Below are 144,179 nucleotides of genomic sequence, written 5' to 3'. Positions count from 1 at the left end.
ACATGACTACCAGTTGTGTTCTCTTTATCTCCATCCGGGCAGATAGAATCTTACGCTTGCGGCGCGTATCAGGTGATCAATTCCCCGACCTATTTATCGGCGTAATCAGGAGGAGAGGGGTGGACCAGTAATGGATTGCGGTGTCCGCTGACTTTCATAATCCCTTTTGACACCCGATGGGCCGTTATATCGGATATCGAAAGCGACGGAAGCTCTTTGCCATTATCATTGTTGATGGAATTACGATCTTCTTTCTCCCTCCACGAAAAAGCAATATTAACAGATTCAAAGATTCTGTTTTTTGTTTCGTTTATTTACGCTCCAAGAAAAACCGTGTATGATACCATTCCCACGACCTACTTATTTACAAACTATGTGGGTCCTTGTGGAAACACTTATCTGATACACGTGCTCCACAATATGAATAAAATGTCATACGCTCAGGAATTCATTCACAGTATGTCAACGTTACTAGCCATCAGCGCACCTCCTGATGCACGCACACACACACACACACACACACACACACCATACGTGACAGTAGCCCTCAAACCCTGATGCTTAAGTTTTGACAGTTGTCTGAAGGAAGAAATATTCGAGATTGACATCTCGTTCATATCGAGTGGACAGACGCGTCACTACATCGCAAAGGACAAGGACGGGGTAACACTCAGCTTTGGCCTCAGTTATGGGAACTTTCTAGACACTCGAACCATGTGATACAGGGAAACCAAGGTTACGAAAATCGTGATAATGAAATGGTAAGAGTCCAATACCGACAACTTCGCTTGCTATTCCCTATTTGAAAATGATAATACTTGCTTTTCAGGCCTTAACAGCAATTAAGTCTTACTTTCAGTGCTAACTTTCAACACTAAACGGTTTATACAAGGAGAACGCAAATGAAAACGAGACAGGCAAAAAAAAGTAAGTAAACTGTTTATTGTTTCAAACGTAATAGCCGTAATTGTTAATGGGCTCCGGAAAGGCTCAAAATCATGAAAAGTTCAATTTTTACTTTTTTGCGTTTTCTGAATCTACAGACTATTACCTTTTAATAGATATATAATTTATTCAATTCCGAAGACTACAACTATTTTTAAAATTTTTTTGAAATGTGTTCTACATGGGCGTGACCCACTGTGGCGCTGTTAAACTGCTGTCAAATGGTGTTATTATTAACGTCCGTGTTCATCAGGTACATTTTAGTGATGTGAGATAAAGTATGTGTTGTGGCTAACCTGTGATGGTTCAATATATATCGCTGGTGTGATTGTCGATTGTTTCATGTTTATTTACTCTGTCGTTATCTCGAAAATATTCGTCATTAATTCTGTTTCTTGAGTCTCTGTTTTGTTGAAGTATAATAATGAGTAAAAGTAAAGTTATTAGAAATCCTCTGAAGGCTTTTAAGAAAAGGAGAAATGTTGGAAAGCCAAAGGTATGTGTTATTATTGTAAACAATAAAGGCGATGAAAATCCCCAACATAGCTTGTGTCCCAAAGAAGAAGACAGTTGGTGTAAATATAACAAAGGATTGCTAACTGGGGAAGTGTACACTCATAAGCATAGTCTGCCTCATGCAATAATGGAGGTGATAAAACCTATTTTCAGAGACTTAGCAGCACCTGAACTGTTGAAAAAGTGTATTCACGGAAAAACTCAAAACCCCAATGAAAGTGTAAATAGAGTTATATGGTCTAGAATCCCCAAGACTGTATTTGTTGGAATAGAAACACTTCACTTTGGTGTGTATGATGCTGTTGCGACTTTCAATGATGGCAACATTGTAAGGTGCAAGGTATTTAGAAATATGGGAATGAAGATAGGTTCTAACATGGTACGAGCGATGCTTGCTTTAGACAAGGAACGCCTTCGGGCTGCAGACAGGGCTGTAAAGAGTCTAGAAATACAAGCAAGAGTAAACAGGAGGAGGAACAAGAGGAAGCTGGAGGAGGAGTTTGCAGAGGATGAAGATAATCCATCCTATGGACCTGGAATGCACTAAAAAGTTAATCCAATCTTTGTCGCTCGATTCCCAAAACTTTTATTTTCTCATACTAATTACATGTTTTCTAAGGATCTTTCAAACATATTTGTTTCAAATTTTCAGTAAATGTTACACAGTACGTTCTGCATAATTTAACACAGCCTTTTTCCAAAAAACTGTATATTTTTGAATATATAAATAAAAAATTGCAAAAAAATGTTGTGAATTTTCATTACAATTGAAAAAAAATCATCTTTAATAACTGAACTAAAATTTTGTAAAATCCCTGTGCTAAGTTGTAGCCCATATTCCAATAAATAATCTGTAAAAAGTTCAACTTTCTACCTCAAATACTTTGTGAGGAAAGATGTAATTTATAAGCGTTATTTTAACATTGCAAGTATAGGGCGTTCCGGAGCCCCTTAATACGTACATTCATCACACTGTGAGACTAGACAGCCAGTGCCTTCTTGGAAAAATGTCTGCAGTTGCCACAGAACTATGATTTACCGAGACGTCCACCTATTCGTCCGTAGCAAACGGACGACCACTAATGTCTTTCTTCAGGGCCCCAAAACTACGTGAATCGCATGGGAAGAGGTCGGAACCGTATAGAGGATGTGTAAGGCCTTCCAAGCGAAACTTCTGCATCGTAATCGAAACAGACGGCCAACAAAATGCACGCCCACGTGTAGCCAACGTTGTTTCAACTACGCTGCAAAATTTTCACTGGGAACCGCCTACACAGCCTCCATGCAATTCCGATCCCTCCCCATACAATTTTCATATTTTTGGAACCCTGAAGAAAGACATTTATGGCCGTCAATTTGCTCGGGACGAAGAGGTACACGCCTAGGCATAATCATGGTTCCGTAGGCAGCCGCAAACATTTTTCCATGATGGCATTGATCATAGTGAGAAAAATGTATTAACAGTTACGGCGATTACTTCTGAAATAATAAAGTTTTTTTTTCCATCTGTTTCGATTTCAGTTTACTGTTCCTTATGCACACATCAAAAAACCTTTGCGTCATCCGTGTTCCCCCAACTCCGAAGACAGACGTTGACTGTGAATATTGTACCACAGACACAGTCCCTTTGACTGTTCAGAGATGTTACTAAACCCGCCCAACGACGTAAACAACCATGCATGACCAGGATGGAGGAGTTCCAGTCATTCCACGAGGAAGGAGCTACGCGGCTCCTGTTGTCTGTAGTTCAACCATACCTAGACGACCAATACCGCGGTTCGATCGCGTCCGCATTGTTACCTTGTGCCAGGAAGGGCTCTCAAGGAGGAATACGTCCAGGCGCTTTGTAGTGAACCAAAGCGATGTTTTTCGGACATGGAGGAGATACAGAGAGACAGGAACTGTCGATGACATGCCTCGCTCAGGCCGCCCAAGGGCTACTACTGCAGTGGATAACTACTACCTACTGATTATGGCTCGCAGGTATCCTAACAGCAACGCCACCATGTTGAATAATGCTTTTCGTGCAGCCACAGGACGTCGTGTTATGACTGAAACTGTACGCAATAGGCTGCATGACGCGCAACTTCACCCCCATCGCGCACATCTTGTGAAAGACTTCCTTCAGGATAACGACATCGCTCGACCAGAATGGCCAGCATGTTCTCCAGACATGAACCCTATCGAAGATGCCTGGAATAGATTGAAAACGACTGTTTATGGACGATGTAACCCACCAACCACTCTGAGGGGTCTAAGCCTAATCGCCGTTGAGGAGTGGGACAATCTGGACCAACAGTGCCTTGATGAACTTGTGGATAATATGCCACGATGAATACAGGCATGCATCAATTCAAGACGTGCTACTGGTACACGTGTGTACAGCAGTCTGGACCACCACTTCTCAGGGTCCCGCTGTGTGGTTGTACAATATGCAATGTATGGTTTTCATGAGCAATAAAAAGGGCGGAAATGATGTTTATGTTGATCTCTGTTCCAATTTTCTGTACAGGTTCCGGGAGATTAAAATTTCTTGTTGTTGTTAGAATAATGTGCCATTCCATATAATAAAACAACCCCTCATCTGATATGGCAGGTAACAATGTCGAATGAAATGAAATATACGCGTTAAGGGCAAAAAAATGATTTGTTCGCCGGGCACCAGTTTCTACTTCATACGATCAAGGAAGATTTTAATAATCACAGGATGCGACAGCCATCCGTATGAGGTTATCTACACATATTCTCAACATAAAATTGTACAGAGTGTGGTGTCACCGCCAGATACCACACTTGCTAGGTGGTAGCTTTAAATCGGCCGCGGTCCATTAGTACATGTCGGACCCTCGTGTCGCCACTGACAGTGATCGCAGACCGAGCGCCACCACACGGCAGGTCTCGAGAGACTTACTAGCACTCGCCCCAGTTGTACGGACGACGTAGCTAGCGATGCACACTGACGAAGCCTCGCTCATTTGCAGAGCCGATAGTTAGAATAGCCTTCAGCTAAGTCAATGGCTACGACCTAGCAAGGCGCCATTAGCATTACATAGCTTGTATCTAAAGAGTCTCACTTGTATCGTCAAGAGCGATGTACCACAAGGATGGATTAAAGTTAAGTATTCCAGGAGCTACGTACTTTTCTTTATAGCATTCATTACGTATCCTGTTTCAGACCTATCTACTAGCCCGCGTGAGTTAACGCGTGCCTTTCGGCTACTTTCGAGTGGCGTGGCTGTCTTGTTACGCCACAACACAGAGTATGATGAACATTTCTTCGTACCAGCACTAACCACTTTTTGCCCAGTTGCTTTCGTATGTGGAGCAAGAGATTTATTACTGTCTGTAAGTGTCTGGACGTTCGATAATAAATAGAGGCAGCAGTACTGTGGCACAGCCGACCAGGAAAACCATTTCTCTAAATTTTCCCGACATGGTCTCGTGAGAAGAACGTCACCTTCCTTCCAAAGATTATCACCGAATTTTCCACAGAATCTCTGTTACCCTATCGTATCAGCTGCATCGACCCATAACAGTTATAGCAGTGTGTGTCTGAATTCTTTCGATGCCTACTGTTAGACTTTCTTGAAAGAACTCCAAACGCTACGACAGCACTCCATAACAGGTCGCGCTGGTATCTCGTATACAGTTTCGTTTACTGATGCAGGCGCACAGGGCAAGGAGACGGTTGCAGTCTCCTTCAGGATAGTAGTCTGTGGTACCTTCCGTTCGTTTTGTGTCAAGTACCTTTCTTAGAATTGTGTGTTCTTCTTTTAGGATATCTTACAGAACACCTTGTCTGTGGAGTGTAAGCGTTTTGCCACCACAAAAGACTTCAGCCTTGATAACTATGATACAGTACCAGGCCTTTGTGTGTATGAACATAAGTTTTTGTTGTAGATGATGTAGATTTTACTGCTTCAACAGTGAAATAAGTTTACCAGTCTGATGACATTACAGCTGTCACAATTGTAAAACTACACTACGCCACCGTAGACTATCGTAAGTAAGCGTAAACTACGTAGTTTTCCTAGTAGCATTGGTCAGTTAAGATCGTAACCGCGTTACCTGTATGTTAAGTGTGTTGCACACCTATCGTGCATTACCTCACTTCGATCTCTTTGTGTATGAGATCAGTGTCTCACCAGATTTCCCTAGAAACTGAAGCGATGAAGCGTTTGGAAACTGAGTGAGGGTGTATAAGGTGTCGCGTAACTTACGGAACATTTCTGTTCTACGTAGTTATACTCCAGTCTGTTACTTAAAAATAAAAATATTTATAGCAAAATTGAAATTATCAATGTTTAATTCAGCTGTTATTTAGAAACTTGTAACGTGAAACACAGGGATGCTGAAGTGAAAATAAAAAAAAAAAAATACAAATATATCATATTGCGCTAGAAAACGCAATTTCTGGAAAAAAAGATAAAGTTAGAAAATAGCTAGACAAGAGCGTGACAAACATTGCTTCACTACTTCGTAGAGCTTATATAAGATATGTTGGTGTTATTTGTAAACAATTTTCACACTTATCAATAATAACAGGAAGCTCTTGGCATTGATAATGTTGAAGAACTTTCTATTGAGTACAAAATAACAACAATAATTATATATTTTTATGATATTTGAGAACGCAAATTGTGCTTGCAACAAAAGTAATTGCATTGGTTACATAAAAGCACTTAAGTTACCCGATCAACGAATTCTTATTACATATTGTGGTATCACCGCCAGACACCACACTTGCTAGGTGGTAGCTTAAATCGCCGGCCGAAGTGGCCGTGCGGTTAACGGCGCTGCAGTCTGGAACCGCAAGACCGCTACGGTCGCAGGTTCGAATCCTGCCTCGGGCATGGATGTTTGTGATGTCCTTAGGTTAGTTAGGTTTAACTAGTTCTAAGTTCTAGGGGACTAATTACCTCAGCAGTTGAGTCCCATAGTGCTCAGAGCCATTTGGTAGCTTAAATCGGCCGCGGTCCATTAGTACATGTCGGACCCGCGTGTCGCCACTGTCAGGATCGCAGACCGAGCGCCACCACAAGGCAGGTCTCGAGAGACTTACTAGCACTCGCCCCAGTTGTACGGACGACATTGCTAGCGACTACACGTACGAAGCCTTTCTCTCATTTGTCGAGAGACAGTTAGAATAGCCTTCAGCTAAGTTAATGGCTACGACCTAGCAAGGCGCCATTTGTACCATTGCATGTATCTCAAGATAGTCTCACTTGTATCATCAAGAATGCTGTATACCAAAGGACGATATAAAAGTGTTCTAGTAGCTACGTTCTTTTCTTTATCACATTCATCACGTATCCTGTTCCAGACTTCGCGCCAGTCGGCGTGTGTGTACGTGTGCCCTTTCGGCTACCCGTCTCTGTGGACTGGCTGCCTTGTCAGTCCACTACACATATTAAGCGTAATTCATATTTTGTAAGGACATAAAATAAGCAATGGACAAACAAGCAAACAAAGAAATAAAAACCAACGAGAAGGTGTCGGCTTCCAGTCTCTCACTCAAACATTCAATTATGTTTCTTTCCCTACCAATGCTACTAATAGTACCTGTAATCGTACCATTTACTTCGTCATTTATGTAGTGTACCAAAACTACCGAACCATAGTTTTGGTAGAGCCCAACTCTAGCTGCTATAGCCTGGAGCCACGTGGTAGCCATAAAATGTCGTCAATCATCGAGGTGAACATCAAAATTAATATTTAATACGCACATAGTTCATAATAACCGAAATTATAAATAGTGGTTCAAATTGTTTTGAGCACTATGGGACTTAACATCTGTGGTCATCAGTCCCCTACAACCTAGAACTACTTAAACCTAACTAACCTAAGGACATCACACACATCCATGCCCAAGGCAGGATTCGAACCTGCGACCGTAGCGGTCACGCGGTTCCAGACTGAAGCGCCTAGAACCGCACGGCCACACGGGCCGGTTTATAAATAGTGAGCCGTATTGAATTTGAAAGTTGTTTGTATTCACCATCTTATAATTTCACAGTAGAGTGACACGTCTTCGATAGATGCTTTATCTATTGTCTTTGAAGTGCTTTGTTGAGGCGTAATGTTAAATGGAATTCGCGAGCTGGCAGTGTGAAAAAACTGCGTAATTTCAGTGATGTTTTTTTTCTTACTGGCCAATTTACAGAGGAAAACGAAAATATCAACTGAGTCTGCAACACGTCAGCATTACCCAGCGATCGTTGCAAAGAGCAATACTGCACTATCGAAGTAATGGAAGCATCTGAGTCATTAGTAAGAGATCAGCTCTAAATATGCGATGATTTTTTTTCCTCCCTCTTTTTCTGCAGAAAAATAAGTCCTGTTTATTACCGCAGAGAACCCGTTTTATCCGAAACAGCTTTGTAACGAGATCAGTTCATCTCAAATTACTCCGCAAGCGAAATTGCTCGCGAATCAGAAGATTTAATTTGGCGGCATCGATTTGAGAAGCCGCTGGAGGCGGTAGTTAATTTACACAAGCCGTTGCCCTCAAAAGCCGAAGGCGTCTCGCAACATATTGACGCGTCCGTCGCCATGGTAACTGGCGCTCCTCGGAGGAGCCGGGAGAATCTGCTCGTGACGTGAACGAAATCGCTGGCGAAGAGCCGCCACCCGCCACCGTCTAATTTATTATCGTCATGCGCAGGAGCGGCGAAAAATTGTTGACCTCTTTTGCTTCCACCCTCTGCCTACGTTCGCTGCCCCGAATTTTTTGAAGCTTAAATAATGCAGTCCCTCAAAGCGACGAATTTATTCGCCGTCTTCTGGCGTCGGTAAATTCGCCTAGCGTAGGTGCTAGCTTTTCACGTCATCCGTTCAGCAGCTTTAAACTAAAACCTTAAGAAGTGCCTACAGCTTTCCGTTCTATACACCGCAAAAACTGCTCGGTAATATTACGAAGCGTTTGGCAGATTCTGAGCAGAATTTTAGTTACGTACCATTCCAGACGAAAAAATAATCATTTATAGCAATCGAAGGAAAAGGAAATGTAATTCTTGTAAACATTGTTTGCTAGAAAGTAACTGGAACAATAAACCCTACTGCTTGTCAAAGTGTAGTTACTATTGCGTTTTACAGGCCGCTTATGTTTCCTTATTAACTTTAGTCTTAATTCTATTTGAATTTCATACAGTCTCAACAATAATTTACGCGTATGTTGCTGTACATCGTCTCTCGTAAAGTTGGAATTATAACACAGAGTACCTGAAAAAGAACTTCCTAATTTTAAGTATAAATTTGATTGGGAAATTAATGGTTCAAATGTCTCTGAGCACTATGGGACTTAACTTCTGAGGTCATCAGCCCCTAGAACTTAGAACTACTTAAACCTAACTAACCTAAGGACATCACACACATCCATGCCCGTTGCAGGATTCGAACCTGCGACCGTAGCGGTCGTGCGGTTCCAGACTGTGGCGCCTAGAACCGATCGGCCACTCCGGCCGTCGGGGAAATTAATGATAAATTACATCAATGAGTACATGTCATGAAAGAGAATTCCTTCAAGTTTTGTTTAGTGTTAATACACTTCAGCTTCGATACTCGCGAGCAGCAATAGCGCTGTTGCTGTTGTTTTGATAAAGTATCTTTACTTTTAAGCCCTGCGCTTCTTGTCCGGACCTTGTCTGCGTGCAAAGGTAATGCACAGTGATGCTTGTGTTTCAAACTTACGTCGCCGAACCAGTAACGGCGCCTAACGCAAGCCGTGACATTACCACTGGTAAGAACGCAATTCCTGCAGCGCACAGTCTATCATTCACCCGCAAGGATAGCCGAGAGCGCTAACGCGCCGCTTCCTGGACTTGGGTGGGCGCGCCGGCCCCGTATCGAATCCACCCGGCGGATTAACGACGACGGCCGATGTTCCGGCAAGCCTGGATGTGGTTTTTAGGCGGTTTTCCACATCCTGCTAGGTGAATAACGGGCTGATCCCCACGTCCGAAGTGGCCGTGCGGTTCTAGGCGCTGCAGTCTGGAACCGCGAGACCGCTACGGTCGTAGGTTCGAATCCTGCCTCGGGCATGGATGTGTGTGAAGTCCTTAGGTTAGTTAGGTTTAATTAGTTCTAAGTTCTAGGGGGCTAATGACCTCAGAAGTTGAGTCCCATAGTGCTCAGAGCCATTTGAACCAAAATCCGTACTTAACCCTGCCGACCCTGCGCCCAATGTGGGATAAAGGCAGTAGCAAACGAAAGAAAGAAAGACTGTCTGCATAATATCCCTACAAAGTTGGGTACCCATGCGCTAAATAGTTTTCTGTCTACACTGTCTCAAGGTTATACGGTTCAATTATAAGCACCCTTTATCACAAACTATGCAATTTATATGGGTCATCTAGACCTCATCCTATTTTAAATATTTTTATTACATGGACACTCGAGTTTCAGAACATTTTATTCTGAGGTACAGCATCTAGGTCATTTCTCGGCTGAGACCAATAGGTTTTCAAAATTCATGTAGCATACGGTGGCAACATGAAATAGAAAAGGAAATTTCTGTAATACAGAAAGCCACTGAGCAGAAATGAGTGTTGCATAGACATGCGAAGGACATTAAAACACACAACATTGTGACTTTCAAACCGGCACGTGCGACGTAACAGCATGCACTTTGTGTTCCTGATAGAAATGTCCAACCTTTTTGAGGAGGTTTTCTTGTTTACTTTTTTGAATACAAATAGGAACAGTTACCTCTGAACACGATGCAGCTGAATGCCTAATTCCTTTCTTTTTTTAAATTCTGCTGTATTAATATCCTCGGTTTATCTATAGAGTCACAACTCACTAAGATATTCTTAATTAGTGAGGATTCGAATACCAATACTGAGTTAGTTTAACATTTATACTCGTAATTTCCATAACGGTAGATTCCTGCCATTTGCCATTAGAAACCACATATACTGCAGTAACATACTTGCATTGCTGACATCGCTTGTGGCAGTGCAGCTAAATTGTCGCCTGACGCTTGAGAAAAAAGTAATACCACTTCCCCCTTCTCATTCGCGTATCTGCTGAAGTGGTTGTTATTCTTTTATACATTCAGCGAATTTAATTGGTATTGCTGAGGCAAGCAATCCAAAGAAAATTTGGTTCCGTTTTGGTTCCTCCGCCTCAATTAAATGTACTACAGCGCGCGCGCGCGCACACACACACACACACACACACACACACACACACACACACACACACACACACACACACACACACACTGCGGCTCATGGACATTATGTAATAGCCTACCTAAACGAGAATCACGACTAAAAAGAAATGAATCCCATGTTGACACGGGGAAATAGAATCAAAAGATTTTAATGATCACTCAGTTATTACCCTTATTGATCGTTTGCTGAAGAAAATTGGAACGGTTTATTCATGGTATCTCGACATTTGTCATTTGTGTACGATCTTTCGAGAAGTAAACTTAGGGACAGAAACGCGCACATTTAGTTAGAGCTTGTTGACACCGGCAGAATCCATACTAATTTGGTACATGATTTAATGGAACGGTGTGTAATGTGTATTGAACCTGCACATTTGGTTAGAGCTTGTTGACACCGGCGGAATCCACACTAATTTGGTACATGATTCAACGGTGTGTAATGTGCATTGAACCGGCACATTTGGTTAGAGCTTGTTGACACCGGGAGAATCCATATTAATTTGGAACATGATTGTGTATTGATCCGGGGTCCTAGAAACTATTGCGAGGCTTCGTCCCACCGTAGCCCCATAACAAGCCCTCAGTGGACTCCCCTCCAACCCCCCCCCCCTCGCTCCGGGAACGTCACCCCAATGTTTGCGTGTTAGTGTAATTATGGTGTACGCGTACATGGACACTGTTTACGCAGCAAACACCGACATAGTATAACTGAGGCGGAATAAGGGGAACCAGCCCGCATTCGCCGAAGCAGATGGAAAACAGCCTTAAAAACCATCCACAGGCTGGCCGGCACAACGGACCTCGACACTAATCCGCCAGGCGAATGTGTGCTGGGGACCGGCATGCCTACCGCTCGGGAAGCAGCGCGTTAGACCGGGCGGTTAGCCGGCGGGTTAATGGGGCGATGGTTTGTCATCTTTCAGTCCAAAAACAACCTTACTGCGTTCGTCTTGGTGGTGTGGATTGACCTGGACGCTTCTGAAAAACTCGTTCCGTACTATCTGCCCTTCTGGGAGATAGCACAGAAGATATGTATGAAACCACTGCTGCCCTTATTGGGAACAGGTTCCTAACATCATCGCAGTCTCTCGTATTCAAGTAATTGGAGTACGTGATGGTTAACCAACTGCTGTAGAAACCTGTGAGTAACGTAAAAGAGGGATAGCTTTGATTGTAGTGGAGTAGTGCGAGGGTAATCACAAAAGTAAGGTCTCCTATTTTTTTATAAGTACATGGACCTGTTTATTTCTATAATGGTTTACATCAGCTTACAGCTTGAACATTTAGCTATTTTTCGACATAATCACCATTTCTGTCGATGCATTTTTGTAGATGCTGTGGCAGTTTTTGTAAGCCCATGTCATACCAGCTCGCCGCCATGCTGTTCAGAAAGTTATGAACCTCCTCTTTAACCTCGTCATCGGAGCTGAATCGCTGGGACCACAATTAACGCTGACAGGTACTGTGAGACTCTGAAAAAACTCAAACGGGCAATTCAGAACTGGAGGAGAGGAATGTTGAGCAATTCTCCATGACAATGCTCGCCCACATATCGCTCGGCAAACCGATGCTCTCCTGCAACAGTTTCAGTGAAACATAGTCCTGACTTGGCGCCCACTGACTTCCCTAGGTTAAAAGAACATTTGGCCGGAAAGCAAATCAGCTCCGACGACGAGGTGAAAGAAGAGGTTCATAACTTTCTGAACAGCATGGCGGCGAGCTGGTATGACATGGGCATACAAAAACAGCCACAGCGTCTACAAAAATTCATCGACAGAAATGGTGATTATGTCGAGAAATAGCTAAATGTTCAAGCTGTAAACTGATGTAAACCATTGTAGAAATAAACAGGTCTATGTACTTATAAAAATAGGAGACCTTACTTTTGGGATTACCCTCGTATAACTATAAATCTCTTATTGGGGAAACCTGTGTGAAATATGGAATTCAGGTTAGGGAGTCACGCATTTTTTCCAAACCGCTTTATACCGAAGCTAGAAGAAGTTCTTCTGTCTCCGTGAAAGTCGAGCTACGGATTAGTCTCAAACTAGGAAAAAGGAGGAGGAGAAGTAAGTCTCGGAAGTCAACATTAGCTAGGCGTCAGTTGATTTCTGATCATCAAAATCCTGATACCAGCCGAATTAATGTGTGTATGAGAGGGAAAGGGCTGGGGATACGGGCAGTGTAGAGTAGTATGGTCTGTGTTTATGTGTAGTGTGACAGTGACCAGTGATATGACATAAATTAACAGTGTAAAAATATTTTTATATTAATTGTAAATTTGTATCGAAATATGTACAAGAAAACTATATGCAATACATATCAAAATTTTACAACACAACATAATAACATAGTCCTACAAGAGAGGATATGAATGTGCGCACTAAACAGTTGTACTTTCAAAAATATTTCCTTTTCTAATTAAGATGACATGTCTGATATAATTTTGTAACTGATCTATGGATTAATAAACAACTACCCAACTATGAAACTACATAACTAATATTAAGGTACAGATTTGAAATTCATTGAAGAACGTTCGCTTACATCCCCCAACCGATTGGTAATTGTGAGATGTAGAAACGCCTGCAGGATACACATTTCTTACCTAACTGGTAAGGATCTGCATATCACTCTGTACAATACCCGGCCTATCTTGATCTCTCGTGTCTAACAGCTCTTAACTAGATTCCGCGGAACAAACTGCAGTTTCAAACTGAGTCGATTATTAGTTGGTGTACATTTACTGAGAAGCTCTGTTTCAGATTCAGTGCCTGAAATTACAAAAATCTAAAGATGTAAAAGCACGATTGTACCACGTAAGAGATATGATGATCAAAAATCAGTTTTTTCTCAGGAGTAGCGAACGTTCAAGAGGACAGAGTGACGAAAGTATCTTACTTCCACATCGCAGATGACAGCTGAGTACACTAAAATCCGACCGCGGCTTCAATGACTGAGGTAATTGTTTCTATATCAGGGTCCGCTATAAATGAAAGCAAAGCTCCACGGAAAGAAAACTGACAACTGTAGCATGAATCTTGAAACGTGGGCAGCTGTTTAGAAGAAATCATGAGACATGATAATCTGCCTTCCATTTGTTTCCAATAACATGATAGGTTTACTGCAAAAAGTGTGCATCGTAGCATACCACACTGCTTGTTTTCCATTTTAAAGTTTACTTTCACGCGACCGTATTGTGGTAAAATGCGGACATAACTAGTGTTCTTTCAGGACGGAATTACCGCTAAGGAAGAAAGAAAGACTAATGTTTAACGTCCTGTTGTAGCGACGTCATTGCAGACGGTGCACATACTAAGATTAGAGAAGGATACGGAGAGAAATCGCCCACATTTTTTTCAAAGCAATCATCCTCGTATTGTCCCTAAGTGATTTAAGAAACGATGGAAATCCTATATCGGGGTGGCTGGAAGAGAATTTGGACTGCCAATCTCTCAAATGGGAGTGCACTTCTCCGCCTCGTGCGTTACTACATATGTTACTGCCTAAACAGGAATCAGTGTTTAGGGATGGCAGAGGTCAATACTCAAAGCAGTTGCCGCTCTACAAATGTAGTCCATTTCGTGAATCTGGCTAAATAGTAGATCTCATTCTTCTTTTTCTCTGCAAAAGTATAATTCACCTTCATTTCGTCAATACTATCATTCCGTTTTTGTTTCCTACGTCCGTTTTCTGTACGAAAACTGAACTTACCTTCACTACAGGGCAGCTTACCTATGAGGTTGCAACATCGCCTGTGCATCGCAACATGTTTCTGTGTAGGTTGTTTCGTGTCAGCATCCAAGTTCATGTTCAATTGACATCTGACGGAAAGAATAATATTTCTGCGACAGGCACTGAAAGGCTGGGTGCTTTAGCTCAAAAACACATTTACTTTCCGTATAGTCTCCTTTAAGTCCAATTTATTTTGTGCAATGAATTTCCAGCGAGAGCTTTAAATTACGGAAGCGCGATTCTGGATTGTTTGAAAAATACCTATATATGGCTGTCATAAACAGTTCATTAGGCTCGCAACGTATTCCAGTTACTAATTTCCTTACATGTGGAGGGTGATGGAGGTCAGAGGATGCTATGTGTGGTGCATAGAGGACATCAGTTAATTACGTGAGCTGAAACTGTGGGGGAAGGGTCCACCAAAATCTCACAAAATCTCATTTAAGGGGTGGGAGTGGCAATGAAAATCTTTATAATTTAGAGAATATACGTTATTATAACGGACAATATTAAATTGCCCACCAGTCTTTATCGTCTCTCTGAACTGAACGCTCTACACGTGTGCATGCTCAGGACTGCCCAATGTAAAACAAGTGACGCATAGTTGTCAGACTTCATTCAGGGAGTTCTCTACCGCGTCGGCCGAAATCACTGCATATCAATCAGCAGTGGCGAAGCGTGGCATTTTGTGTAGGGTAGGCTGAGAATTACAAATTTCGAAAAAGAAAAGAAATCTTAAACCGAAAAACTTGTAAAACAGAAACACTGCAAAAGTAACTTAGTTACATATTTCAACTAAGATTGAAACTACTACAGAAATTGTTATAAATAAATGCGTAAAAATATTAAACAGCCACGCATTGATAGAAATGCAACACACAGTAGCTAACCGTTATATCTTTTATAAATTAGCCGGCCGAAGTGGCCGTGCGGTTAAAGGCGCTGCAGTCTGGAACCGCAAGACCGCTACGGTCGCAGGTTCGAATCCTGCCTCGGGCATGGATGTTTGTGATGTCCTTAGGTTAGTTAGGTTTAACTAGTTCTAAGTTCTAGGGGACTAATGACCTCAGCAGTTGAGTCCCATAGTGCTCAGAGCCATTTGAACCATTTTTTATAAATTAGTTCCATCCTCCTGTCCTTTTCCTGGGCTTAAACATCGATAACACGAGATATGAACTCCCGTCGTTTGATTAAAGATTTCACAGTTCCCTACTCTATAGCCAAAATCGACAAGTTTGACAGTCTGTCATCTGCCATTGCGTTTCGAAGCTAGATTTTAGCGTGTTTTAATGTACTCCTGATTCTTTCGCAAGACGCGGTGGTTGCTGAAATTGCAATAACCAACGAAAGTAATTTCACAGATTCAGTAAAAACGTTTTTTAAACCATTGTTTATAACGGATTTAAGGAGGCTCTGAGGCTGTGGACGTTTATCCCCACTACTGCACGTATAGGGAAATTGTTTGGCCTACAATAACCGGAGAATGTTTTCTCGTTTACAAGTTCTGTAACAATCGTTTCATGAAAATCCTGGAAACTAGGTTCCATGTTTGCTTCTACTGTGCCAGTTATTTAGAATGCTAGTCTTCTCAATTCCTGAATACTTGCTAGTGTTTCGTTAACATTAATTTCAGATACACCTGCTAAATTTATAAGGCTCTTAGCTTCCAGTATGCATTTCAGAATAATTTCCTCATACCTTAGTCTTTCTACACCCTTAACGCAGTTTTCAATTTCGAGCTTGCAGCTGCTTATATCTACAGTTTTACTTCGCAAGTTGTCATGCAAGATACTTTTATGCTGTAAAGTCGAACTATGGAGCTGAAATACAAAAAGAAAAGTTTGATCATCCAGTATATTATTTAGCCCAGTTGCTTGATGTAAAAATTATCATCCCGCCATTCATTGTTTATCACGTCGTTAAACGCTGCTCTCGGGCCTGTATAATGAAGAATAATGGTTTGTACAGCGCTTGAATGAAAATTCCAGCTTGTTTCACAAGACTTGGTAGCTTAAATTCCTTTTCCCCCAGAAGTTCACTTCTTTTACTAGAACGGCTAACAAATGCGCGAAATCCTGATAGATTTGCCACAAAAATTTTTACTTGCGTAAATTGTTTTACAAGCCTAGGTTCAACTGAGGTGCGTACTAGTGCATAAAGAGAGCATGAGGATTTCCTTGATTCGCAACAGAATGGGCACCATAGTTTTTCCCTGACTTTGCGCTTCAGCCGTCGTATGTTTGCGATACTAATTTGTTTTCGTTTTTTTTTCACTATTCCAACTGCTTATAACTTGCAACAAAACAGTGGCTATGCCTTGTGCACTCTGGCCTTTGGATACATCATAAGACGTTACGAATCTGTCTCGTATTTTTCCTGATTCGTTATTTGAAATAACGAAAAATTACACTCATTTGACTACTAATTGAACATCCGTTGTTTCGTCGGCTTGTACCGATATAAAAGGATTATTTTTAACTTCACTTGAAATTTGTTTTTAACAACGTCCTTAAAACAAGCTGTTAATTTATTCTGTATGTCAGAGAAAGTTCTTTTAAATGCTGCTCCAGATGCTAAATGATCTATAGGATACGTTTTACCTTGAGGTCAAATATCATTTTGTGGTGCAACAGTAATTACTAATTTATTATCAGCAATTCCATACTTAGGAACAGATTTAGTTCAATGAGTATGGGGAGGATTTGCTGTTGATAACGCAACATTAAATCGATTCTTTACATTTCATTTTGTATTACCATTTATTATTGCAGCTATGGCATCAATTCACTTATTCTTTCTTCATCTGCCAAGAAATACGGAAGTTCTAAATAATTTCCTTTATTTACTGATACCTCAGATTCGTCATGACCTCGAAGCGCAAATTCTTGCCGTGCTAAAAAGCATATAGTCGAAATAAGTCTCCTCATTATACCTCTGTTTCGAGCAACCTGCTCGTTGTATTACAAAGATTCCAAGCGTGTTGCTTCTGAAAGAGTATGGTCAATTCTTACTGTATCTTGGTTGGTTGATTTGGGGGATTGGACCAAACAGCGACGTCATCGGTCCCATCGGATTGGGGAAGGAATTCAGCCGTGTCCTTCCAAAGGAACCATCCCGGCATTTGCATGAAACTATTTAGGGAAATCACGGAAAATCTATATTAAGACGGCCGAACGCGGGTTTGAACCGTCGTCATCCCGAATGCGAGTCCAGTGTGCTAAAAACTGTGCCATCTTGCTTGGTATTGTACCGTGCTGATTCTGTTTAACAGCCGTTGTGATATGTGAAATAAACATTCCTGCTTCTTAGCTTTCGTAAGGAAATTTTGAAGTCTCTCTTCGTCTATTCCCCACTTATGCCATTCAAAACTGTCATTAACCATTCCAAGCAGTAAACAGAAAAAACAAAAAAGTTTATTCCTTACAACGCTGCTACTTGAAGACGACTTTGAATTGTACCATTGTGTTTGGAAACTTCTTACAAATTTTCCTTAAGATTTTTAATAGACAGGCTTGGCGTCGGCTTTTATTCTTTCACCAGGAGTTTATCATCCAAAGAAAGATGAGAGAAGAATAGTTGGTTTACAAATAAAAATTTCAGTGGATCCCGTGATGAAACAAGCGCGTCCGGGGCAGTTTGAGGTAGTCAGCAATACCATAGGTTACAAGATAGTGATTTAAATGCTAGACAACTTACAGTTTTCCTTTCGACAACACAATGACGAGACAAACTGTTGATGAAACCTCGCACGTGACAGGGCAAAGCGAAATATAGTTAAGTAATCAGTTAATCACTACCACTAATTACTACGTTTTAACGACGGAATTCATGGTCCAGGTTTCGATATAAGCACTTCTAGTACTATTATGAAAACCTACAGACACGCTAGAGAACTATCAACGTTTGAAATGAGAAAGGATACTAAATTTTAATCTGATGAACAACGAAAATACACTCCTGGAAATGGAAAAAAGAACACATTGACACCGGTGTGTCAGACCCACCATACTTGCTCCGGACACTGCGAGAGGGCTGTACAAGCAATGATCACACGCACGGCACAGCGGACACACCAGGAACCGCGGTGTTGGCCGTCGAATGGCGCTAGCTGCGCAGCATTTGTGCACCGCCGCCGTCAGTGTCAGCCAGTTTGCCGTGGCATACGGAGCTCCATCGCAGTCTTTAACACTGGTAGCATGCCGCGACAGCGTGGACGTGAACTGTATGTGCAGTTGACGGACTTTGAGCGAGGGCGTATAGTGGGCATGCGGGAGGCCGGGTGGACGTACCGCCGAATTGCTCAACACGTGGGGCGTGAGGTCTCCACAGTACATCGATGTTGTCGCCAGTGGTCGGCGTAAGGTGCACGTGCCCGTCGACCTGGGACCGGACCGCAGCGACGCACGGATGCACGCCAAGACCGTAGGATCCTACGCAGTGCCGTAGGGGACCGCACCGCCACTTCCCAGCAAATTAGTGACACTGTTGCTCCTGGGGTATCGGCGAGGACCATTCGCAACCGTCTCCATGAAGCTGGGCTACGGTCCCGCACACCGTTAGGCCGTCTTCCGCTCACGCCCCAACATCGTGGAGCCCGCCTCCAGTGGTGTCGCGACAGGCGTGAATGGAGGGACGAATGGAGACGTGTCGTCTTCAGCGATGAGAGTCGCTTCTGCCTTGGTGCCAATGATGGTCGTATGCGTGTTTGGCGCCGTGCAGGTGAGCGCCACAATCAGGTCTGCATACGACCGAGGCACACAGGGCCAACACCCGGCATCATGGTGTGGGGAGCGATCTCCTACACTGGCCGTACACCACTGGTGATCGTCGAGGGGACACTGAATAGTGCACGGTACATCCAAACCGTCATCGAACCCATCGTTTTACCATTCCTAGACCGGCAAGGGAACTTGCTGTTCCAACAGGACAATGCACGTCCGCATGTATCCCGTGCCACCCAACGTGCTCTAGAAGGTGTAAGTCAACTACCCTGGCCAGCAAGATCTCCGGATCTGTCCCCCATTGAGCATGTTTGGGACTGGATGAAGCGTCGTCTCACGCGGTCTGCACGTCCAGCACGAACGCTGGTCCAACTGAGGCGCCAGGTGGAAATGGCATGGCAAGCCGTTCCACAGGACTACATCCAGCATCTCTACGATCGTCTCCATGGGAGAATAGCAGCCTGCATTGCTGCGAAAGGTGGATATACACTGTACTAGTGCCGACATTGTGCATGCTCTGTTGCCTGTGTCTATGTGCCTGTGGTTCTGTCAGTGTGATCATGTGATGTATCTGACCCCAGGAATGTGTCAATAAAGTTTCCCCTTCCTGGGACAATGAATTCACGGTGTTCTTATTTCAATTTCCAGGAGTGTACATAAGCTATTTCTTGTTACTTTCGAACAACAGCCAATGATGCATTCACGTTTATTTTCTATGGATTATGAATGTCTTCTTATTATTTGTGTTTTAAATAACCCCTCAAATTAAGAATTAATAGTTTCCCATTCTGCCCGACTTGCTGCTAGCATGCTAAACGATGCGAAGCAGCGCTGTCTGTCGGGGAACTACTGAATGACTTGCCATTCCACTTCGGCGCGTATCCAGTTGCCGGCGAGAAGTACAAACAAATCAAACGCGCCAGCTTTTAAAAACCGTATCCATGGTGTAGAAATCCAGTCCGCCACGTGAAAGAAAAGGGCTTACTGCACATTCTTGTAACAAGCACGGAATTCCGAGCTGCTGCTGCCCGCAAAGCCAGAGGAGTGATGCATTATACTGGCGAATGCGTATACGAAGTTCAAACGTAAAATATTTGAAAACATTTTCGAGAGTGCGTGATCAAATTGGATTAAGTTCAGTTTGGACGAATTATTTTGGAATTTTTTCGGTAGGCTCAGCCTTAATGGACGCTTCGCCACTATCGGTCAATGAGTCAGTCGCGATATTTTGCAACGCATATAAAGCCGGTGTTATTGTGTTCAGCATGAATTTGTATCAAAACTTTTCCAATATGTATGTTACGTGTCGTGCATATGGGAGCACGATTTAATCGTTTGTGGAAGGAAGTTAAGTTGGAGTGCACCGACAAGTATTCTCTTAGTGATCATATAAATCAAGAGATTGATAAGCTACAGTACTGATCTCGAGAAATTATTTTGTGACATGAGAAACGTGAAAATCGCTCCACACTGGGAGCCAATAATTAAGTGACGTCAATTAGTACTTGAAATCACACACAAAAGGGTGTGACATTTGGGGTTGGTATAGGAACGGAACATGCTTGCTAATTAAAGGGGTAGGACGTCAAACTGGCCGACTTGGAGCAGGAGAGTCACCACAGGACATTATAATTTCTACTATCTATACTTTTACAAATAAATTCATAAAGCTTTCTCACCATGACCAGGAAGGATTGAGGACTCACTCTCATCGCGGTGGAAGTTCAAAAACGTAGCAAAATACCTTTTTTACATGTAAAAATTTCATCATTTTTTCACTTATTACTGGCTGCATTTGTTGCTATAGGTACACTTTTCTTCCTAAGTAAGAGAGATTCTTCGATGAATTTTTCATAGCATACAAACAGTAGTTACAGGTGTATGAACCTCTAGAACTTTCCAAATCTATTAAAAGACTGTGGAAAAAATTGAGATAATTAACTATAAAACTCGATTTTTTTCCAAACATGAAGTTTAAAATGTAACAGCTCATTCATTTTTCATAAATTAAATAACTTCTAGAGTTTCATACACCTGTAACTATGGTTTGTATGCTGTGCAAAACTCATCGAAGAATCTCTCTTACTTAAGAAGGAAAGTGTACCTATAGCAACAAATGCAGCCAGTAGTAAGTGAAAAAAATCATGAAATTTCACATGTAAAAAAATGTGTTTTGTTACGTTTTTGAGATGCCACTGCTTTGAGTATAAATCCTGAATCCTTCTTGGTCATGCTGTTAAAATTTTATGAATTTATTAGTAAAAGTATAGACAGTGGAAATTAAAATGTCCTGTGGTGCCTCTCCTGCTCCAAGTCGGCCCGTTTGACGTCCTACCCCCCTTAAAACATGAATGGAATGTTTCAGTATCGTTTACACAAAACAAAACAAAATTCATAAAACTTTGTCACAATGACCAGGAAGGATTGAGGATTCGCACTCATCGCAGTGGAAGTTCAAAAACGTAGCAAAATACCTTTTTTACATGTGAAATTTCATCATTTTTTCACTTATTACTGACTGCATTTATTGCTATAGGTACACTTTTCTTCCTAAGTAAGAGAGATTCTTCGATGAATTTTTCATAGCATACAAACAGTAGTCAGAGCTAATTTGACTGGGCAGGGACACGACTCAGTTATTGAAGGGAGTGGGGAGATGAATCGTCTCACCATTACTCGTCATCATTCGTCGTGTAGTTCTGTCGGCGGCAGGCGCTATGTCGGTACGGCGCGTCACCTCAGAGCTATGGGGCGCGATTCGGCTGCACTCAGCAGAAATTGCGGCGAGCCCCAGATACGATCTCCGCGTTGTCTGTCCGTTGTCGGTTGCGTGGCCAAAGCTGTGATATAATGGTGTCGGAAGGCGGATGTTGGCAATGGGTGGAAGTGCGCCCATGTCATCTCACTTCTGCGCTGAAACGCAGACTGGCCTCACCACTGCTCGCCCGCCTCTCAGTACGACGATTCCTCGAAATTTTTCTGCTCTCGACGTTGTCAGTGGCGGACCAAATTTTCAGTGCCGCCCAATGATCACCGTTTCATGACCACGCCTCCCAGTGCAGGGTGGGAAGTCCTTATACTGCATGAGCTGGTGCGTGACTCGGGAATTCGCATCTTTCTCGCGACTTCACATTCTTACGGGCATTTTTCTGCATTCCGAAGTTGTTGTGATAGCTGCCACACTTCTTTGTAAAAGCTCTCTCTGTGAGAGGCATGGGAACTCATGTTTGGGCTTCGTCTCAGATTCAAAATGGTTCAAATGGCTCTGAGCACTATGGGACTCAACATCTTAGGTCATAAGTCCCCTAGAACTTACAACTACTTAAACCTAACTAACCTAAGGACATCACACACACCCATGCCCGAGGCAGGATTCGAACCTGCGACCGTAGCAGTCCCGCGGTTCCGGACTGCAGCGCCAGAACCGCTAGACCACCGCGGCCGGCCGTCCCAGATTCTGCGGGCGACCGTAATTTACACTGTAGAGGCAAAGAAACTGGTACACCTGCCTAATATCGTGTAGGGCCACCGCGAGCACGCAAAAGTGCCGCAACACGACGTGGCATGGACCCGATCAATGTCTGAAGTGCCGGCCGGGGTGCCCGTGCGGTTCTAGGTGCTACAGTCTGGAACCGCGTGACCGCTACGGTCGCAGGTTCGAATCCTTTCTCGGGCATGGATGTGTGTGATGTCCTTAGGTTAGTTAGGTTTAAGTAGTTCTAAGTTCAAGGGGACTGATGAGCTTAGAAGTTAAGTCCCATAGTGCTCAGAGCCATTTGAACCAATGTCTGAAGTAGTGCTGGAGGGAACTGACACCACGAACCCTGCTGGGCTGTCCTTAAATCCGTAAGGGTACAAGGGGGTAGAGATATCTTCTGGACAATACGTTGCAAATCATCCCAGATATGCTCAATAATTTTCATGCGTGAAGAGTTGGGTGGCCACCGGAAGTGTTTAAACTCAGATGATTTCCTGGAGCCACTCTGTAGCAATTCTGAAAGTGTTCGGTGTCACATTGTCCTGCTGGAACAGCACAAGTCCGTCGGACATGAATGGGTGCAGGTGATCAGACAGGATGCTTACGTAAGTGTCACCTGTCACATTCTATCTAGACGTATCAGGGGTCCCACATTACTCCAACTTCACACGACCCATACCATTACAGAGCAGTCCCCTGTTGACATGCAGGGTCCATGGATTCATGAGGTTGTCTCCATATCCGTACACGTCCATACACTCAATACAATTTGAAACAAGAATCATCTGACCAGGCAACATATTTCCAGTCAACAGTCCAATGTCGGTGTTGACGGGCCCGGGCGAGGCATAAAGCTTTGTTTTGTGCAGTCATCAAGGGTACACGAGTTGGCCTTCGGCTCCGAAAGCCCATATCGATGATGTTTCGTTGAATGGTTTGCACGCTGACACATGTTGGTGACCCAGCATTGGGATCTGTAGCAGCTTGCGGAAGGGTTGCACTTCTGTCACGTTGAACGATTGTTTTCAGTCGTCGTTTGTCCCTTTCTTGCAGGATATTTTTCTGGCCGCAGCGATGTCGAAGATTTGATGTTTCACCGGATACCTAATATTCCCCGTACACTCGTGAAGTGGTCGTACGGGAAATTTCCCACTTCATCGCTACCTCGGAGATGCTGTGTCCTATCGTTCGTGTGCCGACTATAGCACCACGTTCAAATCAGGTACGAACATAACTGGAGATAACTGGTATTCTAGTATTCCTCTCGTCCAAAGGTTTTTGGAGGAAAACCCGATGTATGTCGGCAGCTGAAGAAGAACAAGTGACAGATTTCTCCCCAATTTGTGGCTAAGAAGAAAGATGTGAAAACCACAATATTTGGCTTTCAAAATGACTTCACTTTATTCTCAAATGCTCCAAAGAAAAATACAAATGTACTGATAATTTCTTCTATGCACCTTGAAGATACGTCAGTACTCTGCCTCCAGTGAAAACAAGAAACAAAATATAATCACATTTTACAACGACACAAAGGGGTTGTTGATGTAGTGGACAAGTTGTGTGCCACATACTCAACTGTAAGGAAGTGTAATAGATGGCCTCTGATGATATTCTTTCGCATAATTGATCTAGCTCGAATCAACAGATGGTTCAGATGGCTCTGAACACTATGGGACTTAACATCTGAGATCATCAGTCCCCTAGAACTTAGAACTACTTGAACCTAACTAACCTAAGGACATCACACACATCCATGCCCGAGGCATGATTCAAACCTGCTACCGTAGCGGTCGCGTGGTTCCAGACTGAAGCGCCTAGAACCGCTTACCCACACCGGCCGGCTGGAATCAACAGCTTTGCAACTTTTAGAAGCAATAAATCTGAAAAAAAATGGCAAGGAAGGATTTTTTTGGGAAATTGGCGCTACAGTCTGGAACCGCGCGCCGCTACGGTCGCAGGTTCGAATCCTGCCTCGGGCATGGATGTGTGTGATGTTCTTAGGTTAGTTAGGTTTAATTAGTTCTAAGTTCTAGGCGACTCATGACCGCAGAAGTTAAGTCGCATAGTGCTCAGAGCCATTTGAACCATTTTGGGAAATTCAATTCTGCTTGGTGCACGACCGGCTAAAGAAGAGCGTAATAATGAGTCGCTTACGCAGAGAAATCCGCCAAAAGGCAGCAAAAAACAAAAATGAGTGGGTCAACATCTGCTGTCAATGACAAACCAGCAAAAAAAGAAGCGCCAGCTGCGAGGACGACGTGCATCAAATGGCTCTGAGCACTATGGGACTCAACTGCTGAGGTTATTAGTCCCCTAGAACTTAGAACTAGTTAAACCTAACTAACCTAAGGACATCACAAACATCCATGCCCGAGGCAGGATTCGAACCTGCGACCGTAGCGGTCTTGCGGTTCCAGACTGCAGCGCCTGTAACCGCACGGCCACTTCGGCCGGCCTGACCTCAGCAGTTGAGTCCCATAGTGCTCAGAGCCATTTGAACCATTTTTTTTCATGATGTACTTAAACGAAAATTCGAGATATCTTGACAAGTTTAAGATGACGGGTTTTAACCAATTCCGTATTGCCCTGATGTGGCTCCCAGGTATTAATGCCTCTCTTCAAATTTCATCAAATGAGCGACTCTTCCGAAAACGAGAAGTAAGTATTGACAGTGCAGGATCCGTGACACTTGGTTCCCTGAGTCGAAGCCGTCAGGTGCGCATGGGGGAGAGAATGGGGCGCCTGCCAGCTGACACACTCGCCTCATTAGTCATTCCAGGAGGGCCCGACAAGCGGTTAGCTCTGTTCTCTGCTGTTTACGGAATGGCCCCTCTCGCCAGTTAGCTTCATTGTACACACGCACTCGCAGTAACCGACCACCTATAGCAGTTGCGTCGAGTGAGCATTTCTGTTCCACCGCGCGGTGATTCGCTATTTGCATTCTACCGATCAATATCAAATTTAAAGAGATTGTTTTAACAACTGCTTTTGAATGAAGATTGATCAGATTTTACACTACCATCGAAAGCGATTACCATACTGACCGGAGCGAGCACTAGTGCCACCACGGGAACTCGCTTACTTCGCATACTTTTATTCTTTGATACCATACTGGAAAATATTTTGGGGCAACTCGGTTCAACCGGTAAGTATGTTTTTAGCCTAAAGGCGGGTCTTCCATATATGGTATTAATTCATAAAGTTTAGACCTCCAAGTAACAGACTTGGGAGTCTTACACTGACATAGCAATAGATCTATCTACTTATGAGATATGTGGCCAACAACATAAATGTTTGAACAGAAATGATATCACCCATCAGCATACAAAAGACAAGTGAGCTGTGTTGCTATTGTTCACAAGGTGTGTTGCACTCGGCATCATACTTTTTCAATAGCAATCCACACGGATTGAAAGCTGTTATAAGAGAAATGTTAATGCCTATTTTAGGATCTAGGTAATGAGATTATAGTACATAAGTAAGTAAGTAGATCTCCGCGTTTTGACCGTGATGGGCCAAACAACGGACCGACAGCCGTGTAATCATGCGCCAGTGGCGTCATTGGATGCGTTTTGGAGGAGCATGGGGTCAGCAGACGTCTCTCCTGGCCGTCGTCGGCTTCCTTGACTTTGGATCCGCTACTTATCATCCAAGTGGCTCCTCAGTTGGCATCACGAAGCGGAGTGCAACCAGTTCCAAACTTTTGGCAATACCGATAATCAAGCCGGGCGTTTCGCATAGCACGGTAAGAACTGAGCCACGGAGGCAGACTGTGGCACAAAATAAACTTCTGGATAAGATTCCTCTGAACCACTGAGTAGTGTTTTGAAAGTAACAGCTATGTCACTGAGCACTTCTTATTTCATATAATGTGATTGGAACAGGAAAGGGAGATAATGACAGTGGCACGTAAAATGTCCTCCGCCACACACCGTTGGGTGCCTTGCGGTGTATAAATGTAGATGTAGATGTAGAATGCATGGAGTCGTCTGTTTAGGGTTCTTGCGCCGACGGCCATTTGAGTGACAATCTGGCGTTTCGCCCAGCAAGGACAGCTGGCGTCATAAGAGAGTTGTACGCCAGTGTTTATGATGGTCTGAAAAAGGCAGGATAATTCTTTGAGCTTGCCAGTCATTCGTGCTGGTGAAACGTCAAATTAACAATCAAATAGCCGTCCACTGAAGGACCAGTAACAGAGGGCTCCTTGGAATATGACAAGAAGTGTCCGTGAAAGTAGTTTTATGCTTACAATGCGTTATTTGTTTTGTAGAAATTATCCTTCATTAAAAGGTTTTCAGAGTGGAAGCCGCTTCGAACTGACAAAAAAATTTTGCATCTAACAACAAAAAACTACATTTGAGGGGGTGGTGGGGGAGGGGGGCGCAGTGATTAGCACACTGGACTTGCATTCGGGAGGACGGCGGTTCAAATCCACGTCCGGCCATCCAGATTTAGGTTTTCCATGATTTCCCTAAATCGCTTTAGACAAATGCGAAGATGGTTCCTTTGAAAGGGCACGGCCGATTTCCTTTCCCATCCCTCCCTAATCCGAGCTTGTGCTCCGTCACTAATCACCTCGTTGTCGACGGGACGTTACACACTAATCTACTCCTCATAACTGCTGCGCCAGTCGAGTACACGCTTTACAAGTACATCTGGATGACACAGAGATAGCAGGTCGAGAGACTGCTAAGGCTGGGAAGATAGGACAAAGCAATTTTTTCACAATAGGTCTGTCGAAGGAAATCCGAGAGCCTTGGCCTCTTCAAAAAGCTAATGTTTATTTCAGATGAGTATTAGCGTGAGCGGAGTCAACAGCAATGTAAAAAAGCCTCTAGAGCAGGATTTCCTCCAGCGGAACTGTTGATCTTCAGGGATCCGTGCTTCTAAAGCATACCAGCAGAACACATTTTCACTCAAAAATGCAACTTTCCACGGGTTTCAGTTGATATATTTTGCTTCTCAATTCTAATGTTGTGCATGAACGTGTTAACATGTGCTTATATTACAAAAAAGAGATTTTCTTAGAGCGTAAGCTTTGTATATTATTACATCTCTCATCCTGATGTCAATGTTTTCTAAGTATCTCACTGCAGTACGAACAGTTCTTTTCGTCCTTGTGTTTCGCCTGTTACTTCAGCTTTCTCATGCCCACTGCTGACATAGTCTACAGTCCAAGTCTGAGTAGAATTCTAAATCACATGGAACATGAATATTCTTGAGCACTATCCGGAAGCTACGACTGAGTACAATAATCTATATCTATGACCAAAGACCAGAAGAGACAGCTAGAGCAAAATACAGAAATATTATCTAGAAAAATAGACATCTGTGAAGGGAAATTTGATCTCATGTTAACACCATCTTAACACTCTATAGCTAGTTCATTTCCTCATAAGTAGTTGACACCCTGTCTCGGAATATCTCCCTCTTCAAGGAGCCATTAAAATTGCTACACCAAGAAGAAATGCAGATGATAAACGGGTATTCATTGGACAAATACAGGGTGTTTCAAAAATGACCGGTATATTTGAAACGGCAATAAAAACTAAAGGAGCAGCGATAGAAATACACCGTTTGTTGCAATGTGCTTGGGACAACAGTACATTTTCAGGCAGACAAACTTTCGAAATTACAGTAGTTACAATTTTCAACAACAGATGGCGCTGCGGTCTGGGAAACTCTATAGTACGATATTTTCCACATATCCACCATGCGTAGCAATAATATGGCGTAGTCTCTGAATGAAATTACCCGAAACCTTTGACAACGTGTCTGGCGGAATGGCTTCACATGCAGATGAGATGTACTGCTTCAGCTGTTCAATTGTTTCTGGATTCTGGCGGTACACCTGGTCTTTCAAGTGTCCCCACAGAAAGAAGTCACAGGGGTGCATGTCTGGCGAATAGGGAGGCCAATCCATGCCGCCTCCTGTATGTTTCGGATAGCCCAAAGCAATCACACGATCATCGAAATATTCATTCAGGAAATTAAAGACGTCGGCCGTGCGATGTGGCCGGGCACCATCTTGCATAAACCACGAGGTGTTCGCAGTGTCGTCTAAGGCAGTTTGTACCGCCACAAATTCACGAAGAATGTCCAGATAGCGTGTGCAGTAATCGTTTCGGATCTGAAAAATGGGCCAATGATTCCTTTGGAAGACATGGCGGCCCAGACCAGTACTTTTTGAGGATGCAGGGACGATGGGACTGCCAACATGGGGCTTTTCGGTTCCCCATATGCGCCAGTTCTGTTTATTGACGAAGCCGTCCAGGTAAAAATAAGCTTCGTCAGTAAACCAAATGCTGCCCACATGCATATCGCCGTCATCAATCCTGTGCACTATATCGTTAGCGAATGTCTCTCGTGCAGCAATGGTAGCGGCGCTGAGGGGTTGCCGCGTTTGAATTTTGTATGGATAGAGGTGTAAACTCTGGCGCATGAGACGATACGTGGACGTTGGCGTCATTTGGACCGCAGCTGCAACACGGCGAACGGAAACCCGAGGCCGCTGTTGGATCACCTGCTGCACTAGCTGCGCGTTGCCCTCTGTGGTTGCCGTACGCGGTCGCCCTACCTTTCCAGCACGTACATCCGTCACGTTCCCAGTCCGTTGAAATTTTTCAAACAGATCCTTTATTGTATCGCTTTTCGGTCCTTTGGTTGCATTAAACCTCCGTTGAAAACCTCGTCTTGTTGCAACAACACTGTGTTCTAGGCGGTGGAATTCCAACACCAGAAAAATCCTCTGTTCTAAGGAATAAACCATGTTGTCTACAGCACACGCTTACAGCAGAAAGACGACGTACAGAATGGCGCACCCACAGACTGCGTTGTCTTCTATATCTTTCACATCACTTGCAGCGCCATCTGTTGTTGAAAATTTTAACTACTGTAATTTCGAAAGTTTGTCCGCCTGAAAATGTACTGTTGTCCCAAGCATATTGCAACAAACGGTGTATTTCTATCGCTGCTCGTTTAGTTTTTATTGCCGTTTCAAATATACCGGTCATTTTTGAAACACCCTGTATATTGTACTAGAACTGACATGTGATTACATTTTCACTCAATTTGAGTGCATAGATCCTGAGAAATCAGTACCAGAACAACCACCTCTGGCCGTAATAACGGCCTTGATTCGCCTGGGCATTGAGTCAAACAGAGCTTGGATGGCGTATACAGGTACAGCTGCCCATGCAGCTTCAACACGATACCACACTTCGTCAAGAGTAGTGACTGGCGTATTGTGACGAGCCAGTTGCTCGGCCGCCATTGACCAGACGTTTTCAATTGGTGAGAGATCTGGAGAATGTGCTGGCCAGGGCAGCAGTCGAACATTTTCTGTATCCAGAAAGGCCCGTACAGGACCTGCAACATGCTGTCGTGCATTATCCTGCTGAAATGTAGGGTTTCGCAGAGATCGAATGAAGGTTAGATCCACGGGTCGTAACACATCTGAAATGTAACGTCCACTGTTCAAAGTGCCGTCAATGCGAACAAGAGGTGACCGAGACGTGTAACCAATGGCACCCATTACCATCACGCCGGGTGATACGCCAGTATGGCGATGACGATTACACGCTTCCAATGTGCCTTCACCGCGATGTCGTCAAACGCGGATGCAACCATCATGATGCTGTAAACAGAACCTGGATTATCCGAAAAAATTACGTTTTGTCATTCGTGCACCCAGGTTCGTCGTTGAGCACACCATCGCAGGCGCTCCTGTCTGTGATGCACCATCAAGGGTAACCGCAGACACGGTCTCCGAGCTGATAGTCCATGCTGCTGCAAACGTCGAACTGTTCGTGCAGATGGTTGTTGTTTTGCAAACGTCCCCATCTGTTGACTTAGGGATCGAGACGGGGCTCCACGATCCGTTACACCCATGCGGATAAGATGCCTGTCATCTCGACTAATAGTGATACGAGGCCGTTGGGATCCGTTCCGTATTACCCTCCTGAACGCACCGATTCCATATTCTGCTAACAGTCATTGGATCTCGACCAATGCGAGCAGCAATGTCGCGATACGATAAACCGCAATCGCGGATGGCTACAATCCGACCTTTATCAAAGTCGGAAACGTGACGATACGCACTAGGCATCACAACAACGTTTCACCAGGCAACGTCGGTCAACTGCTGTTTGTGTATGAGAAAGCGGTTGGAAACTTTCCTCATGTCAGCACGTTGTAGGTGTTGCCACCGGCGCTAATCTTGTGTGAATGCTCTGAAAAGCTAAGCATTTGCATATCACAGCATGTTATTCCTGGCGGTTAAGTTTCGCGTCTGTAGCACGTCATCTTCTTGGTGTAGAAATTTTAATGGGCAATAGTGTATTTGTTTATTATATTTATTTCGTCCATCTGTTCCTGCAGACAAGACTCTTCGTTTTAGATCCAAGCAAGTATACTTCACAAATCTGCTAGTATGCTTTGCAGGACGTCCCAAACCTTTAAGGTCAAAAATCACACAGACTGTAGAGCAGTGGTTCCCAACATTAAACCATAAACCAATGAATCCATGATGCAACTGATATTGCTTCCTTTTAACAACCTTTTCGGCAAAGAAACTGGTATAGACATGCTTATTCAAATACGTGACGAGGGTACTGGAAATTTTGATCAACGCCACGACAAATGTTTGAGTCGGAACGGCCACTATTTATAGAGGTAGCTGGAAGGTGTGGCTAACTGTTGTGAATAAAAAAATGTTTGCTTCTCACTGTGGTTTTCATTTCGCGACCGGTCGGACCTTACTTTCCGAACAGCCCTCGTAAGTTTCTACGAACCCTTCAGTGTGCGAGTCCTGTTCGTACCTAGCTAATTTTTCCAGTTAATGGGGATAAGTAACTTGCCACTTGTTCATGGTGACCGAATTGAAGGTAAACTTATTTAATACATATACGCCCTCCTAATAGAGGTTACTTTGTACAGCATTGTTTGGCACTCGTTGCGGAGGCAGTACAAACAGAGCTCCGTGGCGCGAGCAGCTGCCTGAAGGAGTCTGAAGAGATTAATGACGCGCGCTCGCTCCGTGGAGACTTCGCTGCCGGCCTCTATCAGCCAGACTACAGCCAAACAAGTTTTCCGCTCCTTTAAATGAAAGGAGTGACGCGTCGAGTTGGCAGTGCTTGTTCGGCAGTTGGGCGGCGGATTAACATCAGGCGAACGAGCACTTAGCAGGGCACAGCTGTCGGCGGCTTCGTTAGCCGCATCACAGGGAAGCTTCGCTTCGCCATCGGATTCCTCGCCGTTTTCCTTTGCCGATGCGTTTCGCCAGACCAGCGAATCTGGCGGCGAAGTCGGGAGAACGAAAGCAATTCTTCTTCTTCAAGTGTCACCTCTGACGTGATTCCAGAGGAACAAATGAACTCGCGTGGAAGAGGGTATGATTCGTAGCGAGATTTCAGCATCAGTAAAGGAGGTAACATTCTAACCTAGCGTTGTTCATCCTCAGCTGATGCTCCAAAACTTATTACTCATGGTATTAACACTATTGATGTTATAATTATTATTAAGGTTATTGTTATGATTCACACTTGAAGTAGTTAACCGATGATTATTATTATTAGTGTTTTAGGGCGCACAACAGCGAGGTTATCAGCGCCCGGTAGTTAACCGAATAAGCAACTGATGTTATATCTCAACCGCACATAACCATACGAACAAATTCTTCATAATTAATATTTCCTTGAGAATCTTCCTGACCAGCAAGTAGTTCCTCAACTTCATCTGTCAGTTTTTCACCTAAAGTTGACAATAAATGACGCAATTCAGCTGATGAAATATCCATTCCCATCTTTATCAAAATGCCTCAACCCTTCGATGAAATCATCTGCAGTGTCTGAAGTGCGGTTCTTTGAAATAGCTTGATAAATTGGCAGAAATACCTCAAAACTTATTCTTTCATCTGGCTTATGTTGCTGGGTGAATTTCTTGACGTCTGATTCTGTTGGATTCTGTCCCAAAGCACGCAGAACATCACCTATCTGACTCACGTGGATTTTGCCATCACCACGGGAGTCAAACAGCTGGAATGCCTCTTGAAATTCGGCCAGCTGGTCCTCTGTATAAGAAACCGTTCCGCCTATCTGCTATCACAGCTTCTTTCAAGAATGCTTCTTTCAAGAATGCTCACACAACGGAAATTGCTATTTGAAAAAAGCACAGTAACTTTAAGGTTTTCCCTGACTTGAATATGTTTTTTTCCTGTTTGTAACGTTCATAAATAAATACGACCAGAGGTATACGTGATATGTTACGCCTTTGTCACTGGCTGTAATGGCTCTCGCCCCATTAATTTATCCCCAAAACTGTTCCTTGTCTATCATGGCAGAAGGCAGCAGGATATTAGTCAGCAATTAAATCTACCCATTCTATTAATTTACCAGTATTAATGGTGGTTGTGATCCATGACTCGAAGAAATACGTTATCTGATGTGAAGCCATAGTACAATAAACTGTATCACGATATGATTACAGCGATTATGACGCCCCATTGTCGAGATGTGTGATTTATTTAATTTAAAAATACATCATTTTTCGGGTTTACGTGATCCGATCCTCAAGTTCATAAAAGTTTTAAGCTATTAGATACAGCTCAAAACATTCAAGCAGCAAAAATGCACTGTCAGACGTAAACACTACTCTGAAATTTTGAATTTCTCTAAGTGTGGTAAGAACCAACAGTATTTACTATCGTTATACCGTGACATGGATAGTTGAAAGTCTTATATGTTTGACAATGCTTTATTGCTGCTTGCATAGTTTTGGCTGTACCTAATGGCACAATACTTTTAAGAACTTGACAACGGGATAATGTCTTCCCGAAATATGTTGGTTTTCTTAAATTAAACAAATAACACATCTGGAGAACTGGGTCGTCATAATCTTTGCACTCATATTGAAGAACTACAACAACCAGCCACAGTTTTGTAAAAAACTATTTTGTGCTGCGCTGCGTCACTTAATGAGTGACCCTCAAAGTGTTTGTGCTATGCATGTAAATGCGGGAAAAGAAGCTGTATATTACAGAACAAAAGGCAAATACAGCGTTCAAAGTGCAGTCGATTAAATATTACGCTGACGCAGAAGTAAGTGTGCGACGCCAACTGAAGATGAAAGAATGCCCGAAACGTGTCTTGGGTGGATGCTGGCTTTCTTCAAGTGAGTGTTGCATGTTTCCTACTTCAATCACTTTTATTACCAGAAGTATTTTGTACTAGGAGTTTCAGAAGCATGCTGCTGTCGTCAGGTGCTCGCGTGTTATTAAAATTTTTTTGTGTAGTTTACACTTCTTTGCTCCCCGAGCAAAAGTATACTACTTGAAACAGGTGTATACATAGAAAGTAATCTACTAGAGAACAGGCATATGAAGATCTTAGCGCAGCTGAAACACATCATACCAAACTATTTATGGTAATAAAAGTGAATCAATTAGAAAAATTACGATGTTTTGCAAAGTTTTTATTGTATTAACAATTATGCGTTTATCAGTACATTATGACCCGTCTGATGTTACAGGCTCGAGAATTGTATTAACTGCAATACTTGGTTTTTTTCTGCATCTTCCTCTCTACCTGTAATTTGAGTGGCGTCTGTAGCGCAGACAGCAGCGAAGATGTAGTTTCAGGAAGTCTCTCAACTTTTTAGCTCTCAAACGTTGCATTTAGCACAGTTGCTCGCAGCTACGGTTTTCTCCCGCAACTGGTCTCTGGAAATTGTTCCAGTTTCACTCTGCTTACGTGAAATAACTTCTTTGTTCTTTCAAAAGCAGGAACGTGAGGGACAATAAGCCTCATATACAAAGGGACGAGCAGCCCAGAAACTGTTTAGTGCCGGCTCTCATACGCGCGTGCGCGCAGAGATAAAAGAGAACGCAGAGCCGCCCTAAAAAATAAAAAAAATGGGAGAGGGAAGAATTCCTCTATTCAGCAGGGCAAGTTAATTACTCAAAACCACTGCTCCCATTTTCACAGGTTTACAATTGCTCTTTAACATTCACTCTTTTGAGATTTCGGACACCAGTTACAAGCATTATTAGCAGCTATGATACTGTAAGAACTATAAACTCAGGCGACTGCAATAAACTGAGTCAAAACAGTACAAAGCATTATTAGGAGCTATGGTACTGCAAGAATGGTTAACACATGTGACAACAATGAACCAAATGAAAACAGTGCAAAGCTTAACACTACTGGGAAGTTGTTTTGTATGTAGTGTGTTTTAGATGTATCGCAAACCACGGCAGTGATATTTCAGATGCGAATAAAATCTTGGCTCGCGTGTCCCTCGAACTTTACGTCACTTTAGGCCACAAATTTCTTGAAAAGTACTTCATTTAATAAATTTACCTTTAATCTAGCTTCCTGTGTTATTTACATCATAATTCTGTGGTGTATGTAAACCGAACATCCCATACTGTCAAATACAAAACCTGCGCAATATATTTAATTTACTACTTTCCACGTCCTAGTCACACCATAAGGCATCAGCGTAACTGGAATTCTAAGCAGTGCCAGATACGTACTTTTAAGTAATAATTCAGAAGTACCCTTCAGATGGACTGCAGTCTTATAGCTACAGTAACGTCATTTGAAAGTAAACTTACTGAAAAAATCGCAGTATCAAAAAATAAGTAATGTAGAGTAATATAAAGTTGATCGTCGGTAAAGCAGATGCCAGACTGAGATTCATTGGAAGAATTCTAAGGAAATGCAGTCTGAACACAAAGGAAGTAGGATACAGTACACTTGCTCGACTCTGCTTGAATACTGCTCACCAGTGTGGGATCCGTACCAGATTGGGTTGATAGAAGAGATAAAGAAGATCCAGCGGAGAGCAGCGCCCTTCGTTACAGGATCATTTAGTAATCGCGAAAGCGTTACGGAGATGATAGATAAACTCCAGTGGAAGACTCTGCAGGAGAGACGCTCAGTAGCTCGGTACGGGCTTTAGTTGAAGTTTCGAGAACATACCTTCACCGAGGAGTCAAATGGCTCTGAGCACTATGGGACTTATCACCTGAGGTCATCAGTCCCCTAGAACTTAAAACTACTTAAACCTAACTAACCTAAGGACATCACACACATCCATGCCAGAGGCAGGATTCGAACCTGCGACCGTAGCGGTCGCCCGGTTCCAGACTGTAGCGACTAGAACCGCTCGGCCACCCCGGCCGGCTCACCGAGGAGTCAAACAGTATATTGTTCCCTCCTACGTATATCTCGTGAAGAGACCATGAGGATAAAGTCAGAGAGATTAGAGCCCACACAGAGGCATACCGACAATCCTTCCTTCCACGAACAATACGAGACTGGAATAGAAGGGAGAACCGATAGAGGTACTCAAGGTATCCTCCGCCACACACCGTCAGGTGGCTTGCGGAGTATGGATGCAGATGTAGATGAAAATTCGGCTAAATTTGTCTAGGTAACATATTTAAGTAGTTAACATTGCAAGATCACAGGTTCATGAAAGCGTGAGATAAGCCATTGCAAATGTGAAATGCTGGTACATTACTAACCGGTGTAAACGCTAGAATGTTGAATGCAAGGATGAAAACGTGGATGCATTGTGTTGTACAGCTCCCGGATGTCAGTTTGTGGGATGGAATTCCATGCCTGTTGCACTTGGTGCGTCAATACGGGTACGGTTAATGCTGTTTCTGGGTGACGCTGGAGTTGTCGCCCGATGATGTCTCATATGTGCTGGATTGGAGACAGATCTGGTGATCGCGCAGGCCTCGGCAACGTGTCAACATATGTAGAGTATTTTGGATACAACAGCGGTATGTGGGCGAGCGATATCCTGTTGGAAAACAGCCCCAGCAATGGCAACACAACACGTCAAATCACCAGATTCACGAACAAATTTTCAGTCAGGGTGTGTGGGATAACCACGAGAGCGCTCCTGCGGTCACACGAAATCGCACCCCAGGCCATAACTCCACGTGTAGATTCAGTGTGTCTACCACGCAGACAGTTCGGATGCACGCCTCATCTGGCCTCCTCTTAACCAACACACGGCCACGGTGGATCGGAGGCAGGATCAGCTTTCATCAGAAAATACGATACACCTCCATCCTGCCATCCAGTGAGCTCCCGCTTGACACAGCTGAAGTCGCAAATGGCGGTGGTTTGGAGTCTGTGGAATTCATGTTACAGGATGCCTGGTTCAGTGCTGTCCTTGAAGTAACCAATTTGTTCCATTTCGTTGTGTCACTGTGGTGCCAACTGCTGCTCAGATGCAATACCATGCGCCAGTGCCATACGCCGAACACGATGGTCTTCCATCTTGGTAGTGCCACGTGACCGCCCTGTCTTCTTGCGATCTTGCATTCTCGTGACCACCGCCGCCAACAATCATTCACAGTGGCTACATTCCTGCCATGTCTTTCTGCAGTATCACAGAAGGAACATCCAGTTTCTTCTAGCGTTATTGCACGACTTCGTTCAGACTCATTCAGCTGTTTATAATGGCGTCTTTGTCGCCTTAAAGGCGTTCTTGACTAACATCAGCTCACCACGTCCCATCTCAAAGGTAGCTAACGCTCACGACCGTTACAACATGTGTTTAAAGCAAACCTGACTTGCAACCTCATTTGCAACCTCATAGTCTGTTCAGTTGGCAGATGGTTGAAGCGATCGCTGTATCAAGCAGAAATCTTCAGATACCTCTATGAATACTGGCCCCTATTTTGACTGCAACCGAGGTTGGAATCTTGCTACCCGTCTGTCAGGGGGATGAAGATGGTGTAGTAGATTGCCAAAACTCGTAGCAAAATGAAATAACAGATTGGAAATTAGACGGCTGAAAGGTGTTTGATTTGAAATTCTGTTCTACCACTCGTTTATTCCTCAACGAAAGAAAACCGCTCCTCGGTCATGGAGCCACTCGAGAACCGTTCTGCGAACGTCCTCGTCGTTGGAAAATCTCTTTCCCTACCAGTTTGCCAAAAGGATGGAAATCACATGGTGCAAGATCTTTAGTGTAAGGCGCTTCAGCATCACTCGCGTCTTGGTCAAACAGTTGGCACCATTTCACTACGTCTGGAAGCGACATTGCGTCTGGTCCACATACCGCCAGAATTTCATGGTGAATCTGTGTGCATTTAGATGTTTTTTCTCCACAAGAATCGTAGTGCCCTGCGTATTTCGGATGCGTTTCCAGTTGCTGCGTCATTTCAGCCACACACTGTGACGCACCTGTCATACATACCGCAGCAGAACTGTATCTGCAGGAAACCAGGAACATACACTCTCTTCTGACAATGCGCCATTCCTTTAGTGCGATGGCTTTAGCGTTGGACGACATGTGTGACTTACTTTCTGGAGTCTCTATGTAAAAAAAAAAAAAAAAAAAAAAAAAAAAAAAAAAAGTATGACATCTGAAAATGTGGAATTCAGCTTCACACATGTTGGGTGTTCGTTTAAAATACATACATCAAAAAAAGTTTTGCATCACCTCAGTTCCGAGGGTTCCGGAACCTGTACAGAAAATTGGAACAGTGATCAACATAAACATCATTTCCGTCATTTATATTGCTGATGGAAACCACACATTGCATGTTGTACCACCATACAGCAAAACCTTTAGAGGTGGTGGACCAGACTGCTGTACTCACTGGTACATCTAATACCCATTTGAACGTCCTCATGCACTGATGCATGCCTGTATTCGTTGTGGCACACTATCCACAAGGTCATCAAGGCACTGTTGGTCCAGATTGTCCCACTCCTCAATGGTGAAACGGCGTAGATCCATCAGAGTGGCTGGTGGGTCACGTCGTCCATAAAGTGCCCTTTTCAAACTATGCCAGGCATGTTCGATAGGGTTCATGTCTGGAGAACATGCTGGCCACGCTAGTCGAGCGATGTCATTATCCTAAAGGAAGTCATTCACAAGATGTACTCGATGGGGGCACGAATTGTCATCCATGAAGAAGAATGCCTCACCAATATGCTGCCGATATAGTTGCACTATCGGTCGGAGGATGGCATTCACGTACCGTGCAGCCGTTACGGCGCCTTCCATGACCACCAGTAGCGTAAGTCGGCCCCACGTAATGCCACCCCAAAACATCAGGGAACCTTCACCTTGCTGCATTCGCTGGACATTGGGTTTAAGGCGTTCAGCCTGACCGGGTTGCCTCCAAACAGGTCTCCGACGATTGTCTGGGTCAAGGCATATGCGATACTCATCGGTGAAGAGAACGTGATGCCAATCCTGAGCGGTCCATTCTGCATGTTGGCCGGCCGGGGTGGCCGAGCGGTTCTAGGCGCTACAGTCTGGAACCGAGCGACCGCTACGGTCGTAGGTTCGAATTCTGCCTCGGGCATGGATGTGTGCGCTGTCCTTAGGTTAGTTAGGTTTAAGTAGTTCTAAGTTCTAGGGGACTGATGACCTCAGAAGTTAAGTCCCATAGTGCTCAGAGCCATTTGAACCATTTTTCTGTATGTTGTTGGGCCCGTCTGTGCCGCTCTGCATAGTGTCGTGGTTGTAGCGATGGACCTCGCCATGGACACTGGGAGTGAGGTTGCGCTCATGCAGCCTATTGCGCACAGTAACACGACGTCCTGTGGCTGCACGAAAAGCATTACTCAACGTGGTGGCGCTGCTGTCAGAGTTCCTCCGAGCCATAATCCGTAGTTAGCCGTCATCCGCTGCAGTGGTAGCCCTTGGGCGGCCTGAGCGAGGCATGTCATTTACAGTTCCTGTCTTTCTGTATCTTCTCCATGTCCGAACACCATCGCTTTGGTTCACTCCGAGACGCCTGGGCACTTCCTTTGTTGAGAGACCTTCCTGGCTCAAAGTAACAATGTGGCCGCGATCGAACCGCGGTATTGACCGTCTAGGCATGGTTGAACTACGGACAACATGAGCCGTGTACCTCCTTCCTTGTGGAATGACTGAAAATGATCAGCTGTCAGACCTCCTCCGTCTAATAGGTGCTGTTCATGCATGGTTGTTTACATCTTTGGGCTGGTGTAGTAACATCTCTGAACAGACAGAAGGACTGCGACTGTGATACAATATCCACAGTAAAGGTCTATCTTTAGGAGTTCTGGGAACCAGGGTGATACAAAACTTTTTTGAAGTATGTAGATTATGCAACACAGTGCCTTTAAAAATAAATTTACGACCTGACGATAAGAAGTTGTCTATATTTTCTTTCTTTATGCTACATTATATGTATAATCTGCTGTTCGAAGTAATATATCTAGTGGAACACACGGCGTATATGTGAATCACTCGGAAAATAATTTTTTCTTAAATACATGTTATCACACACACAGGTAAAACAGTACATGCTGCACAGCAAGACAAGAGCGTTTAAGTGCTGTATGAGTAAACTGACGCAGGCACTGTTGCCTCATTTAGTCAGATAGTCGTACATATGCGGTTTTGTTTGTCAGAAACTCGTGAAATTTTTATGTTTGTTCGCTTCGCCTGGAGGCTCAATGTAATTGTTAATCTGTTTTCTTCGCCTGTGTTTCAACTATGGCCGACAGAACGGTTTATTAGACTGACATAAAACTCAGGGAATAGACAACGAGGTGAAATACACAGAGGTGACAAAAGTCATGGGATACTTCCTAATATTTTTCCGGCGAAGTGCAACAAATCGACGTGGCACGGAAATCAACAAGTTGTTGGAAGTCCCCCGAAGAAATACTGAGCCATGCTGCCATTGTAGCCGTCCATAGTTCCGAGTGTTGCCGGTGCAGGATTTTGTGCAAGGACTGACTTCTCGATTATGTCCCATAAATGTACTATGGGATTCATGTCGGGCGATCTAAGTAGCCAAATCATTCTCTCGAACTGTCCAAGATATTCTTCTAACCAATCGCGAACAATTGTGGCCCAGTCATCCATGAAAATTACATCTTTGTTTGGGAACATGATGTCCATGAATGGCTGCAGATGGTCTCCGAGTAGCCGAACATAATCATTTCTTCTCAACGATCAATTCAGTTGGACCAGAGGACCCAGTCCATTCCATTTTAACACAGCCAACACCATTACGGAGCCAGCACCAGCTTGCACAGTGCCTTGTTGATAGCCGGCCGAAGTGGCCGTGCGGTTAAAGGCGCTGCAGTCTGGAACCGCAAGACCGCTACGGTCGCAGGTTCGAATCCTGCCTCGGGCATGGATGTTTGTGATGTCCTTAGGTTAGTTAGGTTTAACTAGTTCTAAGTTCTAGGGGACTAATGACCTCAGCAGTTGAGTCCCATAGTGCTCAGAGCCATTTTGAACCTTGTTGATAGCCTGGGTCCATTGTTTCCTGAGTTCTGTGCCACACTCGAACTACTACCAACTGAAATGAGGACTCATCTGACCAGACGACGGTTTTTCGGTCGTATAAGGTCCAACATCTATGGTCACGAGCCCAGGAGAGGCTCTTCAGGAGATGTCGTTCTGTCACTCGCGTCGGTTGTTTGCTGCCATTGCCCACTACGCCAAATTTCGCCATATTCGACGCACTGCCCTAACGGGTACGTTCGTCGTTAGTCCCACATTGATTTCTGCGGTTACTTGACGCAGTGTTGATTGCCTGTTAGCACTGACAACTCTACGCAAACGCCGCTGCGCTCGGTCGTTAAGTGAAGGCCGTCGGCCAATGCTTTGTCCGTGGTGATAAGTAATGCCTGGAATTTGGTATTCTCGACATACTCTTGACACTGTGGATCTTGAAATACTGAATTCCCTAGCGATTTCCGAAATGGAATATCCCATGCGTATAACTCCAGCTACCATTTCGCGTTCAGCGTCTGTCAGTACCCGTCGTGCGACCACAGTCTCGTTGGAAACCTCTTCATATGAATCACCTGGGTACAAATGACTCCTCCGCTAATGCACTGCCCTTTTATACCTTGTGAACGCGATACTACCGCCATCTGCATATGTGCATATCGCTATCCCGTGACTCTGGTCACCTCAGAGTGTTACAGAAGATGGAAACGAAGGTAAATGAAACTAGGATATAAGCTCTGAAAATGTACTGACCAGAGCCGGCCGATGTGGCCGAGCGGTTCTAGGCGCTTCAGTCTGGAACCGCGCTGCCGCTACGGTCGCAAGTTCGAATCCTGTGTGATGTCCTTAGGTTAGTTAGGTTTAAGTAGCTCTAAGTCTAGGGGACTGATGACCTCAGATGTTAAGTCCCATAGTGCTTAGAGCTTTTTTTTTTTTTTTACTGGCCAGACGTATCATAGCCGTACCTCCTATTTCACAAATTATCTGCACCCTGCAGTCATTTAGAAATTAGCAGCATCTACACTTTGACGTAAAACTGTGATGGCAGGAGGAAAAACAGCAAATTTGCTAGAGACTGAACGGTTTCAATTGACGGTAGGATTCCGGTATTGATATCTTACAATTGCTCTAACATTTTCTGAATTGGAGATGGATGCTAGAAACTGTTGCAAAATTTTAATTAAGAACCAGTTAGCTTTACCTACGTATATTACGACTAGGGTAGTTGAACCAGAAACAACTTAGAATCTGCGACATGGAGATGTGGGAAACGACATATGTGAAAGTATCTCTCTTTCTATGCTCGTAAAAAAAAAAAGTGTTTCAAATGGCTCTGAGCACTATGGGACTTAACATCTGTGCTCATCAGTTCCCTAGAACTACTTAAACCTAACTAACCTAAGGACATCACACACATCCATGCCCGAGGCAGGATTCGAACCTGCGACCGTAGCGGTCACGCGGTTCCAGACTGAAGCGCCTAGAACCGCACGGCCACACCGGCCGGCTACGCTCTTAAAGAAAATACTTTTAATAGTACAGCCCTGCAGACCTTTCCTTGTTACTTTGCATTCAACGATTCTTCTCGGCAGTCGCGATTATACTCGACGATGTATTTCATTTTCGGAGAACTAACCGCTGTGATCGATTTCCGTAGTAATACGAAGCAGCAGGGCTGCAGCGTTATCACAGATACAGCGTGCCCTTACCGCAACCGCCGTAATTGATCTGCGCAGAAGGTTTCATCAAAGGGAGGTGACAGCCCACGTGTATACAGCCCGCTGCCCATTAGACGGGCGAATGTTTGCAGAGTCCACGTGAACACGTACACAGCTCAGTGTGGAAGCCCGTTCCCAACACGATCGCTGTTTAACTTGCGAAGCGACAGCAAACGTGATTTGGCGAAACGTCGGCTCCTGATATCTCTCAGTAAACATCCGCGACAGGGTGTCCTTGGGATGAGGTAGGGAGAGACTGGATTGGTCTAACTTTCTTCGCGTTTAAAACAGTGAAAGCGCAGGTCAGGACAGGTATTTACGTCTGTCCTCAAGGCGGTGCAATACGTACTGATTTCCTGCTACATGAACGAAGGTTGGAAACAGCATCAGATTCAGGCCATGTTGTGGGAAGTTTGATCTCCCGACGGTTGTCTCGGAGAGTATCTTAGGAATATTCTTGAGAAGCGCAGCTTTCCAGACTCTTACTGCAATGAGAGCATATCTCCCAAAAAAGTCAAACTCGCTTCGTATGGGGCACATTTACGTAACCATCAACTACCGTACGCGCCATCTTCTTACTATTACTGTTCGAAGCACACTCACTTCGTATTGGCGTCACTCGTGAGAAACCAGACTAACATATCAGTTTTGTAGTTTTCAGACATGTTCTAATTTCCGAGAGAAATTTATTAGTTGACTATGTCATAAAGTTTCATTTTTGTATACTATACCTTTGCTAAGTTTCTTCATATTTGGCACAAAAGTATTAGAGTTATAACTTAAGCTATTTTTCTTGAGATCTGGAAACCAGAATATTGTGCAAAGGATCATTATGATTGTTACGCACGTAGGTTCGCGTTTGGAATGCAGTATTATGCAACAGTAAGTTTTTTAATAAATTGTTGTGGTCTTCATTATGAAGACTGGTTTGATGCAGATCTCTACGCTAGTCTATTCTGTGGAAACTTTTTCACCCCCAGAGAACTACTGCAACCCACATCAATTTGAATAAGCTTATTTTATTCATTCTTTGGTGTCCTTCTACAATTTTTGTCTCTCAAAATTTCCCTTCAATACCCGATTGACAATTCATTGACGCTTCATAATGTGTTCTATCAACTGATCTCTTTTTTTAGTCAGATTGTGTCATAAATTTCCTTTTCCCCCATTTCTGTTCAGTAATTCATCATTACTTACATGAGCTACCCATCTAATCTTCAGCCTTCTTCAATAGCACAATTTTTTTGAAAAAAATCAATTCTCGTCTTTTCGAACCTGCCTGTCGCCCACATTTTACTTCCCTACAGGCTGCACTCCAAACAGATTTCTTCAGGAAAGACATCCTAACACTTAAATTTATATTCGATGTTAAAAAATTACTCTTTTTCCAAAATTCTTTTCTTGCTATAGCCAGTCTGCATTTAATTTCTTAACACTTCGGACATCATCACTTATTTTGCAGCCGAAATAACAAATTTCACTTACTCCATTTAGTGTCTCATTTCCTAATCTAATTTCCTCAGCATCGCCTGATTTGCTCTAACTACATTCCATACCTCTGGTTTTACCGGTGCTTATATACATCTTATAACCAGTTTTCAAGGCGCTATACATTCTGCTCAGCTGCTCTTCCCCGGCCGTTGCTGTCTCTGACATAATTGCAAAGTCATCGTTAAACCTCAAAGTTTTATTTCTTCTCCCTGAGTTTTAACTCCGCCTCCAAATTTTCATTGGTTTCCGTTACTGCTTGCTCAGTGTACCGATGGAATAACGTCGAGAGTCGGTGGGACCACAAAGATCACACTGTTCGTGCCATGGATGCTCAACCGAGAAATTGCGAACAGCCACAACCATCAGCAGTATAGAGGAATGACAATGAAATTTTGTGGCGGACCAGTACTTGAACTCGGATTTCGCAGTGTTCCTTCCGACATGCATCTTTATCCGCCGTTATCAGGTAGCGGCTTTCAATTAAAAATGCCCTCCTCTGTATGAGAACTACATAATGTGTGTACGAGCACAGGTTGTGATGCAGGAACGACGACATATGGAAGTAAGGGTCTGGCCCTTAGTCATGCTCAGATAGCCAAAGCAGTTAAGGCGACCACTCGTGTAATCCGGCAAATCTGGGTTCGAGTCTCAGTCTGGCTCAAATTTTCATTGTCGTCATTCCCCTGTACAGCTGATGGCTGCCCGTATTCGTAACTGCGAATATATTTTACGTATTTCGTAACACCTGTAGTAACCGTAGTGCCCGTTCCTCCGGACAGGCATTGTTGTTCTTAACAACAGAGGCACTGCAGTATCGCGAACGTAGCACAGCTAGCGCCGGCGCCGGCGTTGGCGTAGCTCCACATACATGACGGTACCTTCGAGAACCTCAGTGACTTTCTTCCTGCGTGTCTCGTAGTGGTCATTGCTACAATAGCTGGATATTCAGGCTTTTGAGAGAAGGTCACGTTAATGTGACTGGACAGTAAAGGATGCCATCATTAGCTCAAACACATACCTATGCAGGGTGTTGCAGAGCTGTTGTAACAAACGTCTAAAAGTGACAGATTACATGGTGGGAAACAACTTTTGTTACAGTGAAAATATTCGTTGAGGCTTCCGTGTGATGCTAAACGTCCTTTAGTATTCGTCGACCGGGGTCGGCGAGATTTCACCGAAGCAGCAGGGCTTACTATCTAGTTATGCAGCATACTCCCTTCTTCCCCAGTAAACTGATAGTGTTTTTGAACAAGAAAACCATAAGAATCAGTCTCCATAAGCGGTAAAAGACATGTTTTAGATGTGAATGAGGAAATTAAATAGACCTACCGCCTCTCACGCAGAATAGATGACTGGATGACAGGCAACACATACTGCATATGAACGTCGCAGAATGCCTGCACCCTACAGACTCTCAGGGACATAACCAGTTTTAAACGATGCTTAGAGACTCCGGGAAGCATCGCCAAACTTTAACAAAAGTACTAGGGTTATTCAGAAAGTAAGGAACGATCGGTCGCGAAATGGAAAATTCAGGAAAAATCTGATGAAGCTTTGCACAAATGCGTTGGGCACTGTGTCTAGTACGCCCGTCGATCGCATCATGTCGCTCTTTTCAGTTCTGAGCTCTGAGAACGTAAAGATGGCTAGAAATTAGCGTCTCCCACCAAGTATGAGGGCCTGGCGAAAGATTTCGCCTGAAACTATGCAGTCCACATAACTGCCATGCGGTTCGTTCTACACTACATTTCTCGGCCGCACTCTGCAGGGGCAATGAAGATGCTCCTGCAGCGTTTTCGATGGGAAGTGTTTCATCACCCACTATACAGTCCATAACTGGCTACCCCTGGCTATGATGACAATATTTTGACACAGACAACGCGCTGCAGCCGAGAGTAGAAAATTGTCGAAAAGCACTGGCAGCTGTCTTCTATAAAGTGGGAATTAAAAAGTAAGTACAACGCTACGACAGATGTCTAAGTCTGAGCGGCGACTGTGTAGAGAAGCAGCTGGAAGGTGTAGCTAACCGTTGCAAATAAAACAGTTTTGATTTTCACTGTGGTTCCTTACTTTCCGAATAGCCCTCGTAATTCCCCATGACGTGATACCAAACATTTTGTCTTTAACAAAAGTAGTTCCCCATGACGTGATGTGACCCTTAGTAGTTGTTCGCAAAAATTAAAGTAATCTACTGATGACGATAACAGCATTGAATATGTTTTGTTGAAGAACACAGAAAAAGAGGTGTTTCTTTCAAAATGATGATATCAAATTAATTAACATTTACTTCTAGCAGCAAATATTCAAACGTGTGTTGAAGAAAGGAAGATCACAAAATGGAAGAGTCGCATTAAAAATATAAAACTTCTTTCAGAGTCAATCTAAGAACCAAGAAAAATTGAGTTTCATGTAAAACAAACAGCCTTTATGCTTCCACTAAATGACTGAGCTATTTAACGTTATTAGTCACATTCATATGACCACCAAGCTGCCAGCTCCTTAGAAATGAAAGGAAGTATGACTACGTTTTAATGTCCCACTAACGTTCTCGCTCTGTTAGACACGTAATAATGTATTTTATGAATACGTAAATTAGTTATTTTGTAACGTATTTGAATACTATCGGTGTTTGACAAGTTATTGCACGTATTATTAGGCGGGAGCGAGAAACGAGACCAATGTTTCATGCAAGTGCGTTGCAACACCGTCCGAACTCGATACGCGTTACAGACAATAGGGTTTACAATTTTTTTATTATAACTTAGTTTTTGCTGCTAGGGATAACACATCTTTAAACATGGTGGCGTAATGATAATGAGTAAAATCGATGAAATTCATCAATAGAAAGGAAACTACATGGTGTAAGTTGTTACGAAACTGCCCCTTCAATGTTAAGAATGGTATGAAACGTCGTAGATCGCGAACAAATAGTACATAGATGACGTCTCGCAAGTTTTCTATACCTATCATATATTGAACTCTTGTCAATAGAATCGTAGTCTTTGCACTTCAATGACAGTCCTCTGTCGCGAAAGGGATCTTTTAGGAAATTGGATGTCTAGGAACAAGGCAACAATGCACTGTTATCTATTTGGGAGAAGTAGGTCTATGTGTCAACAATAATTAGTAATATTTTTATTACCTGATGTTATATTAGATCGCTTAATCAGGTAGGGAAGTTGGAGAATTTAAAGATGATGGGTAGGTTGTAGTTGGATCAGTGGGTATCACTGAAATACGGTGGTCAGTAGAGAATTATAAATACAGAATCACATAGGGGTAATGCGGGAATAGGTCGAATAATGAATAAGAAAACAGAAATGCAGGTTAAATTACTATGGACAGCGTAGTGAACACATTTCCGTGGCCAAGACACCACGAAGCCAACACCCGCCACAGCAGTACAACTTTAGAGCCAAGCAATGATAAGGAATTTGAAAGAATGAATAATAAAAAAAAGTTATTCGTATTGTTAATGGAGAAGAACCTTTCATTGTGATGTGACTGGAATTCCGCAACAGGAAGAAGAAGAGAAGGAAAAATAGTAGGAATACATCGACTGAGGGAAAGAACGAAAGAGGAAGCCGCCTAGTAGAATTCTGCAAAGGAAATAATTTAATCAATGCTAACTCGTGGTTTAAAATCATGTAAGAAGGTTTATACGTGGACGAGACGTGGAGACACTTGTAGGTTTCAGACGGATTATATACTCGCAAAGCAGAAATTTCGAAACAAGATTTACACATAAGCCATTTCCACAGGCAGATATGGGCTATGACCTAATTTATTGGTTATAAACTGCAAGTTGAATCTTGCATTTACAAAACGGTATGAAATTAAGGAAATGGGACCAGGACAAATTCGAATAACAGGAGACTATTGAGAGTTTTAGAGAGAGACAACGTTGGACTTAAACAGGGAAAGGAATACAGTAGATGTCGAGTGGGTATCTTTGGGAGATGAATTAGTGAGACCAGGAAAGGATCAAATAGATGAAATACAAGACCTAGTAGAAATACTTGGATGACACAGGGAATATTGAATTTAGCTGAAAAAAGCGCAGCAAGTGAAAGGGAATACGAACGTATAAAAAATTAGATTGGCAGAAAGTTGCAAAATTACTGAGGGGAAATGACGAGAGAACAAATGCTAGGCTGTAGAAGCGTGTATAACTAGGGGAAAGATAGATACCGCTTATACAAAGATTAAAGAGAAGCAATTGTATGAATATCAAGAGCTCAGACGGCAACCGAGTCCTAAGCAAAGAAGGGAAACCTGAAAGGTAAAAGGAGTATAGACAGGGTGTCTACAAGGGAAATGAACTTGAAGACAATATTACAGAAAGGAAAGAGCACGTATATGAAGATGAGATGGGACATTTGATACTGCGAAAAGAATTTGACAGAGCATTGAGAAACCTTACTCGAAACAAGGCCCCTGGTGTAGACACATTAACTCAGAATTATTGAAATTCCAGTAGGGCGGGGCAACCATGGCAGAACTACGCACCATATATGGGACAGAGGATGCAACGAGGAATGTAATAATTCAAATTTAAAAGAAAGCAGTTGCAGACAGGTCTGAATATAGCCACACTATCAATTTAGTAAGTCTTGGCTGAAAAGTAATGATACGAATTATTTACAGAAGAATAGAGAAACTGGTAGATGCCTACCTCGGGGAAGATCAGTTTGGGTTCCGGAGAAACATAGGAACACATGAGACAATGCTGACCTTATGATTACCGTACAAGAAATGTTAAAAAAGGCAAACCTATGTTTACAGCATTCATAGACGTAGGGGAAGCTTCTGAGGACTGGAACAGACTCTTTGAAATTTTTAAGGTACCTGGGGCAACCTACTGCTTGTACAGAAACCAGACTGCAATTATAAGTGTCGAAGGTCATGAAAGGGATACAGTAGCTGCAAGCGAGTGAGACATGGCTGTTGCCTAGCCCCGACGTTATTCCATCGGTACACTGAGCAAGCAGTAACGGAAACCAATGAAAATTTGGAGGCCGAGTTAAAACTCAGGGAGAAGAAATAAAACTTTGAGGTTTAACGATGACTTTGAAATTATGTCAGAGACAGCAAAGGCCGGGGAAAAGCAGCTGAGCAGAATGTACAGCGCCTTGAAAACTGGTTATAAGATGTATATCAGCACCGGTAAAACCAGAGATATGGAATGTAGTTAGAGCAAATCAGGCGATGCTGAGGAAATTAGATTAGGAAATGAGACACTAAATGGAGTAATTGAAATTTGTTATTTGGGCTGCAAAATAAGTGATGATGTCCGAAGTATTAAGAATATTAAATGCAGACTGGCTATAGCAAGAAAAGAATTTTGGAAAAAGAGTAATTTTTTAACATCGAATATAAATTTAAGTGTTAGGATGACTTTCCTGAAGAAATCTGTTTGGAGTGCAGCCTGTAGGGAAGTAAAATGTGGGCGACAGGCAGGTTCGAAAAGACGAGAATTGATTTTTTTTTTTAATTGTGCTATTGAAGAAGGCTGAAGATTAGATGGGTAGCTCATGTAAGTAATGATGAATTAGTGAATCCGGGAATTCTGGTAGCCTGTGGAGTACGGTAAATACATCCTGGTGCTGTTTGCACCACGCACGTACACTGCGAGCTGTATGACTCGTTGAATTGTCATGCTGGTAGTTGCAACTGAACCGAGGATATCAAACTGCATGCAGTGGTGGACATGGTCCCTGTAGATAGATGCGTATGTGTGTTGATCCAGTTTACCTTCCAGAATGACCAGTCCACCCAGGGAATACCACGAAAACATCCCCCAGACCACACGCTCCTCTCTCCAGCCTGGACCCTTCCGATGATTGGTGCCGGGTGTCTGCTTTTAGACGTTTCACTTCGACAGAGCAGTAAAACATGGCCGGCTGGGGTGGCCGTGCGGTTCTAGGCGCTGCAGTCTGGAACCGAGCGACCGCTGCGGTCGCAGGTTCGAATCCTGCCTCGGGCATGGATGTGTGTCATGTCCTCAGGTTAGTTATGTTTAATTAGTTCTAAGTTCTAGGCGACTGATGACCTCAGAAGTTTAGTCGCATCTTGCTCAGAGCCATTTGAACCATTTTTGAGTAAAACATGATTTACGTGAAAAGGCCACACGTCGCCACTAAGTGGGTGTCCAGCTGTGGTGTTGGGGTGCAAATTTTAGCCAATGTCGCCTATGAACAGAATCAGCGTGGGTTCACGAAGCAGGTACCTGCTGTTAAGGCTCATACGAAGCAACGTTTATTGAGCAGACACTGTTAGTAGGCCCTTGGTTCATCTGGGAGGTCAATAACCCAACAGTTGCAGATGTATTCGCCCGTACAATCTCTGAAGCTGTTGTTCATCTGCAGCGCATGATGCACCACAGTTTCTTCGATGCCGGCCGTGGAGAGCGACATTTTCTCATGCACCGTATACTTTAACCACGGCGGCACACGAATAGTTTACAGACTCAGACGTTTCGGAAATGCTTCCACCCTTGGTTCGAAAGCTAGTGATTGTGCCATTTTGGACGTCAAACCGCTCGGTTTCCTCATTACAACAATGCCTGTACTGTTGTCCGCGTGCTCCGGACACGGTTTATATTCCCTGCATTGCTAGTGCTGCCGCCAGCTGTATGTGTGTGTGTGTGTAGTTGCACACCGACGTCGAACATAGGTAGTGGTCACATTAATGTGGGTTGTTTCGGGGAGAAGACCAGACGGCGAGGTCATCGGTCTCATCGGATGAGGGAAGGACAAGGAAGGAAGTCGGCCGTGCCCTTTCAACGGAACCATCCCAGAATTTGCCTAGAGCGATTTAGGGAAATCACGGAAAACCTAAATCAGGATGACTGGACGCGGGATTGAACCGTCGTCCTCCCGAATGCGAGTCCAGTGTACTAGCCACTGCACCACCTCGCTCGGCCACATTAATGTGATTGGACCGTGCATAACAGTTTGTACAATGATTCGCGATCACTGTTATCGAACAACAAACGAGAAAGAACGCCTGTAGCAGTCAATGGAGGCAGGCAAATTTGCACGTAACAAATGGTTCAAATGGCTCTGAGCACTATGGGACTCAACTGCTATGGTCATAAGTCCCCTAGAACTTAGAACTACTTAAACCTAACTAACCTAAGGACATCACACACACCCATGCCCGAGGCAGGATTCGAACCTGCGACCGTAGCAGTCGCACGGTTCCGGACTGCGCGCCTAGAACCGCGAGACCACCGCGGCCGGCTGCACGTAACAAGTAGGATCTAACTACATTTTATAATAGAAATGAGTTAATTAGTTAGTTAGTTTCCTGTTCCAGTTTCCATATTCGCGATATAATTTATGATGTTCAACATAAAACGTATATGTAAAAGAAGATGCAAAAAATAATATATGGCTACATGCTGGCCATCTACAGGATTTTTCTGTAAAAATATCTTTCTATTCTAGAATTCATCTCTGGTAGAAAAGGAATTTTTAAGGAGAAACATATTGAAGCAACATTTGAAAACACTTCTGCTATATATCACACATTTTATTCCTGCGAGTAGATTTTGAGACTTTTGTAGCTGCGTGTTTCACCCTTTTCTGTGCCAAAGTTAGATTCGTTATAGGGTTAAGGTGATCATTTTTCCTTCTAGTGTTGTATTTGTGAGTATCTCTTTTATTCTCAAACTCATATGTATTGTTGATGATAAATTTACTAAATGGATAAATATATTGTGAGTCTGCTTAGTTATCCCAGCTGCTTAAAGATGTAAATGTCTTAACCTAAGGCAAGATTCTAATTACTTTCTTTTATGCAATGATACTTTTTGCCTAAGCGAAGATTTATCCCATAGCATTATCCTATAAGACATCAGTGAATGAAAAAATGCAAACTTATAGACCTATATAACACCAAAGCTGGCAACTTTTCTTATGGCAAAAGTAGCTGAACCTAAACGTTTTAGCAAATGTACTACATGGTTTTTGTAGTTAGTTTATATCAATATTAACACACAAGAACTTAGAATTTTCTGCCCCATTTATTATTTCATGTTGGTGTACTAGGTTCATCGGAGGTGGGCCGGAAGCAGACCGACAAGGCGATTCCCGACATGTCACACACAGTGGTCAACCTCACTGAACGACAATTGACCGAAGAGGAAGTGTCAGTCCTTCAAAAAGGAGGGAATTTCGCTATCATCCCGAGAACTATACCTATGGAGAACATCATTGCCAACACCGAAGCAGCCATTCGGACCCTTCCTTGTGAAAGGGCAGAGGAAATACGCACTGAAACAGCCAGGATACTGCGCCGAGCAAAACCACCAGCTTGCAACCTGAAGAAAGAAGAGGTACAAGCCATTAAGAATCTCAACGCCGACAAGAGTATATTGGTACTGCCTGCCGATAAGGGGAATGCGACCGTCGTAATGAAGACCGAAGATTATGAGCAAAAGATCCGAGACCTATTAGATCCGACGACGTACCGAAAACTAAGCGCAGATCCGACGCAGCGTATCACTCGGAATACGAATCGATTAATCAAGGCGTCTTCTCTGCCGGCGGACATACAGAGAAACCTGCGCAACACAGAAGCCCTACCACCTCGGCTGTATGGATTACCCAAGATCCATAAGAACAACGTTCCACTGAGACCGATCGTTAGCGCTCCTGGCTCACCAACGTATAAACTGGCGAAACACTTGGCCTCTCTGCTCCAGCCACACGTGGAAAAGACCGACACATACATTAAGGACTCAGGACATTTCATTGAGAAGCTGAAGAAACTGAAACTTGCGCCAAACGACATCCTGGTCAGTTTTGATGTTGTTTCGTTATTTACGAAAGTGCCACTCAGCGACGCTCTGGAGCACATCGGTTCCATGTTCCCGCAAGACATCAAAAAGCTCTTCCATGCATGTCTCACCACGAGCTATTTCACGTGGAATGGCGATTTCTACGAACAGCTGGAAGGCGTCGCCATGGGTAGTCCTCTCAGTCCAGTGGTGGCCAACTTCTTCATGGAACAATTCGAAGCACAGGCACTGGACTCGGCGACTTGCAAACCTAAGGTGTGGTACAGGTACGTCGATGATACTTTCGTGGTGTGGAGCCATGGTGAAGAACAGCTCGGTGAATTCCTGAGACACTTGAACAGCCTCCATGCCAACATAACATTTACCATGGAGGTAGAAAAGGACAGGAAACTGCCATTTCTAGATGTGCTGGTCACAAGGGACGGCGAAAACCTGGGACACAGCGTGTATCGAAAACCGACACACACGGACCGATACCTGCACAAACTGTCAAACCACCACCCGAGCCAGAAAAGAGGCATGATTAGTACGCTCGTAACGAGAGCAGGACGAATATGTGAGCCTCAACACCTCAAACGAGAAATGCAACACCTGGAAACTGTTCTGAGGAGCAATGGGTACTCCACAAATTACATTAGAAGTGTAACAGAGCTAAACACTCGGCGAAGTAAGGAACCAGAAAAAGAAATGTCGGGTACGGCCTTTCTGCCATACATTCCCAGAGTGACGGACAGAATCGGCCGTATATTGCGCAAACACGGCGTAAAGACGATTTTCAAACCGACAAGGAAGGTCAAAGAGTGTCTTAGATCGGCGAAGGAGAAAAGAGACCCACTTGCAATGTCGGGAATATACCGTATACCTTGCACATGCGGAAAAGTTTATGTCGGAATGACTGGACGATCCATTAACACCAGGATCAAAGAGCATAAGCGACATTGCAGGTTGGGGCAGGTGGAGAAATCGGCCGTGGCAGAGCACGCACTGAATGAGACCGACCACGTAATAAAATTCGCCGACACGGAAGTTCTGGCTGTAGAGAAGCACTATCACACGCGCTTGTTCAGAGAAGCTGTAGAAATCCAAAAACACGCGAACAGTTTCAACAAGAAAGAGGAAAGCCTTAAGGTAAACGGATCCTGGCTTCCCGTACTACAGCGAACGACCGTCGCAGGTAGCAAGAGGAGAACCGCACCGGAAATGACCGCGGAGAAGCCCTCGGACGTTGGCGCGCCAGGTACATATAGTCTGCGGCCGCGAGCTCGCCTCCAGTTCACCACCGGCAATGGAGGGTGAAGCTTTGACAATGCCAGCCACTCGTGCTGGCGAAACGTCAGAAAAATCATTAGATGAACGTCGGCCGAAGAACCCGAGACAGAAGCCAATAGGCAGTTTGTCAACAAGTGGCCACGAAAGCCTTAACAATGTTGCATTACTCAGTAACTTCCATAAAAATAATTTACTCTGTTGTCTACTGTTGCTTCTTTGCTCGACTTTGCAATAATGCTTGTATTAGTTGCAAAAAGGGCTAATTATGCCTCCTGATTCAAGTAAAATGGCAGATCGTTAATATATAGCAAGGACAGTTCTAGTTGATCTTTACAGCGGTTGTATAGTATTCTTGACATGATCTTATACGTGCAGTCCAAAAGGGAAATTCCTCTATAGTTGTCTGGATTTGATTTTTCTCCTTTCTTATGTAATGGATGTATTATAGCAGTAGTCCAATTTTCTGGTAATTTCTCTTCATTCCAGATTTTTACTATGCATTTGTGTAATGCTATCTTTACTGGTTCTGCTGCATATTTCCAAAGTTCAGCAAACGTTTGATCTTCTCCACTTGCTTTGTAGTTTTTGAGTTCTTTCAAAGCTCTGTAGACCTCATTAATTGTAGGTGGATTTATATTTTCTGCTGGTGTTTTAATTGGGGTTTCTGTGTTTATCTGAAGAAGTTCTGGGGGATCTTCACAATTTAGTAACTTGTTAAATGTTTCTGCTAGAATTTCTGTATTTTTACTATTGCTATGGGCTAGGCTATTATCTTTATCTTTTAACATTAATGTTGGAGGATCATATCTTTGTAATTGTCTGCCAAATATTTTGTAATAGTCTCTTGAGTTTGTTTTTTCACTATTTGTTTCTATCATTAGAAGTATATATTTTTGGTACTGACGTTTAACTCTCCTTATTATTTTTTGTGTTGTCTTCCTTTGTTTTGTGAGTTCCAAATATGATTTTTCTGTTTTTTCATTTTGATGCCTTAACCAGGCTTGGTGTCGATCCAACACTGCTTCATCACATTCATCGTTCCACCACTGGTGTTTTTTCCTTGGATTTATAGGGGCAACTTGTTCAGCTATTTGTTTCAATTTGGGAATTATTTCTTCCAGATCATCTGTTATTTTTATATCCCTGGTTTGTGCTTCATAATCCTCATTTTGTATCAGTTTATGAGGGTCATAGGTTCTCTTCTTCTTCTGGTGGGATTTTTTCTTTGCTAATGGGGTTAATTTAATTTTAATTTTTATCATGTAATGATCTGATCCGGTATCTGTCCCTCTCAGTACTTTCACATTGTAAATTTCCTTGTGGTAATTCTTATCCATGCAGACATGGTCCAGTTGCCATTCTCCTTTTTTCCAGTCTGGATGTTTCCAAGTTTTAAGTTTACTTGGTCTTCTCTTAAAATACGTCGACTTTGAGATCATGTCATGGTTTCTGCAAAATTCCACTAGTCTTATGCCAGTTTTGTTTGTTCTTCTTTGTGCTGTCCATTTCCCTATTATGTCTCTATATCTCTTTTCCCTTCCTAACTGGGCATTGAAGTCTCCAATTAAAATTTTGATGTGATTTTTATTAATGGAGAATATCAAGGAGGATTTAGATCCTGGAGAAGCTGCCCAGAACAGATAATCAGCCTGAAGTTAGTTATGGATGTCTACAAAAGAAGGCAAAAACAACTAGTCACAACCTTTGTAGATTTCAAAAAGGCGTATGATTGCATCCATAGATCTTCAATGATGAAAATATTAAGGAATTTTGGACTTCATCCTAAATTAATAAAAATGATAGTTAACCTTAACAAACACCAAATCCAAAGTAAAATTTAGAGGAGAAATATCTGAACCATTTACGATTAAAACAGGGTTGAGACAGGGAGATTGTTTATCACCATTGCTATTCAATTGTGCTCTTGAATATGTAATGAGAGAATGGTACAAGGAAAATCCTATGAATATTAAAATTGGGACTAAGAAAGATAAAATAAACCTAAATTGCTTGGGATTTGCTGATGACCTAGCATTACTAGCTAATAATATTCAGGAAGCCACGAAACAAATAACAAGCTTACAAAATATAGCACAAAAATTAGGACTCCAAATATCATTTGAAAAGACTGAAATAATGGTAACGGATCCACTTGTAATAGATCACATCACAGTGAATAATAGGGAAATTAAAATAGTGAAACAATTTAAATACCTGGGTGAAATTATAACACATAAATTGGACGAGAAACCTGCATGGCGAGCAAGAACTAATAAAATGATAAAAGCTCAAAAACTAACGTGGTCTACGTACAATAAAAAATGTCTATCAATTAAAACAAAATTAAAACATTACAAGACGGTGGTTCAACCAGAGGTTACATACGGAAGTGAAACTCTTTTTAAAGTCACCCAGAAAAACAGAATTGACAAAATTTTAAAAGTAGAGAGAAGAATTGCTAGAACATGCATAAATAAGAAATATCAAAAAGCTGGGCAATGGCGGATAGTTCCAAATGAAGTGGTATACAGAGAACTGGAGCCCATCACTGATACTATACGAAAGAAAAGGATCTCTTTTTGTGGTCACATTCTGAGGACACCAGAAACCAGATTATCAAGGAAAATTATTGAGAAACTCTGGAAGTTGAAACAACAAGGAGGATGGCTTAAGGAAATAAGAGAGGATATGGAAGAACTGGAAATAACCCTGGATGATTTGCAGAACAAAACGCCAAATTTAAAGAAGTTGAGGGACACAGAAATAAGATTTAAACCAAAAATTGACAAACGACATACAATGAAAAGGGTATTTACAGATGAGGAACGACGAAAAGCATCGGAACGAATGAAGAGATACTGGGCCACTCGGAAGGGGAAAATACCAAAGAAGAGGACCAGAAATGATTGACTGAAGTGGTCCAATGAGGCCGTAAAAGCAGAAGAAGAAGAAGAATAGCAAGGACAAACAAAATGGCTCTGAGCACTATGGGACTCAACATCTTAGGTCATAAGTCCCCTAGAACTTAGAACTACTTAAACCTAACTAACCTAAGGACATCACACACACCCATGCCCGAGGCGGGATTCGAACCCGCGACCGTAGCAGTCCCGCGGCTCCGGACTGCAGCGCCAGAACCGCTAGACCACCGCGGCCGGCTAGCAAGGACAGTATTGGCCCAGTTGTCCAACCCTGTGGGACTCGCAATGTAATTTCTCCACATGCAATCAACTGGTGTCCCTCTTTGAACTACTTGAACGGTTTACGGAATAAAAAAAAGAGAAACTTTGGTTAGCTCAGTACGGAAACCTCGAATAAAATCATCACTCAGCAAAAACCAAAGTAAAGTAGTGAACTTTAAAACAAAATTGAAGACATGAAGTCTCAGTAAACTGGAATCACTTTTAACTATGGGAGAGAGAGACACCGTGTGGGTCACTTGATGTATTTTAAGTGGTCCAGACGATGCCCTTCTTCATTAACTTCAAAACACTGCAGAAAAATAAATATGTCAGTTTTGCCTGTCATGGTTATTTCTGTATAAGCCAATTAGGTTAAACTTATCCATTACGAATGTTTAAGAATCGGTGACTGTTTATGATGCACAGGAGCTTACATGACTATTTCAAAGGGTAATTCTCGATGATTGCTTTGTGATAAGAAGATAAAACATGCTTTAATGCATCGCTATGAGTATTGTTTATATGGCGATATGGATTCAAAAATGAATTCTGCACTTACTGCACCAGTATGGGCGACTTTGCAGTGCTCTACAAATACTTTAACTTTATGTTATTTTATTTCTGGGCACTCGTGTTAATGCGATTTTTTATTACTGTATTTGCCCATAAATTGACTGTATAACATGTCACTGCAAGAGTAGAAATAAGACACCAGATTAATTAAGTTTGTTCTTGTAGTAATTTATTTACTTATTTTATTTTTCGGCTTTTGTATTAACGCCGGTTTTGATGAAAGTATTTGCCGATACATCAACATTATTACATGCAGACATAAACTAATAATGGTTGTCAAATTAAACACCTTTCAGTCGTCAAGTCTCCAACCTTACTTTATTTGGCAACCAGTTTCAGCGTTTTACTACGCCGTCTGCAGGCCCCTGACCGACTCGGCAGGTGATGGTTGAAGTGATCACTCTAGCAAAATTCTACTAATACCAGAATTGCTGACCGAGCGAGGTGGCGCAGTGGTAGCACACTGGACTCGCATTCGGGAGGACGACGGTTCAATCCCGTCTCCAGCCATCCTGATTTAGGTTTTCCGTGATTTCCCTAAATCGTTTCAGGCAAATGCCGGGATGGTTCCTTTGAAAGGGCACGGCCGATTTCCTTCTCAATCCTTCCCTAACCCGAGCTTGCGCTCCGTCTCTAATGACCTCGTAGTCGACGGGACGTTAAACACTAACCACCACCACCAGAATTGCTGGCCACTGTTTTAATCACACCCGACAGAGATTCTTCCCACCCGTCGGTTGGGGCCTGAAGACGGTGTAGTAAAACGCTGAAATTGGTTGCCAAATAAAATAAGAATGGGAACTTGACGGCTGAAAGGTGTTTGAAATCCTGTACCGAACAGCCGAGTCCCGCAATCATCTCTAAAAAGATGGGCACACAAAGATAAACTAGCGAGGTCTCCAAGCAAAACAGGCCTATATTATATCTTCGTACGAAGATCTTTGTAAGAAGCAACAGTTGCCAGCATAGTTTCGTAACAAAGGTATGTATATATATACCGGGTGATCAAAAAGTCAGTATAAATTTGAAAACTAAATAAATCACAGAATAATGTAGATAGAGAGGTACAAATTGACACACATACTTGGAATGACATGGGGTTTTATTAGAACCAAAAAAATACAAACGTTCAAAAAATGTCCGACAGATGGCGCTTCATCTGATCAGAATAGCAATAATTAGCATAACAAAGTAAGACACAGCATAGATAATGTTCTTAACAGGAACTGCTCAATATGTTCACCATCATTCCTCAACAATAACTGTAGTGAAGGAATGTTGTGAACAGCACTGTAAAGCAAGTCCGGAGTTATGGTGAGGCATTGGCGTCGGACGTTGTCTTTCAGCATCCCTAGAGATGTCGGTCGATCACGATACACTTGCGACTTCAGGTAACCCCAAAGCCAATAATCGCACGGACTGAGGTCTGGAGACCTGGGAGACCAAGCATGACGAAAGCGGAGGCTGAGCACACGATCATCACCAAACGACGCGCGCAAGAGATCTTTCACGCGCTAGCAATACTTTTTTTTTTTTTTGGTTCTAATAAAACCCATGTCATTCCAAGCATGTGTGTCAATTTTTACCTCTCTATCTGAATTATTCCGTGGTTTATTAAGTTTTCAAGTTTATACTGATTTTTTGATCTCCCGGTATGTACATATCACGCAAAAAGTGAGTGATGGGTTACCAACCGTCCATTATAACTGAAGCTGATAGATATATATATTAACAACAAAGCCGCCCATACTGTTGCAGTAAGTTCAGAATTCGTTTTTGGATCCAAATCGCCATATAAACAATACTCATGGCGGTGCATTAAAGGAAGTTCCATCTTCGTGTCACAGAGCCACCACGCAGCATTATGCTTTGAAATAGTCACCTAACCTCTCGTACATCATCTGAAGATGAGCCTGGAAAGGTTCGAAAACCGGTTTATGGAATAAATAACTACTTCAAAAAAGTGACTGGTTGCAGTTTTCTGAATTTATATTGAATCCAATGTTCGATTTTTTAGCTATAGTAAACGTTCACTGATCTGATTAAAAGCGAGGTCTGATCCCGATAAGCAGCTCGGAGGGTGTGCCAGTCAATGTGGGGAGTGCTCCCGCTTCTCCCGGTCTCAGCACTTCTGAGTTAGCTAATGGTCGGTCCGTCTCTGAGGAAACAAGGCCCTTACCGTATGTGGCCCAAAGGGCGTCAACACATTCGCCGAGCTGCATAAACGTATGCGGCCGTCTCGAGAGGTAGGGGACTGCGGTACAGAGGCACAGCATCTGCTACGTACCGCTGCCGCCCACTCGACGCCGAGCTGAGGACGGGCCCAATTACCAAGGACAAAGCGCCTGCAGCTATAATGACTCTACAGCCACGGAAACAGCCTCTCTGGCTGTGCCCGCCGGCCCTGCCACGACGGCGTTCTGATCGCAATCGATAAATTCTTCTGGAGCCCGCGAGACCACAGCCAACTCCACCGCCGGGCACAAGCTGTCCCGGCGGCCTCTGCTTTTCTTCAGTATCTTTTATACCAGCGTTTGTCAGATTTGGAAGCGAGTCCCATTACATAAAGGGCATTCGCTCGGCGGAGTTTCGATTTGCATCAATGGCTAGAGTCCCTTCTTTTTGCTGCAACGCCTTATCGTTATCAACCAAATAAGGGAGTTTCGACTGCCGCCTAACTGCGAATCGTGTGAACTCTAGAATGAAATTTTGACTCTGCAGTAGGGGTGAGCTGATATGAAACTTCCTGGCAGATTAAAACTGTGTGCCGGACCAAGACTCGAACTCGGGACCTTTGCCTTTGGAAGAACTGTGTCCCGGACCGAGACTCGAACTCGGGACATTTGCCTTTGGAAGGTAGGAGACGAGGTACTGGTGGAATTGAAGCTGTGAGGACGGGTCGTGAGTCGTGCTTTGGTAGCTCAGATGGTAGAGCACTTGCCGCGAAAGGCAAAGGCCCCGAATTCGAGTCTCGGGCGAGCACACAGTTTTAATCTGCCAGGAAGTTTTGTGTGAACACTCTTTGTCATAGCCATATTCAAACCTATCGTGCGTTTTGTATGTGATGGGTAAACGATAACCAGCTTTGCATTCACCTGATCATATGCTTCCGAAAACAAGACTTGGGATTTTAGTGTGGAAAACGAATTTCGGTCGTACATCTAAGATTTGGCATATGACAGTGTCTGAAACAACCATCTCTGATATATCGTATGTCTTCCTCTTGCGTGCAAGTACGAGGGGCGCTGAATAAGTAGTGCGACACACATTTTTCTCGGCCAATTTCGGTTGAAAAAAATGCGGAATTTGTTGTGTGACACAAGAGAATATTCCTGCGTCAGACTCTGTAGTTTCATGAAGTTTCGATTGGTGGTGGCGATATACATAGCCTTCAAAAAGGCATTTGTAGCGGAGATGCGTTCCAAGCAGATATTTGTCACTGCATTTGTTTTGGCGGGATACGAGATCATCGCAGATATTAATAGGTGCTTGAACAATGACTATGGAGACCTGGCAGTGAACAAAAGCAAGGTGAGTCGTTATAACCCTGAGTTCGGTGTGGGGTGGTGGTGGGGAGGGTGGACTGCTGTGGCCTGTTGCGGGGCTGTGAACCACTGAGGGCTAAGGCGGGACGGAGTCTCTCCGTCGTTTCTAGGTCCCCGGTTTAATACATACATACATACACACATACACACACACACACACATACAAGGTGAGTCGTTGGGCAAGGCGTCTGTCACCATCGCAACAAGGTCGCGCAAACCTTTCCGATCTCCCGCGTTCTGGCTGTCCGCACTCAGCTGTGACGCCTCCAATGTTGAAACGTGCGGACACTCTCATTCGAGATGATCGACGGAACACAACCAAACACCTCGCTGCACAGCTGTACGTCTCTGTTGGTCGTGCTGACACATTCGTTTACCAGTTGGTGTACTGGCCGCCTAACAGAAAACTACAAAGAGAAAGGAAGGGCCGCCTGTGCGGAACTGCTTCCGCGTTACGAGGCTGATCGCGACAGTCTTTTGTCGAGCATCGTCACAGGCGATGAAACATGGGTACATCACTTCGAATCGGAAACAAAACGGCAACGCGTGGAGTGGCACTAAATCACCTCTCATCCGAAGAAAGAGTTCAAAGTCGCACACTTAGCCGATAGAGTCATGACGACGGTCCTCTGATACTCTGAAGGAGTTATTCGTTGAGTGTCCTCTCTCATGGTGCAACAATCAACTCTGATGTGTACTGTGCTATCCTCAGGAAACTGAAGAAATGACTTCAGCACGTTCAAAAATGCAAACTAACTTCTCCCTGACAACGCTCGGTCTCACAGAAGTTTGCGTACCCAAAAGGAGTTTCACTGGACTGTTCTTCCTCATCCATCCCACAGCCCAAATCTGGCACCTTTCGAGTTCCATATGTTTGGTCCAATGAGGGACGCATTCCATAGGAAGCAGTGAGTGGATGGTGGGGAGGTTATTTATGCAGCAAGACGTTGGCTCCCTCGTCGACCACGTTGACCAGGAGAGTGGTACCATGCGAGTATACAGGCCCTTCCTGTACTGGGGCGTAAGGCCGTCGCATTGAACACAGATTATGTTGAAAAATACGGATTTGTAGTCAAAAGAGTGGGGAATAATATTATGTATTGGAATCCTTGAATATAACCAACCTGCTTTCAGAAAAAATGAGTTGCATCACTTATTGAAGGCCCCCCGTATTTACGAATATTATACTCGGAAGTACAATTTGTTACTGTCAATATACTTCTTAGTTACGATTGCAATTTCGTTTGTAATAGTGTTGTCGTGTGTCATACTATTCGATATGTATGATTGTTAATACCATACCTGTGAAAACCACAATCGCAGACAATAAGTATTTTGACGCAGTATTTACCACAGTAAAAAATTTTATGGAGTCTGTGGAGCCTCGCTTTATTAAACCGTTTCAAATATTTCGATGTCATTCCACCTCTGAATCAAGTAGAAAATTTTCACCAGGAATAATATCACGTGGAAACTTAAAAACAACATATGGCGTCTAAAGCCCAAGGTCTTTCGAATATCTCATTTCCACAAGAAAAGCACGTCACAAAAGCCTGGACGATCTGCGTCCATACTCATCAGATTAATGTGTCACTCAGTAGGACAGAACTGATTGTGATACGTCGCTTAGCATTCGTAGATGTCAGAAGATCTGGAGATGTGGAAAGGCGAAATATGAGGCTGCACTACGGCATTCGGTATTTGGACGTGACTCTAATCATTCAAGGATGAGACAACAGAGGAGCATCGTGCACGTAATAGAAGCAATTCCACACCCGATTTCTCCAGAAATGGTTCAAAAGGCTCTGAGCACTATGGGACTTAACATCAGAGGTCATCAGTCCCTAGAACTTAGAACTACTTAAACCTAACTAACTTAAGGACATCACACACATCCATACCCGAGGCAGGATTCGAACCTGAGACCGTAGCCGTCGCGCGGTTCCAGACTGAAGCGCCTAGAACCGCTCGGCCACACCGGCCGGCATTTCACCAGAAATCAACCGTATCCTACTATTGCACAGCAGAATAGTAATTAAGTGTAGGAATAAAATTTTGTTAGAACCGACTGAGACGGCGGTAAGTGGAACACGTTCACCGAATACGCAGTCAACACTCGGAAGAAACGAAGGAGAAACGGACAGGCAGGTTTTTGTCTCTTAGTGTTCGAGTGAGGATGCGGGGAACCCCTGATTCAGCTCTTAGACAACAGTACAGAGCAGACACAGGGCTCTACTGTAGGTGGTGGTGGTGGTGGTGGTTAGTGTTTAACGTCCCGTCGACAACGAGGTCATTAGAGACGGAGCGCAAGCTCGGGTTAGGGAAGGATTGGGAAGGAAATCAGCCGTGCCCTTTCAAAGGAACCATCCCGGCATTTGCCTGAAACGATTTAGGGAAATCACGGAAAACCTAAATCAGGATGGTCGGAGACGGGATTGAACCGTCGTCCTCCCGAATGCGAGTCCAGTGTGCTAACCACTGCGCCACCTCGCTCGGTTTGGCTCTACTGTAACGAGGGGACATTTAGTAACTCCACCTGGGGATGACACAAGAACGCGTTTCAGGGTGCAAACTTTGCATAAAGGAACGCTCTGAAGCCCTGAAGTTACACATAAGGCAAGCCAAGAACGCTGACAGGCTCAGAAAACGGGAGCATTATCGGCCACCCGTGCGGGGGAATCACGTCGTTGACTGCTATTAAACCCTCGCCTTTCTTCCACTCTCAGTTAGGCCATTCCATCTGCGTCGCGGATACCGATCGAGGGTCAGCCCTATCAGCTGCAGAATGCCCTGGTGAATACAAAAAAGTGTCTACCGCCGCCGCCACCTCGGAGTCAGCTGCTACGAGTCCGCAGCTGTCTGGCTGTGGAGAGAACTTCAACTATGAAAGCTACACTCCTGTCGGTCACAACCGTGACTAAAGATGACGGCCTGGCCAATCTTCTGGGGATGAAGATCCGATCTGCATGTCTGCGAGCCGTTCAGCTTGGGAGCAGGGCGCGGTTGCCGCCAATCCCGGGCGCTACCAGTGCGCGGTGTTTGTCTTACCGGCTGTATGCTGGGGCTTCCTCTAGGGCTGACTTTCGTGTCGCTGTAGGGTCTTCCGCCTGCACGCCATCTCGACAACTGATAACAGGGAACGCGGATTTCTATGGCGGAGCCTTAGCGCAACTACATTCGACTGTAGCGCTGAGGCTCCGACAGATGCCCACAGACACGTCAGGCTGTAGCGACGCGCCGGCCCGTCAGACTGCGGAACCGCAGCACTTGCCCCTGGCAACGCCAAGGTCTTAAGCGTGCTAATTCCTCGCCGTGCGCTGACGTTCTAATCTGCGCCTTCGTGCTATGCGGGATCAGCATGATCGCTGCTACGTAGCGCGGGGAAGAAGATAGAGTCGAGGTAAACCTCTTGCTAGTAAATCATTATTAATAGAACGATGTCTCACTAGCGCCACAGCGCTGCACAGCATTCCCGCACCGCATTTTCGCACGGCTATCCTACACTCACGTGGAACGACGCATATGGCGGGCACCTGCTAGGACAGTTGATTTTTTTAAAAATATCGGGGCTAAGATGTTTCGATATATCGAAGAAAAGCAACGAATTCGACATAGAGCGGAAATTCAAATGGTTCAAATGGCTCTGAGCACTATGGGACTCAACTGCTGTGGTCATCAGTCCCCTAGAACTTAGAACTACTTAAACCTAACTAACCTAAGGACATCACACACATCCATTCCCGAGGCAGGATTCGAACCTGCGACCGTAGCAGCAGCGCGGCTCCGGACTGGAGCGCCTAGAACCGCACGACCACCGCGGCCGGCATAGAGCGGAAATAGTACCGACATTACTGCCTATAAAAATTTAGTCCGCAGCTCGTGGTCGTGCTGTAGCGTTCTCGCTTCCCGCGCCCGGGTTCCCGGGTTCGATTCCCGGTGGGGTCAGGGATTTTCTCTGCCTCGTGATGACTGGGTGTTGTGTGATGTCCTTAGGTTAGTTAGGTTTAAGTAGTTCTAAGTTCTAGGGGACTGATGACCATAGCCGTTAAGTCCCATAGTGCTCAGAGCCATTTGAACCATTTTTTAATAAAAAATATCAGCTGCACATTATAAATATACTACCGGGTTTGGAGCTGTATATTTAAGTACTGATATACACTATGCGATCAAAATTATCCGGGCACCCCTAAAAACATACGTTTTTCATATTAGGAGCATTGTGTTGCCACGCCGGCCGGTGTGGCCGAGCGGTTCTAGGCGCTTCAGTCTGGAACCGCGCGACCACAGGTTCGAATCCTACCTCGGGCATGGATGTATGTGATGTCCTTATTTAGGTTTAAGTAGTTCTAAGTTCTAGGGGACTGATGACCATAGCTGTTAAGTCCCATAGTGCTCAGAGCCATTTGAACCATTTCTGTTGCCACCTACTGTCAGGTACTCCATATCAGCGACCTCAGTAGTCATTAGACCTCGTGAGAGGGCAAATTGGGGCACTCCGCGGATCTAACGGACTTCGAATGTGGTCAGGTGATTGGGTGTCACTTGTGTCATACGTCTGTACGCGAAATTTCCACGCTCCTGAATATCCCTAGGTCCACTGTTTCCGATGTGATAGTGAAGTGGAAACGTGAAGGGACACGTACAGCATAAAAGCGTACAGGCCGACCACGTCTGTTGACTGACACAGGCCGCCGACAGTTGAAGAGGGTTGTAATGTGTAACAGGCAGACATCTATCCAGACCATCACACAGGAATTCCAATCTGCATCAGGATCCACTGCAAGTACTATAACAGGCGGGAGATGAGAAACCTTGGATTCCACGGTCGAGCGGCTGCTCATAAGCCACACACCACGCCGGTAAATGCCCAACGACGCCTCGCTTGGTGTAAGGAGCGTAAACATTGGACAATTGAACAGTGGGAAAACGTTGTGTGGAGTGACGAATCACGGTACTCAATGTGGCTATCCGATGGCAGGGTGTCGGTATGGCGAATGCCCGGTAGACGTTATCTGCGAGCGTGTGTAGTGCCAACAGTAAAATTCGGAGGCGGTTGTGTTGTGTTGTGGTCGTGTTTTTCATGGAGGGGGCTTGCACCCCTTGTTGTTTTGCGTAGCGCTATCACAGCACAGGCCTACATTGATGTTTTAAGCACCTGTTGAAGAGCAATTCGGGGATGACAACTGCATCTTTCAACACGATCGAGCAACAGTTCATAATGCACAGTCTTTGGCGGAGTGGTTACACGACAATACCATCCCTGTAATGGACTGGCCTGCACAGAGTCCTGACCTGAATCCTATAGAACACCTTTAGGATGTTTTGGAACGCCGACTTCGTGCGAGACCACACCGACTGACATCGACACCTCTCCTCAGTGCAGCACTCCGTGAAGAATGGGCTGCCATTCCCCAGCACCTGACTGAACGCATGCCTGCGATAGTGGAAGCTGTCATCAAGGCTAAGGGTGGGCCAACACCATATTGAATTCCAGCATTACCGATGGAGGACGCATCGAACTTGTAAGTCATTTTTAGCCAGGTGTCCGGATACTTTTGATCACATAGCGTATTATTAAATATTCTATAAATCAACAAGCAAGCAGCCTGCCTATCCGCCTTAGACCAAAAATTGAAAAGAAAACGATGCACGTTCACGCTTGGTGGTAACCATTTTGTTAACAGTGGTAACTACATGAAAGTGGCACAATAAAAGTTGTCTGATAGTTCCATAGTTCGGTTTCGTCACACATCGGATTTGTCTGGAACACTTCATGTCGATTTCCCTGTTTTTTTTTTTTTTCATTTCTGTAAATGCCAGCGACGTAGCAGTTGTAGTATCAAAACTGCATGGTGAAGCTAAACGTTGCAGTTTCATTTAATAGTGCCGAGCGCCGATTACGTCAGTATTTCCCCTCACACGTGTTCACCCACCGCAACGATCAATCTTGTCATTTAGAGTTTTGTTCATCATTTTCAGCAGTTGGTTTTAAAGAATGTCGGCGTGAAGAAATAGCACACTAGTTGCATTAAAAATTACCATATCGATGGTGGATATCAAATAATTGATAGAAATTGGTAGCTGTTGGGCATATTTCACTAAATGATTCAGCAGCTATTTTTGATGACAGTGGAGTCACCTCAAACACATGATTTAAACATATGTTTGAACACACTAACAACATACGACAAGGAAACGATTCGTGGTGATGTCATCCTTATTAATGATGTTATTTGTCTTCTGTTCCTTGAACTGAAGTAAACCGAAGTTTTTGTGGAATATCTTCCTTCACTTTTGCTTTGCGTCTTATAATTTTAGCTTGCTTTCACCTGCTTTCCCACTCTTTGAAGGCTCGTTTTTTTTAATGATAATGTTGATATCAGTTAGTAGCTATCTCGTATCACTTATTTGAGATATGTTCATTGCCTCTTTTGCTAGTCTGTCCACATGTTTATTGCATATTATTCTTGAGTACCACTTACTCCCATAAATTGCATTTGTTGGCCAACTGGGTCGTTCTTTGCACTTTTTGCTTAATACCCAGAGTACATTTATGATGTGTCTGCGTTTTACTGGACGACGACAGATAATGAGATACAATCTTGTTATCTGATTTGGTTACAACCTTCTAAAGTGTGACTGTTCTGCCATACATCACTGCTTCTTGTACAGCATATGCTTCCGTCGTTACTTTGAGTGGGGGAAATGTTTAGTGATACCCAGCTGTTTCTCTGCTGTGCTATAGCTCTGTCTGTTTAAATTTGGCAGAAGTCTGTATATTTTTTGTGACATTTCGGATTTATACTGCCATGTCAGTGTGACACGTAGACACACTCAAGTTATAGAAGAGCACTGTGAACAGTTATTGGTATATCGTATCTTCAGGTGCACATGTTTTAGTTATGTGTTCACCTGAAGCTGTGGCCTTTAGCACCACGAAACCGGTAGTAATCAAATAATAAAGGACTAAATACTGTTGAAGCGGATGTATTAATTCGCAAGATTACTCTATACAGTTTTTCCAATATACGTTTGTTGTCCCCTTCGTACTAGCCGCTTCGACATTTGTTTGTTAGTTGAAATGCGCTTAACAGCATAAAAGTCAGTAGGCTACCAAATCAATGTGACAGAGATTTTTAAATTACAATGCTCGTCTTCTTCATTAACTACGTTAACAACCACAGCAAAGAATAATAGCTCTCTTCCACGACATTTGGACATGTCTACCAGCAATTGTAAATTTTTCACATCAGTTTTGCTTTCACCAAAACCATAATGTTTTCTATAACATAGCGTCCAGTCAATGTAGGTTTTCTGTCCAGAAAAGCAGTGTTGCGTGTAAGAAAGAAAGTATCTTCTAATTCTGAGGCACATTAATTATGGTAAGTCTGATTTCATGGCGAGTACATCATTATCTACAAGCTTTAATCATCATTCACTAGTTCAATAAGGAAAGGTGAAAAAGCGGGATCTCCTATGTGTACTACGAGGGCAGTTCAATAAGTAATTCAACACATTTTTTTTCTCGGCCAATTTTGGTTGAAAAAACCGGAAATTTCTTGTGGAATATTTTCAAACATTCCCGCTTCGTCTCGTATAGTTTCATTGACTTCCGACAGGTGGCAGCCCTGTACGGAGCTGTTAAAATGGCGTCTGTAACAGATGTGCGTTGCAAACAACGGGCAGTGATCGAGTTTCTTTTGGCGGAAAACCAGGGCATCTCAGATATTCATAGGCGCTTGCGGAATGTCTACGGTGATCTGGCAGTGGACAAAAGCACAGTGAGTCGTTGGGCAAAGCGTGTGTCATCATCGCCGCAAGGTCAAGCAAGACTGTCTGATCTCCTGCGTGCGGGCCGGCCGTGCACAGCTGTGACTCCTGCAATGGCGGAGCGTGCGAACACACTCGTTCGAGATGATCGACGGATCACCATCAAACAACTCAGTGCTCAACTTGACATCTCTGTTGGTAGTGCTGCCACAATTGTTCACCAATTGGGATATTCAAAGGTTTGTTCCCGCTGGATCCCTCGTTGTCTAACCGAACACCATAAAGAGCAAAGGAGAACCATCTGTGCGGAATTGCTTGCTCGTCATGTGGCTGAGGGTGACAATTTCTTGTCAAAGATTGTTACAGGCGATGAAACATGGGTTCATCACTTCGAACCTGAAACAAAACGGCAATCAATGGAGTGGCGCCACACCCACTCCCCTACCAAGAAAGAGTTTAAAGCCATACCCTCAGCTGGTAAAGTCACGGTTACAGTCTTCTGGGACGCTGAAGGGGTTATTCTGTTCGATGTCCTTCCCCATGGTCAAACGATCAACTCTGAAGTGTATTGTGCTACTCTTCAGAAATTGAAGAAACGACTTCAGCGTGTTCGTAGGCACAAAAATCTGAACGAACTTCTCCTTCTTCATGACAACGCAAGACCTCACACAAGTCTTCACACCCGAGAGGAGCTCACAAAACTTCAGTGGACTGTTCTTCCTCATGCACCCTACAGCCCCGATCTCGCACCGTCGGATTTCCATATGTTTGGCCCAATGAAGGACGCAATCCGTGGGAGGCACTACGCGGATGATGAAGAAGTTATTGATGCAGTACGACGTTGGCTCCGACATCGACCAGTGGAATGGTACCGTGCAGGCATACAGGCCCTCATTTCAAGGTGGCGTAAGGCCGTAGCATTGAATGGAGATTACGTTGAAAAATAGTGTTGTGTAGCTAAAAGATTGGGGAATAACCTGGTGTATTTCAATGCTGAATAAAACAACCCCTGTTTCAGAAAAAAAATGTGTTGCATTACTTATTGAACTGCCCTCGTATATGTGTCAGCCTCCTCCATTCACGTAGAAAAGGGGAGCGTTTTCCTGAATTCTCATTAAGAAGAGCTCCGCGCTTTGTATCGAGCGTTTCTGCACCAGATAATGGCAGGCACTACACAGAATCTCACTTTAGAGAAACGCCTTTGTAATTTATACGGCACAGAGTCTATAAACATGAGCGAGCGCTTCATTTCCGACACAGTTAGGGAATTAGCAGCCACATACGGCGCAGCTGGCATCGACTGCGAGCTTTTCCGCGGAATGTCAATAAGTTGGTCTTGGCAGCAGTCCACCGAGGGTTGGCGACAGCCGGAGATAGATGCCGTAGCCGACAGTGACGACAACTCATTCGCAGCCCGCCACAGTCTGCCTCATTTGGCAAGAAGAGAGCTTAGCTCGTCCGAATTTCTCTCCAACTGAGAAAGGAATTAGCTAAGAAAGAAATGAGAGAGATTTGGAAGGCAGTAAAGCTATGACGTCCGCTATAAAAACCGCTCGAATCACTAAACGGGAACGTTATGCTCTGGCAATATGCACGCCGGGTAACGACATCATTGCCCTGCTGATACGTCAACCCGCAATAAGAATGTGCTGACAATGCTAGAAGAATTTTGTCAAAAGTCAGTGAAAACATTAACGGCCACTATAAGGCAACAACGACGTCGTTATACTGCGTACAAATTGTCGGGGCAGAGCATTTCAGTTCAGTGAAGTATACAGGAAAACTTCCATGCATTCCTGTGTTAGAGTGTTGTACTTTCCCATGTTTCACGACGACGCAGAGAAAAATAATGAAATGCTGCGACAGAATGTTTTCAGTCTTTGTAGTAATTATTTTCCTGTACTTAAGGCATTTTATTATTTACATGGTCTTTCAGTTATGAAAAACAATCTAAAGTACTGCTATGCTCTCATAAATAGGCAAAAGAAATATTTCCATATAATGTACAAGTTATCCTACGAAGATGTTACTGCTCGGTGAAGTCCCTCTTAAAGCAATCACTTTTTGTCTGAAACTGTTTAGACATTTATGTTACCAGGAGCCGGCCGCTGTGGTTGAGCGGTTCTAGTCGCTTCAGTCCGGAACCACACAGCTGCTACGGTCGCAGGTTCGAACCCTGCCTCGGGCATGGATGTGTGTGATGACCTTAGGTTAATTAGGTTTAAGTAGTTCTAAGTCTAGGGGAGTGATGACCTCAGATGTTAAGTCCCATAGTGCTTGGAGCCATTTGAATTTATTACCTGGTTATTTTAAGATTACGAGCTATACTTCAACATTTCGTCAAGCAATCTTCACAATCTGTGCTAAAATGAGAGACGACCTGAGTGATAAAATTTGCAACTAAACAGAATTACAGCGTATTAGTTCATACTTTCTGGAGTGATAAGAATAACTATCGCAAAAGGATGACAGCAATGTTTAGGCTATTGAAGAAGCAGATTTAGTTTGAATAATTATAATAACAATTATAACTAATTAGGATAGATCAGGTCTGTGGACGCAGCCGCAGTGAGCTTGAAGGGAAAGAACAGGAGCAGTCGAGACAAAAGTATACTAGAACACAAGTGATAACAGAGAAGAAGTGGGACTCATGATTTTAAAATGAAAGAGTGAAGAGAAGATGAAGGGAAAATGTGGAAGAGTAAAGGAAAAAAGATATAAATTTGCTTCGTTGTTAGATCAAAGAAAATTTCCTTCCTACGCCAACGGTAGCACAGATGGTAGCAAAAATGCTACAATCTGTACTTAACAGAATCATCGTGCTGTGTCATGGGTTAGTGGAAAGTGCACGTGGAGAATGCGTTCCAAAAAGGTTTTTGTTTGATGATTAAGTACAGCCTCAGCATCAGACAGACGAGGTACTGAATTTCAGTGATAATGAGATGACCGAGTTACGGGACGAGGCATTCACGTCAGCAGATTGCGAACTGATAATCTGATAAGATGTTGTCCGTGGCTTTTCTAATCCCATCTTACGTTATGGAGCATTTGCGGTAGTGACACTGGCAAACAGACGAATGTTACAGGAATATTGCACGTAAACAATCACAGTTAGCAGCTACAGAAGAAGTCTAGAATTTTGGCTACTCCTGCAGTATTAAAAATAAATTTATTAGCTAACACAAACAGAAATAAAACTTCACTAGTGGAAGAGACAGTGCCATTTACGGAAATTCCAGATGGGAATAACACTTGTGAACTTGTTTTTAATGTGATCGTTGCAGACGGCAGTCAACATACACTCCTGGAAATTGAAATAAGAACACCGTGAATTCATTGTCCCAGGAAGGGGAAACTTTGACACATTCCTGGGGTCAGATACATCACATGATCACACTGACAGAACCACAGGCACATAGACACAGGCAACAGAGCATGCACAATGTCGGCACTAGTACAGTGTATATCCACCTTTCGCAGCAATGCAGGCTGCTATTCTCCCATGGAGACGATCGTAGAGATGCTGGATGTAGTCCTGTGGAACGGCTTGCCATGCCATTTCCACCTGGCGCCTCAGTTGGACCAGCGTTCGTGCTGGACGTGCAGACCGCGTGAGACGACGCTTCATCCAGTCCCAAACATGCTCAATGGGGGACAGATCCGGAGATCTTGCTGGCCAGAGTAGTTGACTTACACCTTCTAGAGTACGTTGGGTGGCACGGGATACATGCGGACCTGCATTGTCCTGTTGGAACAGCAAGTTCCCTTGCCGGTCTAGGAATGGTAGAACGATGGGTTCGATGACGGTTTGGATGTACCGTGCACTATTCAGTGTCCCCTCGACGATCACCAGTGGTGTACGGCCAGTGTAGGAGATCGCTCCCCACACCATGATGCCGGGTGTTGGCCCTGTGTGCCTCGGTCGTATGCAGTCCTGATTGTGGCGCTCACCTGCACGGCGCCAAACACGCATACGACCATCATTGGCACCAAGGCAGAAGCGACTCTCATCACTGAAGACGACACGTCTCCATTCGTCCCTCCATTTACGCCTGTCGCGACACCACTGGAGGCGGGCTGCACGATGTTGGGGCGTGAGCGGAAGACGGCCTAACGGTGTGCGGGACCGTAGCCCAGCTTCATGGAGACGGTTGCGAATGGTCCTCGCCGATACCCCAGGAGCAACAGTGTCCCTAAATTGCTGGGAAGTGGCGGTGCGGTCCCCTACGGCACTGCGTAGGATCCTACGGTCTTGGCGTGCATCCGTGCGTCGCTGCGGTCCGGTCCCAGGTCGACGGGCACGTGCACCTTCCGCCGACCACTGGCGACAACATCGATGTACTGTGGAGACCTCACGCCCCACGTGTTGAGCAATTCGGCGGTACGTCCACCCGGCCTCCCGCATGCCCACTATACGCCCTCGCTCAAAGTCCGTCAACTGCGCATACGGTTCACGTCCACGCTGTCGCGGCATGCTACCAGTGTTAAAGACTGCGATGGAGCTCCGTATGCCACGGCAAACTGGCTGACACTGACGGCGGCGGTGCACAAATGCTGCGCAGCTAGCGCCATTCGACGGCCAACATCGCGGTTCCCGGTGTGTCCGCTGTGCCGTGCGTGTGATCATTGCTTGTACAGCCCTCTCGCAGTGTCCGGAGCAAGTATGGTGGGTCTGACACACCGGTGTCAATGTGTTCTTTTTTCCATTTCCAGGAGTGTATATCAGAATATTCCTAGTAGCTTCTTGAGGCTGCTTCATTTCTCACATCAGCTTCTTCAATGTAAGTCTTTTGCCTGCAGGTCGTTAACGGTCCAGATCACATACACAAAATATCTGAAATACATATTATCCACAGCAATTTCCTTGAAAGATACTTCGCCAGAAGATTATGAGACTGAAATTCATTTTGAAACTTGTAGGATTTCAACGCAGCCACTCGAATGGAAGTACGAGAGTATATCGTTGGGAGTATAGGGCGGGAAAGTGTACCTTCACAGCATGAGTTCTGTTTGCTTCAAAGTTGTCAGTCCAGTCGCATATCTGTTGAGATATTCCGCATACAGGTATTTTCTTTACTAGGAGACGGCGCCAGAAGTGTACCAGAATTCCTGATTTCTCAGCGTGAATGTGCGTATGCTTGCGTTTTCTTGCATTTTTAATTCTTCTTTTTCATTAGTTTCATTTTTATTTTGCAATTTCTATCCATTTCGTACTGTTGCCTGTGTTCAATCTCTCGTGTTCGCATATGGTTTAGAGAGCCTACAGCTCTGAATCAGTTTCATTTTCTGTTGACTTTGCGGTACTTTATTGATGTGGGTACATCGTTCTCCAGACTTTTCCAGGATTTTCATGTTTTCTCTTGGTCTTGCTTTGTGAAACTTGGCTCACATGTTAAACAAACGAAGGTGCCTTCAGATCTTCGATTTTCAGTTCCCTTCTTTATCGGTAGGCTTTAAATTAAATTCCATTCACACGTGTGTTATTTCTGATCTGTATTTCTTACCATTCGTAATTTTCACTGATTTCCTTCTCTATGTGTGTGCTTTGTGTGATTGTACCACCTGATGTGACTACTTTATGCTTCACGTTGTGATTATTTCAGCTTTGCAGTTTCTTTTACGTTTCAGGTATTTTGTTTTATTACTTCGAAATTGTGGAATTTACGCTGTTTATTCTGCATGTTAACTTTTTCGGCCACGTGGCTCTCCCGATCCGTTTGGATAAATTTGTACTTCTATTCCTTACAGAGTAAATATATCTCATCTCAACTGCGTTTCGTGCCGTGGTTTTTCTTTAAATTCCATCGTATGAATTTTCTGTGTTCATCATTGATGTGTTAGGCCGGTGGGATCACACCTTATTGCCGACCACACATTATGATGTGTTATGTTTTAAATCTTCTGGTTTCTTTTCTATGTGTGGTGCTAGCGTGGCTGTCAGTTGGCTGTGTGATACATAATCATTAAACTGTCCCAATTTTACAAATTATCAATGATTGATGAGCGAGTGAGGCAAGGTATTTTGTTAATTTTCCTGTAACTTGCTTATTAAATCAGGCGCCAGCAACCATTATCTTTCTATGTAAACGTGCAGTTTTTTTATCTAAATTTCTGGATACAATAAATGTTCAGTCAAATTTAGATTGAATTTCACCGTTACTGCAAGTGCTTTATCCCACAAATCCCAATCTCTGTTTCCTAAGTTACATCCTAGGGCATTTTGCCTTGCGTAAATGTATATAAGCCATATTATTATTGAATAGAGATTCGTTCTTTCAAATGCTGAACCTAGAGGCAGGTTGCATGTCCGATTAATGATAGTTCCAGCTGTCATTCGTCTACTTTCCGGCCTTCCATACGCCCAAAATAAACCGTATTTTGGATGTGCGCCAGCATTTGCTGATAGAAGCTTATCCTTTGCTCGTTGGTTTTTAATTATTTATTTGTTTCAGCCTTGAGATTTATTAAATAATTACACCACTAGCTCAGTTTCATCAAGTGACCAGTCAGTCATTACACAAACATTTATCTTTTTAATTCTGAACCAAAACTATATTTCTTATCTGAATAAATATATTTTATCAGACGAACAAGTAATCTATTAAGGTATCACACCGATTTTCGCTTTTAACTTGCGACTCAGTCGTTTCCGGTTCAGTGTCCCTTACCTCAAACTGATACATTTATCCTTCTCCGTCATCCCTGAAAATTTGTAACATCATCACGGAATCACCCCGTATACATATGATCTTGCGGATGTCTAAAACTTAAAGTTGTTCGCAGACAGCCAGAAGAGGGCATGAAGACCAGGGTGCCCATGGCAGAAGGATGTGAAGGTCCGTTGAGAGGGGGAACGGCAAGATATCAGAATAAGAATGGAAGGAAAAGGTTTCGAGGGTTAGTAGACTGTCAGCTTGTCTTCGTTTACAAAGCCGAATTCTCTTAGGATACGATCCTCGGTACCTCACCTATCACAGTATTGGTCAAATGGAAAATACTTTATTGCGTCGTCAACAAGGCTTCGGACCCACGAGACTATGAAATCTAGTACGGGAAGGAAACTGCACGTGGAGTGCCCAATCCCCTTAATTACTCCAAAAGCGATCTCGAATACTTATTGTAACAGTCTCAGTTACACATTTCGATCGTTTAACGATCATCAAATGATGTGATGAATTACGAGGTGTGAAAAGTCAAAAATTTAAAATATCTTTCTTTCCTTTTCATTTCCATATTTTCTGTTTCCTGGCTCTCGCCTTTTTATTATTATTATTAGTTCATTCTGCAAAACCAGATGGAGGGTAGTTTTAATGGATATTTCTAATTGATGAATTAGTAATAGTTAGCTTATAGAAGAAACAGATCCAGAGAAACCCACACTGCCGTAACGGTCGTCCGCTGGCAGGTAACGAACTTATTAGAATGTTACAGACTCTAAGAAATGACAACAAAAATATATACTTTTTTGTATAATTTATTGCAACATGTAATGTTTAAAAAACGGACCATTTAGTTAACTGACAGACCGTAAACAAAGATGAATAGATGTAAAGAAAAGTGTAATGTTCGCAGACTACGAATTTGGATACAGGAGGTTGACAGCGTTGAAGACTTACTACGTGTTAGAGGGAGACACGCAGATGAATAGCGCCTTGTGCCAAGATTGACAGCTCACTCAAAAACATAAATAAACGTAAATAGAAAGAAAGATCTGACGTTTAACTCTGCAATCGTCGATCAGTGGTATAAGTCATGACCTTCAAGTATCCGGGAGTTTCTGCCGGGTCGATATAAGGTGGGGCGGCCATATAAATCCAGCCATATGGCATGCACACGTCTGTTTCAAATTTATTGTGAGAATCCTGAGGACGTGAAATTCACGCAAGAAAGAGATCGCTTACAGAAACGTCATGCGACGATGTTTTTTAGTATTTTCTGGCGGGCTGAGAACCTTGCGAAGTCTGAGTATAGAATGAGGTAGAAACGATCCAAAGAACAGCTCCATGTTTCGTCAGAGTTTGTTTAGTATGCCTGACAGAGTGACATAAATTTTCAAGAAAGTACAGTGGGGGACGTTAGAAGAAATATGTCATGCATCGCGGGAGACTTAAAGATTTTCAAGACTCGGGTCAAGCATCATTCTACTCTCTCCAACATAGATCTCGCACAGCCATCATGCCCCTATTCGGCTCCAAACAGAGGTATAGCGACAGCCTTTCTTACCCGCGCATGGGATAGGAGGGGGGAGGGGGGGCGGAGAGAGGTGACGAGAAGTTGGGGGGAGATGAAGATGATCTTTGTTTTGTAGGGCGCTCAACTGCGCGGTTATCAGCACCCGTACAAATTCCCAACCCTTTTTCCAAGAACAAAATTCATTGTACAGCTTATCTTTATTTATGCGTACCTGAAAATGGGCGAGCATGTTATGAAAATCATTAAAATTAACCGAATTCCTTCGGGACAGTGGGAGCAAGGACTGAATTGTGGCATTGTCAGAAAAGTTTACATTTTTAAAAATGTAAGTACGAAAGGAATCATAAAATTCAACAACATTATTTTGAATTATCTACTGATTGATAGGATCTAATATATTTAAAATCTTGTGTGTATTGCTGCCAAAAAACGAGTTATCTTTTCTTTGTCAAAGCTTCAATGGCACTACAAGACTCCATTATAGTTAAATCTGAAATCTCTAGATATTCTGAGGTTTCCAAAATAATATTTCCAATGTGAGAAAAAAATTGAAGATATGCTTCGAGAATTAACATATTGCTTTGATCCTCATCACTAAAATACGATTTCAAAACTTTAGTTGCTTCATTTGTGCTCTGAAAATAACATATTATTGGCTCCTAGTTCTTTATTAGCCTATCAACAGCTGGTGTGAGGGACAGCCACCTAGTAGGCACATGCCTTTAAATTAAAAAAAGATCTTAATTCTTCCCTGCGCTTTGATGACACTGAAAAGTGTCCATAAATCTTAAAACTATCATTTCTATGTCTACATCTAAGACAGAAGCATATTTAGTGGCATTATGGATTATATGATTTTTGCAGTTTGCTTTAAATATTTTGTTATTTTTCGCACTCAACAATTTTATCATGGATTTATTTTCGCCACAATTGACACTAGCATTATCTGCACTATAAGAAGAAAGATTATTTACATTTAATGAATGAGATTCAAGACTGTTTTCTATCAAAGCACGAATACCACTAGCACTCTCATCTGCTTGTTCCAACACAAGTTCAAAGTACCTGATTACTATAGGAAACATTTTCCTTCTTGAAATTCGACGCATCTGAAGCCACAGAAAAAAAGGTGCTACACTTCTCTGGACCATTAAGCACGTCTAGCAAATCACTCACACTTCTGGACGCTAATACGTTTTTTGCAGTAGACTCTGCTTTCGTCCTACCACAACGTATTTTTTTGGTCACATCCGAATCCATAAATACATTCTTTGCAAGTTTATTTGCACAGTCCATGCTAATATAACTTAGGTTGTGTTTCACTGTGTGATATCCAAACGATAAATCACCCACTGCAACTTTGTCGGGTTTACCACTAGTGGGACTATCACTTAGGCACTGAAAATAGCTGGATATCTTAGATGTATTACTTCCCCTAACTCTACTTTTGTGTCCTTAGGTGTTGGCGTGCTGCTGACAATCTGTATTACCACCATGTGCTACGCTGGATTCACGTTTGCAAAAGGTGCAGTAGGCTTTAGAATTGTTTCCTTTTACAGGATTAACACATAAATGAGTTTCTTCCCATTTCTTCTGATACTTACAGAAGTACTTTCCTCTCTTTTTATGGGGAGTTTTGGATTCTTCCAGTTCGCGTAACTCGGATTAGGCGGAACGACAAAGAAACAAGATAATCGCAACGTGACCTCGCGACACCGTGTTATTTTTTGTGTTCCCTATACATCGATGTAGTAACTGTATCGATAATACTATGCCCTACGATTAATCGATGTTGTAACGATTGGCCAGCAACAAGATTTGAGAAATATGCGGCAGGTTTAAATCCTAATCGGTGTCATTTTCTCAAATATGGGAGATTGTGACTCCCGCATAAAATAAAAACGGGAGATATGAGTTGGCTTAAAAATTCAGAAGAATACGGGAGTTCTCGTATAATACGCGAGAGTTGGCAACCCTAATCTCTACACGGCTTTCTGTCGTGTTAGTGAAGCAAACAAGCTCTTTGTTCATGTCCCCAGTCATACTACTTCAAACACTGTATACAACGAAGATTTATAAACTGATGAGTCAAAACATTATGACTATCTGCTTTCTAGCTTGTTTGTCCAGCTTTGGCACGAAATACATCAATGATCCTGAGTATTAGCTATCCGACAGTTCGTTGGTAGGTTTTTGGAGGCATGTGGCATTAAATAGGTACGCGTAGGTCATGTAATTTTCGTAAATAATGGGCCGCTGATTTGCGTATGCGATGGTGGCGCCCGATAGAGACCCGGATGAGTTCAATAGGACTTCCATCAAGTGAATTTGGTCGCTGAGGCATCAACGTAATTTCACTATAATGCTCCTCAAACCATTGAAGCATCGTTCTGGCTTTGAGATACGGACAATTATACTGCTGAAAGATGACATAGACGTCGGGAAAGATATCAAGTATGAAGGGATGCAGGTGGTTCGTAGCTGTCAGCGTGTCTTCGATTACTAACACAGATCACATGCAAGCGCAGAAGAATGCCCCCTATGGCATAATACTGCTCCCAACAGCCTGCTTCCGTTGCGTGCCGCACATTTCGAGCCGCCGTTCTCGTCGATGGCGACACGTTTTCAGTGTTCGACAGTCGAATCCCGATGATCCCGTGCCCACTGCAAACGTAACTAACGATGTCGTTTTGTCAACATTTGAACTCGTACGAATGGTTTGCTGCGAAGCTCTATGTTCAACAATGTACAATGAACGGTCTGCTTCGAAACACTTGTGCGTGCACCAGCATTATGCTCTTTCGACAGAGCTGCCACATCACCATCTATCCTGCTTTACAGAGCATACAAGCCTCCAAACCCCACGTTCTGTGAAGAGTTGTGGACGTCCCCTCATTTAGTGGTAGTTCACTGTTGTTATACCCATTTTCGTAGATGCTCACGACAGTAGCACTTGAATATTGCGCCACCTTCGCCGTTTTCGAGATGCACGCTCACAGGCTCTGCGTAATAATAATCTGCTCTTTGTCACAGTCACTTATTTCAATGGATTTTCCCATTTGCAGCCTCTATCCTCGCTAAAGTGATCCCCCGTCATGTCTGCTCCGCTTACATACTGTGTGATCAAAAAGTCAGTATAAATTTGAAAACTTTATAAACCACGGAATAATGTAGATAGAGAGGAAAAATTGACTCACATTTTTGGAACGACATGGGGTTTTATTAGAACAAAAAAAAAAAAATTATGGCTATACGCGTGAAAGATCTCTTGCGAGCGTGATGATCGTGTGCTCAGCCGCCATTTTCGTCATGCTTGGCCTCCCAGGTCGCAAGACCTCAGTCCGTGCCATTATTGGCTTTGGGGTTACCTGAAGTCGCAAGTGTATCGTGATCGACCGACATCTCTAGGGATGCTGAAAGACAACATCCGACGCCAATGCCTCACCATAGCTCCGGACATGCTTTACAGTGCTGTTCACAACATTATTCCTCGACTACAGCTATTGTTGAGGAATGATGGTATACATATTGATCATTTCCTGTAAAGAACATCATCTTTGCTTTGTCTTACTTTGTTATGCTAATTATTGCTATTCTGATCAGATGAAGCAGCAACTGTCGGACATTTTTTGAACGTTTGTATTTTTTTGGTCCTAATAAAACCCCATGTCATTCCAAGCATGTCTGTCAATTTGTACCCCTCTATCCACATTATTCCGTGATTTTTCAGTTTTCAAATTTGTGCTGATTTTTTGATCACCGGGTACTTTTGTTACCGCCGTCACGTGTCCGCAAAGCCACCAGGTGGCGTCCAGCGTCGTGGTGGGCAGTGGTCATAATGCTTTGGCTTATCAGTGTTAAGTTAATAACAAATTCCGAGTACACAAAAATCTCGGAGACAACAACAAATAAGTACCGGGGTAACGCAGGGTTTCTCAGATAGCTCATAACTAACTGAGTACTTAAATTCAGCCTGAACTTAGTCCCAATGTTATGCAGTTATTTGGTGAATGAAAGCATCGGTAAGAAAAGCATTTGTTTGGAAGACAGTTATACACATTGCCAAAACACGTGAAGCCATGTAGTTGAGTTAGTGAAAAGCATAGCATGCGGCACAGGGAAACTAAATCGCAGGAGGGGGTACAGAGGTAGCGCACAACACAACAATACGGGTAGAAATTGGCCTTGGATGTCGAGAGCCCTGGATGTAAGAGTCAATGACGGTTAAAGGTAAGGGAATGCTGTAGAAATCTTGAAATAATTAACACTTTTAGTCAGAATACTGAAAACATAATATCGGCGTGACTATTGAACAACAAAATTATCAGACTACTTTTATTTTAAGAAAGCGGCAAACACAGAAAAATAATGTTTTACAATCAAAGATAACGTTGTTAAGAGTTGGTGCCGTAAATAAAGTTGGAAATAATAAGCGACAACTCTGCACCAATGACTGTACCTATTATTTCATGTAATCATTTACCTATGAATCAACGTCAAGAATGGAGTTCACCATCTAATTGAAGGTAACACGGATCAAATTACACGCATATTTAGCGGAATACTACTTCAAAAGAGAAGATACATCAGGACACTGTTTCAAGATAAGGACTCGGGAATTTGAATGACCAAAATTAAAGATGCATGTGACAGATTCACTCACTCACATTTTATTGTAGTCTCATTACATCATATGAACAAATATAAAAATCCGTTGAGCAAATAAACATTTAATAATTAACACTTAGAAATTTGTGAAACAGTAAAAGCACACGAGCTTACATGTTATGTTTGGCTTCACATCCCAGGATTTTAAGAGACGAAACCATGTCGACCTCCCGCTGATGCGGGACAAACGCAAAAGAAAAAGAAGTGTGTAGGTATTTTGACAAACTAAACTCTGTAGATTTCGTTAAAATACTTTGAAGGGTAACACACATCTGATCAAGTATCTGGCATGCCGGCAAGGCATGTTTCGGTTGATAGTGCCATCAGCACCCAATTATTAAGCCATAAAACCCACTCTAAGAACAGAAAATTCTTAATTTCAGAGATGCTTTAAGTCAATAATTTCTTAGCAGATCTACGTAATAGATACATCACTCAACGAATACTACTATCTGAAGAACTTCTGTCTGTCACTAAAAGTGGTCATATTATTGTGGTGGCCCCTTTCACGTACTTTATCTTGTTAATTGCTAATTTCTTAAAAAGTATTAAAACACTACCATCCCGTATTAAACTGAACTGATTCTGAACATATTACTCCTCCGACAAAGAGAGCTGTGCAAATTAAAACTTCTCTTTGTGTTAATATTTTCATCTTCTTATGAAGGGTATTAAGATATGGCAAAGCCGATGAAGCACATTCAGCAGTGACGAAAACAATATTGCAAGTTGGAGAAACAGGGAGAGTGGAGGAATTTGTGTCAAGAGAAACTTCGCAAACTAGATCAATGGTCACATAGTTTGCAGCACCTCAGAGATCACAGGAACTATGCCGTTCAGCTGAGTAATCTTGCATTACACAGGATAAAATGCAAATTGTTTCTAATATCCATTCTTAGCATTTAACTAGAGCTTCTAATCAAATAGTACACAGCTCGTGTTTTCTTATTCTCTTGCACCACTTATTGTACACGACGAGTGAAAGCGATTATTTTTATTTCATACATTCTGCTTGCGTTTCCCTCACACTTAATCACTATCGCGCTGGTGACTGTTTTAATAATTTTTATGATCTATTTTTAACCTGAAAATATTGAACATCTCTCTTAATTATAGCCTCTGTTACGTTAATCTTTTAGTTTCATACAACATCCAACAAACGACGCATTTGAAGAGTAACTAATTGAATTTTCTGTTTCCTCTTGTACTTACGGCATTCATTCGATTACTAGGGTTTGGTTTGTTGTAATGGAACCGCATATTTTCCCATATTCTAACATAAGAGTGTTGACTGCAGTTGTTTATTCCGTATGCTACTTCTTGTTTAAAGGAATGGCAAGGTAATATTTGTTTACAGCTCTGTCAGATTAATTAGCTTTCGGGTTAAGTATGTATGTATGTTTTGCAAGACCAACTTGGTTTTACGAAAGAAGCCGTCGACCGTAGCAGGCGCACGGTTCCGGACTGAAGCGCCTAGAACTGCTCGGTTACAACGGCCGGCGAGGCCAAAAGTCGTGATAAGTAGGCACGTACTGCCGAGTTAGTTCTAAAATTAACTCGATTTTGTAATCACTGAAATAGCGGCACGTGCTCTCCCAATTCGTGAAGAAGTTTCATTTCCTCCTCACCTACTGGGTACTTCACATTCTTGTTGAGGTAGTACAGTCTAATTTGGTGAACATGTTTTCAGTATATGCTTTTGCTAAATTCGAAACAACGTTATGAAGCACATTTATTGGTTTTGCTTGTCGAGGTTACAATTTCACCGCGCTGTAATGATTGGCGGTTTGAGGTAGCATGTTACGGACTGCGCGGCCTCTCCCGCCGGAGGTTTGAGTCCACCCTCGGGTATGGGTATGTGTGTTGTTCTTAGCATAAGTTAGTTTAAGTAGTGTGTGTCAGTCTAGGGACCGTTGACCTCAGCAGTTTGGTCTCTTAGGAACTCATACACACACATTTAAGTTTACCATTTCACGAATTGTCAACGGCCTTGCCGCAGTGGATACACCGGTTCCCGTGAGATCATCGAACTTAAGCGCTGTCGGGCGTGGCCGGCACTTGGATGGGTGACCATCCAGCCGCCATGCGCTGTTGCCATTATTCGGGGTGCACTCAGCCTCGTGATGCCAATTGAGGAGCTACTCGACCGAACAGTAGCGTCTCCGGTCAAAGAAAACCATCATAACGACCGGGAGAGCGGTGTGCTAACCACACGCCCCTCCTATCCGCATCCTCAACTGAGGATGACACGGCGGTCAGATGGTCCCGATGGGCCACTTGAGGCCTGAAGACGGAGTGTTTATTTCACGAATTCCACAGAAGTATTTGATAATAGCAATCCTCGCCATTCTGTGGCTGATCCTTTATGCTAATATTTTCTTTTGCATGTAAAAACTAATGTTTCAATAATATGTGTTTGAAAACGGCTCTTGCATAAGACTGCATTTATGCAGCTATTTGTACTGCACGCGAACTTGAGCACATAACTTGGCTGCAATTCTAATATGGCTCTGAGCACTATGGGACTTAACATCTATGGTCATCAGTCCCCTAGAACTTAGAACTACTTAAACCTAACTAACCTAAGGACAGCACACAACACCCAGCCATCACGAGGCAGAGAAAATCCCTAACCCCGCCGGGACTCGAACGCAATTCTAATATTCCAGACGTTACTGAGTTCGGTGTCAAGTAAGGCGCTTGGCCAACTTGTTCTACGAACTAAATTTTGCTACGCTACTACATGATTAACATGATTTATAGTGTATTCTCTCCAGCAATAGATTCCTAATGCATCATTTTAACTATAAAAATTGATTTGGCAGTTCATTATTGACAACAAATGGTTCAAATGGCTCTGAGCACTATGGGACTTAACATCTGTGGTCATCAGTCCCTAGAACTTAGAACTACTTAAACCTAACTAACCTAAGGACATCACACACATCCATGCCCGAGGCAGGATTCGAACCTGCGACTGTAGCGGTCGCGCGGTTCCAAACTGAAGCGCCTAGAACCGCTCGGCCTCTCTGCCCGGCTTATTGACAACATACTGACATTTAAATAACCACTCCAAAAGTATCGTTTAGCTCAATTCTGACGCAAAAATTCGCTTAGACTGCAATACAATTGTGGCAGCCGTCTTCAACGAGGAATAACATCCATCTACGACGTACGATTTCGTACTGTAAATCTTTGGAAGAGATTCTGTAATTACCAGTTTTCTTAATTCGATGGAGAAAATAACTGCATATTTTTCATTTACTTTCCCGGCCACTCAGTAAATATCTATGCGATAGAAAATCGTGCTCGCACGCAGTAATGGTGCATTATCGACTTAGAACGAGCTGTGGTAGGTCACTGTAAATTATCGGTGCTGTGAATATAAAAGCACGACGTCGTCCGTGCTCGGGAGACGCAGAACATGTCTAGAGCAGCAGCGGCCGTAGCATGAGTCTCCTCCTTAAAGACACTTCACCGTCCTCTATCGTATGGCTTGGCTCTGGCACGTTACGGGGGGGAGGGGGGAGGGGGGGAGCGGAGGGTGAGGGAGGGCTGGATTGGAAGAGCAGCGCAGCTTGAGTTGTGGCTCCGCCGCCGATGCCACAATCGTAAGCCGGCAATTTTAGCGAGACAGGCGCGCGCCTTCCCTATAATTTGTGAGAATCCTCTCCTCTCGAATCTAGTTCGCGTTTTCCGATTCGGTACGTCCCACCCGCCGAACAAGGTTCTCGCGTGCGGTGAACCAATACGGCAGCCCAATCTTCTCATCGATACGGTCTACGACAGTCTGCTTCGGTTCTATGCTAAGACGCTTCGCATTGTTCTCCGTGCAAGAATTGTCGCTGTTAAAGTACCGGATAACTATCATCGCGCGTCTCTTTCTCTGCCCATCTTTTGATTATAAAAGCACTCTACCCCCTCGTCCGTTCTGCGACTACGTATATCCTACAGGCAGTGTTATAGGTACATACGCAAGAGCTGTATTACATAAAAATGTGGCTTAGTTATTGTATACAAAGTCCAAAAACAGCTGATGAGAACCATAAAAATATTGTTTTAGACTGTTATATATACTACTGTAACAATGATCGGGATCTACAAAACTAGTTGCACTTTAGAGGTCCAAATTATTGTCAGCTTTGTAGTCTGACAGAAAAAAATGTGTCTACATCCAAAAAAGAAGCGTTCTGGGAGGAACCTTTGGGACTGTTAAAAATATAGAAAAATAGACACAGCCGGCGAATATAAAAGTGATACAATTAACGGTTGTAACTTCTGGTATATTGTGTTCCAGTATTCGATCTGTCGAAAGTTGGAAGTCCCACAGCAATTTGGTACACTCGTTTCGAAAGCTTTCTCTGACACCATTTCCTTGCCAACGGCACAGTGGGCGTTTGGCATAGGTTCCAGTGGATCATTGTGCCTCTGCTCATAATCAGTCTGAGCGATTTCTTTGAAACAGATCAAACGTGGTCCATTGTTTCCTCATGTCCTTTGCGGAGTCTGCACTTAGAGTCTTCTGCTGATTTTTCGAGTCTAGCTTTAAATGGGTCAGTTCTGATGGCTTGTTCATGTGCAGCAAGAAACAGTCCTTCAGTTCCATTGTTTGGGTTCCGTTGGACAGTGAAGCTCAAGTCTTTCACTTATTGCCTTCGATGTTCTCCAAAAATTGCCAATAGAATGCGTCATTGCACGAGCTGTCAGTATGGCACTGGAGCGCAGCTTTCCATTATTGAATCTTGGCTTGCTATACTTTGAAAAGCTTTCTGTTGTTGACTTCAGTCGCAGCCGATTCCTGGCTATCTTTCACATAGTATGCCAATGCATGCTTCTCTTCTTCCATTGTCTTTCTATCCTGCAAGACTCCTCTCCCATCTGCTTTTCTGGGCAACTATAGGATGTAAATATCACTGTGAGGGTGAAGAGCATTATAATATGTCAAGAGTTTTCTTGTTTTCCTTTCCAAATCATGCAGTTCTACTTGCGTCCTATTCATGACGTCTGCAGTGTATAGAAGTTATTACTATTATTCATCGCAAATGATATACCGCACAGAAAGTGCTCATAATTATTGCTTGTTTACAGAGAATGATGAATTATATAACGTAAATAGGCAAGTTCAGGTCGCTTAACGCCAATTCCGTATAAAGGAAGAGAAATTTTCGGGGCGTCTCTATCCGTTACTTTCCTAGGCTTTCCACAGTAATGTTCCTTCTGAAGATCTCCTGACGCATTCACTTCACAATATCATCGCTAATTTTGACAATTAGCACATGCAACTTCCGGGAATCTGTCTGGCAAAAGAACCATGCACCTTTCGAATTAATTTAGTTGGTTTTGGTGACTAAGTCTTACTGTTGACACGTCTGTTATATTGACGAGTCGTTACTTTTATATATCCTCGGGCGTATAGTCTATCGTCATATGCAACGCATGTGGTGAAATGAAATGAGCGTTTGGCGTCATTAGCCGGGAGGCACATTACGGGGCAGGTCCGGCCGCCTTGGTGCAGGTCTTATTACATTCGACGCCACGTTGGGTGACCTGCGCACCGGATGGGGATAAAATGATGATGAAGACAACACAACACCCAGTCCCTGAGCGGAAAAAGTCCCCGACCCAGCCGGGAATCGAACCCGGGCCCCTTAGGACGGCAGTCCGTCACACTGTCAATTTTTTTTTCATCAGATTTTGCTGTATATTATTCGTTGAATTTGTTCGGGGCGGACGTCCGATGACGCGTTCAGGTTCTTTATTGATCCGTTGACTCAGTTTTTTATTACAGAGGGAAGCTCACCCTCTGACCGAACACGCTGAGCTACCGTTCCGGCCATCATTCAGCTATCTGGGCGGACAACGCATGTGGTGATACGTCTGGAAACTTTTTCCAACATAGTGTATTTCTGAATCTAACTCCAGCGTTCGGCGATGGGTAGAAAGAAGTAATACGCTTAAAAAAATCTTTTAATGGCTTTGCCTGCGGCCACATCATTATAAGTAAAGCACGGTCGCCGTGCGAAATGGCCGTGCTGTTTGAGACGCCATGTGACGGATAGCGCGCCCCCTCCAAAAAAATGGATCAAATGGCTCTGAGCACTATGGGACTTAGCTTCTTAGGTCATCAGTTCGCTAGAACTTACAACTACTTAAACCTAACTAACCTAAGGACATCACACATATACATGCCCGAGGTAGGATTCGAACCTGCGACCGTAGCGGTCGCGCGGTTCCAGACTGTAGCGCCTAGAATCGCTCGGCCACCCCGGCCGGCCGCGCCCCCCCCCCCCCCCCTCCCCTGGCGGAGGTTCGAGTCCTCCCTCGGGCATGGGTGTGTGTGTTGCTCTTAGTTTAAGTAGTGTGTAAGTCTAGGGACCGATGACCTCAGCAGTTTGGTCCCTTAGGAGTTCACACACATTTGAATATTTTTGAAAGCACTGTCGCAGTTTAGGAAAAACATGAAAGTTATTTAACGCTTTGTCCACGGTCTCCTTAAAGAAACTTTTTCTGTATCCCACTGAACCAATTTAGATGCTCCCTAGAAATGCTAAATTAGTGTAATCGGACTTCGATTTCAAACCATGGGAGTTGTGCTGTCACAGTTATCGCTATATTTGCTACTGTGTGAACTGAGGTGTCCTTAGGTAATCCCTGGAGCACATGCATTGCACTTTTACAAATGTGGGAAATATAGCTATAAACTAGGTGAAGAGAGGCAACAGCTGTAGAAACCTATGGATAAACCAAATACAGCGTCTTTTTCAAATTGGTGGAAATGAGGGCCTAATTTATTCCCTAGCATCAAGTAAAGACTGGACGTCAGCCAACCAAATTCATTATGAGAGCTCTCACATAGTTTGCTGAGCTACATTCAGCAGGTTATTCATCTCCCTGTATTGCTACATCTGTGAAGAAAAACGCATTACAAATGCATTCACAGGTTTCAGTAATGTCATCTGTTTCCATATGCCACTGCTGCCCGACTACACTCCACAACAGTAACTATTAAACGTGGTAGAACGAATGAGTAAGAAACAATGGAAATAACCACTTGGTATGGTGTAGGGAATATTAATAAGACAGGTCATGCTAATAATTCCACGTGCCTGTTCTTCAGCAATTCATCTTTTCTTTCTGATCTATTATTACTACTACCCTACCTGCTGTCTTGTGCAAAACTAACAATGCCGTCTCATTTGAAGCCAGTCACACCGCAAAAGACTCAAGTCTCCGCGCTGCTATTGGCCGCTAGCGCGTTGTTGCCATCTGAGTGGTAGTAATTTCATCTCGTTCGTCCACAGTATTGCGCTGAGTCAACCCGCAATCTTTGTCTTGTAAAATACGCAGAGAGCGTCTGCAGGGATTGCAAGCCACTGGGAAATGAGGGGTGGGATTGAAACCGTGCGCTGGCTCGCGAGGGTGCTCCGTTGGCGTCCTCGTCAGAGCGCCAGCGCTGGAATCAAGAGATCTGCCGGCTCACCATACAATTTTAATCCCCCACCAGCACTTGAATTCTGCGTGCGCTAGTCTGCTGAGAGAAAATAACTTCTTTCAGATTATACCCTTGTCGCACATTAAAATTCTCTGTAATAACTCTCTCTCCAGCCTAACAGTCATTCTGACGACACGGCGGGAAGCCGAAACGTTGTCACTGGCTCGCAAGGGATCCACGAGAAAGGAAATATAAACTTGCCTTTTAACTACTTTTAGTTACACGTTTCCATATCAAGAAACGATGAATAGCGCTGAGAAAGGGATGCGTTGTTGATAAATGACCGAGAGAAAAGTATCTTCTTCTTTCAGCTACAGTATAATATTGCAAAGGTACATTTTTATGCATAATTTTTGCAACAAGCAGTTGCCGGCCGGAGTGGCCGTGCGGTTCTAGGCGCTGCAGTCTGGAGGCGGGCGACCGCTACGGTCGCAGCTTCGAATCCTGCCTCGGGCATGGATGTGTGTGATGTCCTTAGGTTGGTTAGGTTTAATTAGTTCTAAGTTCTAGGCGACTGATGACCTTAGAAGTTAAGTCGCATAGTGCTCAGAGCCATTTGAACCATTTTGAACAAGCAGTTACGTTCGTAGTACGTTATAGGCCATCTCCAAGAAATAATACGCAGGCATAAGTAATATTCTTCATGCAGGTATTTGCGCTTTATATCACTGCTTTATGAAGAGATCAGATCACTCCCAAGTCACATATAATAGCCGTAAGTTTTTGAAAACAGAAAATTCACGAGAGGTGAGTTATGGACTGACAGCAGTTTGGTCTGATACACCGAACAGTCTGTATGTGGTTGTTATGTGGTTTCCCTCACGTATTTAAATAACCGGCGGGTTGCTTTTTTCAACTACCCCTCAAAACTACAAGATCAAAAAAAATCAAACACGAAATCACAAAGCGTAGAGTTTAATCAGTTTGCAGACAGGTGGCGTAGAGTCTACACATCACTGATTCCTCTAGATTAAGTAAACGTGGTGGTATCAGTACGTTTCTCCAACACAGAAAAGAGTGACACATTTACGATGAGCGAAAGACCATCAGGTGGCAAACATGTGTTACCAAAACAGCACTCGGAAAAGACTTCATCCATACCTTTTTCTTGAAGCATAAGAAAAAGGTATGGATGAAGTTTTTTCCGAGCGTTCTTTTGGTAACGTGAGTTTGCCATCTGATGGTCTTTCGCTCATCGTAAATATGTTACTCTTTTCTGTGTAGGAGAAACGTACTGATACCACCACGTTTCCTTAATCTAGAAGAATCAGTGATGTGTAGACTCTACGCCACCTGTCTGCAAACTGATTAAACTCTACGCTTTGTGATTTCGTGTTTGATTTTTTTTGAGCTTGTGGTTTTGAGGGGTGGCGGAAAACAGCAACCCGCCAGTTACTTAAATGCGTGAGGGAAACCACATAACAACCACATACAGATTGTCCGGTGTATCAGACCAAACTGCTGTCTATCCAGTCCATACAAATAACTTCATGTGGCTCAGCGGCCTGATGCCAGTTTAGCATTTCGACGTCAGTTTGCTAGTCCCTAACCTACTCCAGTTAACCAAGCGGGGAAGGGTGACCTACAGTTGAATGTGGAATCCTAACCACGCATTGTTCCTGGTGAACCTTCACATCACTATCCACTATCACTATCACTATCAATGGGCGGGGGGGGGGGGGGGGTGTGAAGGCTAGGTAAAAGGCAGAGTGAAAATTTCCGTAGTCCCAACAGGATTCGACACCGCGACCTTCCGATTTCCCGGTACGCTCTTTTCCGCATTTTTTATGCGTATATTTATTTCATTTTGCATAAAGTAAACACACAAATTGCAGTTCACAGTAACACAAAACAATTGGCCGTGCGGTTCTAGGTGCTTCAGTCTGGAACCGCGAGACCGCTACGGTCGCAGGTTCGAATCCTGTCTCGGGCATGGATGTGTGTGATGTCCTTAGGGTAGTTAGGGGACTGATGACCTCAGTAGTTGAGTTCCATAGTGCTCAGAGCCATTTGAACCATTTTTGAACAAAACAATAACATTTGCAGTTATAAATTATACCTGTGCCAGTGTGCTTTAACAACGTTAATGGCAGTGGTTAGTAACAACGATAAACAACCGTTTATAACTAGACTACCAGGTACGACAATCCAGTCCGTACAAAGTTACGTGCGGTCGTTCACTTCAACCTCCCACTCTCGCAAGTCCACGATCTACCCGTACGCCATTGGAGGAGGCCAAAAATTGTGTATCTATGACCAGAAACGACTAAGAACTAAAATCAGTCACAAAATATAATTTTTTTGTTGGCAACAGGTAAATATGACTTGTTATTGAAACTGGCTATGCAAATACATCAAAAAAGGGGAAGGAAGCTGTAAAATCTGCTTGCGTCAGTAATTGGAAAACAATTCCACACCTGGAGAAGTCGTTTCTGAGGAGAGAAAAGACAATGTTCACAGAGGAATTGCGTTACGATGCAGGATGCGGAAATTAGTTGTACGACCCAGAGGGTGCCGCTTGCTTACCTGCCTCTCTAGCGTCATTTATAATAGAACAAAGGAAATTTATATTCGGGCTCTCGTGACTGCAAACCGTGGAGGCGTAGTCGCCGGTAACGTAGGCCTGGGACGCTTAAGAGCGCAAATTACATTAATCCGAGCTCCCCGGGTACACTCAGCACGCTTCGTAATAAGTAACGGCGGTATTGTGCTCTTGGGAAATATGAGGGCGGCCAGGGACTGATGCTGGCCCAGCGAGCGCTGCGTGGCCGTACTAACGTAAATACAGCACTGCCTTACACCAGCTCTACACAGAAAAGGTCAATACTGTTGAAGTAGTGGTATTTAACATCGGAATCAGGTAAGATTTAATTTTACATTCTAAACATACCAAATTCGAGATTTAAAGATACATTCAAAATGTTTATAAGTTACCGTTGCAAACTGTTACGCCGTTTAAAGGATTATGGATAGATAATGTCTCGACCTTGAAGCTGTATACGGAGCTCTGCTGTTGCCGTGCTGCAGAAAGAAATACACTACTGGCCATTAAAATTGCTACACCACGAAGGTGACGTGCTACAGACACGAAATTTAACCGACAGGAAGAAGATGCTGTGATATGCAAATCATTTGGTTTTCCAAGCATTCACACAAGGTTAGCGCCGGTGGCGACACCTACAACGTGCTGACATGAGGAAAGTGTCCAACCGATTTCTCATACACAAACAGCAGTTGACCGGCGTTGCCTGGTGAAACGTTGTTGTTCAAAATGGTTCAAATGGCTCTGAGCACTATGGGACTCAACATCTTAGGTCATAAGTCCCATAGAACTAAGAACTACTTAAACCTAACTAACCTAAGGACATCACACACACCCATGCCCGAGGCAGGATTCGAACCTGCGACCGTAGCAGTCCCGCAAAACGTTGTTGTGATGCCTCGTGTAAGGAGGAGAAATGTGTACCATCACTTTTCCGACCTTGATAAAGGTCGGATTGTAGCCTATCGCGATTGCGGTTTATCGTATCGTGACATTGCTGCTCGCGTTGGTCGAGATCCAATGACTGTTAGCAGAATATGGAATCGGTGGGTTCAGGAGGGTAATACGGAACACCGTGCTGGATCCCAACGGCCTCGTATCATTAGCAGTCGAGATGACAGGAAATTTATCTGCTTGGCTGTAACGGGTCGTGCAGCCACGTCTCGATCCCTGAGTCAACAGATGGGGACGTTTGCAAGACAACAACCATCTGCACGAACAGTTCGACGACGTTTGCAGCAGCATGGACTATCAGCTCGAAGACCGTGGCTGCGGTTACTCTTCACGCTGAATCACAGACAGCAGCGCCTGCGATGGTGTACTCAACGATGAAACTGGGTGCACGAATGAAAAAACATCAATTTTTCGCATGAATCCAGGTTCTGTTTACAGCATCATGATGGTCGCATCCTTGTTTAGCGACATCGCGGTGACAGCACATTGGAAGCGTATATTGGTCATCACCATACTGGAGTATCACCTGGCGTGACGGTATGGGGTGCCATTGGTTACACGTCTCGGTCACCTCTTGTTCGCATTGACGGCACTTTGAACAGTGGACGTTAAATTCCAGATGTGTTACGACACGTGGCTCTACCCTTCATTCGATCCCTCAAAACCCTACATTTCAGCTGCAGAATGCACGACCGCATGTTGCAGGTCCTGTACGGGCCTTTCTGGATACAGAAAATGTTCGACTGCTGCCCTGGCCAGCACATTCTCCAGATCTCTCACCAATTGAAAACGTCTGTTCAATGGTAGCCGAGCAACTGGCTCGTCACAATACGCCAGTCACAAGTTTTGATGAACTGTAGTATCGCGTTGAAGCTGCATGGGCAGCTGTACCTGTACACGCCATCCAAGCTCCGTTTGACTCAATGCCCAGGCCTATCAAGGCCGTTATTGCGGCCAGAGGTGGTTGTTCTGGTACTGATTTCTCAGGATGTATGCACCCAAATTGCGTGAAAATATAATCACATGTCAGTTCTAGTATAATATATTTGTCCAATGAATATCCGTTTATCATCTGCATTTCTTCTTGGTGTATCAATTTTAAGGGCCAGTAGTGTATGTAAGACTGAAAGGTTCTGTATATTTACAAAGCACTCTTCATTCTAAAGTTTGCCCTGCATTCGAAGACTGGCAGCATCTACTTGGATACAACATTCTTCCTACGATTTAAGCATATCGACGTGTTCGTAAAGACAGATTTTTTGCTTATTGCTCTACAGGTATCGATCTTTTTGAAATATGAATGTCTTTGATCCTGGATAACGGTATGTACGCGTTCGAATTCGCTTTGTCTGGAGGGCTGATTACGTGACGCGAAGTCAACCTCTGCTCGGCGCAAGGCAGATAATTTGTTTAAGCGACATACATGTTGCGGGTACGTGGGCTTTCCTACCGTGATGTTCCCGGCCCTGTTGTAGGTGCTTCAGGTACCGTCTCACTTGCGACTACACAGTTTTGCACCGTGGGTTTTGCGACCAGAGCCGCCCCCCACTACTAATTTACACCAGTCGTTCAACAGTACCTTGCCCTCGCCGAGAGCCTTCGTTTCAACATAATTCCGTAGGCCTGTGATGTATGAGTGCCGTAGGCTGTGGGTAATCGGAATGATTAAAATACCAAAAGGAAAGCCGTGTCTTCTCAAGGATGGCCATCGATACCGGTTGCACAGAAAATGTGATGAGTATACGAAGTGCTTGTGCGTGAACTACGAACGGAGTAAGCGCCGACGCCATTTAAAAATTGCAAACGGCAGAATTATGGCTGAACAGCAACATTCTTACCCACCTGACGAAGTAGAAACTGCAGGAAGAGAGTCCACGGAGAAAAGACAGTATCTGTAATCCAAAGATTTTAAGAAAAATTTCAAGATTTTATATATAAAGGTTTAGATTACGTCGCAAATGTGCGAAATTTTGGAACGAGCCAGAACCCTGGCACTAGTTCGGTGAATTCAACTGAGCGAAGTCATTTTGAAATTAACTGAAGGTAATATTTTGTTTTGAAAATTGACGATCGATTTCTTCCTGACAAAAGAATCCTGGTGTTTGTTTGTGAAAAAGCGGAGGGAGACCTGTGTGAAAATGGAACTGTTTTTATAAACGGGGTATTTGACATTTTTACTAAACAGTTCAAACAACTATGCACCATAGACGTTGTCATCGGAAGCATAGAAGAGAATAGGAAGGTATTTCAAGTTTTATTTGCTTTGTCACCCCACAAAAGTCAAAACACATAGGAAATACTTTTTCTGGATTGAAAAATAAGATTACTGTGAACTATACGTCGAAATCGCTACATTTAAAGCTATGAAAACAGTGCTCTGTGAAGCAATCCTTTCAGGTTACAATTCTCACTTCAACCAATGTCTGCGAAAAAAAAATACAAGAACTGGGATTAAGGGAGGAATACAGGGACGGAGAAAAAGTCCGATTGTTTTGCCACATGTGTGCTGCAATGGCACATTTTCCACTAAACAGTGTTGATGAAGGGTCGGTGATAATAATGAAGGAAATGTTATACGCTGTAGAACGTGAATACTGTGAGTTTTGTGCCTACGCTGGATGTGGAACTATTGTCCGAGGGGTGATCCCGGTTTCTCCTTCAATGATTTGGAACAAGCCTAACTAAGCTGCACGAGTAACGATAAAATTACTTCGTTACAGACGTAATTCACCTCATACACTGGAATTTTATTGCATGTAAGAGATGAATGGATGTAAGGTAAATCTTTCGGAGGGCAGAAGCAGCTTTACACGGAAATGCATCAGCTTCCGTTTGAGAATATGAGGTCTGTCACTAATTACCTTCAGTTTTTTCTTAAAATGCACAAGAACGTTTTACCCACTCATAGATCGTTTACTCCTGTTGAATACATTAAATGCAAGCAGCTGTTCCTTTCAAACAAATGCATATTTTCTTCAAAAAGTGCGTCTAGACGTTCATTCTCGCTCCATTTGCGTGTGAAATGTGGGAAATAGACTTATTCGTCTATGTCCAAGCTATTACTAATTTAACTTTATCTCTGCATGACGTTGAACACAGAAAATGCAGTATGGTTGCCATTAATGACAGAAAATCGAAAAACTGATTTCAAGATATCTTTTCAAAATATTCAAGATGTTTCGAGGTATCCGTGTATTGGTATCATTACCTGTAGTACGAGTTCGCCCAACAAGCGAGTGGTCAGATGATTTTCATTTATTGAGTGTTTTAGTGTAAGAACAAAACTAGTTGATGTTCGTGGAAACACTCCTCTGGCACGTGAATATGAGAACATTTCCTAGCAATGACCTACAGCAACGCTGCATCGGCCTTAAAGTGCGCACAAATCACGCATTGCACCATTGGCTTCCTAGGTCGCCTCATGCCACTTTCTTTTTTCGTTTGTTGCGATTTCTGGAAACCTGTGTCTATGTGCGTCCCCTTCCATCAACTTCGAGCGACGCCGGATACCATCAAAGCCAAACACAGTAACGCCAGGCACGTTCGAAAAAGTACAGAGCGAGTTTGACTATCGTCTGACTGCTTTTCGTGTGTCCAGTGGAGAGAAAATTGAACACTTGTTCAATATAAATGAAAGTTTTTATCCTAAACGTGTTTGTAAAAATTACTCCAAGTTTTATGTGTGTGCATGTAAAAAAGTGCCCTTTCAAAGTCTGGTAGTTCTTTTGAAAATGAAAGATTTGTAGTCCTATTCGTAAGTTAAAATTCACGCAAGGTTTCTGTCTTCGCCCATGTAAGAGATATAGTCCTGTGACTTTCTGGAAAACCCTGTGCATCGACTTACTTTTCCAGACAAAGTAAGAAGACCGTCTAGATTTCGGCGGCTATAAAGTAAAAGAATATCATCTGAAAAGTTTTCGTATTCGGAGTTTTCTGCGTGTTACGCTGTTTACTCTTGACGTTAGGATATTGTGCACCGCTCACAAATATATTCAGGAAACTTTTGAAAGGTAAAAGTGTGCTTGCTACGAAGACTCTGTTTAGAAAAACGAGTTTCACGAGAAGTTAGTGTCGCGCCGGTGGCCGTGAGAGCGGGGCGCTCCTCTCGCGCTTCAAGACCCTTGCAGTGGCAACTTCTGCCTCGTACGGGCTGCTAAGCTTTCAAAGTGCCATTCGGAACGCTAAGAGAAATTACAGCCGACACGAGACTTTCAAGCATCAGCTGTCCTCACAAGCTGCCATGAAATGGAAATGAGGAACCACGAAACGGCGGGTCGTAGCGCCAACTCGCGTATTTCGCATCAGTGTTCCCTCTCAATCCACCCGATCCCGTCGGGTCCCCTTGCCCCAGTCCTGCCAACTTACGCGGACAGCTGATGTCGTCAACAAAATCAGACTGTTGGCAACGGGCTCAGAAGTCTGACGTTTACTAAATACGCCACAAGACGGTCTCACTCTTGCGTCTGGCCCAGCGTGCTAGCTGTGCTTTTACTTACAAGGGGACCTCCCCAATCGCATCCCCCTCAGATTTAGTTATAAGTTGGCACAGTGGACAGGCCTTGAAAAACTGAACACAGATCAATCGAGAAAACAGGAAGAAGTTGTGTGGAACTATGAAAAAAATAAGCAAAATATACAAACTGAGTAGTCCATGTGCAAGATAGGCAACATCAAGGAGAGTGGGCGCTGAGGAGCGCCGTGGTCCCGTGGTTAGCGTGAGCAGCTGCGGATCGATAGGTGCTTGGTTCAAATCTTCCGTCGAGGGAAGAGTTTACATTTTTTTTTTTTTTTTGGCAAAGTTATGATCTGTCCGTTCGTTCATTGACGTCTCTGTTCACTGTAATAAGTCTAGTGTCTGTGTTTTGCGACCGCACCGCAAAACCGCGCGATTAGTAGACGAAAGGATGTGCCTCTCCAAAGGGAACCGAAAACATTTGATCGCAAGGTCATAGGTCAACCGATACCTCCACAGGAAAACACGTCTGATATATTCTATACGACACTGGTGACGGCATGTGCGTCACATGACAGGAATATGTTGTCGACCCACCTAACTTGTACACTTGGCGAATGGGTAAAAAGATTCTTCTACCTCGCCCGATTTAGGTTTTCTTGTGGATGTGATAATCACTCCGAAATAAGTGATGAAACTCTCGTCCAAAGTAGCGAACAGTCAACTGCCAGCCAGGGAGCCTCGTTAGCAAGAATGTGCGCTGTAGTCGACTGACGTCGTCTGTTTCGATGTTTGTTTAGGTGTAGCGTCCTCATACTACGACGCAGTTACCTCGCATCGGACGGACGGACGGACAGATAATAGTAGCCTGAAAAAAAAAAAAACAACTTTTACTCGAGGGAAGACTTGAACCAAGGACCTATCGATCCGCAGCTGCTCACGCTAACCACGGGACCACGGCGCTCCTCAGCGCACACTGTCCTTCATGTTGCTTATCTTGCACATGATGGACTACTCAGTTTGTATATTTTGCTTATTTTTTTCATAGTTCCACACAACTTCTTCCTGTTTTCTCGATTGATCTGTGTTCAGTTTTTCAAGGCCTATCCACTGTGCCAACTTACAACTAAACCTGAGGGGGGTGCGATGGGGAGGTTCCCTTGTTAGCTTCAAAAGCCCAGCAGCTGTGCTACCTCAAAGCAAATTTTCCAAAAGACAGATTTTCTTTCGGAAATTTGAAATACCCCATGTAATGTCTCTTGCAGCGGTCTCTCCGAGATATTTTCAGAAATTTTATAAATTATATAACTCAGTACTTATCTCGAAATATCTCTTCGTATCTTACCGATTCCTAAACTTTAATATACGATGATTATCAATGCAAAGTAGTTTCAAGCCCTATTATTCCTTGGAGCGTCCATTTACTCCATGGAATAGCTTCTCTGCTATCTATGTTTTCTCTTATGAAAAGAATAAGGAGATCTTGCCAATTAGCCGTGAAAGGAGGAGGATGTATATGTATGTATTGTTGAGCTAGTCGCCATCTTGATAAGATTCTGTATGAGAAGGAATTTAATACATGAACTAAACTAAAGTAAGTGTGTTCGCGTATTATTTAACTGATTATTATTGACAGTGTCTGCTTACTACGCTGTGTTGCACGGAATCAGTGAGGAACTTCTGATTTACACTGGACGAACCTGCCGTTTTGTATGCTCAAGATATCCAGTTCGAATAAATAGGCTAACACAGTCTTACCAGCAGATCTCCGGTCTTCCCCATGTGATCACCGAAAGTTAATAATTATTACAAATGTTTTCAGGAGATCGACTGACAATTTTCGTCGCACCGAGACTTCGAAATTGCTTCACTGCCTTATGGAATTTAAGTTAAGCTCAATTTAATCAGGATAGAACAGTATTGAACTGTGTGAATGTGATAAGCCTGCTTTGTGGATGAAAATTCCCTTAATATACGCATGTTTTTACTATCCTGATCAGTGAAGCTAAATCAGGCCGGTGTGAGAGAGGTTTTTTAAATTTTAGATCCCAAAAAAATAATATTTAACCCAGTTTCGTTCTTTATTGAATTTGTGTGATTTACCGAAGCCGCCAAACAATTAAATATTATAATTATATGACCGTGTGCTTAATGGAGGAAGGCTATCGGTTTTCCTGCTGTGGTTTCGGGGGTATTTCAACCGAGTGCGGCTGTTCTGAGACGGAATCGTTAATGATTGAAAGTTTGTCTATTATTAAGGACGACAAAAGTTGCGATGTACAAACTGATATGTATTTTCTACTAACACCCAAATTCTGGGGCAGTTGCTACCTTCGCCTTACACGTCTAAATACGGTTATATCTTTTCATTGGTAGCTGATTTCAAATACTTCGTCACACGCAATGATGATGGTTAACATTCACAACAATCCTCACTGCAATCCACGGTTGTTGTTGACCGACGCGGTTGACGCGAAACACGTAATTCGGCACTTGTAACTTTTGGTTTCATATCACTCGCGAATCGGTATCGATGAGGGTCAACCCCACGAAGATCAGGGGGACGCGCTCATTTGTCATACTCCGGTGAATTTACCGTTTACTACTCACTCGACCGCCATTCTTCTCCGTCTCTCCAGCACCACTGCTCACTCGACACTCTACAGTACTACTGCTCACTCGACACTCGTCTCACTGCCTTCTGCAGCGCTCGACAATCGACTCCTGTGCACTATCGACCTGAGTGTCGGATACTAGCATCTATGTTCGCGGGATCACGAATCCTTTGCAAATTCCTAAATCTCTAGTCGCTCGGTAACTCGAATTTGATGCTGGAACGATGTAAATCATGTTGTAAAAAGCTTTCCTAAAGATATGACTTCACGCTCAAAATTTAAGTGAAGGTGGCTGTAACGCGTAAAACTACAACTGTACTTCTTATAAAAAACTTCTAACTTGGAAACGTATCACAGTTATTAAAGTTAACGGGGTTATAATTTACTAGTGCTTTATCGAATAAGCTGCACACACTTGTTTACTTTCTATTTGTAATTTCATTCCAGAGAAAAGGATGTTGCAAAGACTAGGAACATCTAAGGATTACAACAACCAAGAGAGGTTCAGAACCAAATCGGTCACCCAGATTTATGTTTAATGTGGTTTGCTACAATCGTTCAGTGTGAATGTCGAAATGGTTACTTTGGAAACGACATGCCAATTCGGTTACACAGAAAGTCCTAATGCAGCTGGAGCTCCATCTCCTAAATCAGCTTCGTCGACTGGACGTGAACCATAATCTTCCTTTCCTTTTCTCTAGACATTATATCGATGGAAGATTAATATCATATTTATGTTGAAAATCTCTATATAATCCAATGTACAGGTTTATTACAATAAAGATATCAATGATCCTGCAATGTGAATTAAACAAAATTGAAGGAAAACAAATAAATAAATAAATCAATAGCTCTGTATTCCCGTTAGAGCCAGTGTGGAAAAGGTTAAAATCAGAGTAGAAAACTTTTACATTATAGTGAGCTGATTTGTAAAGCATCTTATAATTAACAAAAATGCAGTATCCGAATTCTTACGTACAGAAATGCACGAAGCTTTGTCACACGAGGAAAGGTTGTTTTTTCGTTACCGTTTTATCCTAGCTGGTTTCCGAGCTCTTTCATAACAGGACGGAGTTGTGAATTTTAGACTTACAGAAACAGGTCACCAGAACTGTTTGGTAAGCTGCCTATGGCATTGCGGGGTTTCTCAAAGTGTGTCGATACAATTGGTATCCAATAAGTACAATAATTTAGGATTTGTACTGTTGAAGAGGGTCGTAATGTGTAATGGGCAGACATCTATCCAGACCATCACACAGGAATTACACACTGCATCAGGATCCAGTGCAAGTACTATGACAATTAGGAGGGAGGTGAGAAAACGTGGATTTTATGGTCGCGTGGCAATTAGGAGGGAGGTGAGAAAAGGTGGATTTTATGGTCGCACGGCTGCTCAGAAGCCACACATAACGCCAATAAATGCCAAACGACGCAACGCTTGGTCTAAGGAGCGTAGACGTTGGACGATTGCACAGTGGAAAAACGTTATGTGGAGTGACGAATCACAGTACACAATGTGGCGATCCGATGGCAGGTAGTGGGTGTGGCGAATGCCCGGTGGACGTCATCTGCCAGCGCTTGTAGTGCCGACAGCGGTGGTGTTATGGTGTGGTCGTGTTTATCATTGAGGGGAGCTTGCAACCCTTGTTGTTTTGCGTGGCACTATCGCAGCACATGCCTACATTGATGTCTTAAGCACCTTCTTGCTTCCCACTGTTGAAGAGCAATTCGGGGATGGCGATTGCATATTTCAACACGATTGAGCACCTGTTCATAATGCACAGCCTGTGGCGGACTGGTTACACGACAATAACATCCCTGTAATGAAGTTGCCTGATCAGAGTCCTGACCTAAATCCTATAGAACACCTTTGGGATGTTTTGGAACACCGACTTCGTGCCAACCTCATCGATACCTCAGTGCAACACTCCGTGAAGAATGAGCTGCAATTCCCCAAGGAACCTTCTAGCATCTTACTGAATGTATGCCTGCGATAGTGGAAGCAGCCGGCCGGAGTGGTCGTGCGGTTCTAGGCGCTCCAGTCTGGAACCGCGTGACCGCTACGGTCGCAGGTTCGAATCCTGCCTCGGGCATGGATGTGTGTGATGTCCTTAGGTTAGTTAGGTTTAAGTAGTTCTAAGTTCTAGGGGACTGACGACCACAGCAGTTAATTCCCATAGTGCTCAGAACCATTTGATAGTGGAAGCTGTCATCAAGGCTATGGGCGGGCCATCACCATACTGAATTCCAGCATTACCAATGGAGGGCGCCACGAACTTATAAGTCATTTTAAGCGAGATGTTCGGATACTTTTGATCACATAGTGTATTTGGCACATTAGGGAATACTTTGTTTTACTGAGTTTACTGCCGGCCGCGGTGGTCTCGCGGCTAGGCGCGCAGTCAGGAAGCGCGCGACTGCTACGGTCGCAGGTTCGAATCCTGCCTCAGGCATGGATGTGTGTGATGTCCTTAGGTTAGTTAGGTTTAAGTAGTTCTAAGTTCTAGGGGACTGATGACCACAGCAGTTGAGTCCCATAGTGCTCAGAGCCATTTGAACCATTTTTGAACTGAGTGTACTAAAGTGTTGGAAAGTCTTTCTTTTCAGTCAACTGATTTGCAAAGCTACTCTAGTGACACATATTGATCTCTTAAATCTTGCGGTTTTTTTTAACTTTATGAACATGGCTTGTATGCGTAGAAGAACAGTGTCCTGACGACGATCGCGTCAGGTGAAGTTAAAGAGCACAGGGCGAATCAGAGGCAGCAGCAGTGGCAGAGCCGGGAATCTCCTTCGAGAGGCGAGGTGTGAAGGCGGGATTTGCAGGTAATCCGGCGCTCGCCACGCTGACAGGGTAGGGCCCTCACTTGGCCAGGCTCACGTCTCACGAGCCGACTTCCAGGAACCCCCTGCTACCTGCTATGTACCATCAGCCCAAGCATTACTTATCCTACGTGAGGCTACAAATTCGGCAAGGCGCTACACGCTTCAGAATACTGTTACAAAATTCAGCTTAAAAAATGGAGACCTTACTTGCTTTATTACAACTAGATTATGACCGTAACGGGAGTAAAACGAACCATCGAATTGGCTAAAAGAAAAGAACAAGCTGAATTCAGAGGCAACTGCTGTGATGCACAACAGGTGGCTACTGTCGTTATTTTAGTGGAAGAATCAGTAGAATACCACCCACAACTTTACCAACTATGTATAGATCTCGAGAATGTTTATCCAAACGTCAATAAAAGCCAACTATCAAAACTTAGGAAAGTACGATTATTAATCTAGCAAAGATAAGTACTAGGACTCCAGATGCCACGTTGAACAGCAGATCAGATTTCAGGATTCTTTCAACCAACTGCAGGGCTGTTTACTCTCCGGGATTAGGTGCCTTCTCGTACAGGACCGCGTCAAGAACAAAACTTCAGGACTAAATAAAATGTGCATTCAGTGGGATTTTAATGAGAATCTTGAGGACTTTCACATTTGGTGCTTAATATGTTCCTTTTCCGGTATGCTCCAAAATGTGAGATCAGAGCTTCAAGGTTTAACCAGCTATGCATATACATTTACCCTGAAGACCGGCTTAAGAAAGACAAAGTTAATCTGAGCAAGCCACACACAAGTGGAGGCTATGGTCAGAGATAACATAGAGAAAGTAATATTTCAACCTCTCTGTTATTTCGATACCCCATCACAGTAGATAGAGACGCGAACAAAGATGTTTGACTGGGAGCGCACGAATGACGCACACTCTTCTAAGAACTACCACCTATTTGGAGACCTAATAACTGAGCAGAAGATTTAGTCACAGGCATTTCTAGAGTAATGTTCAGTTCTCACTTCTCTTTCTCTGTAAAAATGAGCAAAATCCATAAGAATCCGAAAAGTCTTTCCAAAAAATTTCTCATTTCTGACATTGACGTTGGGTGAAAAATAAGGACCGTTGTAAACTAACTCATAGGAGACTAACTGCGCTGAGTTAGACACACTCACACAGATCCACGAGATGACATAACAGGATATACACTTAAATGGAACCTTGAAGGTAAGAGAGAGAGAAGAAAACTACAGACTACATGGGTGAGAATAATCGAGATGGGAATCAGGAATAGTAGCATGATCTGGGCGGAAGAAAATGTTTTTGCGCAAGGCTGTGGTGTATGTGAAAGATTTGTTGCTGTTCTATGCACCACTGTGAATAAAAATGTGTTAATCACTGTCTCAAATTTGAACTAAGCAAAAAATGCAACAGTTTAAAGAATGGTAATGCATAACTCGAGTAATTAGCACTGAGACAAATTTTTGATCAAACTACACACGTAGTAGCTGGCAGGTACTCAGTATATTGCGACGTACTAAAAGTTCAAATAAGACTCTCTTCACAGCGAATCATAGGGACGATTATGGATTTATTGATGATTTTTAATCTCTTGGCTGCCTTCCAAGATCACTGTTCAAAGGTCCAGGCGGACGGGTTTTTAGTGGTTTCCGAGAGGATGGCTCTAAACGGACGATCCGTTATACATATGAAGAAATGAAGGATGTTAAGTGGGCTATGAGAAGCACTGAATATGGTTAGCGTCATGTGGACTAGTTAGAATGTAAGGCTGAAGTAAACTGAGAAAAGAAAATTTATTACATTTTTATAAATTCACTGATGTAATCAGTCAGGCAGCAGCAGCCGGCCGAGACAGATGCAGCAACATAGTAGTAACCGATTTTGTGACATTTACGAGTTACGAACCAGGAGCGAATTTTATAATATCATCTGTGTGCTTTAATAGTTTCGTTTCTTGAGTTTTTGCGCGTTAATTTAATATCTAACATCCACAGTTCTCGCGTTTTCGTTTGCGTCGGAAAGTAAACCGATTTTGTGACATATTACAAGTTCTTAATCAGGACCGAATTATTTAGTTTCACCTGAGTGCTTCGGTAGTTTGGTTTTTGAATCTCAGCGTATTAATCTAATTTATTAGACACAGTTCCTGTGTTTTTGTCAGTGTCTACAATAGAGTTCCGCAGCACCTGCCAATAGTCCATTTATCTGCACAGTTTAGATTTCCACGGTCTTTAGTATGGACAGGGACTGTGATTGCTGTATGCTGATCCGAGCCGAGCTGGAGACACGTCGCTCTCAGCTCAAGACTGTGATGGCTTCTATTACATAGCTAGAGGCTCCAGTGGATGGGCGCCACTGTTGTGGGCCGGCCGTGAGGATCCAACGGACGTCCAGCACGTCCGATTCCTCAGATCGGTCCTCACCGGTGGCCATGCCATTTATTGCTCGCACTGAGGTTGACCCCTCACCTGTGGTCAAGTGGGAGGTAGCCCCGGAGCGTAGCAGGTGGTGGAAGACTTTCCAAGCGGGCGCACGTAAGGCCTTCTGGGTTAGCTCAAATGGTTCAAATGGCTCTGACCACTATGGGACTTGACATCTGAGGTCATCAGTCCCCTAGACTTAGAACTACTTAAACTAACCTAAGGACATCACACACATCCATGCCCAAGGCAGGATTCGAACCTGCGACCGTAGCAGCAGCGCGGTTCCGGACTGAAGCGCCTAGAACCGCTCGGTCACACACATCCATGTCCGAGGCAGGATTCGAACCTGCGACCGTAGCAGCAGTGCGGTTCCGGACTGAAGCGCCTAGAACCGCTCGGTCACAGCTGCCGGCTCGGGGTTATCCTGACAAACAGGTTCCAATGGCTGACACTGTCGCTGAGCCAGATTCCGTCGGCTGTCCTGTTGCAGTGAAAACCTCTCACCCTGCAAGATCCGGACAACTGATTAATTGTTGGGAGCTCGAACGTTAGGCGCGTTATGGAGCCCCTTAGGGACACAGCTTATCATTTAGCTACAATATAGCGGGTTGCAACTGGAAGCAATTAATTCCATAAAGTATCTGGGAGTAGGCATTAGGAGTGATTTAAAATGGAATGATCATACAAAGTTGATCGTCGATAAAGCAGATGCCAGATGAAGATTCATTGGAAGAATCCTAAGGCAATGATATCCGAAAACAAAGAAAGTAGGTTACAGTACACTTGTTCGTCCACTGCTTGAATACTGCTAACCAGTGTGGGATCCGTACCAGACTGGATTGATAGAAGAGATAGAGATGTTCCAACGGAGAGCAGCGCGCTTCGTTACAGGATCATTTAGAAGAAGCGAAAGCGTTACGGAGATGATAGATAAACTGCAGTGGAAAACTCTGCAGGAGAGACGCTCAGTAGCTCGGTGTAGGCATTTGTTGAAGTTTCGAGAACATACCTTCACCGAGGAGTCAAGCAGTATATTGCTCCCTCCTACGTATATTTCGCGAAGATACCATGAGGATGAAATCAGGGAGGTTAGAGCCCACATAGAGGCATACCGACAATCCTTCTTTCCACGACCAATACGAGACTGGAATAGAAGGGAGAACCGATAGAGGTACTTAAGGTACCCTCCGCCACACACCGGCAGGTGGCATGCGGAGTATGAATGTAGATGTAGATGTAGATAGCTGTTAAGAAGGGGAAGAAAACCAATGTGCACTCCGTGTGCAAAATGGTCATTCCAGAGCTGTACATACACGGGAAAAAATTGCAGTAATTTATTGCTGTGTCACAACAAATAATAAGCATGTGAACACTACAGGTACACCGGATGAAACTAGCGTAGCTGACTGATACACTAGGTACTTTAGTACTCTGTGGAGTACTGTACGTGTTCTTGTGTTGGTTGTGTACTTCATATCAATACAGACACGTGGTGTTGCATAAACGTCTGGTACTTACGTACTTTCCTCATTCGTCTCGTGCCAAAGTGCTCGGTGTGCAAGATATGCTCCTCGTACACAGGCAGGCCGTAACTCTAAAAATGGACGTTTACGACTGATGTTTATAGGAACCTTTCTTCTTCCCTTGATGTATACTACATACTCTGTAAATATTGCAACAACTGTCCAGACACTTGTATAATGTTAAAACTGTTATGATAATCAATTAACTTCTTTCTGTAGCGAAATGTGTTATTTTCTCTGGCTGCGTATTTTTAACGGAAATTGTCGGATACATTGGGTTGAATGTTTTCGTGTTATACGCATTGTGTGAAGCGAGCCAGGACGAAACCAATGTCATAAATCAGTTAAGGCGTGAATGAAATTGGAGTGCAGCCTTAATGGAGAGCGGACAGTGCGCACAACGCAGAAGCTTCATGCCGCCACTCCGCAGTTCTGGGCACTCACTCACAGCTGTTGGCTTCCGTCTGAAAATTCGGCCAGCTCACGGCGCTAATTATCCACGCAAAGTTTCGCCTGAACTAAAGCAACAGCCAGTGTTTGCAAGTAGCTACACAGTTGTACTTCACATTTGTGATGAGAAATTAGTTTTATTATTTCAGCTGTGTTGCGCTCTGTTGATTCTTAGTAAATAGACGCAAATAAGACATCAAATTTACAGCAAGTGACAAGCAAAAAGAAGTAATATTCGGCTGAATGGATGTTACGTTATACAATCTCCCTATCCGGGGTTTTTTCACTGAAATGCACTGATGAGCCAAGACATTATGACTACCTGCTTACTGACTTGTTTGTCCTTCTTTGGAACGTAATACACTATGTGATCAAAAGTATCCGGACACTCGCAAAAACATACGTTTCTCGTATTAGGTGTATAGTGCTGACACCTACTTGCAGGTACTCCATATCAGTGACCTCAGTAGTCATTACACACCGTGAGAGAGCACAATGGGGCCGCGCGGGATCAGCCGAGCGGTCTGAGGCGCTGAAGTCATGGACTGTGCCGCTGATCCCGGCGGAGGTTCGAGTCCTCCCTCGAGCATGGGTGTGTGTGTTTGTCCGTAGGGTAATTTAGGTTGAGTAGTGTGTAAGTGTAGGGATTGATGACCTTAGCAGTTAAGTCCCATAAGATTTCACACACATTGGAACATTTTGAGACCAGAATGGGGAGTTCCGTGGAACTCACAGACTTCGAACGTGGTCAGGTGATTGGGTATCACGTGTGGCATACGCTTGTACATGAGATTTCCACACTCTTAAACATCCATAAGTCAACTGTTTCCGATGCAATAGTGAAGTGGAGAAGTGAAGGGACTCGTAAAGCACAAAAGCATACAGGCCAACCTCGCCTTTTGACTTACAGACACCACCGACAGTTGAAGAGGCTCGTAATGTGTAGTAGGCAGACATCTATCCAGACAATCACACAGCAATTCCAAACTGCATCAGGATCCACTGCAAGTATTATCATACACTCCTGGAAATGGAAAAAAGAACACATTGACACCGGTGTGTCAGACCCACCATACTTGCTCCGGACACTGCGAGAGGGCTGTACAAGCAATGATCACACGCACGGCACAGCGGACACACCAGGAACCGCGGTGTTGGCCGTCGAATGGCGCTAGCTGCGCCGTCAGTGTCAGCCAGTTTGCCGTGGCATACGGAGCTCCATCGCAGTCTTTAACACTGGTAGCATGCCGCGACAGCGTGGACGTGAACCGTATGTGCAGTTGACGGACTTTGAGCGAGGGCGTATAGTGGGCATGCGGGAGGCCGGGTGGACGTACCGCCGAATTGCTCAACACGTGGGGCGCGAGGTCTCCACAGTACATCGATGTTGTCGCCAGTGGTCGGCGGAAGGTGCACGTGCCCGTCGACCTGGGACCGGACCGCAGCGACGCACGGATGCACGCCAAGACCGTAGGATCGTACGCAGTGCCGTAGGGGACCGCACCGCCACTTCCCAGCAAATTAGGGACACTGTTGCTCCTGGGGTATCGACGAGGACCATTCGCAACCGTCTCCATGAAGCTGGGCTACGGTCCCGCACACCGTTAGGCCGTCTTCCGCTCACGCCCCAACATCGTGCAGCCCGCCTCTAGTGGTGTCGCGACAGGCGTGAATGGAGGGACGAATGGAGACGTGTCGTCTTCAGCGATGAGAGTCGCTTCTGCCTTGGTGCCAATGATGATCGTATGCGTGTTTGGCGCCGTGCAGGTGAGCGCCACAATCAGGACTGCATACGACCGAGGCACACAGGGCCAACACCCGGCATCATGGTGTGGGGAGCGATCTCCTACACTGGCCGTACACCACTGGTGATCGTCGAGGGGACACTGAATAGTGCACGGTACATCCAAACCGTCATCGAACCCATCGTTTTACCATTCCTAGACCGGCAAGGGAACTTGCTGTTCCAACAGGACAATGCACGTCCGCATGTATCCCGTGCCACCCAACGTGCTCTAGAAGGTGTAAGTCAACTACCCTGGCCAGCAAGATCTCCCGATCTGTCCCCCATTGAGCATGTTTGGGACCGGATGAAGCGTCGTCTCACGCGGTCTGCACGTCCAGCACCAACGCTGGTCCAACTGAGGCGCCAGGTGGAAATGGCATGGCAAGCCGTTCCACAGGACTACATCCAGCATCTCTCCGATCGTCTCCATGGGAGAATAGCAGCCTGCATTGCTGCGAAAGGTGGATATACACTGTACTAGTGCCGACATTGTGCATGCTCTGTTGCCTGTGTCTATGTGCCTGTGGTTCTGTCAGTGTGATCATGTGATGTATCTGACCCCAGGAATGTGTCAATAAAGTTTCCCCTTCCTGGGACAATGAATTCACGGTGTTCTTATTTCAATTTCCAGGAGTGTAGTTAGGTGTCAGGTGATAAAACTTGGATTTCATGGTCTAGCGGCTGTTCATAAGCCACACATCACACCGGTAAATGCCAGACGACGTCTCGCTTGGTGTAAGGAGCGCAAACATTGGACGATTGAACTGTGGATAACAGTTGTGTGGAGTGACGAATCACGGTACATAATGTGGCGATCCGATGGCAGGGTGTGGGTATGGCGAATGCCCGGTGAACGTCATCTGCCAGCGTGTGTAGTGCCAACAGTCAAATTCGGAGGCCGCGCATGGTGTGGTCGTGTTTTTCGTCGAGGGGGCTTGCACCCCTTGTTGTTTAGCATGGCACCATCACAGCACAGGCCTACATTGACGTTTTAAGCATCTTCTTGCTTCCCACTGTTGAAGAGCAATTCGGGGATGGCGATTGAATATTTGAACACGATCGAGCACCTGTACATAACGCACGATATGTGGAGGAGTCCCTGTAATGGACTGGCTAGCACATAGTCCTGACCTGAATCCTACAGAACACCTTTGGGATGTATAGGATCGCCGACTTCGTGCCAGGCCTCACCGTCCGGCATCGATACCTCTTCCCAGTGCAGCACTGCGTGAAGAATGTGCTGCCATTTCCCAAGAAAACGTCCAGCAACTGATTGAACGTATGCCTGCGAGAGTGGAAGCTGTCATCAAGGCTAAGGGTGGGATAACAACGTATTGAATTGCAGAATTACCGATGGAGTGCGCCACGAACTTGGAAGTCATTTTCAGCCAGGTGTCCGGATACTTTTGATCACATAGTGTACGTCACTAATGCTGCGTATCAGGGATGCGACAGTTTGTTGGTAGGTTTGTAGAGGTATGTCGCATTAGATGTCTACTCACAGGTCATGTAATTCGCGCAAACAACGGATCGCTGATTAGCGTAAGCGTTGATGACGCCGGATAGCGACGGTATGGTCGGAAACAGTTGTGCTTGCACCAGCATTGTGCTCTTTCGGCAGAGATGCCGTGATCACCATCGGTTCTAATTTACAGAGCAGACAAGCCTTAGTACCCGACGTTCTGTGAAGAGACTTGGACATCCAACCATTTAGCCCCTAGTGGCAATTTCACTGTCCCTCTAATCCTTTCCGTAGGTGCTTCGACAGTAGCACATGAAAATTCGACCAACTTCGCCATTTTAGAGATACTCGCAATAATAATCTGCCCTCTATCAAAGTAGCTTATCTAAATAGATTTTTCCCATTTGCGTCCCCTATCTTCGCTAGGGTTATCCCCGTTCGTGTCTGCATTGCTTACATAGTTTTATTACCTTGTCACGTGCCCCCAACGACACCAGACGACATCCAGCGTCGCGGAGGGCAGTAGTCATAATGTTTTGGCTAATCAGTGTGTATCGACAAGCAGCTAGCTTTTTACCAGGTACACTGCATAGACTGAATTCATTTTTTCTTGTCTCAATTTAGAGGACGCGAAGGGAATGTTGGAAGCAAACTCTACCACACATAGAGTTTGAGCTGTGCAGAGGTAGAATGCTCCTGCTCCCCCCCCCCCCCCCCCATCTCTTAATGCAATACAGCCCCTAGATAAATTGTTCGCAGGAGAGCTTCTGTAAAGTTTGGAAAGTAGGAGACGAGGTAGTGGTAGAAGTAAAGCTGTGAGGACGGGGCGTGAGTCGTGCTTGGATAGCACAGATGGTAGAGCACTTGCCCGCCAAAGGCAAAGGTCCCGAGTTAGAGTCACGGTCTGCCACACAGTTTTAATCTGCCAGAAAGTTTCATATAGGTATGGTATTCTATTACCTTTTCCCTTCGCTGTTCATTTTTGCAACACAACCTACGACAAGCTTAGAGACAGAAGTGATGACACTTTCTGCATGATCTGACCATCATTTTGCAGGACAATGCTCAAGTACGTACAGTGCAAGCTTGTACTAGTTTGACTGATGGGGCTGCTAAGTGCTATACCACCTACTGCACTCCCCTGACTTAAGCCCTCGTAAGTTCAACTCGATTCCTAAACTGAAAGAAACACTTCACGGCATTCGCTTAAGAACTGCTACAAATTCGTCGGGTAATAGACCGCGCCGCTCGAACTGTCAACACAACTGGCATTGCTAAGAGTATCCTACGACTTCCACGTCGCTGGCAACGGGTTTTACACAATGGTGGTAACTACTTTGAAGGTCAGTAAAACTTTGAAACACGTATCTATTTTATACGAGCTGTAAATAAATAGTTAATCTACATCTACATTTATTCTCCGCAAGCCACCCAACGGTATGTGGCGGAGGGCACTTTACGTGCCACTGTCATTACCTCCGTTTCCTGTTCCAGTCCACGGGAAGAACGACTGACGGAAAGCCTCCGTGCGCGCTCGAATCTCTCTAATTTTACATTCGTGATCTCCTCGGGAGGTATAAGTAGGGGGAAGCAATATATTCGATACTTCATCCAGAAACGCACCCTCTCGAAACCTGGACAGCAAGCTACACCGCGATGCAGAGCACCTCTCTGTCACTTGAGTTTGCTAAACATCTCCGTAACGCTGTCACGCTTACCAAATAACCCTGTGACGAAACGCGCTGCTCTTCTTTGGATCTTCTTTATTTCCTCCGTCAACCCAACCTGGTACGGATCCCACACTTATGATCACAACTCAAGTATAGGTCGAACTAGTGTTTTGTACGGCACCTCCTTTGTTGATGGACTACATTTTCTAAGAACTCTCCCAATGAATCTCAACCTGGCACCCGCCTTACCAACAATTAATTTTATATGATCATTCCACTTCAAATCGTTCCGTGCGCATACTCCCAGATATTTTACAGAAGTAACTGCTATCAGTGTTTGTTCCGCTATCATATAATCATACAATACATGATCCTTCTTTCTATGTATTCGCAATACATTACATTTGTCTGTGTTAAGGGACAGTTGCCACTCCCTGCACCAAGTGCCTATCCGCTGCAGATCTTCCTCCATTTCGCTGCAATTTTCGAATGCTGCAACTTCTCTGTATACTACAGCATCATCCGCGAAAAGCCGCATGGAACTTCCGACACTATCTACTAGGTCATTTATACAGGGTGTTACAAAAAGGTACGGCCAAACTTTCAGGAAACATTCCAAATGGTTCAAATGGCTCTGAGCACTATGGGACTCAACTGCTGAAGTCATAAGTCCCCTAGAACTTAGAACTACTTAAACCTAACTAAGGACAACACACACATCCATGCCCGAGGCAGGATTCGAACCTGCGACCGTAGCGGTCGCGCGGTTCCAGACTGTAGCGTCAGAACCGCTCGGCCACCATCGGCCGGCGGAAACATTCCTCACACACAAATAAAGAAAAGATATTATGTGGACATGTATCCGGAAAAGCTTAATTTCCATGTTAGAGCTCATTTTAGTTTCGGCACTATGTACTGTACTTCCTCGATTCACCGCCAGTTGGCCCAGTTGAAGGAAGGTAACGTTGACTTCGGTGCTTGTGTTGACATGCGACTCATTGCTCTACAGTACTAGCATCAAGCACATCAGTACGTAGCATCAACAGGTTACTGTTCATCACGAAGTTTTTGCAGTCAGTGCAATGTTTACAAATGCGGAGTTGGTAGATGCCCATTTGATGTATGAATTAGCACGGGGCAATAGCCGTGGCGCGGTACGTTGGTATCGAGACAGATTTCCAGAACGAAGGTGTCCTGACAGGAAGACGTTCGAAGCAATTGATCGGCATCTTAGGGAGCACGGAACATTCCAGCCTATGACTCGCACCTGGGGAAGACCTAGAACGACGAGGACACCTGCAATGGACGAGGCAATTCTTCGTGCAGTTGACGATAACCCTAATGTCAGCGTCAGAGAAGTTGCTGCTGTACAAGGTAACGATGACCACGCCACTGTATGGAGAGTGCTACGGGAGAACCAGTTGTTTCCGTACCATGTACAGCGTGTACAGGCACTATCAGCAGCTGATTGGCCTCTACGGGTACACTTCTGCGAATGGTTCATCCAACAATGTGTCAATCCTCATTTCAGTGCAAATGTTCTCTTTACGGGTAGGCTTCATTCCAACGTGATCAAATTGTAAATTTTCACAATCAACATGTGCGGGCTGACGAGAATCCGCACGCAATTGTGTAATCACGTCATCAACACAGATTTTCTGTGAAAGTTTGGGCAGGCATTGTTGGTGATGCCTTGATCGGGCCTCATGTTCTTGCACCTACGCTCATTGGAGCACGTTATCATTATTTCATACGGGATACTCTACATGTGCTGCTAGAACATGTGCCTTTACAAGTACGACACAACATGTGGTTCATGCACGATGGAGCTCCTGCACATTTCAGTCGAAGTGTTCGTACGCTTCTGAACAACAGATTCGGTACCGGTGGATTGGTAGAGGCGGACCAATTCCATGGCCTCCACGCTCTCCTGACCTCAACCCTCTTGACTTTGATTCATGGGGGCATTTGAAAGCTCTTGTCTATGCAACCCCGGTACCAAATGTAGAGACTCTTCGTGCTCGTATTGTGGACGGCTGTAATATAATACGCCATTTTCCAGGGCTGTATCAGCGCATCAGGGATTGCATGCGACGGAGGATTGATGCATGTATCCTCGCTAACGGAGGACATTTTGAACATTTTCTGTAACAAAGTGTTTGAAGTCACGCTGGTACGTTCTGTTGCTGTGTGTTTCCATTCCATGATTAATGTGATTTGAAGAGAAGTAATAAAATGAGCTCTAACATGGAAATTAAGCGTTTCCGGACACATGTCCACATAACATATTTTCTTTCTTTGTGTGTGAGGAATGTTTCCTGAAAGTTTGGCCGTCCCTTTTTTTAACACACTGTATATATTGTGATAAGCAATGGTCCCTTAACACTACCCTGTGGCACGCCAGAGGTTACTTTAACGCCTGTAGACGTCTCTCTATTGAGAACAACATGCTGTGTTCTGTTTGCTAAAAACTCTTCAATCCAGCCACACAGCTGGTCTGATATTCCGTAGGCTCTTACTTTGTTTATTAGTTTCAGCCCGCGTATATTTATGTTACTTGTGCATTAATTATACACACGTACACGCTTTTTTATTGGTTTAGGATTCATTAAGGATTTCACCTTATTTTGCTTTGTGCAGCGTCTGTATGTGAAGATGTGGATGTGAACCAGGTGGTAAACTGCATCGACGACGCGGCAAATACTCTCAGAAAATAGGACGAGGTGAGAGGCACGTCACACGTCTAATCTCCTACGTCCTGTGTGGTTCTGATCTTGCGATCATTTAGCATCGACACATCTACCGAATGCTGTCAGGAAATTTCAGCTTGAGGTTAGAGTCGTCGGTTGACGTTTGCCGGAAATTACTGCTTCAAAGAGCGGACGGCCGTATCCGCAGGGGCAAGCGCGGCAAGTGTTATTGACAGCAGTGGCCGCTCTATTACCGTTTTACTGCCAGCCGACTCCGCGACGGATTGCTTTGACCCTTTGTGCGCTTTCCATCTTGTCTGACAGACCATTAACGGAAGGTGAAAAACCGCCTAGCACCGACATGGCGCGTGCTGCGACAGCCTAATGGCGCGAGTGGCTTTGTCGGATATTCCAATTACACGGAATAAAAATCGAGCACCCTTCTGCCGCAGGGGCTGTCTAGCGTCTACTGTTGAAATATCAAAGTTTACGAAAAGAACAAGGGCCTTCTAACTGTGGTTAAAACACCAAAAACCGCTTTTTGACATCAACACCCGTTTCTGTTGCTACTTTTGGGTAGAATTGTACTGCATCATATGTACCGGGTGATCAAAAAGTCAGCATAAATTTGAAAACTTAATAAACCACGGAATAACGTAGATAGAGAGGTAAAAATTTACACACATGCTTGGAATGACATGGGGTTTTAATAGAACAAACAAAAAAAAATATTGCTAGATGCGTGGAAGACCTCTTGCGAGCGTCGTTTGGTGATGATCGTGTGCTCAGCCGCCACTTTCGTCATGCTTGGCCTCCCAGGTCCCCAGACCTCAGTCCGTACGATTATTGGCTTTGGGGTTACCTGAAGTCGCAAGTGTATCGAGATCGACCGATATCTCTAGGGATTCTGAAAGACAACATCCGATGCCATTGCCTCACCATAACTCCGGACATGCTTTACAGTGCTGTTCACAACATTATTCCTCGACTACAGCTATTTTTAAGGAATGATGGTGGACATATTGAGCATTTCCTGTAAAGAACATCATCTTTGCTTTGTCTTACTTTGTTATGCTAATTATTGCTGTTCTGATCAGATGAAGCGACATCTGTCGGACATTTTTTGAACTTTTGTATTTTTTTTTGGTTCTAATAAAATCCCTGTCATTCCAAGCATGTGTGTAAATTTGTACCTCACTATCTTCATTATTCCGTGATTTATTCAGTTTTCAAATTTATACTGACTTTTTGATCACCTGGTACTTTCAGATTCAGTTTTCGCAAATTGCTTATCCAGTTAAGTATATTTCGTTGTAATTTTCATGTTAATAAAATGGTCTGGTAGTAGGGATGAGGTTTCTGTAGGAAATTACGGTTACAATTAAGGCTAAAATCTGAGGCATTCGCGGTAAAGAACGTCGTTCACCACTTCCCATACGTACTCATTTTAGCAGGTGATTGTGTCATGTAGGCCCTTAGCGTGCCGTACGTAAGATACATCAGTATTAATGCGAGAATTGAAAACGAAAGCTGATTTTCTTTCTCTTACAGCACGGAAACTGAACGTTCCTGGACATACCTTTCTAGAAAAGCCTATATCAACTAACTAACTGAGTACCCGACGTTGCGCATACAGGTATTTACTCGTGTCTTCTATTAGTTCATATCCTCCATCTCCCTCTGTGCCTGTCCATCTCCTTCTCCCCCATTAAAAAAAATGGCTCTGAGCACTATGCGACTTAACTTCTGAGGTCATTAGTCCTCTAGACTTAGAACTACTTAAACCTAACTAACCTAAGGACATCACACACATCCATGCCCGAGGCAGGATTCGAACCTGCGATCGTAGCGCTCCCCCATTCTCTTTCCACGTTATCACCCCCAGCCCAATAGCACGTTGGTGGTTCTTAGTCCCACAGTATTTGTTTCCAGATCGTGATTAAAATTGTACCTAATTTGGTTGAAATCGTTCCAGAGGTTTAGCATTAATGACGTTTTTACGTGTGGCTTTGCCCATGTACGCACGTGTCAAATAGATTTCACATAAATTTAAAATATTTCAGACTTCTTTGTACACATATTACACTCATATCTCTAGCGAATTTCATCCTACAGTTTTATTTTCACACAGCTCAATATTTATGACGTTGTACAGTTATATAATTTTCCATTTGTATATGTGGCTACTGTGTGCGAAATGCCTTGTGAATAGTGTTTATAGTGAAGAAGTAATAAATTAAAACGTCACGCATGATGCGCATTTTTTCACGTATCCGAGTGTTTATTACGTCATATCTCCTGAACTGTGTGACATAAAGTAATATATTTTTGTAGGTACATCAGCGTCATACGAGGTTATTGTCTGCTATATGTGTTGCGAATACAGTTAGTAGTTAAGCAGTAATAAATTAAAACGTAATGATTCACGCGGCTGTTCCACAGCACGAACAGCGAAAATACAGTAAGCGGTCAACTTCTTCCCTTTCACAAATTTTTGGGGGTTGTCGGAGAGAACAAGTTTCGTAATGGTTTAAAATAATGTATAAAGTTTGTTGCATATCATTAAGTGCTCTCATTCTCAAATACTGGATGAATAAAATATGGATATTCATGCGCCTTGGGCTACAATGCTTTTTCACCCCCACACTCGCGCCTGTGATAGGACGGTGGTTCTTACCCTCACAGCGATTCTTTCCAGTAATACGCATACCAAGTTTGGTTAAAATCGATCAAGTGGTTTAGGAGGAGATGTGCAACACACACACACACACACACACACACACACACACACACACACACACATACAGGGTGTTACAAAAAGGTACGGCCAAACTTTCAGGAAACATTCCTCACACACAAAGAAAGAAAACATGTTATGTGGACATGTGTCCGGAAACGCTTACTTTCCATGTTAGAGCTCATTTTATTACTTCTCTTCAAATCACATTAATCATGGAATGGAAACACACAGCAACAGAACGTACCAGCGTGACTTCAAACACTTTGTTACAGGAAATGTTCAAAATGTCCTCCGTTAGCGAGGATACATGCATCCTCCCTCCGCCGCATGGAATCCCTGATGCGCTGATGCAGCCCTGGAGAGTGGCGTATTGTATTACAGCCGTCCACAATACGAGCACGAAGAGTCTCTACATTTGGTACCGGGGTTGCGTAGACAAGAGCTTTCAAATGCCCCCATAAATGAAAGTCAAGAGGGTTGAGGTCAGGAGAGCGTGGAGGCCATGGAATTGGTCCGCCTCTACCAATCCACCGGTCACCGAATCTGTTGTTGAGAAGCGTACGAACACTTCGACTGAATTGTGCAGGAGCTCCATCGTGCATGAACCACATGTTGTGTCGTACTTGTAAAGGCACATGCTCTAGCAGCACAGGTAGAGTATCCCGTATGAAATAATGATAACGTGCTCCATTGAGCGTAGGTGGAAGAACATGGGTCTCAATCAAGACATCACCAACAATGCCTGCCCAAACGTTCACATTTCAACACAATCACCGAAGGCAACATTACCTTCCTTCAATTGGGCCAACTGGCGGTGAATCAAGGAAGTACAGTACATACTGACGAAAATAAAATGAGCTCTAACATGGAAATTAAGCGTTTCCGGCCAGATGTCCACATAACATCTTTTCTTTATTTGTGTGTGAGGAATGTTTCCTGAAAGTTTGGCCGTACCTTTTCGTAACACCCTGTATACACTCATACATACGTACATCTATTTTTATAAGTTGACTTGGTTACATTTTACGTCCAATATTTGTAGTAGGCGTTAGAGAACATTTCGTATCCACTCTTCGGCAGTCTCTCCTAGAAAACTGATATACCACTTTCTTTTATATGGCTAATTCATAATTTTTCCCTTAACCTTGTTCGTCATACACTGACCTGCTCGTGCAATGTGACGCACAGCTCCATGTAAGAAGGCTAGCCAGACCTAGATCTACTCCGCGCGGCGGACTGCCGATCATTGGTCTGGAACATCAACCAGCCTGAATGTGGTTCTTACGCGGTTTTCCACACTGTTCTAACAAATGCTGGACTAGTCACCAATTTCTGCCTCAGCAAAACCTACATTCCCATACTTAAAATACGATAACACACAGGATCACAGACAGACGACACATACAACTTATGCCCTTAAATTAAGTAATGACTGTGACGTCAGGAATTCCATTCGGCCAATGTGATGAAATAAAACTGAATTGTGAAATCATGAAAGGAAAATGAGAGAACCATCTGTGCTATTCACTGAGAACCGCGTTTCAAAACAAAATGAAGAAAAAAATGCATAGGATCAATAGAGGTGGAACGTTAAATCTGATCAAGAATGATATGAGTTACAGGTGTTCGTTATATAGGTTGATCGGCCAACACCAATATTGGTCTCGAATCGTGTTTTGAAGCTAAGGTAATCGAAAATCAGATCGTTGACCGGGTGAGTTTACTGCCTAGTTCAGTAAGAACAATATGGGCGCTATAATCTGCTAAATCCAATTCTATATGAATGTCATGACCGTGAAGAAGTATTTCATACGCATCGCACACACTGATTCCCTCTGAAACAAAATTAAACCCGTCTTCAACTTACAAACAGCTTCTGCATATGGAAGATAACAGCTAATAGAATGTCAATATTAAAAAAATAGTTTGGTAACATGGTTACTTCTTGACTCAAACTGTCTTTCTTACCTGTCTCGAGCAAACGGACAATTAATCCCACCAGCAAATAGTTGAGAGTACTGCCGCAAATCAGTCTTTAGATACCTTATGAGTCAGGTCTTCTTGGTTTCGGGAGCAAGGACTAGTTAAACGAGCAATATTTCATCTCTCTTTATACCACCAAGTTCCAGGAGGCAAAGTTTCACCCCATTAATTTATCAGTGTAGAAGTTTGAGAACATAATGAACATACCCCTTCCCTTTTACGACTAATAGAGCATTGATCAGCAGTTAGTCCAGATACCTTTTCGATGAATCCCCTCCTTTTTTAAAGAAGGTAAAGAAGAAATGCTTCTCTGTATAGCACAAAAGCATTTTACGTTAACCATATTCATATCAATTCCTAACGAGGACTCTCACAAACTTCCCTTTCAGTTTTCACTTACGATGCAAAATCAGAAAGAAGTAATGCTCTACCGTGCGGTAGGTGAATATACCTACGCGTTTCAACATTAATGGTACATAGATAAAGCTATAATATAAACCTCTGCCAAATTTTGACACGACGCAATTGAGGCATTCGATGTGTCTTCAAAGCGATGTTTTCAGTAGCATAAATTTAATTCCACGGTGCGTCGGTGACTTTAAGGAGTTAGTTGCAAGGATAGAGCATAAGTCACACATATGTAGCTAACTTGACAGGGTGTCCCACCTAACTTTGCCACCTCATATATTTCCGAAATGAAACAAAATGTGAAAAATGCAATTGCCCAGGGATACACCTATGTCGGGCTCACACAATGGGCAGGAGTGATCATTGCCAACTAGTACTCAAATATGACTTTCAAAACAACTCTTTTTTTTTTAGATGCACATGTATGTTTTTTTTGTACTCAAGTGAAAACTAGAGGTACAGTTACTGATTGCAGACTTGGCTTCACTGTTCTAAACCTTATACCTTTTAGAATACTTAGACTTTAAATAATGGAAACGGTGCCACACTTTCTGCCGTAATGCGGGTTGCCTGCACAGTTCTGACGCCTGCTGTACGCAACCCTTGCTCTAAGCAATTTAGCAGAAACTGTGGCGCCGTTGTCATCCTTTAAAATCAACGTATTTCAGAAGTTATGAGGTTTAGGACGGTGAAAACAAGTATATAGTAGTTAATTGTACCTCTAGTTTTCATTTCCGTAGAAAAAAGTCAGACATGTTTTGTGCTGAAAGTGGTGTTTGTTTACATTTATGGATTGTGCAGCCCGCATCTCGTGGTCGTGCGGTAGGGTTCTCGCTTCCCACGCCCGGGTTCCCGGGTTCGATTCCCGGCGGGGTCAGGGATTTTCTCTGCCTCGTGATGGCTGGGTGTTGTGTGCTGTCCTTAGGTTAGTTAGGTTTAAGTAGTTCTAAGTTCTAGGGGATTTATGACCACAGCAGTTGAGTCCCATAGTGCTCAGAGCCATTTGAACCATTTTTTTTTTTTTGGATTGTGCATTCCTGCTCATTTTGTGAGTCCCTGACATAGCTGCATCACTGGCCAATCGAAATTTTCAAGTTTTGTTTTGTTTCGGAAATACATGATGTGGCATAGTTAAGTGGGACACCTTGTACGCTTGGCAAATATGTAGAACGAGGAAGAAGTGTTACCAGCTGTGCTATGACGAAATGTAAACAAGATGATAAAGGCATGATATGACTTTGGTACTTACCAACAATCTAAGAAATACCCACAGTTGATATGGATAAATGTTATTGTTTGCAATACACAGATGAACTACTGGCACGATTTGAGATTGTTCGTTTTTTAACTACATGCACTATATTTTTACGGTTGTGTAGAAACTAAAATTTTCTATAATTTTCTTGTTTCTATAGGAATACTACTGTCAATTGTTAGGCAGTTCTTGAATAACCAGTTGTGTAAACTTCCTCGGAATATATGCTTTAATATAAACGATATGCCATTTCCATCGATTAGGTCTAGTTTCAAGTTTTTCATAGTGCCAACGAGATTCCTGTCATGACTTAATGACTGACGATGATTTTTGGAATTGTTTTAATTGTATTCCTGTCTACTAACTTCTAATCACCTAAGATGTTACAGATACATTCCGCCAAGTATAGTTCATTGATCCTCACGTCAGCCTACGTGATCAACGCGTGCAGTTAACGGCCACCCCTTGTGATCAGACTAAGAGTCAAATTGCGTGCCTCAGCTGGGTCACCTTTTCTCCATGAGGCCCATAGTTCCGCCTCATCCACAACACCAGGCTAGTCTGTGCATTTGCAATGACAGCCATTTCCGAATGGGGCAATGGTCAGCTCATTTGCCTAGTAAACAGGAGACCTGGGTTCGAATCCCCGTCTGGCGCAAATTTTCAACTTTCCCCAGCTAATGCCACTAATTCCTTTAAGTCTTGCTTATAGTAATTCCACACTGTACCACAAAACCCCAATTTTTCCATCAGTAATTTAAATTCATTACAATGCAAGGAACATCCTTAGCTGCTTACAGGCGTTGACATACGTCAACGGGGACAGATGAAAATGTGTGCTCCGACCGGGACTCGAACCCGGGAACTCCTGCTTACATGGCAGACGCTCTAGCCATCTGAGCCACCGAGGACACGGAGGATAGTGCGACTGCAGGGATTTATCTCTGGCACGCCTCCCGCGAAACCCACATTCTCAACGTATTGTCCCGCACTACATTCGTAGTGCCCCCGCCCATTATACTCATTACTCGCGGCGCGTTGCCGATTCCTGTAAGAGTTCGGGCTCTGTCTGTGCATTCGCACAGAAGAAGCAGGAGATCCCGGTTTCGAGTCCCGGTCGGGGCACACATTTCATCTGTCCCCGTTGATGTATGTCAACGCCTGTAAGCAGCTAAGGGTGTTCATTTCATTGTAATTTCATTCTAACGAGTTGCATGGTCACCGATGGTACCTGTTCTTTTGGACATGTCCGAAAGAACAGACATCATCTTAGTATTTAAATTCATTAGTTCAAAACGCAAAAGATTTACGTTTAGAGATTACTGTTATGCACAGCACAAGTTTTATTCTTATTCTTACGATCTTCTCAATTTGTTGCAACATCGTGTGTGAGAAAATTTTAGTTCTTAGATTTTAAAAAAAATGTTGTATTATCTTCTCTTAAAATGAATATTAAAAGCAGGTGTCGTATATAAGTCTGTTACCTACTAATTCTATCGAGTGGGATGACATAATGGCTAAGGAACAGGATAGTTGCCAGAGAAGAGTGGATATGAAGGCTTCATTCAGCCATCCTGATTTAAGTTTTCCATTTTTTCCATAACTCAGTTACGGCGAATGCTTTCTTCAACGAAACCGCAGCCTCACCGTGGATAATTTACTAATTTTACTGTCTGTACATACTACAGCCCACAGGACAAATGTAATTTCGAGGAAAGGAAAGGAAATTAAACGTTAGTTTCGGTTTTACCTGACTTCCTGAAGATCCGTACAAAAAATAAAAGAAAATGGTGATCACCCACGACATCATCACGATGACACTACGTGTTTCATACAAGTACATAAAACAATTCCAGTGTTGGCTCCTTCCACCGGTTAAGAACTGCGCTGCAAATCTCACGTAAGGAGGAGGAGGCGAAGCAGGTAACGCAGTCGTCAACCGACAGAAAACGACATCTGAAATACATTCATTAGGCTGAAGATTTCCAGAATTTCAGAGTTATCGCATACATCAGATACTGCACTATTCGAAGTAATGGCTTGCCACCAAAAATTAAGTTATCTAGAAGTGATAGTGCACAAAACTGCACTTAGTATGATCTTCATCTACACCTACATGACTACTCTGCAAATACAATTTAAGTGCCTGGCAGAGGGTTCATCGTACCACCTTCACAATTCTCTATTATTCCAACCTCGTACAGCGCACGGAAAGAACGAACACCTATATCTTTCCGTACGATCTCCGATTTCCCTTATTTTATCGTGGTGATCGTTTCTCCCTATATATGTCGGTGCCAAGAAAATATTTTCGCATTCGGAGGAGAAAGTTGGTTATTGGAATTCGTTGCAATGAAAAACGCCTTTCTTTTAATGATGTCCGGCCCAAATCCTGTATCATTTCTGTGACACTCTCTCCTATATTTCGCGATAAAACAAAACGTGCTGCCCTTCTTTGAACTTTTTCGATGTACTCCGTCAGTCCTACCTGGTAAGGATCCCACACCGCGCAGCAGTATGCTAAAAGAGGACAGACAAGCGTAGTGTATGCAGTGTCCTTAGTAGATCTGTTACATTTCCTAAGTGTCCTGCCAATGAAATGCAGTCTTTGGTTAGCCTTCCCCACAAAATTTTCTGGGTGTTCCTTCCAATTTAAGTTGTTCGTAATTGTAATAGCTAGGTATTTAGGTGAATTTACGGCCTTTAGATTAGACTGATTTATCGTGTAACCGAAGTTTAACGAATTCTTTTAGCAGTCATGTGGATGACCTCACACTTTTTGTTATTTAGTTTCAACTGCCAATTTTCGCACGATTTAGATATCTAAATCATTTTGCAATTTGTTTTGATCTTTTGATGACTTTATTAGTCTATATACGACAGCGTCATCTGCAAACAACCTAAGATGGCTGCTCAGATTGTCTCTCAAATCGTTTATATAGATAAGGAACAACGAAGGGCCTATAACACTACCTTGGGGAACGTCAGAAATCACTTCTGCTTTACTCGATGACTTTCCGTCAATTACTACGAACCGTGACCTCTCTGACAGGAAATCACAAATCCAGTCACATCACCTAGACGATATTCCATAAGCACACAATTTCACTACAAACCGCTTGTGTGGTACAGTGTCAAAAGCCTTCCGGAAATCCAGAAATACAGAATCGATCTGAAATCCCTTTTCAATAGCACTCAACATTTCATGTGAATAAAGAGCTAGTTATGTTTCACAAGAACGATTTTTTCTAAACCCATGTTGACTGTTAATCAATAGACAGTTTTCTTCGAAGTAATTCATGTTGTTCGAACACAATATACGTTCCAAAATCCTGCTGCGTATCGACGTTAACGATATGGGCCTGTAATTAAGTGGATTACTCCTACTACCACTCTTGAATATTGTTGTTACCTGTGCAACTTTCCAGTCTTTGGATACATATCTTTTGTCGAGCGACCGGTTGTATATGATTGTTAAATAAGGAACTAATGCATCAGCGTACTCCGAAAGGAACCTAATTGGTATACAGTCGGGACCAGAAGACTTTCTTTTATGAAGTGATTTAATTTGCTTCACTACTCTGAGGATATTTACTTCTACGTTACTCATGTTGGCAGCTGTTCTCGATTCGAATTCTGGAATATTTACTTCGTCTTCTTTTGTGAAGGCATTTAGAAAGGCTGTGTTTTGTAACTCTGCTTTGGCAGCACTGTCTTCGATAGTATCTCCATTGCTATCCTGCAGAGAAGGCGTTGATTGTTTCTTGCCGCTAGCATAGTTTACATACGACCAGAACCTCTTTGGATTTTCTGCCAGGTTTCGAGACAAAGTTTCGTTGTGGAAACTATTATAAACATTTCGCATTGAAGTCCGCGCTTAATTTCGAACTTCTGTAAAAGATCGCCAATCTTGGGGATTTTACGTCTGTTTAAATATGGTATGTTTGTTTCGTTGTTTCTGCAACAGTGTTCTAACCCGTTTTGAGTACCAAGGAGGATCAGCTCCGTCGTTTGTCAATTTATTTGGTAGAAATCTCTCAATTGCTGCCAATACTGTTTCTTTGAATTCAAGCCACATATGCCAACGGCCTTGCCGCAGTGGTAACACTGGTTCCCGTCAGATCACCGAAGTTAAGAGCTGTCGGGCTGGGCTAGCACTTGGGTGGATGACCATCCGGTCTGCCGAGCGCTGTTGGCAAGCGGGGTGCACTCAGCCCTTGTGAGGCAAACCGAGGAGCTACTTAATTGAGAAGTAGCGGCTCCGTCTCGGAAACTGACATACGGCCGGGAGAGCGGTGTGCTGATCATATGGCCCTCCATATCCGCATCCAGTGACGACTGTGGGCTGAGGATGATACGGCGGCCGGTCGGTATCTTTGGGCCTTCATGGCCTGTTCTGGAGGAGAGTTTCTTAAGCCACATCTTGTCTACAATACTATTATTAATTTAGAAGCAGTGGAGATTGTCTCTCAGGAAGCTGTGTGTTATTGTCGTGAAACTGGCTAGGCTCCCACTTTTATGCCCGAAGGACGATATCTCATTGGCTGGATTACGTCATGATATCACAAAAATGGCGCGTACTGAGGTGGCGCCCTCCAAGTCCGTAGAGTACGCCATCATTCGGCTATTGGAACTGATAAGTGTTACGCCGTCACCAAGGTAGCCCCTGCGGGCCGGCAACACATCTAACACCACATAGGGCCGAGGTTGTCTATGCCCAAGGCGTAAGCAATGGTAAACATTGGCTGTTTTGGAAACAGACATTCTGCGTACTACTTCCTTCAGAGGGAGTTCGAGATGGCCTGCAGGACGTATTACTACACCAACATCTGATTGGCTGGCCAATACTATTTAAAGGCTGGAACCAGCACCGAATGTCAGTTCACGCCGAATACCGACCTCAAGGACGTCTCCACAAAAGACTACGTTTTTGCCATCGGAATAGGACTTGCAATGAAGTGTATGTGTGTTACCACGGACTCTTGTGGGAAACTTAGAAGTTATATTTTGTTGCCTCTAATAGGAAATTCTTACTGCCTTTATGATTGTGACTTTTCGTTGTTATTTAGTCATTTCCATGTAGACTCATGTAAATAAAAGTTGTGTTGTAAAAACTTTCAAATTGACAGTTAAAACAGGTGGGGCAGCACAAGTTCGCCACTGTCACTAGCCACAGCTAATTTTTAGAGGGAGGATTTCGAAGAACGGGCGTCGAATTGTATCCCCGTCCGTCCGACCAGCTTCGTCAGATATGTTGACGATGTGTTTTTAATCTGGCCGCATGGCAGTGGATGACTGGATTCGAGTACATTGGCGTAATGAATCTCCCCATATCCTATGGCAACCTGATGGGACGGTTTGGCTTGGTGAATGCCTTGGTAAAGTTACCTGTCATCTCATGTAGTGCTAACAGCGAGGTACAGAGGAGCTGGTGTTGTGGTATGGGGCTGTTTTCTGTCGTTATGATGCGATCCCTTTATTGCTCTTGAGAAAATGTTAATTATGGAAGGCTATGAACGTATCTTACAACATTGTGTGCTGTATGCAGTAAAGGATGCGTTCGGAGAGGATGATTGTTTGTATCAGAATGATAACGCAGGTGCTCTGGCCTACCCAGAGCCCCAACCTGGACCTCTGAGATGTCTTAGAACGTCGACTTCGATCCAAATCCCAGCGTCCAACTCCACCACCGTCTGTGGTTTCAGCTCTTGACGAATAATGGACTGCCATTTCTCACAGGCATCTAGACACCTCACTGAAAGTGTCTCCCGCAGAGTTCAAACTCATAAAAGCGAAGGGTAGATACACCCTAATTTCATGTCCATTAGTAGATGTCCGGATACTTTAGATCATATATTGTAAATTTAAATGTCACGAAGTGTTTGTTGAAGGTATGTGCATAGCCATATATGGAAGCGAAACGTGGACGATAGACGATTCAGACAAGAAGAAGATAGAAGCTTCTGAAATGTGATATTATAGAAGAATGTTGAAGATTAGATGGGTAGATCGGACAGAAAATCAGGTGGTACTGAATCGAATTGGGGAAATACGCTTTATGGCACAGCTTGACTAAAAGAAGCGATAGGCTGACAGCACACATCCTGAGTCATGGCGAAATCTTCAGTTTGGTAATGGATGGAAGTGGGGGGGGGGGGGACTGTAGAGGGAGACCAAGGCTTGACGAAAGTAAGCAGGTATAAAGGGATGTAGGTTGCGGCAGTTGTGTAGAGGTGATGTGCCTTACTCAGGATAGACTAGCATGGAGAGTATGCTCGGACCTCTGTCTGCAGTGAGGCACTGTGTCAATTGTTTTTCGGGAATCAGTTGCCCTCCATCTACAGTTCGTAGCATTTGAGCGCGAAAATATCAAACTGTTTTTCGCAAGACTGATGCATTCTAAATCCGAGCAGATTTGTGGACAGAAGCTTTGCTGTCTAAAGGATATTTAGTGTATTCTAACTTAGAGTATACTAAACAGTTCTGCAGCAAACCGATGGTAAGAATACTGGTCTCTAATTTTCTGGGTCCACTCTTATATACAGTAGTAACCTTCGCTTTTCTCCGATCCCTTGGTACTTTGTACGTGACGAGAGATACGTGTTAAACGCAAGCTAAGCAAGGGGCCACTGACGAAGAGTACCCTCTGGAAAACCGAACTTCCATCCGGACCTGGAAACTTATTTGCTTTGAAGTCTATCAGTTGCTACTAGACACCAGGAATTTCTGTTTCTGTGTCCTCCATACGACAATCTGTGCGACGGTCAAACGATGATTCCTGTGTACTATTCTCCTGTGTAAATGATTTTTTAAGCGAGATATTTGAAACTTTAGCTTTCCCTCTCTTGTGCTCCATTGCGGTACCAGACTGGTCGATGAGTGACTGTACGTAAGGCTTCGAGCGGCTTAGAGGTTTTTCTCAGGACCAGCATTTTTTCAGGTTCACGGAATGACCTTTTGCTAACGAGACTATGGACGCTGCTGTGTGCTTCACGCGTTGATCGTTTGATAGGTGCAAGAATTTCTACTAACTTTTGCCTGTAGACATTTTCAGGTTTCTTTTCTTTTTTAAGACCGAGAGTGCAACACTCTCTGCCTCCTCAGGATTATCCTAATTTTGTTATAAAATCACCGAGGGTCTTTTCAGGTCTCCAGGTTTCGCAATATTTCACAGTTTTCCCAGATGACCTCATAGAATTCGTAGTAAAAGCATAAACTTGTTTTTATGGAGGGTAAAGCTTGGCATACAACAAATTAAAGCTACAGTGCTAGCTGTTTCCATCCCGGTTCCCTTCCCACGGGCTTTCTGAGTGATTGATTGCTTTGGGTTGCCGTACGGTATCCCGAAAAGAAAGAAAAACATGCTGCACTGCGAGGAGCCGATATCGAATAAACAACGCGAGTTTACAGAGCTAAATTGTTAAATCTTAAGTAAATTTAATTTACCATATCCTCCGAAGGGTATAGCTAATGTTTGCATTACGAATATTGTTTCCGGTGCGTGAACATTTACAAAAAAATGAAAACGTACAGCTTCCGAAGTACTTCATGTGGCTCTTGCACAGAAAAGGCAAGTAATGTGGGTTAAACATTGCATTCATTTTATTGGCGTCACGAATAGAAAAAAATGTTTTTGCGTTTTTCACGCGTTTCATTGTTCAGTTGCAAGAAGTCTCTGAACACCAAGTTAAATCTTTCAAGGGATAGTGCTGGTTAGTGCTCTGAAAAATTAGGACGCAAATCTGGAACACAATTATTCACATAAAGTAACAAAAGGATAATTTTAGGGAAACCGTCCTCCTTAGTCTAAAATCCTAAGCTGATTTAGTTTGCTTTGTCTCACTAAAAATGCGACTGAAAACGTTAAGTATGATAACTCTTTATAGGTACCACACTTATCTAGAATTCCATTGTCGTTATAGAGCAGACTGTAAAAACAGGATCCAAAGCAAAAAAACCACACGGGTGCAAGTCATAATCAATGATGACGAAACTGAAATTCTGACAGTAGCCGCAATCTGGCAATGGCTACAAGTGGAAATTTAAAACTCCCTGGCGGATTAAAACTGTGTGCCGGACCAAGACTCGAAGTCGGGACCTTCACCTTTCGCGGGAAAGTGCTCTACCAACTTTTTTTTTTCGTTGTTGATCGTTGTGTTTGGTTGTTGCGGACGTCACATGACATCCGGTCAGGTTCGTTTTGTTGATCCTTCCACTCAGTTTTTTATTACAGAGGCCAACCAGCTCTCTGACCGAACACGCTGAGCTACCGTGCCGGCCACCAACTGAGCTACCCAAGCACAGGTCACGACCCCTCCTCACAGCTGTATTTCCGCCAGTACCTCGGCTCCTACCTTTCAAAGAGCTGTGATGACGGGTCGTGACTCGTGTTTGGGTAGCTCAGTTGGTAGAGCTCTTGCCCGCGAAAGGCAAAGCTGCCGAGTTCGAAATTCGGTCCGGCATACAGTTTTGATCTGCCAGGACGTTTCATTTCAGCGCACAGTCCGTTGCAGAGTGAAAATTTCGTTCTGGAAGTGAAAATTTGTTCCGCACTACACCTCGAACCTGGATTTCCCTCTTCAACCGAGCGGTCAACGCATTTAGCGTTTTCATAAGCTCAATAAGTGTACCACACACTAACTACGAGACGTATCCCTATACCGTAACACCTCCTCCTCCGTACGTCACTATTGGTACTACACACGATGTCAGGTGACGTTTTCCAGGCATTCGACAAACGCCTATCCATTCCGTTTGGTTGCCCAACGGTATAGCGTGATTCAACACTCCAAATCACTCGTTTCCAGTCATCCAGTCTCCAGTGGTGTTGCTCGTCACACCACCTCAAGGGTCGTTTACCATTGACTACAGAAATATGTGGCATGAGATGAGCTGTTTGATCATTGTAACCCGTTCTTTTTAACTTCATCCGCACAGTCATTGTACTAGTCGGACTGCTTGGTAGCACATTGGAATCACGAGTGGTTCCTTCGGATGATTTCATGTGATTTTTTAAAACCACCCTCCCCTGTGTTCGATGGTCTCTGTCGGTCAATGCATGAGGTCTCCGTGGTCCTGGTCTAGCTGCAGTCGTTCCTCTGTATTTCCACTTCTCAGTCACATTACGAACAGTCGACCAGGTCAGTTTTAAAAGGTTTGAAATATCCCTGACAGATTTGTTACTAAGTGGAAGTCACTGAGCGTTCCTGACAGACCCATTCCGGTGTTACTGCCTGCTTCTCTAGTGACAGCACAATGCTCTCGCCTCGCTTTTTACTGGCGCGTCCACCTCTTGTGACTTCAAATATTCAAATCTGCGTTACATAGCGGCGTATACTTTTGATCAGATAGTATAATACTAGAATGAGAAATCACTTACTCCATCTAGCACTCAGTCTCTGTGTGGCATAGAAAAATATGATGCATTCAGCCGCAAATATCTTGAGCAGCAATGTAGTGATTTAAAAATTTTGTAGATAATACGCGTAACATTAACTTCAAACACTAACTGAAATTATATCTGCTTGACATCCCACTCCACGAAATGTCTGAATGTGTAGTAGTAGTAGTAGTAGTAGTAGTAGTACTAGTAGCAACTGTGTGTGTATGTGTGTGTTTAGACAGGAAGAAATTAAATAAGAAAATACGTGGTCATCAGTTTGCCACATTTTTCGCCGAGAAAATGTAGCCTACTACAATCGTGTCGTACGATAGGCCACAGGTCTGATCCACGGAACAAGCAGATAACTAACTAACCCGTTCTCTCAGCATGAGTTTTGCAAACCCCCAAAGATATTCACAAGGGATTTTCTGAATAAAATCTGGGCTCTCATAGTGCGAAGCTGACATAAATTTTAAGTATTGGTACTCCACATAAAATTTGAAACTGTGGCTTTTGCCGCTACATCATATGTAGCTCAAAGACAATGACAGATATTTTTCGTAGGTGCTCTTCGGGGTTAGTAAAAAGAACGAAACGACTAACCGTCGACCACACTCTTTACAGATGATGATAATCATTAACCTTACCAGTGATTTACGGATAGTTGTGCCTCACATTTAAAACTATATTCTTAGCATTGAAATGTATTCATATTAGAAATGAGGATTAGCTTGGATTTCGGTGTACTCATTTCGGAAAGAAGCAATCGTTCATCTGTGAATGCCAGCGTTGAAGATGAAACGTGACAATTACGATGGACTTAGGAACCTACCTTTACCTCTCAATTCAGCTGAACCTAAGATATTGACAGTTGTACGATATATGTTCATTTCTTCTAAATCACTATTGTATTGTATTAAACCGGGGACCTAGAAACGACGGAGCGGCTTCGTCCCGCCGTAGCCCTCAGTGGTACACAACCCCACAACAGGCCACAGCAGTCCACCCGCCCCACACTGAACCCAGGGTTAATGTGCTTTTCGGCTCCCAGTGGAACTCCTCCCCCCCCCCCCCCCCCCCCGGGCCTAGAAGCAGCGCGTTAGACCGCGCGGCTAGTCGGGCGGGCTTAAATCATTATTGTAAGGGAAGAACGTATATATCAATGTCCAGGAGAAAAATTGCACGTGTGTTTCAAACGTTAAACAAAAAACTACAGAAAATCGTCAGTGATTACGTTTTTTTATGGAGACCGTCTCTAGATCTAAATAAAATATTTCTCAATTACCTACAACATTCGAATCACTTCAATCGTTTTTTAGTGATTTAGCTGCGGAGATCTCTCTATGCAAATTATTCTGTTACAACTTCGTACTGGAAGACAATCATAAAGCAACATCTTCACATATATATTTTTTTCCTTCAATGGCGACTATTCTGAAGAAATGGATGGTGTCGCCGTTGGGTGCCTCTTATCACCGGTGGGCGAAAACGTATTCGTGGAGGATTTTGAAGAGTAAACTCCGGTAAAAGCTCCGTCGTGCTCTTTAACATATGTTGACGACATATTTGCAGTGTGACCAAATTCGAGTGAAAGGCTCCAGTGGTTTCTCCAACGTCTGTAGAATCTACATCCCAACATCTCATTCACTATGAAGGTGGAAGTGAATGGTTAACTCCCCTTTTTTGACGTCCAAGTCAAGCGGACAGCACTATGGGACAGACTGTTTACAAGAAAACCACCCACACCGAGTTGTATCTCCATGCCTCAAGCTGCCATCATTCTTCACATCGCGAGGGTGTGCTACATGCACTAGTCCACTGAAAAAATGGAAATGAGCGTATGGCATCGTTGGCCGGGAGGGCCCATTCGGGGAAGTTCTGCCGCCAAGTGCAAGTCTTACTCCAGTCGACGCAGCATTGGGCGACTTGCGCGCCGGTGATGAGGATGTAATGATTATGAGGACAACACAACACCCAGTCCACGAGCGGAGAAAATCTCCAACGTGGCCGGGAATAGAACCCAGGCCCACTTGCATGGGATGCGAGCACGTTACAACCCAGCTAAGCAGGCGGACTGGTCCACAGAGTCCGTACAATAATGGACGAACAAAGCCTAACAAATCTCAGCAACTGAAGAACTGATACGGTGGGAGACATACCTGACGCGAGTTCTGGTTTTACAGGCAGAACAAATAAAACACGACGAGGAGAATAAGACAATAGCGCATCTAATGAAGACGGCAAAGTATCGAACAAAATCGGCAGAATCTTGGATCAATGTAACATTAAACGCTTGTTTTAAAAACAATACGCCAGTGTATTTTAGATGTTCCCTACCCCCTTCGTCTGCTATGTTTTTTACGTACATTTTAAATTTGAATTACTTCATGATTCACAAATGCACAAGAGGTATTTTGTGTTAATATCTTGCAAAACCAGTAATATTAAGTCTTCACGTGACACATGCCACATAGAGGACGTTCCAATCCCTGTCACACCGAGGTCTGCTGAACAGGTGCATGTAAACAGCGGCCTCAGTTTATGTGATCGCTCTAAGCTTGTGGTTATAGCTTGATACCGGTGCCTACCAATTTTAATTGTATATTACAGGCAAGTTTCTGCCAACTGTTATGTTCATACTCAAGTGTAGTTGTGATTTTCTGTTTTATACTCTCTGATCGTTATGTGAAAATTTTTAACTTGTAGCACTGAGGATGGTCACTAAGTGACCGAAAATCGATTTTGCTGGCAATAAAACAATAAAATACGACCAATGCTGATTTTTCCTTCCAATTATATCCACTATTTGGTCGTGGTGCACAGAACACTCCATGGAGCCGCCAGTCGATAAACGCTTTTCCGACCACCTCTGAAAACACGTTCGCTATCAGACACGGTGAAAGATGACTTAGGGCTCCGTAAGCCGGGTGCCTACAATATACCATGTAAATTGATAAGGTGTACATCGGGCAGACTGTGCGTAGAATCGAAAAAAGGTGCCAGGAGCACAGGGGACATACGGAAGCAAATCAACGAACAAAATCAACGGTTGCAGAACACTGCGTAGCTACAGGGGACTCAACGAAAAACGAACCAACTTAAATATTAAGACAGACCTCGTCGTTTTGGGATTGCATTCTAAAGGAGAATGTTGAAATATGCGCGGCCGACGGCGTAATCAATAGAGAAAATGGCTTCTCTTAGAGTGCAGCGTAGGACGCAACGCTGAAGTAACAACATCGGTTCGACGGGAGAGACAGAAACACTGAGGGACCGGAGTTCGCGCATAGCATTCAAATTCGCGTCTCCCCACACCCCACTCGACGCAACGTGCGGCAGTAAGGGAAGAGGTTGGGGAGCGATAAGAGAATAAAGGAGGAGCGATGTGGCAAAAACGCTCATTCTATAGGTATCACCTGAAGATGAAGACAAGGTACGCTGACGAAATGTCGTGCTTCGTTAAATACTGTACCTCCTGGACGCCCGAGAGCAGTAAAAATACACTACTGACCATTAAAATTGCTACACCACGAAGATGACGTGCTACAGTCGCGAAATTTAACAGACAGGAAGAAGATGCTGTGATATGTAAATGATTAGCTTTTCAGAGCATTCATACAAGTTTGGCGCCGGTGGCGACACCTACAACGTGCTGACATGAGGAAAGTTTCCAACCGATTTCTCATACACAAACAGCAGTTGACCGGCGTTGCCTGGTGAAACGTTGTTGTGATGCCTCCTGTAAGGAGGATAAATGCGTACCATCACGTTTCCGAGTTTGATAAAGGTCGGATTGTGGCCATCGGCGATTGCGGTTTATCGTACCGCGACATTGCTGCTCGCGTTGGTCGAGATCCAATGACTGTTAGCAGAATATGGAATCTGTGGGTTCAGGAGGGTAATACGAAACGCCGTGCTGGATCCCAACGGCCTCGTTTCACTAGCAGTCGAGATGACAGGCATCTTATCCGCATGGCTGTAACGGATCGTGCAGCCACGTTTCGATCCCTGAGTCAACAGATGGGGACGTTTGCAAGACAACAACCATCTGCACGAACAGTTAGACGACGTTTGCAGCAGCATGGACTATCAGCTCGGAGACCATGTCTACGGATAGCCTTGACGCTGCATCACAGGCAGGAGCGCATGCGATGGTGTACTCAACGACGAACTTGGGTGCACGAATGGCAAAACATCATTTTTTCTAATGAATCCGGGTTCTGTTCACAGCATCATAATGGTCGCATCCGTGGTTGGCGACATCGCGGTGAACGCACATTGGAAGCGTGTATTCGTCATCGCCATACTGGAGTATTACCCGGAGTGATGGTATGGGGTGCCATTGGTTACACGTCTCGGTCACTTCTTCTTCGCATTGGCGGAACTTTGAACAGTGGACGTTACATTTCAGATGTGTTACGACCCGTGGCTCTACCCTTCATTCTATCCCTGTGAAACCCTACATTTCAGCAGGATAATGCACGACCGCATGTTGCAGGTCCTATACGGGCCTTTGTGGATACAGAAAACGTTCGACTGCTGCCCTGTCCAGCACATTCTCCAGATCTCTCACCAATTGAAAATGTCTGGTCAATGGTGTCCAAGCAAATGGCTCATCACAATACGCCAGTCACTACTCTTGATGAACTGTGGTATCGTGTTGAAGCTGCATGGGCGCTGTACCTGTACACGCCATCCAAGCTCTGTTTGACTAAATGCTCAGGCGTATCAAGGCCGTTATTACGGCCAGAGGTGGTTGTTCTGGGTACTGATTTTTCAGGCTCTATGCACCCAAATTGCCTGAAAATGTAATCACATGTCAGTTCTAGTATACTATATTTATCCAATGAATACTCGTTTATCATCTGCATTTCTTCTTGGTGTAGCAATTTTAATTGCCAGTAGTGTATTGAAACCGCCGGGAAAGATTAAGATCACGCAATTTTCGACTTTCTTTCGTCGTGTCAGATAATATATACTGCTCGAGGACAGTTAGGCTGGTCGCAACGATGAATTTATTTTGAACAATGAACGTGGTAATCAAACAAAGGAAGAAATTATTCTCCCTAATAGATACAATATGAACAGACCATTGGTTGCTTGCTGCTTTCGACAACTGAAGATTTCACACTTAACTTTACAGCTCCTTAACCAAAGTTTATGGTAATTTTTTTCAGTAAAACTATTTTCTCTGCTTTGAAAGCTGGCTGACGTAAACCAGTTTCAAAACATGCTATTCTGCAATAAAACGTTCCCAGGTGTATTAGCGTGCCATCACTGTTTTTATACAAGTCAACTTTTCGGAAGATGTGGCTGGTATATTTATTAACATCCCCCTGTCGATGGCTACTAGTAACATTAGCATAAACATGGTGTATAAAACAATAAGACAACGGTGTCACATAGGCCTACCCGGAAAAATGTTTAGCTGAAGATAGCGCACATAAATTAGTCGCTACGCTTGAGAAAAAAAATAATATTATGTAGCTGTTGATGAATTTAAATGTTTTACTTTTGTGAAGTTCAAATGGCTCTTAGCACTATGGGACTTAACATCTGAGGTCATCAGTCCCCTGGAACTTAGAACTACGCTCCTGGAAATTGAAATAAGAACACCGTGAATTCATTGTCCCAGGAAGGGGAAACTTTATTGACACATTCCTGGGGTCAGATACATCATATCACATGATCACACTGACAGAACCACAGGCACATAGACACAGGCAACAGAGCATGCACAATGTCGGCACTAGTACAGTGTATATCCACCTTTCGCAGCAATGCAGGCTGCTATTCTCCCATGGAGACGATCGTAGAGATGCTGGATGTAGTCCTGTGGAACGGCTTGCCATGCCATTTCCACCTGGCGCCTCAGTTGGACCAGCGTTCGTGCTGGACGTGCAGACCGCGTGAGACGACGCTTCATCCAGTCCCAAACATGCTCAATGGGGGACAGATCCGGAGATCTTGCTGGCCAGGGTAGTTGACTTACACCTTCTAGAGCACGTTGGGTGGCACGGGATACATGCGGACGTGCATTGTCCTGTTGGAACAGCAAGTTCCCTTGCCGGTCTAGGAATGGTAGAACGATGGGTTCGATGACGGTTTGGATGTACTGTGCACTATTCAGTGTCCCCTCGACGATCACCAGTGGTGTACGGCCAGTGTAGGAGATCGCTCCCCACACCATGATGCCGGGTGTTGGCCCTGTGTGCCTCGGTCGTATGCAGTCCTGATTGTGGCGCTCACCTGCACGGCGCCAAACACGCATACGACCATCATTGGCACCAAGGCAGAAGCGACTCTCATCGCTGAAGACGACACGTCTCCATTCGTCCCTCCATTCACGCCTGTCGCGACACCACTGGAGGCGGGCTGCACGATGTTGGGGCGTGAGCGGAAGACGGCCTAACGGTGTGCGGGACCGTAGCCCAGCTTCATGGAGACGGTTGCGAATGGTCCTCGCCGATACCCCAGGAGCAACAGTGTCCCTAATTTGCTGGGAAGTGGCGGTGCGGTCCCCTACGGCACTGCGTAGGATCCTACGGTGTTGGCGTGCATCCGTGCGTCGCTGCGGTCCGGTCCCAGGTCGACGGGCACGTGCACCTTCCGCCGACCACTGGCGACAACATCGATGTACTGTGGAGACCTCACGCCCCACGTGTTGAGCAATTCGGCGGTACGTCCACCCGGCCTCCCGCATGCCCACTATACGCCCTCGCTCAAAGTCCGTCAACTGCACATACGGTTCACGTCCACGCTGTCGCGGCATGCTACCAGTGTTAAAGACTGCGATGGAGCTCCGTATGCCACGGCAAACTGGCTGACACTGACGGCGGCGGTGCACAAATGCTGCGCAGCTAGCGCCATTCGACGGCCAACACCGCGGTTCCTGGTGTGTCCGCTGTGCCGTGCGTGTGATCATTGCTTGTACAGCCCTCTCGCAGTGTCCGGAGCAAGTATGGTGGGTCTGACACACCGGTGTCAATGTGTTCTTTTTTCCATTTCCAGGAGTGTACTTAAACCTAACTAACCTAAGGACATCACACACATCCATGGCCGGGGCAGGATTCGAACCTGCGACCGTAGCGGTCGCGCGGTTCCAGACTGAAGCGCCTAGAACCGCTCGGCCACATCGGCCGGCTTTTGTGAAGTGTAACCACTATTCTTGATTAACTACTTTGAGTGTTTCATTGAAATATCTTACAACCGAATTTTAATAGTTACATCGTGTGAATGAATTAAGCCCCTAATGACATGAAATGAAGCTTCTCGACTGACAACAATGTCTAGGTAGCATTGTAAGTACGATCATAGTGACGGGATGAACACAAGCGATTTTCTCAGCAGTTGACAAGTAGTTCACACTAGACAATGTAACGCTCTGTCTAGGGCCATAAACCTTTACAAGCCTATAAACTATAACGAGTATAGATTCTGAGAGCCGGCCGGGGTGGCCGAGCGGTTCTAGGTGCTGCAGTCTGAAACCGCGCGACCGCTACAGTCGCAGGTTCGAATCCTGCCTCGGGCATGGATGTGTGTGATGTCCTTAGGTTAGTTAGGTTTAAGTAGTTCTAAGTTCTAGGGGACTGATGACCTCAGATGTTAAGTCTCATAGTGCTCAGAGCCATTTGAACCATTTTTTTTAATTCTGAGAGAGATATAGCCAGATTAAGCGCTACACAGAAATGATTTGAGGAGGAATATTTTTTAGGAATTACACTGGTCAAAACAATTAGGGGAACAGTTGAGATGTCTAGGTTCTGAAGTATTGTCATCGGCAGAATGAACTAAAATGGTTCGACGTTTTTCTGGCTGTTCTACGGGGTGGAGACGACAACGTTACGGTCACCAAAATGGTGGTAATAACAGAAAGTTGATGCAAAGGAGTTGGTGTTGACTTGTGTTTACTCTACCAAAGGAATTACACAAGCAGCTGGGTTTGGATAGGGTTGTGAACAGATAGTGCAATGCAACAACAACGTGATTTACCCGAAGCTATGACATGGAGAACCATGCGACGGTTGGAAGCGGCACAGACACAGAGGGAGGTGGCTGCAGCTATTGGAGTGTCCCAAAGTGCAATTTCCACGACCTGGACGCGTTTTCAGACAACAGGAACCGTTAAGAGAAGGCAAGGCCAAGGTCATCCACGGGTAACATTAGCTAGAGATGGCCGTTATCTCCGGTTAAAAGCCCGTCGAGACAGGAGGCTGAATGCAACTCAACTGCCACGCACCCTCCAGGCAGCAACAGGACGAGCAATGTCAACACAAACAGTCCGAAGTTGCCTTCGGGAATGTGGCCTCTACGCACTGAGGCCTATGGTGTGTGTCCCATTAAAACCACGACACCATTTATCCCGCAGAAACTGGGCGGAGGAACATCAGGATTGGAGTCGTAACGCATGGTGCCTGGTGCTGTTCACAGATGAGTCAAGATTTTGTCTTCACCCGAACAACAGTCATTCCCTCATCTTGAGAGAAGGTGGTAGACGAATGTTGTGGGCAGGAGACAGTATTGGCGGACTTACGGACCTGTATGCCGTTCAGAATGGCGGCTTGACTGCTCAGGGGTATAGAGACGAGATCCTTCGACCTTTTCTTGTGTCCTACGCTGCTGGCATAGGAGATGGGTTCCTTCTGGTGGACGATAACGCTCGTCCACACAGAGCTGCGCTGGTGGACAACATGCTTGAAGCTGAGGGAATTGAACGAATGGAGTGGTCAGCTTGTTCACCGGACTTAAACCCGATTGAGCATGTCCGGGATGCAATTGGCAGACGCATTGCAGCCAGGCCAGCACCTCCCACAACGGTTGCAGAGCTGGATATTGCACTCATGGAAGAATGGCCAAATATCACTCAAGAACAGATTGATAACCTCATACTGTCCATGCAACGCAGGTGTGCAACTGTACTGGCCGTCCGAGATGATCACACACCATATTAGAGGGCAACGAGAATGAGTGTTTTACTATTATGGTAGCCCCATGGTGCCTCGCTCTACGTAAACGCCATTTAAACCTCAAATAAAGAGTTGAGATAGCGAAGTATCGTACTGTATCACACACAAATTACAATTGTAACCGATATCTGAATAAAATACGTTAGCATATGTCTATTGTGAATGATATCTCACCTGATCCCCTAATTGTTTTGAGCAGTGTATGTATGTATTGTCAGTGAGGGAAAAGAGCGCGTCACCTAAGAGTAACAAAGATTGCTGAAAAATAATTAGATTGTTGGAAAAAAGCGTGGGCTGGCCAACGAAGTGTAAGAATGTGACTATCGTGAATTTTTAAGAAGACGTACTCAAAGGAGTCTTCGATATACTTGTGGTGAGGTTTGCAGTTCTGTCTAATGTGACGTGCTGTGACATTTGCTGGAAAGTGTCGTGTGACTAGGGTCTCTCGTCGGGTAGACCGTTCGCCGGGTGCAAGTCTTTCGATTTGAGGCCACTTCGGCGACTTCCTCGTCGATGGGGATGAAATGATGATGATTAGGACAACACAACACCCAGTCCTTGAGCGGAGAAAATCTCCGACCCAGCCGGGAATCGAACCCGGGACCTTAGGATTGGCATTCTGTCACGCTGACCACTTCCTTTTTTAAATCGTTGTCTTTGGTCGTTGCGGATGCCACATGACAACCGTTCGTTTGTTGATTCTTCGACTCAGTTTTGTATTACAGAGCCCAACCAGCTCTCTGAGCGAACACGCTGAGCTACCGTGCCGGTACCACTCAGCTACCGGGGGCGGACTGGAAAGTGATTCAAATCCTTGACCGTGATGCCTATCAGATTATTTTCTGATGAACGCCTAGACTAGTTTGTCGCAGCCTCTGCTAGCACAGGCACACAATCAGCCGTCCACAGGTGCCAACTATTCCTCCATTCAGTGTACAAGCCACGAGTAGCACGAGGAAGCCAAAAAATTGATTGCCGTTTCATAACGAAAAATCCACCTGCTGAAGATCTGTTTGTCTCTAAGCCAGCCACAACTAAAATTGCCGGCTCAGATTTAAGAAGAATGTGGGAGGAAATCACCCACTAACGCTCCTGAAGGAATCATCTTCAGCGATGTATAGAAATCACGGAAAACCAAGTCTGGATGGTCAGAATGGTCCTCGAACCGCCACCCTCCAGAATACGAGTGAATATCCGTCACTCTGCGGCACTTTCCTCGGTTCATGGCACTTCGACGCTCCAAAGTTTGTGAAGTTCATTTTCCGTGTATTTACCAAACTTTGTCACAGCCTTTATCAGATACGATCGGACATAATGCAATTTGGTGCACAATAAAGAATTTTCAGCATCGGTCTTATTATGTCAACTGCTCCTAAAAGTAAAAATGCATTTCTCAATGCTTGAAATTCTCGAAAACAGGGGTCCCTTTTGTGCGGCCTAGTTTTACACTAGAGGCTGCTAGGCCTTTCCGGACACACTGTCTTTAAGATTGGTGGCGGTTCGGGGCCTTGGCGGCCGCACACACGTCTGCTGGGATTACCTGCTCGCTAAAACTTACCCTGTTGGCCAGAGGGGAACCACTAGGTAGCATGATGGCATGTGCTTTAATCCGACAGCTTCAAACTTTGAAGACTGTGGCCTTACTTTCACACATGCTGTGAGACATCTGATGCTCTGACGAGGCCGCTGAGGAAAAACCGTGTTGCTGATGGGCTGCATTATCGGTCCTACTGTCATCAGGTCAGCACGGACCTACTAAAAGTGTTCTTACGCGCCAAGGAGAACATTTAGAGCAATGGAGACGGACATCGGTACGCTGAGACAACACTTTTAAATGGCTCTGAGCACTATGGGACTCAACTGCTGAGGTCATTAGTCCCCTAGAACTTAGAACTAGTTAAACCTAACTAACCTAAGGACATCACAAACATCCATGCCCGAGGCAGGATTCGAACCTGCGACCGTAGCGGTCTTGCGGTTCCAGACTGCAGCGCCTTTAACCGCACGGCCACTTCGGCCTGAGACAACACTCTACAGATGCACTCACAAAGGAACATACTCGCAGTGGGTCCCCAATTTTGTTCATCATTTGCACGACTGTAGTACATACTTAGATGCAACAAATGCTGCTTTAGTATGATGCGCTTCTCAAACATTTTCGAGATATCGGAGTTCGATATTTTACGAGCTGCTTGTATCTTCTGTACGAGCAGCAGCTGTAGAGCAAGGGCGTTAGCGAAACCGGCGACTGCAGAATGCAAGGCTGCACGTACTGCACTCGAGTAGCGTCATTTTCTTCTTATTACAAATATTCCCGGGAACAGTTGTATTGACACAACGAATCATTTTTATTTGAAAACGAACAGTTATAATAAAAATGATAACCTTTTTGATATATTCGTGGCGAGATATAATCGCGGAATTATTCATCAATATACTCGTATTTATGCACGTATCGCAAAGACACTGTTGTTTATGTGGTCTTCAGTCCAGAGACTGGTTTGATGCAGCTCTCCATGCTAGTCTATCCTGTGCAAGATTCTTCACCTACCAGTACCTACTGCAACCTACATCCTTCTGAATCTGTTTAGTGTATTCATCTCTTGGTCTCCCTCTACGATTTTTAGCCTCCACGCTGCCCTCCAATACTAAATTGGTGATCCCTTGATGCCTCAGAACATGTCCTAACAACCGATCCTTCTTCTAGTCAAGTTGTGCCACAAACTCCTCTTCTCTCCAATTCTACTCAATACATCCTCATTAGTTATGTGATCTACCCATCTAATCTTCGGCATTCTTCTGTAGCACCACATTTCGAAAGCTTCTATTCTCTTCTTGTCGAAACTATTTATCGTCCACGTTCCACTTCCATACGTGGCTACACTCCATACAAATACTTTCAGAAACGATATCCTGACACTTGAATCTATACTCTTTGTTAACAAATTACTCTTCTTCAGAAACGCTTTCCTTGCTATTGCCAGTCTACATTTTATATCCTCACTACTTCGACCATCATCAGTTATTTTGCTCCCCAAATAGCAAAACTCATTTACTACTTTAAGCATCTCATTTCGTAATCTGATTCCTGCAGCATCACCCGATTTAATTCGACTACACTCCATTATTCTCGTTTTGCTTTTGTTGATGTTCATATTATATCCTCCCTTCAAGACTCTGCCCATTCCGTTCAGCTGCTCTTCCAAATCTTTTGCTGTCTCTGACAGAATTACAATGTCATCGGCGAACCTCAAAGTTTTTATTTCTCCTCCATGGATTTTAATACCTACTCCAAATTTTTCTTTTGTTTCCTTTACTGCTTGCTCAATATACAGATTGAATAACATCGGGAATAGGCTGCAAGCCTGTCTCACTCCCTTCCCAACCACTGCTTCCCTTTCATGCCCCTCGACTCTTATATCTGCCATCTGGTTTCTGTACGAATTGTAAATAGCCTTTCGCTCCCTGTATTTTACCCCTGCCAACTTCAGAATTTGAAAGAGAGTATTCCAATCAACATTGTCAAAAGCTTTCTCTAAGTCTACAAGTGCTAGAAACGTAGGTTTGCCTTTCCTTAATCTAGCTTCTAAGATAAGTCGTAGGGTCAGTATTGCCTCACGTGTTCCAACATTTCTACGGAATCCAAAATGATCTTCCCCAAGGTCGGCTTCGACCAGTTTTTCCATTCGTCTATAAAGAATTCATGTTAGTATTTTTGCAGCAGTGGCTTATTAAACTGATAGTGCGGTAATTTTCACATCTGTCGACATCTGCTTTCTTTGTGATTGGAATTATTATATTCTTCTTGAAGTCTGCTTGTCTGATCAAAATTATTCAGACATCTATAAGTGTCTATTAACACGGAATGTGTACACCAAATGGCTCTGAGCACTATGGGACTCAACTGCTGTGGTCATAAGTCCCCTAGAACTTAGAACTACTTAAACCTAACTAACCTAAGGACAGCACACAACACCCAGCCATCACGAGGCAGAGAAAATCCCTGACCCCGCCGGGAATCGAACCCGGGAACCCGGGCGTGGGAAGCGGAATGTGTACACCCTTGGCCTTTACACTGAGATAACAAAAGTCATGGGGTACCTCCTAATGTCGCGTCGTATTTCCTTTTTCCCCAGCGTTGGGCAGCAGCTCGACGTGGCATGGATGTAACAGGGCGTTGGAGGTCCCCTGCAGAAATATTGAGCCCTGCTGTCTCCATCGCCGTCCATAATTGCGAGCCGGCCGGTTTGGCCGCGCGGTTCTAGGTGCTACAGTCTGGAACCGCGAGACTGCTACGGTCGCAGGTTCGAATCCTGCCTCGGGCATGGATGTGTGTGACGTCGTTAGGTTAGTTAGTTTTAAGTAGTTCTAAGTTCTAGGGGACTGATGACCTCAGCAGTTATGTCCCATAGTGCTCAGAGCCATTTGAGCCATTTGAACCATAATTGCGAAAGTGTTGCCGGTGCAGTATCTTGTACACGAACTAACTTCTCTCTAATT

At 43.9% G+C, this 144,179-nt stretch overlaps 2 pseudogenes; one reads left to right on the top strand and one right to left on the bottom strand.

Annotated features, from left to right (window-relative positions):
• Window positions 1-32,189: 32,189 nt before the first annotated feature.
• LOC126249142 (myosin-2 essential light chain-like) lies at window positions 32,190-141,270 on the bottom strand (annotated as a pseudogene).
• On the top strand, window positions 125,412-125,529 carry LOC126250382 (5S ribosomal RNA; annotated as a pseudogene).
• Window positions 141,271-144,179: the final 2,909 nt, after the last annotated feature.

This window comes from Schistocerca nitens, chromosome 3 (assembly GCF_023898315.1).
Source record: "Schistocerca nitens isolate TAMUIC-IGC-003100 chromosome 3, iqSchNite1.1, whole genome shotgun sequence".
NCBI lineage: Eukaryota > Metazoa > Arthropoda > Insecta > Orthoptera > Acrididae > Schistocerca > Schistocerca nitens.
Note: the sequence above shows the minus strand (reverse complement) of the source record. Positions and strands in the feature narration are given on the sequence as shown.